The sequence below is a fragment of the Stegodyphus dumicola genome, chromosome 12 (assembly GCF_044657685.1).
Source record: "Stegodyphus dumicola isolate Sdum_Otavi_A_Nest chromosome 12, ASM4465768v1".
Classification (NCBI taxonomy): domain Eukaryota; kingdom Metazoa; phylum Arthropoda; class Arachnida; order Araneae; family Eresidae; genus Stegodyphus; species Stegodyphus dumicola.
The window spans coordinates 66538676-66682854 of NC_140779.1; the positions used below are offsets into that span (position 1 = coordinate 66538676).

Genomic DNA, 144179 nt, shown 5'->3' on the forward strand with positions numbered 1-144179 from the left:
TTCTTATATAAACCTATTACATCATGCACATTTTTCTCTTGTAATCTGAGAAATTTTATTAGGAATTCGCTCCTTTACCTTTACATATTTTCGTGGTGTATCTGATAGCATGTCCGGTTAGCAGTCGGATGATCCAGAATTCGAATCACGGTAAATGCAGTGAGCTAATTTTTCGTGCTTCCTGTTCCAAATGTATATCTGATAGCTTTACAGTGGCATCCGATCAAAATGTGTTCGACGGCTTTCAAAATGTGTCATCATCGGAATAGACGACTCGGTCTCATTCCCTTCTCCTCAGTTGTTCTTTAAATCAGGGAGAATTTAAAAAATTGTCGCTTTTCCCACTGCGTATTGTCGTAGTGTAACTGGTGACATGCCCGTTAACTATCGGAAGATCAGGAGTTTCAATCTCGGTGAGGTTTTTCACGTTTCTTTCTTTGGAGCAAACATTATAGCCCAACAAGCTTCTTGCATGCAATTTCCGAAGCTGCTTACCTGGTAGCTTATTTTTGGTATTAATTGCCCAGAGAAGACAAAACCACTTGAGGATATCTGATTTTTGAAGATGTTTCCGCATTATTAGAATCGAATTACAGCCGAACTCTTCCAATAGATACAATGTGCTATTGCAAGTAATTCTATTGTATTATCGTTTATGTTAATAAGGTTGCCTTGCTTTGCAGTAATATCAAATTTTTAAAATCAAACTGTCATCATAATAAATTTAATTTGTTATTTATAAAATTTATTAGCCAAAAACGACTATTAATCTCAAAACCCGATTTTGTCTTGTTTCACTTTTCATTCGAGTCTGTTGGCATTTTGAAAAAGTAAGATATTATTTCTTCATGTTTAATCTGTCTGTTATTAATTAACAAGCCTAATTATATAAAAGCAATAGAATTATTATTCTTGCAAATATATTTTTATTTTTTAATCTAAATAAGTTAATTAAAAATTAATTAATTTAATTCATGATATATCTGATTAAAAAATTAAATATTTTTATAGAATTTATGAATATACATTTTTATTTTTTCATTTTTTAAGTAAACAGAAGGTATATAACATTCCCATGGCAGTCTAAATGTGTATTCACTATAGTGTCCTGTGAAATGTTTCGTTATTTCACCTAGGCAATGTCTATTGATAACTCTACTGTTAAACCATATTAAACTTTAAAAGCGCCCTTTCGGGATATTGTTAAAATCTGAACCCTTTAAGATTATTTTCTTTGTTTTGTTTTAGATTTTTGTTGAATATTATTTGTTGAATATTGTTATTTACAAAATTTTGTTCTTTGTATAGAGTGAGGTTCAAAATCTTTAAGTCAGACCTGTAGAATAGGGTTAAAAATTTGGTCGTGGTCACTTTTCAAAAGTTTAGTCGGAAAATTCTGACTGCTGAATGTGATTCATCAAACATAGAAAAAATTACGTTACAGTGTTTAGCTGTCGTGTTAATGGAAATGCGCAATCTGCTTACTGCTACGGGGTTGTCTCTATATATGGTTTTTAAGTGTTTTCTTATTAAAATGAGAATACCGTTTCTTGAATGAGTAGTTGAATGCGGTGAAATAAAACATTTGCAAATTCAGCAACTAATTCCGAATACTCCGTTCCGTCGATATCGCAAACTGTGTAAAATAAAGACATACAAAAAATACTAATTGATTCCATAAGCAATTTTTCCCTGTTTTTCAATTTTTAGAGAAAATGAAAAAAAAACTGAATTACGAAAAATACGCATTTTAAAAAATTACTTACAATAAAATTTTAATTTAGTAATAGGATTTTATTGAACTAGAAGTAATTTTTAAAAATGCATTTTCTTCATTGTGCAATTTTTATTCTCTAAACATTACAGCATTGATATCTGCATAATTTTGTTTTCCGGTCCTTTCTCTTCGAATACGTCTTTCTTACAACAAATTGCGTTGTTTATCATTTGTCGAATTATTTCTGGATTCAATAATGGGAAAAGCTTCCACAATATGGTCTGACAAGATATCAGTCATTCCAATAATTTTTAAAATAGTGGTTATATTGTTAATTTTAGTACCGGCTCACACTCGTTGTTATCCTTTAGTTCTTCCATAAGCCTTTTTTTTTTATCTGTGTTATATCATCTGTTTCACTTACCTAGTTCCTCCATTTGAGACACTCATTTATGTTAATGGAATGAAACTCACTGAAACCATCTGTTTCCACGTTTCCACTATGTTATTAACAACTTCAACAAAATGAGTTTTAAAAACAACTGAATCATTTGAATATGTTAAAACTGGACTCATACTGCTTGTCGTTAATTCATGCCCTGCTTCCCTCTTTATTTTCGATAACGTCTTTGATGTAGTTCTACCAAAATTTCAATGGGCTCCATTTCTTCTTCAGCGATAGCTATCAGAGATCAAGTACAAACGACTTTAACATAGCAGTGGGGCATATATACAGTGGGGTAATCCTAATAAAAATTAAAGTATGTGTCACATCGCTTTGAAATCGTGTAAAAATAGGCTGCACAAAAAGAGGCAACTGTCTGGGAAAAAATAGCTATCCTTTATGCATTAAAAAAATATTTTTTTTGCACTAATTCGTTTTAACTTTATTTTTATTTTCCTCGATCAAAATTTAGTTTGCTTTAAAATTTTCCAACCGGACTACAATGAGTCCGGACTGATCAAAGCCAGCCTATGCAAGGCATTACTGTATAATATCAGTGTAATACTTGTAGTTAAGGGGTTGGTTTGGTTCTGATTATGGCAAATCATACTGTTACTAATTACTGATTATGAGCTATCTGCTTAGGAGGTTGAGGGATGCTTTCGTGGAAATTTTTCCTAAGGAAAATGGCTCAAATTACCAGTGTTTAGCGGCTTTACCGCTCGGCCGCTGCTGAGCCAGTTAACCGATTTAAAACAAAAAATTAGGATATGCGATCCGAAGAATGTTTTCCGACTTTTTCAAAACGTTTACGGCTTTGTGATAAATCTTTGCACAGATTAAGCTTTTTAAACCGCAGAGGAGACTAGAAAGCTAAGCCTAGCTGTTACTTTTAATATTAAATCTAGTTTGCCTGATTACGGCAAAGCAGCCTAGGGCTATCTGCTTAAGGGGGACGGATGCTTTCGTGGAAGACTTTCTAAGGAAAACTGGCTGGTATACACATTGCACATGGGGAAAACTACGAAAACGCCCAAGCAACCAGCCCGTTCACCTAGAATCGAACCCAGTTCGGAATTACCAGTGCTCAGGGATTTTACCGCTCGATCGCTTGTGGGCATTAAAATCAAGTATCAACATTTAGCCCTAAAATCCAGCGCTTGCTTAAGTATAAGTTTAGTAGGTATGCCATAAGTAACATTGGAGCCATAATTATATACATTATTTCTTGCAAATGTTAGAATAATCCAGTTGCTATGATTCTTGCCGATGGCATTTTACATTTGAAAGAAAAAAATATTGCATTCTTAATCCTCCGTTGTGGAATACATTTAACGGTCGGAAAAAGTTCATCAATAACTCGAAAACAAGCCAGTGTTACTTTAACGGCCCTCTGGTGAAACGGAACTCTCATAAATCCCGCTAAAAACCGCTTTTTATTTTTCAGTCATTTGGAATAGTTTCGCATCCATTTCACCTTACATTTCGCCTGTCGTAATTGTTTAGTTCTTTACTAGAACTCGCGAGAGATATACAGAAAGTAAAAAAAGGAAAAGTACTGCACCATAACAGGCTATGAATAGCTCCAGGTGTTCAAAAGTATGGAAGAATAAAAAAATGGAAGCAGAGGCAGAGTTTGATGAAATATTTTACTTCCTTTCTTCGAAAAAGTTTTCGATAAAAATTGAAAGAAAAGAGAGATAAACAACTTTTAAAGTAGACACTGCTGATGTCCCCACCGAAAACTGCAAATGAAAGAAAAAAATTTTACCAAACCTCATGCCATAAATAACAATTCCTGTGACTTTTCGCGGCCAGGAACTCACTTAAGAGACCCGTTTCACGTCGGAAAGGCCCTTATTACCGGGGGCAGATCCAAGCTTCTCATTGAAAGGGATGTTTCGAGTACGTGGCCTTTTTACCGCAATTGCCTGTAAGTGAAGTGCCGGGAATGAATGAGGTCTGTAACCAGGCTAAGTGCAGAAAGACCCTGGGGAACTGTGGTGCACTGGGGAGGGAGTAGTAGGCCGAGAAACTAAAGGAAATTAGTTGATTGTATCCTTGGGTCTCTGTTTCCTTACAAGCCGGTTGTAATTTGATAAATATTTCGTTCCCGACGCTTCTTAGTTTTAAAAGGAACTGATAGAATACCAATGTCCCAATCCGTTGGTCTTAAAAGTGTTGCGAATTTTATTTGTTTGAATCAGATTGTTTTTTCTCATTTCCACTGCAGGGTATTTAGAAATAAATATTATAACAAATTTAGATATATATGTGAAATGTAAACATATGTGGAGTTAAATTAAATTTAATGAGACATATTTTTAATTTTAATTTCAATTTTTTATTTTATTTATCTATATATTTATTTATTTGTGGATAAATCTTTTTACAGTTTTACCTGATTTTACTTTAAACTGCCTCATATCGAAAAACTTTTCCTTTGTCACGATTGTAAAAAAAAATCACAGATTTGCAAACCTCATGCCATATTGCTATATTGCTACGTGTCTGGCAGTTCAAATTCATAATCTTTCGAACATGCAGACGAGGAAGAGAAATTTTAAACTCTTATAACTGCCAAAAGGGATAATATTTCATGCAGTATTGGACGTAAAGTGACAATATAACTTCACTTAGTATCGAAGATACCAAGATTACTATACAAGATTTTTTTTTCTATTACATTACTGAAAACGTCCCCGATTTATAGTCTGAAGCAAGAATTCTTTACTCCCTTTGTATCTTCGTTTCTCCTTCCTACTTGACGGGTAGTGAGTCAGTGACGCCAAATGACGTCACTGACTCGAGCGATGGAAAGAGTGTCATCTTACTTGCCCACTACCTCGAAAGATACCGCAAAATTCCCCCTACAAACAGGAATAAATATCTAAATTTAATTCTAATTATAAATGACTGCTGAGGTAGCTAGGTCTAATAAACGTACTTTGAAAACACGCGAAGACAAACTTTAAATGCTACAGGAGTATATAAGTTCATTTCAAGAGTTAAAACTGAAAGCTCTTTTGTTGAGCATTGAACTTCTCAGTTCCACTAAAGGCCTGTAATATTATTTTTATTCAAGGCAATGCAATCTAAGAAAAGGCCCTTTTCAGTAACGTTCTTTTAAATCTCTTCAAATAATTTCACAGTCAAACCATGTTTTTTGAATTCCTTCAAAATTATTTAAATTTTGCACGAAACTAACAGAGTAAAACAAACGATATCATTCGTTATAAATGCTTTTATTAACAAAATTTCACATAATAAAAGCACACACCTAATATGTACATATTCAAAATAAAAGGAAGCATTGTAACGTGCAACAATTTTGTTCTCTTTCTCGCGTGTAAAAAAAATGCTAAAATTTGTCACAAGTCTGACTACGGCAGTAAATATCGGTTTTTCTAGATGATCTGCCTTGTTAGCAAAAGTAACATAAAAAGTATAAAAATGACCTGATTGTTATTCAGCTGATAAATGTTAGCGTTTACAGAGTGTCAATATTGCCCAAACGTTTTTTATATTCGCTATACTATTTACATTTTAGATATAAATGTACGAAAATAACCGAATGATGAAGATATCCGTATTTCCCTGGCTGTATTCACCTGTAAAAGTTGTTACTGCTTGGATTGTGAAAAAGGTTCAAAATTTTTTGGTTAGTTTTTTTGCTCTTCTGGCATGCTTATTCACGAAGTTTATACGAACTGCTAAAACATAAAATACTAACTCAGCGTTTTAAAACACTGGAAAATATCAAAATATTTCATTTAATTATTCTGTTTTGAAGATGAGGCTAGCAAAGATTTCCAAAGTAATTTAATATAGAATCCTAGTATATTATAGTTTTAAAACACTTATATTACGTAGATAAGATTTTTTAATGTACTTAAAATTGTGAGTATTAAGATTCCAACTATACAATTAGTAAGATAATATGAGCTTTATTATTATGATCTGATTCTGAAAACTGAAACGTTGTATTCTGTGAACTGTTTTGATGATAGTTTTAAGATATTCAAAGATGAATGAACTTGAGGCATGAGTTGCCTTATTAGTCCAAAGGGGCAGTTTGCCCAGAAGGACTGTTAATTTCGTTTTAGCATTTTGCCTTGGTTCACTATAAATGCCGATTCACTTTTCAAAGTGTTGCCACCAAATATTAGAGCCCTGTATGATATTGAAAGAAATTAATGAATGAAGAATCTGCATGAATGTGTGTATGTTTCTAGCACTGTGATAAAACAACAGTACCTAGAGCTATCATATTTTGAATAACGTACGTTTCCACCCGAATGTGGACATCTGGAATCCCTAATTTGCAATTTGTTTTATTATCTATTTCATATTTTGTAAAACTTTAACGGATTTTCGATTAACAAACTCAATGATTTCAAAGAGAGCAATGGCAACACTGTACGAGGAAAAAAAAATATATTTAAGCGCGTGAGACTATGTATCGGAAATTCTAAAGATATACTCATTTAAAAAATATTTCGCGATATTGCTGTTGAACTGAATTTTATGGTTTAACTGCGAAGAACATGATATTAAATAAATAAAGGCAACACACAAAAACGGCCCCTTGGACGTAATGTAAAATCTGAAAGATTTCAGATTTTATTTTTTTTATTTTATTTTATTTTTTTTTATTTTTTGAAGTTATTTTTTCTTTTAGTTATTATTTATTGTTACTTGAATGTTACTATAACTACTATTTTCAGCGTTAGTAGTGACATCAGCACCTTGACAGAGTTCGCTTATTCGATTCGTTAGAGGACTGGGTGCTTATTAGTATGAAATAAAAGAGCAAATTTTGTGTATCACGTTCCTTCGACTAAACGTAAATCTGCAACTGAAATTCTCAAACACATAGAATTTCATCTATTGAGTAAACTGAAAATACTTACAAAGAAATAACTCTTCAAAAAGGATAAAAATGTTCAATCGATTTTCTGCAGATCTCTAAGCACTCTTAAGCGGACCTTTGTTAACAAGCTGCACTTATAAAAACGCTACTTCGATAGAAAATCGATCAGAAATCGATCATTTTTCACGTTGAAAAAGGCAGAAAATATAGTGAAAATATGTTTTTATCAAACTTTTCTGATAAAAATGAGCAGTGTGTTTTATCTTTCGATCATCGCCCATAATAAAAATATAAAAGTTTTCAAAATACCAGTTTACAATTTAAGTTACAAACAAAGTTTTTTAAAGATGTGAAATGTATATGGAAAAGAATATGCACAAATTTTTAAAATAAACATTTTCAAAACCCAATGATTTACGAAACCGCCATCAACTTCTAGAACTCAGAATGTAAAGGAGAGTTTTTTAAACAATCTCAATTTAAAGTACTAAATGTAAATATCAACAAAAGTACAACTGTCCTGATCCCTTTCTATTCATTGTTCTGATTAGCAATTACTTTGTAAAGAAAGAGTGATTCGTTTAGGGAAAGACTAACACGAAAGAACGTTTCTTCTTTTTCCGTGTATGACAAACAGAATTCTCGAAGTCTAATCTTTAGACATTTTATTCCTTTTCAACTGCAGCCTAATTATTCAGTGATAAAAGATATAAAGACTATGACTGAAAAATGAGAGGATATAGTCTTGAATTTAAGGACGAATTCAAAGAAATATTTTATTGCAAAACAACAGATAAAAATCTGTTAACATCATTAGTTAGGTTTTTGAAAGTAACGAAGCTCAAGACGGATATACAAATAGGGAAAACAACGAGCACCAACCAACCCTTTCGTCTCTGCTTGACCCAGTATTCAGGACTCTTCACCAGTATTCAGCAGTAGTCAGCAGTCTTCACCACTCAGCCACTGGTGAGGTCATTAACATCATTCACCAGAAGTTTGAATTAATCATTATACAGTTCAGAAAATATTTAGGCTATATTTCAGCTATTATCAGCCTATTTTAAAATGCTAGATAGATGATAAGAAATACGTCTTTTTATGAGCGGTTTTAATTTGTGTAGAGGAGCGGAATTCGAGACGGAAGAGTTGTTGAAAGCTCACCGTTTCCTTACTATATGTGGACTTGCAGAATCACTAAACTTTTATGAGCAGAAACCTTGAAAACACAATTATGCCATCGTCTAACATAAAGACTCAGATTTTCTATTTATTGATTGGCTATAGTGGCCACAGCATCTCAATGACACATTGGAGAAAGGATTTTTAAAAGCGGCTGGGAAGGGACGCATCAGTCTCATTTGACCATCGTAAGTGTGGTAATGTCTGTTCCATCAATGTTGGGAAAACCGTTAAGCAATTGACAGTGCTCTTGACCGAAGTAAACTTTGGATCTTAAAATTACAGGAATGTGCTGAGTGCTGCAACACAATGAAATACAGGAAAGGAAGGCTTTTAATTTCTTACAACTTCTGTCAAGAACCTCGGAGTAAAATTGTCTGAAGTTTCCAAATATTTCTTGCTCGCATGCAAAGTGAAAATAAGAAAAAGGAAATAAATCACCTCTTTATAGATAACATAACAGGGCGGTATATTACCACATACCATCTGGTGTACTACAAAATGTACGGCTGGTTATATAGTATATGGTGTACTACGTTTTCGGACTGTTTCTGTTATACTATTAATATCTAAGATAAAAATATGTTCTATGCGTCAAATTATAATTATGTTCCTTTTCTTCCCCAAGACATATACAGATGCGGGAAATAAACATCTATCCAGTTTCGAAAATATTTAATGAAAGAAAATTTATTATCATGCACTCTCACGTGGAATAGACATGGAATGTCTAGTTTGTTTGCTAGTTGTGAAAATAAGTTGTAGAGACCTAAAAAATACTCAGAAACCTGTTTATATAGATTATGCCCATTCCCATGATCATATGATGGGTAGTTATGGTAGAATTTGAGAGAAAAAGAAAATTCTCCGAAATGATGCCCAGCAATGGATAGCCGTCAACGTTTGAACGAAATTATGGGGAAACTAAATTTTGTGCCCGTTTTCTATCCTTAAATTCTCCATCATCTGATGAAAACAATTTTTCATGTAAGGCCACAGTTCTAAGATGTGGCATCCGGTTCCTTCTGAATTGCAACACTGGCATAATCAGCACTTTGGCAGAATTCATAATGAATTGAGGGGTTCCCAGGTTCATCCATCCACCTTGCTTCTCGAATTTGGCTGCCGCCAATTTCGGACTGTCCTCTAATCTGAAACAGTTAATGAAGGATGAGAAGTTGTACTAACGTTGAGGACATCAATAAAATCGTGACACCCAAACATATTCTTATAAATAAGTTCAAGATTAGTTTTTAATATCTGGGAGGAGGAGATCAAGTTTGTGCATTGAGAAGAAGGTAAATTAATTTGAGAAATCGTGACCACAGTTTGCTGCAATGTGTTTTAAAATTCTATACACCAGCAGCAGGTCAGAGACTTTATTGTGAAATCTTTTACGATAGGTGTGGTAACTTTTCTCAGCGTAAATATTACCTGAAATATAAATTCAGCTTTCATTCAATTTGCTCGGTAGAATTCCGAATATCCTTTACATTAATTTAGTTCAGTTACTTTAGTCAGATGTGCAATGAAAATATGTCATTCTTAAATTTTAGAGACATTTGATGGAGTCAGAGTATTTACTTGTACAGTTGCATAATTATAGACATACATATAAATGCTCTTAGAATGCCCAATCTTCTCCTGCTTAGGATTTCTAGGGGTTTTTCAGAGAGATAAGAAAGAATAGAGCATGAAGCTTTAATTACGGTCACTTATATAGATATTTCAGAGTAAGATATTTCAGAGTAAACGTATGCATTCATATGTAGAGAATGAGGCAGTTCATAGTCCTAATTCATCGTCTTAATCGTTCAGAAACAGCATTGCGAAGATATTTTTAGGCAACAGAATTTAGTGCAAAAGATGTTTTGCTTTGTTGTATGCAAATCTCTCATTCACGGCTGGTTAAATAATACACGAACAGGTACACGAACGGTTGGTACACGAACAGGATATTTTCTTCGGGTATTTTCAAACTCGGTAGTACCCTCTCATACGTTCCATGACATGTAGCATGCATTAAATACGGAAAATAATCGATAACATATATACACGTATAGGGCAATAATCGTTTAACATAAATATAAATGCACAAAGTAATAATTGATAAATAACATACAGCAAGACATTACCAGCAGTAAAATGTAAAGCATTCAATGTGCATTTCACTATACTCTCTCTCTCTCTGTATTTATATGTTAATGAAAATGATAGATTCTGACGTTATTTTGTAAGGACAATACTTTCATTGAAAAGTACTGATAGTATACTTTATACTAAGTATCACGAAATGTTTTAAATGAAGAAGGATAATAAAAAGCATTTCTATCTGCGTCACGTAGTACACCAGAGCGAGGTCTTCCCAAACTGAGGCAAAATAGCCCATACGCGGGTATAATGGTCCCCTACTCTGAACGCAATCCTGCAAGGCCGAAACCCCCAAGGCTTTATACAATTTTTAACATCTAGAGATCATACAACCCGAGACAGACTTGACGGTACCTTTACAGTCCTTGTCGAGATGCATGGGCCACCGAAGGAACAGTGGTTTTAGTCCTGTGAAGGTAGCTAATCTCTGTCCACTTCCAACATATGGACGTTACGAGTTGCCAGCTCGTGGGACTCCGGCTCGATTAGCCACATAACATTAATATAAATCACAATGAAAAAGGTGCCTACGTTTTCTATGGATTGCTCAAAAATGAATAATTAAATGGCAATTGATACTGTGATACTAAAAATGAGAAATAGCAGGCACTGCTTAGAGAATGAAGGGAGAACATAGGGCACGCATGTGTGTTGTTTTAGCAGGTGTGTAAATAAACCTCTCCAGGAGGTATTATTTGCTGAGAAGAAATCCAAAATAGAAAATAAGACAAATATGATGTGCACCAACTGCAACCCCGTTAATCAAAAACTGATGTGGTCAGCACATGACCTCCCGCCGCCAGTTCCATATTTTAAATTAGCAATGAGCTTTAAGGGAATAAAACAATATTTAAAAAATATTTATAAAAATATAAATCGTCAAACGGCAATGATTGGAAATTTCTATTTTGCCAGTGTTGTATGCTAAAATTTTACCATCATTTGAAGAAAGAAGGGTTGCTCTTTACTTACATTTTGTGCAGTTTCGTCCTTTAAAATTATATGAATTAAATGCACAATTAAAACAAAAAGTAACTGCAATAAATGTGCTTCTAAAAATAAATAAAATTCTTCAAATTTAACAAGAAATTTCGATCAGTTGGATACAGTGTAGGTGAAACTGAGACCTATGCGTGACAGATTTATGGATGTTATTACTTGATGTAGAGGTGTTTATGTGATTAATGTTAATTAACAAACAATTAATTTAACTATGTGTTGAATCGTATGTTAAATTAGTTATTATAATATGCAGTTTGACAAACCTGTCGGCCAAACTTGTCTTACAATGATTCGATATTTTTTCACGAAAATCTGTTAAGAGTTACCAGTTATACTATTATAATAAACTTACACCATTATAATAAACAATTTGATAAACCTGTCGCCAAACTCTTCTTAAAGTGATTCTATATTTTTTCCACGAAAATCTGTTAAAAGCTAAGACATCTGATTGATCATACCTAGTCAAAATCTAATATCTTGTTTCCAATAATATAAGAATTTTAAAAACCAAATTTGAGAAGTTTTGGATTATGTCACATTATATTTTTTTATAAAAATCTGTTTAAAGCTTCAAATTGAGTGTCGCTTCTGATTTATCAATTTTAGCTCAAATCTGATATATTGTTCCCATTGGTACAAACTTTTCCAATGCCAAAAAAAATGTTTATATTTTAGTACCGTTTTCCATCAAATGCTGCTATGAGCTTCAATTAATGTCCAGATTTACCCAAAATATAATCAAAGCATTATATGAACTCAGAAAGCTTAAATACAGAAAGCAGAAATTTTCGGAAGTTTTATATCAGAATTAACATGAACGAGAATGTCGTCCCACACATACAAGACAGGCTCTTACCACTTTGCTGGTTTTTACTTCCTTGTACGAAGTAAAGGAAATATTGTAATCACGGAAAATTTCAGGTACCATATTTCTACGAAAATATCCATTTTAACTACTATCGAATGCAATTTAACGATGTTTTTGCGTGACATCTGTACGTATGGACAGAATAAAGGGCTCTTTTTCTCCCTAAAAAATTGTACTTGTTCACCTCCCTTTTTAGTGGCAATCGGACGCACCAAAATAAATATATATACATATACCCACTCTTTTACTCGGCTCCATGAGCTCAGTTTTTTATTCTTTATGTTCTTATTGTTATTCTTATATGTTTTATTTCAATCGGCCGCATCAAGTATACAGACACAGGAGGATCGGGGCTGTGCCCTTATAATAATAATAATATCTGTATATATATATATATATAAATCCCCATCCTCTTAACCTGCTCGGTGAGCTCTGTTTTTTATTCTTATATGTTAGTAAATTATTCATTTTTGGCTTTAAAAATGATTGAATTATGTTGTTCTTATCTACCGGTTAAGATTTTTATGCCTTTAGTTAACCTGCATGCAGTATTTGTAGAATTATCAGCAATTTAAAATTTGCTTAAGTGCGGCTAAGTATTTTTAATCATAGAAGTTATATTTGTTTACATTTGAAACTTAGCAGAATAGTGGATTTGTTGCCAATCTAAAGTTGTTCGCATTAATAACTGTTTCTTTTTTATTTGTCTAATTTCTTTTATACGTCGTTTTAGATTTATTATAGTGTTTGAATAGAACATGTGGCAACGATTAGATAATTCTTCAAATGATATAGTTTTTTCGCATTCTGAGTTATAAAATGAAGGAGATGTAATGCTGTTAAGTGAACCTGGTGCCAGAGTGTCGCTATCGTAAATAAATATAGTGAATTTTAAGGAGTGCATTTTTTCTATTGTGGTTAATGCGCTATCGACGAAATAGATTTAATTTAATTGAATAAGTTGAAATGAAATGCAGGAAAAATGCATATAATTGAATATTCCGTCCAAGCAAGTCATGTGATGTACATATCAGATTTTTGACTGAGATGTAGTGGCAACGACAGAAAAAATGATGAATGTTCTTCTACAAGCAAACGAATTATACATTGCTGTAAATACAATTTTTCGTGTGATGCAAAGTATTCCAAGTGTCCTGTGGATGTCTTGAAGGAAAGGTAAGTAGAAACGTTTTCTTATCAGATACTATTTGATGTTGAAGATAAGGTTAGGAAAATCCAATTTAGAAAATTAACAAAGCAGGCATCAGTGTAAAAATAGCACAAAGTGCGTTGTGGGGAATCCTAATTCGTGCTTTTTCACTGAAACTTCCCTACAGAATTTTAGGACCGAAAACATTATTTAGGTATATAGATTGGTGGGAGGTAAAAAGATTTGTCCTTCAGTAAACCGATAACGGATGTATTTAGGCATATTATTGAGACTTACTGAAACATTGATGTGGAGCAACTGAACGCAATAAAAATAATAATAAAAAATAGCAATTATGATATTGCGTTACAAAAAGCGAAGTGCTTTAAATCTTAACTATGCGCATTTTCTTAGTGATATGTCGTTCATTTACCACAGTTAAGAGGCTTGAGTACACTATCCTCTGCTTAGGACAGTTTTATTAAAAAATCACAAGTTAGAATAGCTATGAAACCTTTATTTAACAAATTAGACAATTTGCTTAGCTAAATAGAATACAAATCAAAATTAACCGTCTTCACAAAAATTTAAATCGAAGTGTTGAAATAAAGAACTTATAAGAATCTCATTTATAAGTTTTAAATAGCAATTAGGCTTACCTATTAATCAATATTATCAGGAGTATATCCCAGAAAAAAATATAACATGCTGAAACGGATGAGGCACAAATACAGTGTTAGCACAAAACCTTTTTAAGACTTCTTTTGCATCTGAAACACACAGGTAAAATCCTCTCTCGCTAATATATCTATTGGCGCCCGTTTGCTTTAGACGTTGCTGAGTTTCATTCTGCAAAAATGGCACAAATTTACTCTAACAGTTAGTAACAAAATATAAACATATTTTATGATTCTTCCTTGTATATCTCACGTAAAAAAGCACTTTGCTGCTCTAAACACAATAAAATAATTACTGATGTCTTATCAAAATCTTTTACATAAATATTTATAACAAATTCGATAATTTTAAAGCAATTTATGATGTTTCTGCCAAAATAATTTATCCTTCATAAGATTACTTAATTTTGAATAATCAAAACAGACAGATATCAAAATCATTGTTTCTAAATTAAATACTTTTTATTAAATATTACCTCAACGAAAATTTTCAAGAAAAAGAGCATGATCCAGCAAAAGTTATCTATTTTAATATCATACAGATTAGAGGGTTAAAAATGTAGTAAGAATGAAAAGTTAAAAAGATCATAAAATAAATGAAAGTTGTATTATAAATCATTATGGAGGATTTTACTGTCTTTCTAGAGAAAATGCCCAACAAATATTCTGTAGTTGAGAATTTTTTGTGTTGAGCTCACTCGTTGCTTTTTCTTTCGTTAAAAACGATTGAGATTTTAATTTATTTACTTTTAGTTACTTCTCTTGCTTTACAGAATTATATTTCTAATATCTATCCAAAACGAAATGAATATTTCATTATGCAAAAAAGGAAGAAGAAAATTTATCAATGCATTTTAAACAATTAGAAAAATGTAGGGAGAAATAAATGGAATAAATAAAGAAATAAAAGAAAACATATAATAAAGAAAGCTAATTTAACAATGAAGAAGAAAAATTAATTCTTAAAAATTATGTCTTAAGAATTAATTAAATCAGAGGCATTTTTTAGTTTTACTTGCTCATTAGAATACTTAATTAAAAATACATGTAATGGACATAACCTTAACCCTTTGACACGGGTTTTTTTTAAAAACTGAAAAACATATACGGCATATGAAAAGCAAACATATTCACTTTAATTTGCTCGCTTGGGTACCATTACTGATTCTCATACTTGTTTAGAAACTTGAAAGGCACTAAGTTAATGTAATTTATTTCTCCTGTGCTTGAATTCAGGTTTTTTTTTTTTATTTTTTTTTATTTATAGCTTAAACAGGACTTTCATTTCATGTCGAGTGTTTGGTGTAGTAAACAGAAAGCCAGTCTATGCAGGCATTACATGGATTTGTCCAAAAGATGCGTTATTACATGCGTCACGTGAGATCGTGAATTACAAGGTCGTGAATTACGTTATTACAAGGTTACGTGAAAGTTTCCTCATCTCCGGAAAGAGAGAATTTGTATGCTCGAGAGAAAGAAACTCTTCATCCTTCCATTCTACTCGTATTTTGAGAATAATTCGATCCGAATGGTGCATGTATATTTGCGCTCATGGTCGCGATTGAAGTGGTCGAACTACAGTAGAATTACGTCAGTGGTTACGATATCTTAATAAAGCTTGATTTCCCTCAGTGTGAAATGGCTACCAGTTGACTTATAAAAAAATTGTATATGGCTAATATGAAAATATGTCCCCTTCAATGAAATCCTTTTTTTTCCTTTTTTCAATGCATGTTTCCTTTCCTTCTTCTACCGCTTATAAACCGATGTCAGTGCTTGCATCGTGATTGCTATGCTCCCTGCAAGCATTTCATTTGCAGTCTGGTAAGCTTCTTTTGAGATTTGACCAAAATTTCTTCGCGATTCTTTGAGGAGACGAATGTGCGATTCATAGCTAATAATGTAGTCGAAAACTAAAGATCTAAGAAACTAGAAAGTGAAGAATCTGAGCCTCAGAAACTAATGAAAGATAGGTATCAACGAAAACCATATCTATAATATTTTAGATAGGAATCTGTGTACCAAAAGTGTTCATCTGGTCAGACAATCAAAATCTCATTGCAGCGTTTTTGTGGTATTTTGAAGCTAATGAGAGAAAGTGCTTGTCATAAAGGGCCTTAGTAGAGGTGAGATACGAAATTATTGATTCAGGACCACAATGTACCAAACCACAGTCAACGATGTTTGGAGAAAATGAAACTTGCAGTGATCCACATCTGATACACTGAAATGATTTTTCTTGGTTTAAAATTTCTATTGGAGAAACCACTATTTTTATTTACTAGTGTGTGTTTTCAGGCTAGTAAATAAAAATAGTGGTTTCTCCAATAGAAATTTTAAACCAAGAAAGAAACCTTTTTAGATATGCGTCGATGAAAATTTTCAGAGAAAATACCCAATCATAATGTAAGCAGTGGCCATTTGTGCTTAAATATAGAAAGAAACGACCTTGAAGTACATTTAGATTTTTGGTAGGTTCTTTATGATCAATGAAATACTAATTTCAACTCAGACTTCGATTGGGATGGTTGAGTAAGTTTCGCATATGGAACCAAGCTAAAGAAAATATCAGTGAAAGAGCGAGAAATTGCAAAAACAGTCATGACTATCATAGTTTTTCCAGTACCTATAAAGATAATTATAATCAGTATCATTTGAAGTCTATTTTTGACATCGAGGACCGTTTGTCTCCCTGTTGCCTACATATGATAATCAGACAAATGTGTGGCGTGTTTGAATGGAATGGGGAAAATATAACACTTTCAAGACAGACTTAGTACTACAAAACCAAGGATCACATTGAATATAGTTCCAAATCTATGGAAGTTAAAGTGGCTGCCCATTGCCAATGGGCAGTTCTATTATTATCTTGCTCTGTGAAACCTTACATCAACGAACTGGAAGGAATCCTATACTTCGTGTTCTTCTTCCAGTCTTGATCCTGTCTCGTGAGAACTACTACACTATTATCAATATATCATTAGAATTAGTCATCTGAATTGCTACATCATAAGCCTATCCGTTGATTATTCATGCTGTAGTAAGTAACGACAAGAAAAGCTCCTATCAAGTTGGTAAGCTAAAGATGTTTATGCTTAGCTTTATGAAAACCAGCAAATTGTAATTCTTCGTATTGTAATCTTTGAAGTGTGAATTTTGATTCGTCAAGTAGACTTTTATTTTTAGAATTTTGCTTGTAATCCACAAGAAGAAACTCATTAAAGTTTTTTATGTTAAATACTACTAAAACTACTAATTCTTGGTCTGCATGAATTATCCCTTCCATCTTGATAACTCTGGGAAGGAAATTAATGGCACTTTGTAATCAGAATCAATAGAGCTAGCTGTATTGGTCCCATTAATCTAAACATTTTAAAACAAAAATCGGCAGCTCAAGTGCCTTAATTCTTACTGCTGAACAGTGTCGGAACAGCAATGCAGTTTCATACACTAGAGCACGAAAAGAAGAGTATCTCACCCTGGGAGAGTCTGGTCATTCTGAAATTATTAAGTCATTAAACTAATCAAGCAAATAGGAAGCCAGCTGCTGTTTGCCTTGATTCCTGTACTTTAAATACATGTCTAACCGTTGCTATCGTTGTGGTATTATCTGCTATCTTGAATTTAGTTAATATTCTATATAAGTTCACAGTAATTTCTCGAAATTAGGAGGAAAACATACTAACAAACATTGGAGATATTCGATCCTCATTTATTACTTTAGAAAATGTAAAATTCTCATTTAAGATTTCAGTATCAAATGCGAAAGCAAGACTTTCAGAAAATTGTAAGAATAATCACAAATGTATTTTATTAATTCAGTGAAATAATATATACAATTATTAATACTTTGCTTATTTCAAATAAAAACAATTCGCTATCTAATAACAGCGTTTTATTTGAACTATAACAAAAGAAAAAGAAATCCCTGGCTTTTGAAATGTCACTAAAATATTGCAGAATATCAAATTTTTAACATAATGTTTCCTTAATCTGCTCCTGCTTTGAATAAGGCAACGACTTAGAATTCTTCAGCTGGTCTTTTAGGGTTTCTGATTTTACGCCATGCAACGTCTTTTTTAAGGGATAAGTTAAAACAAAAGTCGTCTGGTACCTTTGCTTACAAGCTTGTATGATAGTAAAAATGAAATTTATAGTGCTCTGTAGACAGTGAGAATGATATGCTGGAGCAAGTAAGGCAGAAATTAGACTGTCGTTTTAATTTTGTCCGTATAATAAAATGATGCTATTTAAAGCATTGTAAGCAAAATCTGGATAGTTTTCTTTACATTTTACTTGCCAGTTGTTGCTTGCAAATTGGAAGCATAAGCGAGTTTGAAACTAAATCAGTCATTCTGAGCAACTGTATATTTCAACTTAGCATAACTGTCAGAATATAATTGAGACATGTAAAACTGATGAACTATAAAAATAAAGGAACTTATTTTCCAAACTAGATAAAAACGAAAAAATTCAGCGATATTAGAAAGTTTTAGCTCCTGCTATGCAACAGGTGTCTGAACGAAGGAACTTCGATGGCCAGCTGATTTCACCGAGTCCAGAAGTTTTCATGAACGTCTCTGAATTTTCCAGAATCACAAGCTAGTATTCGTCTAGACACAATACTTGGTTATTAGTTTAAATTAGTAGGAAATAAGATACAACGGTGAGCTTCCTATCTTCATAAAAGCATTACAGAAACATAGTTTACTTGAAAGCAAAAATTTGAATTTTTAAAAATGACAGTTTCATTCCATTATGGGAACAATTCAGTATCTGTTAAATGTCAGTATTAGCTCTCATGTTTTCAATGACTCTTTCAGTGACTCAAGCAAACTATATTTTGCTTTCAGATGTAACAATAAGATAAATGACTTTACGATTATACTTATTTTCAGAGAGAGTTTAGTTGTTACAGCTGTCAGTGTATCTTATTATTCAAGACTGAAACATTGCTCTCTATTAAGTATCGCTTTTTAACAGAAACTAATAAGTATCCTTTGCTGGTTTACATTTAATTCAAATCGTCTACATTCAGTTCCTGGAGAATCGTCAAACTTATTTTGATGTTTATACGATTTCATTTAAAGGCTTGATTATGCTCTTTGCGTTTGAATCAAGTGCATTAGGAAACTCATTTGGAAGAAACTGAAACTGTTTCAAGAACTTCTTAATAAATAGAGAACTCCGTTGTAATCTAATGTTTTAAATAATCAATAATAAGCTACTAACTACTATGCCTTAAAAGAATGAGTTTGTGTTCTGTTTAAATGGATTTCAGAGCACTGTAATAAGAAATATTGCACATCTATAAAGCTTATCTTCTACCTAACTATTTCACGATAAGTGTCACCTTTTCAACCTCCACTCCTTTATCTTCAAAATAGCAGGTGGGATTGAGGCATCGTTTTCTTCGTGTCGCCGAAGTACTCCCGATAAGATTGGTAGTAAAGATAACTGGAAAAAGAGTTAACGTGTCATTGTTGTTTATCTGCTGCTGCCGATCCAAGAGGTCATGTTATTTGTCTTCTCCTTTTCATACAACGGAATTTATCTCAAGAAATTTCTCGAGAGCTCAGCAGATTTTTTACTGCTTCTGTTATCTTCAGCTTATTCTTCCGGCTTACTGTTGACAAATGACCTAATGCTGAAAACTAAGTCTAGCGCATACATGTTTGAGTTAGAAATAAAGACTATCAATTATCGACTTAAGTTACTTCTCCGAAATTGTAATACGGAAACAAGGAAAATTAGGCACAATAAATCCTGTTTTTATTTCCTTAGTAGTTTAAAATGAAATTCCATTGACCACCAGAAACTTCAGAAAGCAAAATTATTTTTTATTTTTTACGCTTATAAAATTTGCCTAACTTACAAATGTACCATTCACCATTAAAAGTACACTTCTAACAAAAAAACCTCTGATTCACCAGAAATATGGATGATGTGTAGAAACGAAAAGATCGCATAAATGATTAATTAATACACTGCTGGATAATTGCTAAGGATCGATCTCAAATTTCAGTGAAGCAGAATATTAAGCGGGAGTTGAGGCTAAACAGGATAAAATATTGTTGCCGCACTATTCGGGCATTAGAGTAAAGAACATTTATTACCCAGGAAAATACTTAAATTTGTAAAACATCCAAAAGTAAAAAAAAAGGATTCTTTTGATATGGTGTGTGGGAAAATGCATGTGAACGACAACAGGCCACCTTTGAGCAAGGTGTCAGTACCGGATATGTCCACTGTGGAGTTCGATGCAATTTTTTACACGTTGTATCGTGCTTTGTAAAACGTTATCCAGCTAACTCATCCTACTCCCCTGTCAGTAGACGGAAGAGGGGTCCTTATTTGTTGGACGATATTTTTAACTAGCAAGTCGCCTCCATAGAGCATCCCAAATATTTTGACCACTGCATCAATCTATTGTTGGCCGATCATAGTCTCAATTACAAGCATGTACACAAAACATTAGAGCTTTTTATTCAAAATTTTCGAAGATATACGTGAATTTATATGTTGGCGCGTTTTGAAATTTGGCATATTTGTTGAAAGCTATAAAACCTCAGATGTGGTTTAAACACATTGCTGAAATTGTTTGGAAGTAGAAACGATGTTACTTTTTTTCCGCTCATGCACAATGTAAAACGATAGGAACGAGGTGCCTTTTTTTTTTCCGTCCCGGCATAATGGAAGGGAAAGGAAAATGGGTTGCCATATATTAAGAATTTCGCCAAATGAATTATTCTTGTCCAAACTGAAAAAATAACCCAAGATAAATTTTGATTTTCTCCGTAAATTTCGCACCAAATTTTACAAAATTTAATATCTAGGCATAATTTGAGTCGTAGAATCGAAATATGGAAAGCGATTGCTGTTATTTTAGAAAAAGTCCGATTTTGTGTCAAAATATCCATGTTAGAACAATGCTATATATAACTCTAATATATATCCTAAGTCACGATGTCGAGACATGAAAAACACAATTTGAATTTTGTCAATCGGCCCAGTAGAACGGGAGATATAGAACTGTCCCCCCTTTTTTTCAAAGTGTACAAGGGTGTACGGCCACTGATCATGATGACGGCTCATACCACGATACTGCATCTCGGATAATGGACTCTTTCCTACATATTATCTGGATGATAAGAAGTACACACTGACACCAGATCAGTTCGCGTCTATAAACCGATGATATACTGAACATACAAATATTCTTGTTTGAATCGTTGAGTCCAACTGCGATTTTTCACGACACCACTGCAGACGAGTGGTACAGTGCTATCTGAATAATGGGGCACACACAGCAGATCTTACCGGCATATGTTCTTCCTTCTCCCAAAGGTCTGGCTACAGTTTTTTTGAAGATCCGCTGTACTATTGCAGCAAGAAACTCATTCGCCTCCAGTTGAGTAGTGATGTGCTGCTTTATTTTCGCCGATAGGGCAGTGTACACTGAGTAAAATAATAATAATAATAATAATAATAATAATAATAATAATGGGGCAGTTCCTATATCTCCCGTTCTACTAGGCCGATCGTCGAAATTCAACTTGCGTTTTTCATGTCTCGAAAGCGCGACTTAGAATATATATTAGATTTATATACAGCATTGTTCTAACATAGGTATTATGACACAAAATCGGACCTTTTCTGAAATAGCATACCAATTGTTTTTTCATATTTCAATTCTACAACTCAAATTATGTCTAGATATTAAATTTTGTAGTTTTTGGTGGGAAATTTATAGAGAAATTTAAAAAAAAATTATCTTGGCGTATTTTTTCAGTTTGCGCCAAGAATAATTTCCTTGGCGGGCTTCTTAATTTACAGCAACCTACTTTCCTTTCCTTTTTTCATTATACAGGAGCGGGAAAAAAGTCATCGTTCATACTTTCAAGTAATTTTAATACAGTGCGTACACCACATTTGGCGTTATTATCGCTCATAACAAATATGCCGAATTTCAAAACGCGCCAATATGTAAATTCATGTATATCTTAGGAAATTTTGAAAAAAAAACTCTAATTTGTTTAAGGTAGGCTTAGAAATATATAGAATTTTAAGATGATGGTAAAACTAATAATTCAAAATGCTTTTTGAAAAAATAATATTTTTTTTAAAAATAAATGATAAAAAAATGGGTGAATTTATTTAGAATGAACCTAAATTTCAAAATGTGAAAAGAAGAATTAAATGCGTTTAATACATGTGTGTGTGTGTGATTATGGCAAAGCCTCGAGGGCTAGCTGCCTAAGAGGAGGGATGCCTTCGTGGAGGACTTTCTAAGGGAAACTGGCTCGTATCATGGAGGTAGGAAAGGAAGGACGGGCCAAACGGCGATAGAAGTGAAGCACTGCTTTGAAGCTTGAGTCACCAAATGGGGTGTTCTTCGTTTACATTCAGAAGCTCGCTTGACACGGTTCTGATAGTATTTCGACAGACGAGAGTTCCATACAAATCGAAAAAGGGACACTTTCGCATGAAAGAAACATTCATAGTGTGATGGATAACAGCAATTTGTATAGTTTAGTGACATTTACGCAAAAGTCACATCTTGGTTATTTTTCGATAACTAACAACAGCGATTTTGATTATGAATTTGTTTTATAAAATTCTAAGCTGTTGAACTACAAAAATATAGATTTTAAGATAAATGTTATGCTTAAAGAATGAAAAATACCTTACGGTACCTTTAAAATTGTATACGTCTTTCGATACCCTTGATAGAGTATTCGCTACTTTTATTTTACTTTCCAAATGCCAAAATGTTTTAAATAAAACAATTTTTTTTTCACATCCATATATTATTGTAACATGTACCTTTTAAAATTTTTTAGAGGAGAGGCTTTACTGCTGCTCATTTTAAACTCATCGTTTTAATTTTATATATCTTATTTGTAATTAGGCACATAGGTCAGATTAAGTTTTTATTAAATAGAGTAACGCATGCAAGGGCTATCTGCCTAAAGAGAGAGATCGTGGAGGAATTTTGAAGAAAAACTGACCTTTGAGTGGGTCTTAAAAATAATGCATATAATTTTCATTCAAATTATATTCATATATATATTTTTATGTAAAACTTTTGGGTGTATGCTAAATTAGTGTAAATTACTTTACACGAAAAATATAGTGAATGCACAGAAATTAAAGATTCGCACATGCCGGAAATGAAAAATAGGAAATATGTATGGGTATTTATGCATGTGCTTGCAAAAGGCATGTATCTGCCTTTGACAAAATACATAAATATTCATTAAATTATTTATAAATGTATTTGAAATGAAGAATTTATTCACTTATAAACAACTGTAAAAGTACAGTGAAGAAATCTAATTATTAAATGTATCTAATTTATAATGATTATGAATGTTATCTAAATATATAATAACCTTAATATTGAATTGTAAACATAAATTGAAATCATGTTGACAAATACGTTATAAAACTATTTAAGCAAGAATTGTTCGTATTGGAAAGCAATCTGTTAAAAGGTATTGTAAAGCAAATGCTATGAGATGCGCACTTAAGAACGTAATAAAGAGTTTTGGAATATGTATTGTTGAAATGAAGAGTAAAAAAAAATCTGATAAGTATAATTAAAAGAATTATTCCCCTTACATTTTATAATAACTCAGTTACAAGTTTTAAATAATACTTTTAAAAAAAACTTATTTTATTCCCTTTCAGAAATGTTCAGAGAAAGTCAAGTACTATTTAAAGTATTTCGCTAATTCCTAATAATTCTCTGATTTAAAATGAACCGAATAGAGCATTAATTATAAATTGACTTACATTTTTCGATTTAAAAGATGCCTAAGAAGCCAAAAAATCATGTCATATTTAAGAAAGTATTTTAGGAAGAAGCTCTATAAATAGAAAAGAAATAATGCATAATTTTAATATTAATAATACAATAAACTTTGATCTTAATTTTTGTACCTTAACCGAATAAAATCGAATTACCTTAATTTTTTTTTCTAATGTAATTAACGAAAACTTGTGAAAATATTTCATTCAAAATTAAACCATTCTGAGAAAACTGTCCTGTGAAAAGTATAGCATTTAATTCCGTTCAGAATGAAATGTTGTTTAAAAATATGTTGTTTTCATATACTTAGGACTCTGAAGTGTTGTAGAAAAAGAAAATATATACATTTATATGCATATTTACGACGTAATTACAAAATATTTACATCCGAACGCGTCAAATCCCATTGAACTCAATGGTAAATGACACAATGTTTTGGTCACCACGTAGGGATCGCCGGTGCTTCAGAGCAGGGTACGGGAGAAACTTGCTTAGGGCTACTCCATCTTACTTCCTACCTCCGTGGCTCGTATACACGTTACACATGGGAAAAACCACGAAAACGCCCATGCAGCCAGCCCATTCGCGGGATTCGAACCTCGGACCGAACTACCAGTGTTCAGCGACTTTACCGTTCGGTCCCTGGTGGGCGCGTTTAATACAAAATGATATATTAATAAATATATATCAAATTCAATAGACAGGGAGGAGCTAAAATTTTGAAAGCTAATTTTTTAAAGCTACTCCTGCGATTTTTACAAACTTGGCAATTTGATGTAATTCGAGTCTTAGGATCGAAATATGGAAAGAAATGGGTGTATTATTTCAGAGAAAGTCCGATTTAGTGTCCCTGCAGGTGTCGTATATCCAACTCGACCTTTCCCGTGACGCTGGCTACACTTTCCAGTTGTTAAACAACTCTGTGGACGATGTTGAACCCCCTAACAACATCTGTTATTTTTAGCCCTGCTTCGATCTCTCCAATGATCTTTCCCAGTACCTTCCGTTCTAACCTAACATTTTGTTAATTATTTGAAGTACCTACTAACCTACTGATCCAACTTTTTTTTTACATTGCTGGTCTATTTTCATTCATTTCATCTTTCTTCGCCGAATGATGGCCGCTAAGTGAAATATCCCATTCTACCATCTTGATTCTTCATATTTTCCTTTCTTTGCTCCAGATATTCTTTTATTTGATGCAGAGTAAAAGCGCGTTGTTGCGCGCTGTCACTCTCTTTGCATTCGACACAAGCAGTACCTTCCGTACGAACATCTACGTGATGTCAGGAATACATACCGAAACTTTCAAGATCCTCAATTAAATCTTTTCCTTAAAACTTTCACTTGGTATATTGCTTTGGCTATGATTGACTCTACAATATAAACGAGTTAAATTGCAGTGGCGCCAAGAACTTCATTCACGTACAACGACAAGCATCTCCTTCCCTCATAGATTCTGCGCCAGGTTTTCATAGTATGCCGTAACCACCGGACCCATAGCTTCACAACTAGATGCAAGAGTACAGCTCGAAACTCGTAATTACAGTTATTTTTAATAGCTATTGTTACAAAACGAAAGTATGAAACCATACCTCCTCGGTGAGGTGATTTTGCATCAGGTGTGGAAGCAACTGCTTGCTGTGCGGAACGTAATTTAAAATATAGTAGAATCTTTTAATTTGCAGCAACGGGATCTCGACGATTCCGGATAAGGAATAATTGAATATAATGTTTCTAGAATTTACCTGTTCATGTTTTGTAATGCTATCTGGAGAAATTATGGTTTTCGAAATCCGTGGGTCTAGTTTTTTATTTATCGGCCAGATTAAATAAATAATATCGAAAATCATACAAATTGTTTTAAGTTAAAACACATACAGATCATTTTACATTTCAGAAAAACTAAATACTATTTTAAAATTACCTCGCATTTTATCTTATGAAAATAAGGAATTTTTTTTCTTTTCACGGCCTATAACTTCGAATGTCTGCCTACAAGATCGCCACCGAAGTTTTAAAAATTCGCTGTGTGTACAGCAAAGCTTCATAACATCATTTGCTAGCATAGATGGCACTTTCTCAGCAAATCTTAAGAAGATCCGCAATCCTTCTCTAGCTTCCTCCCACGCAACTTTCTTACTCTGACCTTTATCTTCATCCTCACGCCCCCTCCTCATTCACTCTTTTTTTTTTTTCTTTTCTTGTAAATGTACGATTAATTGTTGTCATTTTGAGAAATTGTGAAGAGAATAGAATTGGCTATATCTACTCAATTCACTCAATCCTGCATCTTCTCTTCACTAATCCTAACCTTTTTTTAACATATAACCAAATTCAAGGTTTCAGCCGTAGACGTCGAGCATGTTTTAACATCAAGAGAATCTTCATCACTCAACTTGTCAGTCTACGAACATGATCATGGGGTATAACTTACGCCAACAGCAATAAATAGTAATATTTCTACATCTTTTGAAGCAAGAAATAAAATAAATATGAGGTTTTCAATATTAATTGTTTCTGAAAACCATAAAACTACCTTCAAGGTTTACACATCGATGCATAAAAAGGGATCCGTAATTATTTCTCAGTGTTTCGGTTGGATAAGTATGCTTATCTTCCCGACAGAAACTTAACACAAATGCTTTCAACATCTTAATTTTAAACCTGTTAGCTCAGTGCATATTTTTTTAATCTCATAGGCCTAAATTTCAGATTTAAATTTAGACCTACCTTCAAAGTTATCAATATTTTCTTACTATTGGTAAAATGGGAGCCGATTACGGTGGATTTTACCGGACCTTAAAAATCGCCATACTGCTGCTGCAACTTGTTAGTTTCACAGATGCATCGCAAAATAAATACATTTAGGCCATTCTCGAAATCCACCACCAAGTCCGATGCAATCGTTTACTACCACAGATGAAATTAAGAAAAAGTTATTTTAGTAATCAAGAAACATTTTTCTTACTGTCTGAGGGGTAGTTTCAGTAGCAGGAATCTTGCAAATCAGTTCATATAGTAATTTCTACCTGAAAATGATTTACCCGTTGTCAACAAATACAACTTTTGAGAGTAATGAAAGCAAACATTCTTGAAGTAGTTAGATTTAATTAGTTAATGGAACACTTTTTAATTAGCTTTTATTTAGTAAATTTTATCATTATATTGTGTATATAATTCTCAAATTAATCCCTTTAATTCTAATAGATTCTCGCGCAAAGCCAAATGACCATATTTCAGAAATAATGTGCGCAAAATTTCTAAGCATATACACTACAAACACATAGATAAAAGCAAAATAGCTTCCATTAAAAAAATTTCAACAGATTTTTAAAATAAAAATGTTGGGCTATAGACATTATTATTAATAATCAAACAGCTAATTCTATAATGATGAGTTACAGAAGTGTAATTTACATATAAAAATATATTAAAAATTCTCTTTATCTCTTATGCATCATAAACCACTTTTAAATGTAGTAATATAAAGAATATTTTTTCTGCATTCTGTAGTTGTGATAAATTAAGTATTAAATATAAACATAAAATTAAAACGCCAAACCGTCCAACGCAGAAATACAGATGGTATTTACATATTTCCAGAACGATTTCAGTAAAGAATTTAAAGAAAGGAAATGTTTTGAAATAAAATGTCTGGCAACAGCTTATGATTTGTAATGAGAAATATAGTCGGCTACTTTTGAGTTTATTCTTCTTTTAAAATATCATATATAAACATGTTGTGGCTTGAAGGACATATTTTTGAGTTTTTTGGAGAGAATTATTTCTATTCGCTAATTCAAAAACGTTGTGAAATGTATTAAAATTTTAAAGCACAATATATGCAAAATAATCGTAAAGGGAAAACAAGTCAGTTATTTCTTCTTCACGGAACGAATATACGTACGTATTGTATCTAATGTTTATTAAGTTAAATCGTTGTTAACAAAAGAAAATCCCTCGAAGCAGAGATCAGTTGCAGAGTCTTTAAACACATCTGTAACGACAATAAATAAAATAATAAACCAAGATATACAACTTAAAGGAGACAAAAACCATAATGATCATCAGCTTCCGCCGATGCATGTGGCTCAACGCAAAACAGTTCATAGAAAAACGTATGAAAACTATTTAGCATGAGATGAAAAAAAATACACTATAACCTTTGATGTAGCATGGGTTTTCCTAAATGACTGCATCAAAAGAAACGTCTATTCATTACCGAGACCGAAGAGAAAAAATGTGCATACCTGATCCCATCAATGCAAAAACATTTTCAGTTTGGGTTTATGATTGTCGCAGGATTCTCGTACAACAGGAAATTTAAAATGAGAAGAGTGGAAAAAAACGTTAATATCAACACAATGTATTTTTATCTCAGTAACTTTCAAAGAGTGAAACGGAAAGACAAAATAACAAGTCATACTTTTAAAGGTGCACTGCATTCCTTGAAAAAAAGTAAGACTACTTATATAGGTATAGTATATATACCTTTTCAATGTATTCCTGCAAACTTCTCTGACGTTTTACCCTTGGTTTAGGTCTCTTTAAAAGACCTTTTTGTAAGCACAAACTCCCAATGATTGAGGGACTCTGGAAAACAGAGTAAGAGGAATAGATGATCAACAACCCTGGAAATTTTAAGAAAAGCCCGTCTATCAAATCACAATGCAGACTTACTAAAATACTAAAAATAGTATACTAAAAAGCTGTGTTATCAGGTCGAACATTTAAAAAAGTAGTCTTTACATTTCAAACATTACTTAAATGGTCAGAAAATCGTTACAAGATGTGTAAACAACATATAATTCCTTTATTTTAATTATTTATGAAGATTTTATTTTGTCTTTAGTTTATCATTTAAGAAACTGTGACATATTAGCATGCTCAGTGACAAGAATAAAACTGGATGCATATTTGTTAACATTTCTTGCAAGTTAAGTGAGATAAGCATGCATTATTATTTACTTTTGTTTAGGTCTTTTTTAATAACATCATTTGTTCAGTCCTTTAAAAATTATTGCTTAACATTTGTTTCATGAATATTTGCTTTTCTTCGCTAAGTGTTCGTCATTCAAATTAAATCTTGTTGATCGTGAATGAGCATCAGAATAAAGATGAAGTATAAGATGAGAAGCAAAATAATCCTTCATCCAAACACGATCTGTAAACAAATCCTTCGTTAAAGCTGTTTCCGAAAATGGTTAGTTTTACACACGAGAGCGCTGATGATGCATCGAAACTTAATCGCTGCCATCCACCTGTTTCAATCAATTCTCTGTCCGCCTCATCAGCTCAGTTATTAATTACGCCCTTGCTTTTCTCGCACGAATGTTGGCAACGGCATATCGAGAGCCAAGGTTCTCCTCACGAGGCTGCTATTTGGAGGGTCTTAAAAGCTTCGGAATATCGATGTCCAGCGATTTAGAGTTTGGACAGGAAAGGATATTTGCAGAGTCGGGATCTAAACATGAGTCGCTGTTGGCGCCTTCCTTATCGATTGACTCGATAAGAATGAATTATAGAGTTGATATACGGAAAGTGCATTACTGCAGACTGCTATCAGAATCGAATGAAAAATATTGACATTACTTTATATAGTGCCACTGGATATGGTAGTGATACTTAAAAAGAACGGTAATAAAATTGTCAATGCTTAAAGTCTCATCTTCAATGTTTCTTTCACACGCATTAATAAGATCTTTGAAAATAAATAATTATTCCATGTTTTACAATTTGGCAAAAATATCATTTAGTAACCTAGGAAAACTAATAAGCTAGTTGTTTAACGAAAGGACTCCACACCTTTTTATCAAAGAGGGGAACGTTTTGTACACAGGACGAGTCACCATCTTAACGTAATTTAATTTCTGCAGAAACAGATATAATAAAGTAGTAATTACTATTTTATTTGCATTTGGCCCATAGTGTTGCACAAGCTGCCCATATGGTGATCAATCAAATCTGCTGTAACTCAGAATGGTAGGGCTTCAAACCTTGGATGTCCGCTTGCAATTGTAGTACGCTCTAAGCTAAAAACCGTCAGTTCAAATAATCTTAGGTCCATATAAAGGAAGGTAGGACAAGATGCTTACGAATTCCTCAAATTTCATCTCTGTACCTCTTTTTGAAACAAGAATGACTTTTCAAAATTATACCTTTCATTAGTGCTCCAGACATTTATATAATGAAACAGAAGATGTATTCTCTAAATGACCCACGATAGCTTATTGACATCTCTACATTTAAATATTCGTGATAGGCAACAATAAGGAAACAATTACACGTAAAGACTTCAGCAATTTTCATAGTTTTGAACTTCACAATTAAAATTCGCAATAGAAAATAACTACTAGTAAATATCTTCAAAATTTAACAAAACTTCTGTGAAGGGTAGGATTTTTGGTAAGCTTTCAAATTTTCAACTTCAAAGAGCTTCCTGATTTCAGAAAGATTGACAAGCATAGATAAGCGATAAGTTCTAGTCATATGTATGCGGTGTTATTGATAAAAAGTTTTCCAAACATTGCTTTTAATCTTCATTTGTACTCTACTAATGCTCATAAAGGTCATGTAATTTAGGGACTTGAATGGTTATGAAATCGTCAAACACTAGTTAAAATCATTTTCCCTTTGTGCTGGAGCCCTATTGAAACAATGTGGCTGCGTGGAAATCCGCTTTGATTTTAAATCCTGAATTTAAATACGAAGTAGTTTGGATAGCAAATTCCTCCACAAAAGATCTTTTACAAAGCAATTAAAATTGATCTGTTGTGCGACAGTGAAATACGCTTTCAGTTGTATCTAAAACAGTAAACGTTAACGTTGGACAATTAGCCATTATTTGGATATAAATAATTGTTTCTATTCTTAAAATAAATCCAATTTAATTAATAATTCCAAAGCACATTCACTCAAAAGAATTTTAACGTTTTATGTACTTTTTTGAATTAAGACTACTCAATTTTACAACACCAACCTTAGTACGACTCAATACCAACCTTAGTACGACTAATGAGAAATGTTTTAGAATCTTTCCTCTTTCCCTCGAATAATCATCTTTTGATAAAATCTTTATTGTTCCCTACGTCCGGTGGTGTTTCGTATTTAACATTCATTAATAAAAAAGTGCTCGGATTTTAGAGATGATCCGATGTATGTATGGAATTCTTTGTTGATGGATAGATATTTAGCAACAGATTGTGGAAAAAGAGAAAAGATTAGTTGCAGAAATAGGGATGGTCAGATTTTATCTCTTCATGACTCATTCTTTTAACCGATGAATAACCGCTTCTCAAGCAGGAAGGGAAATTTATTTAATATTTAGGTTCCTTTTTTGGCGATAAAGCAGACTTCACTAAAACAAGAAAAAAAAGCAGCTCTACCGTACTATCAGAAGATATTTATCTGTTTGGATATGTCTTTTTTAAGATATATTTACATTAAAGCTTTTCTATAGCGTGCACAGATAGATATATGCAAAAATAAAAATTAAATATAAATTAAATTAAATTTCAGAGTTATTATGGCATCATAAACATCAAAAACCCAAACTGAAGGAGAACATTCGATGTTTTAACGCAGAAAGATACAGCCTTTTGTGCATCAAGTAAGACTGCAAATCTTTTTTGTCATTATTTGATGGCAAACAAATTTTTAAACAAAACACAGGGTAGTTCACCGAGTCTGGGACATTAGTCGAAGCACGAAACTTGAGAAACTGGCATTCTGCCATCGCCGGGACTCAAATTCCTGACTTTCCGATTTCTGGACGTGCTTCCAGATGTACCACAAAAGCAGACATGGGAGTATGAAAATTCTTTACATTCTCTCCCACATAGAGCGTGACTACATACAAGGTTGACAAATTACTCAGTCGAGCGCCATACTTGTTGAGCTATTTATTATTTTCGGAGGCTAGGCAACAGAAGTAATCAATTCACCTTCGCCTCGATTCGAACTACGAATCTTCCGATTGCTATGAAAATTTGCTGTCGTTTACATCTCGAACGCACTCATTGGGGAAGACGAAAATTTTGTATTCATTTATATGTACAGGATTACTGGCATTATTGACTGCAAATATGCAATACATTTTAGAATTACCGGATTTAAGCATACGATACATGTCGGAAACATATTTTTCACTTTTATTACGTGAATGTTTATAGTTATTCAATAACATAACAAATATTTCAGCAGAAAATTACAAACTATTTCTTGCCTTAATTTAAGAGTAATACATTGATCTGCACCATAAGAGTCTGGTTGATTTTATGCTTCAGGTACGTACTTAATGTTAATTATAAAAAAACTGAAAAGCCTTTCATATTTTATATTACGCCCAAAGAGACGTTTTGCTAGTTTACACACACATACACGTTTCGAGAGCATCTGGTCTAAAAATATTAAAAAATAGTATAGCTTTAGAATTTCCGACTGACAGACTCACGCGCTGGAGATATAAATGTGTCTTTCTGTACAGTGTTGCACTGCTCGCTTTGAAATCCTTGAGTTTTTTTAATCAAAACTTCGTCAAAATTTTACAAAATATGGAACAGATATTAAAACAAACTACGTAATTCAAAATTTGATAGCTCTAGGTAACAACGTTGTTTTTTCACAATACGAGAAACATATATTCACGCAGATTCTTCATATTTAATTTCTTTGAATATAATACAGGACGACAATATTTGGTGGCAACACACTTTTAGTGATTCGACGCAAAATGTAATTTCGAGACTAATAGCCCTACTGGGCTAACCTTTTTTCTTCTCAGATCGTATTTAATGCTACAATACTGGAATAATACTGGAATTTACTTATGTTGTGGAGACATTAAGTGTTTTCTGGAAGCAGGAGTCATGATAAAGGAGCAACGCCTTCGCCGGGAATCGAACCACGAACCTCTGAAATATGCGCTCAGCATGCAGACCACTACACCCCGAAGACACGCTGATAAAGCGGGAAAAATATCTTATAATGTGTTTCAGTTATATGATATCACATATATTTTGGTTACATTGAACGGAAATCCTCCGCGTGCGCTTTTAGAACGTAGTAACGTAATTACGTCCATACTGAAGCTGGTAGATTAGCAGAAGGAGCTGAATTTTCTTGGCATTGAAACATTTAATGTTATTTATTACACATTAAACCAAGGTCATCAAAATTTAAAAACCAAGGTCGTATTCTGACGTTGAAAAACACACGCAACTGCAGGTGACGCCATTGTATTTCGAAACCTTTTCGTTAATGTCAGCATTTTAAATAAATAGCTGCTGTTGGCAATGCTTTTTGCTTCACGTTAGGATAATAAACACTATTTGTTATTGACAAGTTAATTCTTTTATTCATATTGAGAAAAGTTGTTATATTACATTAAATGTAAATCATACCGTCATACGCATACCTGAAGTGTCAAAAGTTTTTGTTTACAGGTTTGGCAACTGAAAAATTATTTGCGAATTGTTGTTGCTTGGAAAAAATTAACTAATTTCATTCATATTAAAATGTTCTTACACATTTTTTCGGTGTACACAGAACTCATAAATGTTGCTTAAGCTGCAGCTTCGCTAGTTATTAATAAATTATGTAAAGAGATAGTTACGCATTTCTCTCTATCTTTGCCTACATAGCCTTGAACTGACTGTGTTAGTCTCTCACTTGTAAAAAAAATTCGCGAGTAAGCGAAACCTGAATTTTTTCTATGGGAATATGGCATAACCAAAATTATAAAAAAGTGCTTCGATTTTCCCTTCCGTGCCATAACAAAGTTACTCTAAAGGATAAACGAGTTTATGCCGAACTGTAGATCACTGGCTTTTGTCTTCAGAACAGCAAAACTGTTGTTTCTTTCGAATATCATGTCTAGTAAAAACAAACAGTATTTTTCTATATCTGTTTTCTCTTTGCTTTGCGCGTTTATTGCATTAAAGGAACAGGAAAAAAAAGAAATTTTATCAGTAGTTCCATTCTTTTTTTTCAAGCACTTTTTGGAGTGGTTTTTGCATAAACGAAAAATCCTTGGTCTAAAATGCCAGATCCCCCACAAGTACAATGAGATAGATGGAAATGTCTGTCTCTTTTCTAATGGCAGGAAATATTTTTGATTCTTGTTCCTCATTCGCTGGACCGATTTTTTACTGACTTGGAGTCCCCTTTTTTTTTCTTTTATTGTTATTATTATTTTCTGAAGGGGGAGAGGAGTGATGAACAAAAAAAAAACAGATGTTGCCATAATTCGGTAGACAGAAAGTTGTCGGTAAGACTTGTGTATTGGCAAAAAGCCAGTTCTTCCTGTAACAAATTTAATGTTCGAGAAGCATTGAGATGAGTTCTTTTCGGTACATTAGGATTCTATTTCTGAATTATTAGACCGAACTACAAAAGTTTAGAGTTTAGATGTCTTGGATCTGAAGACAAAGTAATATATGCTTTTACCGTGCAAACTAAAGCAGAATTTTGGATCTAAGCTGAGAGATTAACATCAGAAGATGTTAAAGAAAATATCCTTTCAAGTTAGAAAATTTATGGAAAATATAAGTGCAGAGTCAAAAATCGAAGCGATCATAAAGGAAAGCTTTCCTGAAACCATTAATTCTTTTTTGAAGCGTGTTCGAATTTCATCCATATTTCTCTTAGCTATATCATTAATATAAATATAGCTCAGGTTCGGAATGAAAGCTGCGATTTAGAATGCAATTTTCTTTTTGAAACATACTCAGAATGGAGTATTAAGTGTTTTAACAGCCCGCTGACTGTTGATGCTTAATATACTCACTTCAAACTTCCATAGCCAAGATTGAATGTAAGCTAATATTTTCAAACAGAAAGGTGAATTAGAAATATGCTCCTAAAATTATTGTAAACATTTAGAACAGTTTATTTCTCTGAATTTTTTGAGGAAAAAATAAAATGTTATGAAGAAGGAATAAAAGTAACTATAAATTATTTACGAATTCCTTGTTCATACACAGAAATAAAAGAATAACTAATATTGCATCTGATGATTCAGTGTTGCTAATGGTGCAAGAATGCTCCTCCAAATAACATAACAAAATTTATAAATAGCAAAAATATAATAATAGCAAAGTTATTAGGGTATTTCGGCTTGAAAAATCTCACATATTTAGCATCTTGCCTGCCACTGACCATCGGAGCACAGACAGCGACTTTTAGCCGAATGTTATGGGAATTATATAACAACTTATATAGAAATAAAAGTGTTTTAAAATGTTAGCAGTTTCTAATCAACTTGGCCCAGGAGGACAAAGAAGTTGCTATGCAATGGACGTTGCTATGCATGACACTGCGCTCTTCATGAAAATGATAAGGCAGAATTTTTGACAAAGAACGAGGCTAATATTCTCCAAATAACTGACAACCGCATCTCTTTTTACATTGCCAAAAGAGAAATCAAAAACTATTATACGGAAGCTTTTTTGAAAAGACATTATCAAAAGGAACAATCATAAAGTATGGATTAACAGATATTTTGATACTCCTTTATGGCCCAGAAATAAATCTGTTGCTATCTTTCGTCTTATTACTGGCCACGATTGCCTTTTAAAACATCTACATCGAATGAACATTATCCCAATTGATTTGTAAATTGTGCAATCTCCGTGAGGAAAATGTGTGCCTCACATATGAGGTGTTGCCATGCTGCTGAATCACTCCTGCAGAGATACTGGGAGGCGAGACACAAAATATGTTAATAGATTATGCTGTGGACTCTTTTTTTTTTTTTTTTTTTTTTTTAATTTTGCTGTTTTCTTTCATCTTTGCTTGTTCTGTCTACATTTATCTTTGTAATATACCATTAGAAATTTTAAAAAACATAGAAATAAAATAGTATACATTAATTGAACAAATTCACAATATTTTTGGAACAAAGTAACCTAATATTGTTGAATTAAACCTAATATTGTTTCTCTTTCTAGAGAACATTTTACATTCGATATTTACAGAAAAAATTCCATTTTTTATCCAAATGACCTTCAAACTGTGAAACTTCATCAAAACAGCAACAAAAAAAAAAAAAAGTCACAATTTCGAAAAGTACCACAGTATTTATTGCCTTGAAAAAATGAAGACTGAAAATGAAAAAAATAAATGAAAAATGAAGGTAAATGAAATAAAGGCCTTGAAAAATGAATGTATTACATATATACCTTTTCAACATATTCTTGCGAAGTCCCCTGACGTTTCAGCTATGGACTATGGTGTTTTTGGTCTCTTGAAACCAGCTCTTTCTAAGAGTAAACTCACCACGATTGATGTACTCCGAAACGTAATGGAAGAGGAATGAAAATCAGTATCCCCGGAAATTTTGCGAACAGCTCTTCTACCATAAAAATCAGGATGCAGAGTTATAGTCCAGGAAAACCATTATCAGTAGGAGCATTTGAAAAGATACTCTTTGCATTTTAAACAATAATTTAACGGGCCCGAAATCGTTCTAAGAATGTGCAAACACCCTCTGTGGGATCTCCATAAAATCTTTTAGCTCTCAAAAGGGCCATCGAAGATGCATTTTAAGTACAATGCTGACCACCTTATAGCTCGGGAAATTTAATAACCAGATGTTACTGTGTTTGGATCGCAAGTAGTACTTTGACGTCTCATTATTTCATACATATTGTACGTTCTTCCTAATGAATCAAGAAGATTTATACCATACTTCGTTGAGTTATACGCATTTAAAATTTCCTATGTTTTAGAGAATGACCAATATACGAGCCATATCATAAAAACTATTTTTCCTCTTTATGTGTATACGATAGTCTTTTCTTCATATTTTTCTGCGAGGTTATTTCACAATTTCATTGCATTGACCGTATACATGGTCTGTCAAACTGCCAGCTCCATGCAACAACCGTTAAGGCGTAAGAACTTAATTAAAGATACGATTAATTTCTCAAACTGTAGTGGCGTATTTATGAAATAGTAACCCGCCTAACCTGAACCTTTGCAGGATCTTCATCTTAAGACTTTAGATATATTCACGCTTTTTCATACTTTTACAGTTTTTACTTCCTTGTACGAAGTAAAAAGGAAGTATTGTAATCGCGAAAAGTTTCAAGCAGTATATTTCAACGAAAATATCCATTTTGACCACTATTGAATGCAATTTAACGATGTTTTTGCGTAATATCTGTAAATAAGGATAAAATAAAAGACTCGTTTCCTCCAAAAAAATTATAAAACTGCTTTAAAATGAATTCTGAAGAGAATTTTTCGTGGCGTCTGTACGAACGTGTGTACGTACGTACGTACGTTTCTCGCATAACTCAAAAACGAGTAGTATCAGAACGTTAAAATTTTGTATATAGGACTGCTATAACATGTAGATGTGCACTTCGTATTTTGGCTATAATCGGCCGCACCAAACGTATATAAATATATTTATATATATATCCACTTTGTTACCCGGCTCAGTGATCTCAGTTTCTTTACTCTTATATGTTTGTAAATTTTACACTTTTTGCTTTAAAAATGATTGAATTATGTTCCTATTATCTTCCGGTTAAGGTTTTTATGCCTTTAGTATATCTGTATGCAATATTTTTAGAATTATCAACAATTTTAAATTTGTTTAAGTGCCGCTAAGCCTAATAATTTTTTTGATGGCGGCCATTGCTTGTTTACATTTGAAACATTTGAATTTTGTTACATTTGAATAGTGGATTTGTTGCCAATCTAGAGAAACTTAACTTCGCAACAACAAAGATAACGCCTTATTTATTATTGCCAATTAAATCATGCTTAATCCTTTCTGGAATTTTTTCGAGGAAATAAGTGTTTAAGATTTACTTCGTAATTTTTAATACAGGCATTTTGAGTTTTTATGTATTTTTGCCTTGTCGCGAAGTGAGAACTGAATTAATTAAATGAGAAATACTCAATCGTCTGTGAAAAATTGTTTTTTTGTTTTGTTTGCTTAATTTCTTTTATACATCGTTCTAGCTTTATTATAGTATTTGAATAGAACATGTGGCAACGATTAGATAATTCTTTAAATGATATAAATTTTGTGCATTCTGAGTTATAATATGATCAAGAAACTTTTTTATTCAAGATTTTTATGTTACTATTTCATTTTGTAATTATTTTGTATGAATTTTTACTTTATCGTATGATTGTACGAACTTTTGAACTTTTTACAGCCTATCTAGCTACTGCATACTTCTGAAGGACTTTAAACTCTTATACTATTCAGAAAACTCTTTGAACTCTTATACATTCACAGCTTCAAACTGTCTTCGCGCCATTTTCATGATGTCTCACTACTGCTTATCCTGCACTCTTACTAGCTATATTGCACTCACCATCTGCATTTGCCATACAACTCACTGCACCTGCCTGCATGCTTCAATTTAATGCCATTGCTTATCACTACACAATTTTTATGATTAACGCCTACTTTCGTAAGTATTAAGATATGCCTGCTCACGCAGCTGAATTTTCTTCACCCACAGGTGTTGGTAGTTCCCTAGTACCATTTATTTGAAAATATCTTTGCCTAGTGCCTTTTTAGTTTGCCTTTATCTTTGCCTCTTTAGTAGTTATTGACCAGAAAAAAGTCATAAGTTATAATATGAACGAAATATAATACTGTTAAGTGAACCTAGCGCTAGAGTGTCGCTATGATAAACAAATAGAGTGAATTTTAAAGAATGCATTTATTCTATTGCGGTTTATGTGCTGTCGGCGAAGTAGATTTAATTCAATCCAATAATTTTAAATGAAATGCAAGAAAAATGCGTATAATTTAATATTCCGTACAAGGAAGTCATGTAGTGTACAAATCAGATTTTTTTAAATACTCCGGATCTTTTGAACGCAGGTTTCTTCGCGATCGCGATCCCATAAAACCGTCTTTGTAAGCTACAACAATATTACTATACAAGGTGAGTGCTTAAAGGGAGCGTTTATACAATAGCTTAAACTTCACAGTTGTCTTAGTCATGATGCGTAAAAGTAGATAGTCGTGGCCGATCAGAAAAGGCAATTTGCGCAAGCAGGAATATTGTGACGAATTGTGTATATATGCAAAAATTTTTATATATAAATTGTAGTATCTCTTGTAAGATATAGCATGCAAGGCATCAAGACTGCAAACCGTTGCTGAAAAAAATAAGATTACAGGGGCAAATCCATTTAACATTGAGGTAAATGGCAATGGCTTCAGCGCCCGACTTTTGTCACCAAACTTGGCGAAAAACAGCGATTTGGCAACATTTCATTTCGAGCCCTATGTAACTGTCACTAGCATATGTGCCTTCCAGGAATTCTGAAAAATAGTAGGTACTGGAAATTTCTCGGCGAACTTGAGCGGAGAGAGCATTAGTTTTTACTTTAGCTCAGATTTGAGTTCAGAGTTTGGCTCAGAGTATTGTGAGATCACTGTGCAAATTCACGCATTTGAGGCTTTCTACATTGTCTTGTGTTTAATGTTCTTATTACTTTGATGTGGTAAATTCTGTTTCTTTCTGCCATGCATAAGGGAGCTGTACTAGTATTTTTATGAACGGTTCCAAGACTGTAAAATGTTTCTTTGAAAAAATTGATTTTTTCAAGTTATCATCACTTTCTGTGTGTATTCCATATAATACGATCCCGTACCGCGCGTAACAATAACTTTAGAAGTCTTTAACTACTTGTATCGCTTATGATTGGTCAGCTCTTATACCCTCTTGGCGTAAAGTTCAAAAATTAGAGTACTTAGACATAATCCTTACACAAATTTATCCAATGTAACAAGGTATAGCGCAGTTCCGCTTATGCCACATGTAACGGTTAAACCATCGTATGAATGTTTTTTTAAAGCTACTTCTTAATTATGCTTTGATGCTTTTCGATGCTAACACGGTTTTAATGAAATGTTTATTAAATTTATACGTATAGTTCTAAAAGATGTTAAAAATTACAGATTAGAGATATTAGAGAAACAATTAAAGATAAGATAAGGAAAAGCAGTAAATGTTTGTAATTTTGCAATGCAGCAAAAGTAAGAGTTTTGCCTTCCTTTTAATATTAAAAGTAATAAATAAAAAATACATAGTAACTCTGAAATGTGTTAGACAGGGACCAAAAACATTATTTGTTAGATGTTATATATCAGAGTGATAGAACATTTACCCTCTTCTTTCGATCTTCCTATGTGTGACTTTTCGCTATTATGTAATCAAAAACGAAATTTACATGGCTGTCGTTTTCATTATGAAGATGATGGCTTGATGAGGCTACTAAAGCATATTTTTTACCGGTTCCAAGAAGTGGATGACTTGAAGCATTCAGTCCTAGAAAATGGGTTCAAAAAAGTGCATTGATATTAGAAGGAACTTCTTTGAATAATCCTAAGATTTGGTATGTTTATGGAAGAACTGCTTTGAGGGTCTAGTACTTTTCGCTGTAGCCATTTCACCGTGGCCATTTAGCCATGACCGTTTCGCCGTCGGGACATATTTTTCTTTACATGACTGTATTACATCTCGCCGTATTACACTTGTATTAAATTTAGTTTAAAAATTGTGCTTACCTTTTGTATACGTAGTAAAGGTTGCTTATAATATATATAGTTATTTGTAAATATGATATAAAGAAATTACACATAGTTAGTTAGAAAATTATGTCAATATCAAAGAGAACTGGGGCTAAACCTCTGATATAACAGAAGTTATATTATCGATTTTAAAATTATGCAGGTACCATTTTTACACGATTCATCAAAACTTCTTGAAATTTTAATTGGGAGTTCAGAAAAATCACTCATGCAAGCAGGAAAGCAACATTTTTATGAAATCTAAATTGAAAACGGAATTATTTTGGAACCTTGTCAGCAAATTCCTCTCTTAAAATTAATATGCCATGCGTAACGATGTATTTGTATAAAATTATATTCAAAAATATTGTTATATTATACAAAAGCTTTTAATGCGAGGAATTTCCTAAACAGTAAATGTTAACAAATTATCTGGTTCTTTAAATGGCAAAAATTTAGAAAGATGTTTTATGCGATTTGTTTAAAGTACTTGCAAGAAACTGCGAAAAGCTCTTTTCTTTTACAATTTAATTATTAATTAAATTATTAATTAAATTAAAGACAACCAGAGGTATGCAATAGATAAACAAAATTACTAAATTAAATAAATTTAATGATATAATATGACAAGATATAATATAGGCATATAAAGAAAAATATCTCTTAAATGCACAATAGGTACACAGAAGTATTAAACTAAATCAACTTAATATAATACGTCAAGATATAACACAGTCATGTTAAAGAAACATATGTATTGACGGTGAAACGTCTCGACGCCGAAATGGCCAGACGCCGAAACGGCCAAGTCCAAATGGCCACGACGAAACGGCCAAGGCGAATAGTCCCATTTCCCTCCTTTAAACACTGCTAAGGTTTAGTATGTTTGTGGAAGGAACTGCTTTGAAAACTCCTCAAGTTTGGTATGTTTAATTTGTACCAGAGTCTAAAAAATTTCATTGTGAGTCTTATATATATATGAAGTATCCATGAGAGCCAGTTTTTTTACCAGAAGATTCACAATAGGCTTAGGCACAATCTATTTGATATCTGTAACTGAGACGAAACCCTAGAAAACAACGAAATGCTACATTATAAATATTAGCTATAGCATCCTCTCTTTTTAAGAAAAGACAAAGACACTAATTAGACTCTTCGATTATCTCATAATACAAAGGAGAAATAAGTCAAGTTAGTGTCAAAACTCTCCCTTTATATTAGTAAAAAATTGCAATAAATAATTAAGTTATGCGTTATAAAGTTTGTCTTTGATTAACTCATCGTCAACAATAAAAAATGACCAAATTATTTTCCAGATTTTAAAATCCGCTCAGAATATTTCTGTTATTAGGAATATCTGAGCATTTCATTTCGTGAAATAAAGATTCGCTTAGTTGCATTCTGTCAAATATGCTTGTATTTGCATTTCCTTAAATACTAGAAATATACTTATATACTTATTCCTAGAAAACATTCATTTCCAGCAAACAGAATTTTTGCCTCTTTTGATTCTTTCCACATTACTATATTTATCTTATCGAATCGATCTCCATGACGTCATAGGATATAAAACCTTTGCATAGTATCTCCTGCTTCCACTTGTCAGTTTTAAAAGAAACGTGGCCTGTCGCTCGTCAGACGATTTTTAATATAGCGTGACAAAACCTTCTTCGATTTCACAGTAGTTATTGCTTTGTTTTTGACTGATAACCGTTTTTCAGGTGCAAAAAACCTGACTGCTCGTTCATTGTTTTGTTTTCCATTTTTGCAGCTAAATTTAACCGCTTCAACGAAATAGCCTCCTTTGTTACATTTTTTTTACTTGAAAGAAGAATGACAAAGTGACATTTTGCTTGGATTGGAGTAAAAAAAGAATTTTCTTCTATTTCGAAACTGGTTGAAGTATTCCGTTTAACGGAGAAAGTGAGATTTTGTAGTGTTATAGATATCACAAAATATATTTAGATGCACGCGTGATGCAGTTTAACATATTCTAATATCAGCGACTTGATGAATGCGAGGATGAAAGAAGGAACAAGAAAATCCTTACGACTTTTCTATGGCAGCAAAATATAAAATATTTGCATCTTTCTTTTAATTAGAATCAATACAGGAAATACCTTTGAGACATCAAGAAGACCAATTCGTTTACTAAAGATTTCACTGGAAGTCTACATGCCAGCCTTTGGTGCTATTTCCGATCGGAATAATGCGAAAACATAGACTGATGCCAAAAATTGTGAATCGAACTTGAAGGCAGTGGTTCGAAGAAGGAAATTTGTATTGTTATAGAAAGAGTAAGGTTTACGAATAAGAATGCCAGAATGCCCTTACTTTTAAGATTGATTATATTATATAACGTTTAGAGAGATAGTTGGGTGATCCAAAATCGATCGGGACTGTTTTTCTTGGCTAAAGAAAATTTGCAGTTCCTGCCATCATTAGCGAAATCATTAGCATGGAGAAGAACATAGATTTCGTACTAGAAAGCACATAACTTTGAAGAAGAATGTTTCATCATGCACGGCAACATATTTCGCTTCTGTCTAAGTAATCAACAGTCGAAGATCTGGTGAAGATATGATCATCGGACTAACTCTGTTACCGAATAGCGTTACTGTTTATCTGTATCAATCAACATATGTAGCAGATTAACTAGTAACGCAACCAAATACCATTTGCAGTGTGATAGACATTCTACAGCATAAAATCTCATTACTCGTTGCAGCTTGAGGTGTCATTAACATCAATAGCCGGTCATTTCTGGTAATTTTTTATATTTACCAAAAAGGATGATGCATCGATGAGATGCTTTAACATGTCTTCTTATCCCACCATCAATCAATTATATCACCATCAATTATATCACTTGAAATGGGGGGAGGGAATTATATCTGAATGAAAAATTCTATGACGGATTCTGAAGAATCTAACGAGGTTTTTTTAGGCCAAAAATGACATAAGTCCCGAAAGGGATATTAGTCTCGAAACGGCATTTTGTATTGAAAGATTTAAATGCGTTGTCTCCCTTTCCAAATTTTTGACTAAGTATTATCACTCTACATTATATTTAAACCCGAACATGGGTATCTGAAAACTTGAGATTTAAATTTTGAATTCTTTTTATTATCTTTTTCATATTTTGTAACATTTTAACAAATTTTTGACTAACAAACTAAACGATTTCAAGGCGAACAGTGGCAACATTGTACGGCAGGGGTTCCCAACCTTTTTGTCGCAAAGAACACATTCTATAATATCTGTTAGACAGCGGACAACATTTACTTTTCAAGGTGAATTTACAGTTGGATAGAGTTAATAATGCATGCACATTTAAAAAAAATATATATATGTGGGAAATCATACCGTCCAATGCTGAATGAGAATTGCCCGTTATGACGTCATCAGTACAGCATCACCCAGCGCAGTAAGAATCATCCCAGACAGCACTGAGACCTGGTCGAGAGTGGAGGGCAGACGTGAGCAGACGGCTCACACGTCTTCAAGAGTTATTAACTTGATGTTATGCCTTAAAAGGACTTATCTTATGTTAATCCTGCATACCGTTAACTTCATCTTTATATACTTTTCTTAATTATTTTATTTCTTTATATTAAATAAACATTTAAATATTACTTCGTGCTCTCATGCTGTGAATTAAGTCAAATTCTACAAAAAAATATGGCGACCAACCGTGCGGCCTCGAATTCCAAAATGTGCGAGTACTAGAACTGTGCTTTGAACTGTGAACTGAGTGAACTGTTGTCACAAGTTATTCGATTTATTGGATTACTCGTATAAAGTGTGGATTACCCAATTGACGACGATCATCTGTCGGGTGAGTACAAAACTTTCTTTCCAATATGAAGTTAGTAGAAATTCCAGAATTGGAAGCAGCTTTAAAGAACAGTAAAAGTTCTGAAATCAAAAGTTTGTGTAAGCTTATTTTTATACTGATGGAGATCGAAATAACCGGAAAAGATTACGTGAATTTTCTGGCTTTATATTTAAACCAGATTCTGAAGAATTTAATAAGAAAATAGATGCAGTGCAGAAAAGTTTTACTTTGAATGAGTTAATTAAAATTTGCAATGTACTGTGCATAAATTCAGAAGGTTCAAAAACGGAAGTCGTAACCCGAATTGTCTCTTTCCTATGTGATTTATCTGTATTATTTGAAAATATTTTGCATGAAGAAAATAGTGATATTGAAGATGAAACTATTAATAAAATTTCTGAAGTAATGCTTGATGATAATCAAAGAGACAATCCTGGTTTTAATGAGTCTCAAGTAAACAATAGTATGCAGCTTCCAATTCAAGATCATTTTAAACCTCATCTTAGTTTTTCTGATATTGAAAGTATTGTTAATCCTTTTTCTGGTAATGCATATGAAAATGTTGATAAATGGATTGATGAATTTGAAGATGTTTTAAACTCTTTGAAATTGAGTGATTTGCATAAATTAGTTTTTGCTAAAAGATCATTAAAAGGTAAAGCGAAACTATTTATTCAGAGTGAACCTAAAGTTAATGACTGGTGTAAGTTAAAAAAGCTTTTGAAATCTGAATATGGTAAAGCTTTTAATTCTGCTGAGTTGCATGAAATGTTATGTAAACGTAAATTAATGCCTAATGAATCTTTAGATGAGTATTTTTTGAAAATGAAAGAAATGTGTTCGCGAGGTAACATTGAAGATGCTTCATTAATTAAATATGTTATTGATGGTATTCCTGATTCTGTGGTTAGGAAAACTATACTATATGGTTGCGAAACAATATCTGAATTTAAACAAAGGCTTAAAATTTATGATAAAATGAGATCGGACAATGATAAGTTTAAAAATCCGAAACCGAAAGTAGACACTCAAGTTAAAGATAGAAGTAAGCTTTCGTCATCAAACCGAAATCAATCTAACGTTAATAAGGTCAAATGTTTTAATTGCCAGGAATTTGGGCATTATTCTAAGCATTGTGTAAACAAATCAAAGGGTGTAAAATGTAAGAAGTTCGGGCATTATTCAACGAACTGTCCAGAGCAGACCCCCGAGACACAACAAGCAGCTTTATTACAACGAATTTGTGACAAGGATAGAATTAGGAAGACTGTAGAAATAAATAATCATTTAGTTAATAGTTTAGTTGACACTGGTTCAGATGTAACGATATGCAGCGTAGAGTTACACAAGCAGATTGGTTCTCCTAATTTAAATTGTAGCGATATCACATTAAACGGAATTGAATCAAAGCAAACGTACCCCATCGGCTTTTTCATTTCTGATATTTCAATTGATAGTTTTTCACTGCGTACGAAAATTTATGTTGTTAAGTCATTATGTAATCAAATTGTATTAGGTTTGGATGTATTGAGTCAGTTTAACTTCTCTTTTACTGAGAATGGCCTTCAAATAATTTCTCATCGGAATAAAAGTAATGTAAACTTGATAACTGCTGAGTCATATCGAAATTCTAACGTTCGTTGCGTTATGGGAAATTTGAATATTGCTGTCTCATTGAAGAATGTTTATGATCCTTCGCGATCGTCTGGCGTCTCTGTTAATGCAAACAAAAGTCCCGAAAGCGGAAGTAGCTCGACGTTTAATTACCTTTCACATCTGGTGAATGCTATTTCTGTCAACGAGATTGATTTATCGCATATTTCAAATGCAGAACATAAAGAAAGACTGTGTAATTTAATTAATTCGTACCAGCCTCGGAAAAATAGACAATCTGACTTCAAGATGCAAATAAATTTATGCGATGATACTCCTGTCTGTCAAAATAGAAGATACATGTCTTTCGCGGAACAAAAAATTGTTGACGATCAAATTAAGGAATGGTTGAAAGAGGGCATAATAAAGCCTAGCAATTCTAATTATTCGGCGCCTATTGTTTTGTGTAACAAGCGTAATAATTCGAAACGTTTATGTATAGATTATCGGAAATTGAATAAGAAGATTATTAAAGACAAATTTCCACTGCCTTTAATTTCGGAAGTACTTGATCGCTTAGAACAGTCAAAAGTCTTCACGACACTAGATTTGAGAAATGGCTTTTTCCATGTAGACATAGACGAAAATTCCACCAAATATACCGCATTTGTAACACATAATGGTATCTACGAATTTCTTAAAGCTCCTTTTGGTTTATGTATTAGTCCAAATGTTTTTCAAAGGTACATTTATTCAGTATTTCGTGACTTGCTAAATGAAGGTGTACTAATTATTTATATGGATGATATAGTCATACCGGCTAATGATGAAGCTGAATGTTTAGACAAATTAGAAAGAGTACTCAAAACTGCTTCGGAGTATGGATTACAACTAAATTTCAAAAAGTGCCAATTCTTAAAACGCAAAATTGAATTTTTGGGACATGTAATTGAAAACGGAACTATTCGACCATCACCTTCCAAAACTGCTGCTGTTCGAAACTTTCCACAACCGCGTAACTGTAAACAACTACAAAGCTTTTTAGGACTAACAGGATATTTTCGTAAATTCATTCCTCAGTATGCTAAAATAGCTAAACCTCTTAGTGACTTACTTAGAAAAGGTATTGGTTTTAAGTTCGATTCCGAACAACAGGAAGCTTTTTGCAGATTAAAAGAAATTCTCTCTCAGGCACCTGTTCTACACATATTTAGGCAAGGATATCCATTAGAACTTCATACTGATGCTAGTAGTCAAGGCTTTGGTGCGGTATTACTCCAATTGTCTGATGATGGTAATTATCACCCAATCAGTATATGAGTAAGAAGACTTCACCGCAGCAAGAGAAACTCTGTAGTTACGAATTAGAAGCCCTTGCAATAATAGAAGCTCTGAAGAAATTTCGAAACTATTTGTTAGGGACTAAATTCAAAATTGTAACTGATTGTAGTGCTTTTCAGAAAACTTTAGATAAAAAAGATTTAACTCCTAAAATTGCAAGATGGGCAATGTTTATTGAAGAATTCGATTACGAAATTGTACATCGTTCAGGAAGCCAAATGAAACATACTGATGCTTTAAGTAGAAATGCTTTAATTTTAACATCATACACATCCGATGTAACTGAGAAGATTCGGTTAGTACAACAACAGAATGAAGATGAACATGTGAAGTTAATCAAGAATTTAGTTGAGAAGGGAGAAGAAAATGGATTCTTCGTGAGAAATGATATTTTGTACAAATTTGAAAATGGTAAAGATCTTCTAGTAGTGCCAGAATCCTTACAGAACGAAATCATACAGAAGGTACATAAAAAAGGTCACTTTGCTGTAGATAAAACTGTGAATGCTGTAGAGCAAGAATTCTATATTCCCAGACTGAAATGCAAAGTTGAAAAAGTAATTGCTAACTGTATAGAATGTATACTGTACAACAAGAAGCAAGGAAAAGCAGAAGGATTTCTTCATTCTGTACCAAAAGAAAACGTTCTTTTGAGTACGTATCATATCGACTTTATTGGACCTCTTCCATCGACGAACAAGAGATACCAACACATTCTAACTGTTGTCGACGCTTTTACGAAATTTACTTGGTTCTATCCAGTGAAATCACCAACTACGCAAGAAGTTATTTCAAAATTGAAGCAACAACAGACTGTATTTGGAAATCCAGCCAGAATCATTTCAGATCGAGGTAGTGCCTTTGCATCGAAAGAATTTTTAGCTTATTGTACTGAAGAAGAAATAGAACATGTCAAAATTACTACCGGTATTCCAAGAGGTAACGGACAAATTGAGCGAATTCATAGAATTTTGATTCCTGTTTTGTCAAAATTATCACATGAAGATTCAACGAAATGGTTTAAATATGTTTCAGATGTTCAGAGAATAATCAACAGTACAACTACGAGAAGTACAAAATATTCACCGTTTGAGCTTCTCATAGGCACGAAAATGAAGAATAAAGAAGATTTGAGAATTAGTGAGATTTTGAATGAAGAATATCTAAAACAATTGATGCAAGAACGTGATGAAATGAGAGAAGATGCGAAAAACAACATTTTGAAGATACAAGAAGAGAATCGTAAACAATTCAACAAGAAACGTAAGAAACCGAAACTATACAAGATTGGCGACTTGGTAGCCATTCAGAGAACTCAATACGGGACTGGTTTGAAACTACGACCTAAGTTTCATGGACCGTATAAAATCATAGCTGTTCGATTAAATGATAGATATGAAGTCGAGAAAGTAGGATGCCATGAAGGACCAAATTTGACATCTACTGCGGCTGACCATATGAAGCCATGGTCAAATTGATTCCATGCTTGTATCAGCTCAAAACCTAAGGACCTGATACTCTCTTTTTTCTTTTTTTTTTTTTTATTATCTTTGCAGGTACATGATGGTGATGTCTATTCAACAGACATCGAGGACGATGCCTCTTCAGGCTGGCCGAAGCTGTGGGAAATCATACCGTCCAATGCTGAATGAGAATTGCCCGTTATGACGTCATCAGTACAGCATCACCCAGCGCAGTAAGAATCATCCCAGACAGCACTGAGACCTGGTCGAGAGTGGAGGGCAGACGTGAGCAGACGGCTCACACGTCTTCAAGAGTTATTAACTTGATGTTATGCCTTAAAAGGACTTATCTTATGTTAATCCTGCATACCGTTAACTTCATCTTTATATACTTTTCTTAATTATTTTATTTCTTTATATTAAATAAACATTTAAATATTACTTCGTGCTCTCATGCTGTGAATTAAGTCAAATTCTACATATATATCGGTCGTTTTGTTCTAGTATCTGCGTTGGACGCAATTTCTATTTCATCAAAAATGAGAAAACTTTCACATAGAATTTTTAACTGAAACATATTTATTGTGATCGCACAGCGGCTGGCACACGTTAAACGATCGGCGGGCGCTGTGTTCGCAGGCATTGGGTTCGGAACCCCTTCTATAACGCAATAAAACATTTTTATCTCCAGCGCGCGAGTGTCTATCGGAAATTTTAAAGATATGCTGGTCTTAAATATTTTGCGATTTTGCTGTCGAACTGTATGTGACATAAGCTCCAAGAACATAATATTTAATAAATAAAGTAAACGCGCAAAACATTTTAATTATAAAAAGACAGAGGAAAGTTTTGTAAAACCATCTTAATAAGAAAATTAATCATTCCTATGATGAACTGAGAAAAGACTGAGAAAAAAGGAGAAAAATATTTATGCCAACACTTAACGCTACATCGGGAATTCTAAATGTACACTGCTATGCCGCTTTTAAATTTTTTGCAATTTTGATGTCGAATTCTATATAGCGTAAGGCGAAGAAAATGATGCATAATAATGAACTAAAAATGGAAAAAAAAGTGGATTGGTAAGAGTGAGTGGAACACTGGTGTACTATGAGCTCAGTGAGAGAGTAAAACACCTTAACAGACACTTTTGGCATTAAAATCTGAACCCTTTCAGATTTTCTTTCCATTTTTTGTTGTTTTTCTTAACAGAAGTATGTCTACGTATTCTTTTAATAGCTTTTATGAGTTTAATTCAAAAATAAACGTTGACATTTTTATTATTATACAACTGATATATTTTAACGAAATCTGTTCTAATTAGCTGATATTTAGAAATGAATCTGTACTTGTGAAATTAGTATAAGTTTAGTTTACTCTGAATATTTGGCTGATTTCTATAAAACCTCAAAATTAAAAATATTTATTCACAGCCTGGCATTTTCTCTGTCAAATAATATATTATAAAAAAAAGAAAATACGACATATTTGTTCGACCTAAGCATTTCTCTTCAAATATTCGACAATTTTAACGTGCTGCATTATACAGTTTTGCCAGTAAATTTGAAAGCTTTGTACATATAAATTTAAATTCGTAGGAAGATGACGTCCTTCAAAATTCGATGGCTCTATGTACCGTTGTTTTATCACAATGCGAAAAATAGATATATATTTATGCAGATTTTTCATTATTTAGTTTCTTCAAATATAATGCAGGACTCTAACATTGGGTGGCAACAGTTGGAAAAGTGAAACGGACGTTTATAGTGATTCAACGCAAAATCGCAAAACGAAAACAATAGTCCTTCAGGAACAAAGCCCCTTGGACTAAAAATTTTAAGTTTATAAAATCCAATTGTCTCACAGCATAAACAATGGACCTTCAAACATAAAAATAAAACTTTTTAGCCTTCTCTTAGGGAATTTTTGATGTTCGGAATAAAGAGGTGTTTCCTTTTTTACTGAAAAATATTTTCAACTACAAATTCGCATTCCATAGAATGAATTTACCTAGGCAAACGCAATTCGCTTTGAGCCAAGAGTGAGCTACACAATGCGCGTATTTCTCTCCACTGGAATGACATCTCGTTTAAGATTGCCTTACTTCTGTCAGCTTATGTTAGAATTTCGTAAGGAAAGTATGTTGCCATACGAATAGTGCAATCGATAGGCATTCCATCTGCAACTTGGAGACAAGAATGTTCGAACAGATCGCTTACGAAAAGGGAGGAAACTGCAGAAGACGAAAGTTAGATGCCTATTTCCCGGTGACGGAAATATTTTTACTTAGATGAGTGTTGCATTATTTTCTTGTGCGAGTTACTTTTGGGCTCTGCTGTGATTTTATTTTTCTGTCACATATGCAGATATGAGCACTTTGTTGCTAGGTGCTAGAGAATCAGAAAGTTTTGCGCATATAAATGAGGCAGAATTTCAATTAATCGATAATAAGCTTTATTTTAGTCGAATCTGAAAAGGCAATAAATTGCTTTTCATATATTATAAAATAATTTCCAATGCCTATAAAATCTGCCAAGATTTCTTCTACAGACGTTCTAAACTCCATCTATATACCACTTTTACATATTTAATGGATCGCCCAATAGGAGACTTTGACTGCCGTACCAAAGACACAAGACTCTAAGTCGTACTGTCACTTATAGAGCGCTTAAGGCCCTTGCCAACGACAGGCGTAATCTTGTACCCCTTACCACGATAAAATTCGTGGGCTTGTCCTGATTAGGTTCAGATAAGTGAAATTCGTCACAACAACATATAAAATAGCACCGCTATTATACATGTAAATTTGAGGCGATTGAGGAAATGGAGATATTATTTTAAATACGTGGAACCGCTGTAATCTTCTCCTTGACTGTGAAAAAAAACCAAAACGGTGACGATAAACGATATTTTCTATTTGAGGAGATATGTTTTGAGGGGTGGAGGGTTTGAAATTGATCTGTCCATTTTGCCTCATATGGAAACGCATTTTCACCGTGTTCTTCTCTTTACCAAAGACGTTATTTGGATCACCAAATCTAATATAATAGATCCTGTAACGACTGGTAAAGAATTTCAATTCCTTGCTATTAGCATTCTGTGATGCTGGTAAAAAATGACTCCCGTATTTAACTTGTTAAAAGGGCAAATACGTATTTCTACATGTTCTCCTTCAAGTAGCCTCCAAAATACACTGCTCAACATTGAAAATGCAAACACCAAGAAGTTGTCAGAAAGTGATGAAATTTGGAAAAAAGACAGAAGAGACAGCAAGCAGTAATAAGTGATATTTATTTCAAAATGATAATCAGAATACAGAGCGAAAACGGCGTCGGCTCAGTAGGACGTAGGACCACCGCAGACAGCGATGCACGAAGAAACACGTCTAGGCATGAAGTCAAAAAGAGTGCGGATGGTGTCCTGAGGAATGGCTCTCCATTCCCATTCAATCATTTGCCACAGTTCGTCTTCTGAACGAGGCAGGGGCAGAGTCTTCAAACGGCGTCCAATTACATCCCACACATGTTCGATTGGTGACAGGTCAGGAGAGTACGGTGGCCAGGGAAGCATCTGTATACCTTGCAGAGCATGTTGGCAGATGCGAGCACTGTGTGGTCGCGCGTTATCCTGCTGAAAAATTGTATTAGGCAGCCCCTGAAGGTAGGGAATTGCCACCGGCCGCAGTACAAGTACCGTTGGGCCGTCATAATGCTTTGAATACGAAGAGGTAACCTGGAATTGTAGGTAATAGCGCCCCAAACTACAATATTATGCCACATTGTCCCGCGGTGGGGCGTTCCACAGTTACTGCCGGATAAGATCTGTCTCAACTTCGACGCCACACACGTATGCGGCGACTGTCACTGGATAAATAACTCAGTACTTTGTATATAACTCAGTACTTTGTAGCAGTACATTATGTATCTTACGACTTAGAATGTACAATTATAGTATGTTACATGTTTCAGTATGTTCAGCATTTCCTGTTCCAACACGTTTTTCCAAGTCTCAGTACAATCTCACTATGCATTCTATGTTTGTCATACGAATATCTCTCTTGTATATAATTCAGTATCTTATATCAGTATAATCTTACCATGCATTTCACGTTCCGGTATGCTCAGTTATAGTATGTTTTCTGTTTCAGTATGTACAGTATTTCATGCTTCATCAGGTATTTCGTGTAATTAGCGAAATCAGTATTATCTCACTATGTATTTCATGTTTCAATATGCTCAGTCATAGTATGCTCATGTTCAGAATGTACAGTATTTAATGTTTCACCATGTATTTTAAGTCTCAGAAATATCTGTATGAAGTCATTATGTATATCATATCTTAGTATGTGTCATAATTCAATATGTATAATACTTCCTGTTTCAATATGTATTTTGAGTATTAGCATAATCTTACTATGCATTACATGATTCTATACATCTATACCATATTGTATTCCAATATATAATTTAGTAATCTGGTATATAATTCAGCAACTTGTGCATACTAATGCCTGATAATTCAGCCTGCAGCAGCAGTGATGACCCTTGTTTAGCCATGTCATTTTCTACAATATTTGTAAAATAATTTCCCAGTGGCCGCAAGGGTATAGCTAATGCAATGTGGCCTGCATCAGGCGCTGGGTTTCGGTGGTCGGTGCGAGGCGTTTTTGTGGCCTCAGTGACCTTGGCACGTTTCATTAGACACAGGTGGACGCGGCGCTATACCAATTAACCCTAATGGTAGAGGGATGGTGCCCACGTCCTCCGTCGCATGTCGCATGTCACTGGATAAACAGAAGCGTGACTCATCTGAGAACACGACGTTTCGCCATTCTGTCATCCACATCGCTCCAGTCCGGCACCATTCTAAACGTTGGCGTCTATGCTGTGGGGTCAATGGCAGTCTTCTTGACGGACGCCGTGAGTGCAGGCCACGTTCAACCAATCGGCAGGAAATGGTTCTGGTAGACACGGGAACATCCAGAGTATCTTGCATATGCTACAGAATCGCGGTACAAGTGACTTGTGGGACCGCCACAGCTTGTCAAAAGATGCGTCAATCGACGCGTGCTGACGTCACTCTGGCTGCACCATGGACCTTATAAGAAATAGACTAACCCAAACGGGTTTTCTCCCTCGTCTGAGGCGTCGTCGGCTGTCACCTTGATCACATCCGGAGGAGTAGGGACCACTTGCAGAAATTTAACATTGGTTGCCTATTGCAGCGTGTATAATTGCTAAGAAAGAGCTGGTTGTAGCGACTCATTTCACAAATTAGAATTTCTATATATTTTTATTTTTAAAATTGAGATTAATTTTTAAAACTTTAGCATATTTATCAAGCATAATTGTTATTATCGTTTCAAATTATCGTTTCAAATAATTATAAAGCTATTGCATGCTTTCAGGGCTGGATATTTTTTTAGCTTTTCCTATGCTGTAAGGAAATTTGTAACTACTTCTTTTAGAAAATAATATTTTAAATCTGAACTAATAGAAAATTTCAAACAAGCAATTTTCTCTTGCAATTTTTATGCCTTTTATTGGTGTAAATAAGCAAAAAGTACTAAAATATTTAAAAAAGAATTTTTGAAAGTTTTGTTTAAAATTCTAAATTGTGCTGCTTTTTTAAAATTATAGATGAGTATTATAGCACAATTTCTATAAAGGAATTTTATTTCAATTATCTTTCATAATACATCATAGTGATAAACATTTTTGATGCCTTAAAAATTTTTATACATTTAATTCTAATATATTAAAATTGTATTTAACCGTAATAATTAATTTTGCTTGTATTTTATAGTGACTATTTTTTTTAATTTATTTTTAGTTCTGCATAAGATTTTTTTTATTTACTGTTAATTTAATTTATTAACCCAAAGCGGCGGTCTCCTAGAAAGGCTGTTAGTTTCGAAGCTGCATTTTGCGCTGTTTTACTATAAGTGTCCGTGTCTCCTTGCAAATTGTTGTTACCAAATATTATCGCCTTGTATTATATGTAAAGAAATTAAATAATGCAGAAATCTGCATGAATACATATATGTTTCTTGCACTGTGACAAAAACGACAGTATCTAGAGCCATCAAATTTTGAATAATGTAATTCTCCAACAGAACATGGGCATCTGGACGGCCGAATTTCGAATTTATTTTAATCTATTTCATATTTTGCAAAACTTTAACGAATTTTTGATTAACAAACTCAACGAGTTCAGAGCGAGCACTGTACGTAAAATAACAGTCTTATCTCCAGTGCGGAAATTCTAAAGATATGCTGTTTTCAAATGTATTTGGTTTACGGGCGAAGAACATGATATTCAATAAATATAGATAACACACAAAACTTTAAAAAAAGGTTCCTTTTGGGGGTAATATAAAATTTGAGTTCTTCTAGATTTTATTTTATCTTTTTTTTCCCCTTCATTACGTTTAGAAAAGTTTATGCTCCAAATTTTATGAATTATTAAAATAACTAATCCACTTTAATGTTAATAATTTAATGATCCTATAATCAAATAAATATGATCGTTTTGTAATGCTATTATTGTTTGGAAAATCGCTACCTGAATATTTTCATTAAATTTTTTTTAAAAAAAATTATTAGATCTTGTTTAATTTTACTTATTTATTTCAAAGCATCACGTACTATCAATCTTATTTATTTTTACGCAAAATTAAGTTCATAAATTTTGTGCTTAGTGTTTTTACCGTTTTACCAAAGTAAAGATGTTTGTACAAGAATTACGCGTGAAAAAAATGTGCGAAATGCAGTAAAAAGTGCTTTAATGAGATATATTAAATCCTATTTGGAAAACACTGTGGCTTTCATAATCTCATCACTATACAACGTATCACATTTAATAATTAAAAAGAGTTATGTGATACAAACGCCATAGGATTCAATGTTAAAGTAAACCAGATCGTCCCTACTCTTTCTTGCCGACATGTCGGTGACGCACGCCCCGCCCACTGGGTTAGTCTATTTCTTATAAGGTCCATAGGCTGCACTTGCACCCCTCCTTCTTCCCACATTTCCTTGTACCAACCATGTTCGTCATAGCCGATGCACCGTGCTCGTATCCATGTGGGTATCAGCTGCGATTTGACGCAAGGACCAACCCGCCCTTCTCAGTCCGATCGCCATACCCCTAGTAAAATCGTCTGTCTGCTGGAAGTACCTTCGTTGACGGCGGCTTGGCATTCTTTCCTATTACACGTATCCTCCGGGACAAAAACCAGCTTTCTTCGATAATTCGTCTGGCAGAAATAACGAAACGAATATTGCCCATTCTGCACGTTCCTTCTCTTATATCTCACTTCACGTGCGTCGGAGAGCTGCGAATTTCACATCATTCGCATAACACAGTGACGTGCGTTAGTGAGTCCCACTGCGATACCGAAATTCCCAGGTTCAAATCCCGGAAAAGACAGGAATGTAAATAGTCTAACCCCTCACAGGAGGTAACGGTGGTCACCTATTAGGCCCCTCCATAATAATATAAAGCACTCCATAAAACACTTCTGGCCTTAGTGGGGGCAAAAGTCGAAATGGCTAGTGCCCACCATTAAAAAAAATCTTACAAATGCACATGCAGACCCGGTTTAATAATAAACATTATCTTCGGTGCATCTTCAAATATCATGGTTGTTTGAAAATATTCGAAGTTAAATCTAAAATGATCAGATATTTAATCGATCTAATTTTCCAAATAATTTCTTCGGTAACTGGTCGGGAATAAAATAGATATTTTTGTTATGATATTGAATTTTTTATAGTCGATGATAAATTTAATTTTCGAACGAAAATAATTTCAAATAATTTTCTCTGTTTGATAGCGCAAATGAACAACTTCTCTTGAAGTGGAGAACTGCGTTTTAAGAAAAGATTATTTTTCATTGTATCTATATTTGAAGACTTTTCGATGAATGATGCAGGCCAAACCTTACAATGGAACCACGTAAAAATAAGTTTTAATAAATTTGCTCATTTCGATATTTATCATTCTCCGAAAAGAAAAAAAACTACCCTTCTCCGGCAACCAAGAAGGAAAATAAATATAATAACCAACAATAACGTTAACTCACACCTTTATACAGCTTGAAGCACATGAAAGCTGCGAAATTTTTCCTTTAAAAATATCCTTTTCTCCATCCTTTATGATACTAAGGTCAAAAACCTCTTATTCAAGGTGAAAAATAAGCAAACGCTTGAAAATAAAAATAAGAAGACCATGACAAAGTGAATAATGCCTCAACTATCTCCTTTTCGCTGTCTTTCAACACAATTTGTGGCTGCATTATCCCTAGAATAGGGAAAAGTTTAAAATACGAGAAGAAAAAAAGGAAGGAGGTGGCTTGAGGGCGAAAACGACGGTGGGAAGATGTATAGTAGTAAAGCACGTTTACCGGAGATGCGATAGGGGGTAGGTGAATGGATGTGGAATGCATTTTACATTTTCGGAGAGAATTTAAGGGGAATGCATTCCATGGGCAAAGCGCCAAATACTACTACAACTGTAGCCCCTTCTAAAATATTGGTTTATGCTATTTCACTTCCTTTCTTCTTCTTTTCTACCCACCCCTTCTGGAGAAATACGAACTCGAGTGCACATGTGTGTGTTTGTTTACTGAACCACCCGATAAAGCGATTTCTGTTTAAAGAAAAACATTTAAGGTTTGTTTGCGTGTAGTTCCCGTAATACTGATGTTTATATCAGAATCTTAAAAGCGGATAACTGGGCTCAACGAATTCAGAATTCGCTTTTGTATTTTCGCATTATGTTTTTAAGCGCTGTGAGTTCGCATGCTCTTATTCCGTAAGAAAAAAATATTTTATTTACTAAATCGGCGAGGAATAAATAATGCATTTTCATGAAAAATGGAAACTTTTTAGATTTATCTGCTGAAGATTGCTTGGGCAAGATCGTATTAATTCGAGAAATTAAACCAATAATTTCAACTCATCATTTTTTTATCATTAAAATCATATTTTTTTCACAGCTTATTATTCACGACACGTATTACTCAGTTACCAAACATTCTTGTTGGAAGTGCGCCGAAAAGTTAGGTACCCATTCCAGAGCACAAAAGAATGTTTCTTTTCCGTTGTTAAAAATTAGTTTAATTTTTATGTTTTCCCATCTTCTTGGGCATTTTTATCATTGTGAATGATATGTAGAAAGGAGCTTTTGAGGAATCTCGAATTTACAGCTGAGAAAAAGTCAATCCAGGGAGTTGAAATGAGTAGCTTCTACCGATCCACTTCTCGTTCGATTCTCCCCGCCCTTTGCTCCATTCTCGTGCGGCGCTCTTGATTCCTTTCCTCTTCCCAATCTCATTCAGCAAAGTTATTGCTAATTAGCGGTGAATAATAAAAAAAGAACCGATTCAGTTCAGGGAGTGAACCCATACTGAACTTAATCGGTTCTTTTCTGATTAAATAAACGAGCAGTATTACTCGCCTTTACTTTGGCCACTAAGCCACTAGCGAACAATGGTGCGACACTTCTGTGACTCCGGAAATTTTAAAACTCCGGAAATATTAAAAAAAAATTAGGAGCATTTTCCGGAACATATCCTAAGGCGTAACAACTGCTGTTGCATCAGGGTCTTCACTATCTGATTTTCCTTACACAGAGGATTTTGTTCGTCGCTACTCAGAGCGCGCTAAAATTCAATCTGTTGTCAACTTTCAGTCGGAGAAAATACGAAGAGAAAGGTAAGGACGCTCGCTATATAGTGGCAAGAATGAGTCAACTAAAAAAAGACTCTCCGTACTCCAGGACGTCTGTTCACTTTTCGCACAGCAAAAGACTCTTATTATTATTCTGTCACACAGCTTTTAGGCTTTGTAATCCTTGCAAATTTTAAATATTTTATTGTTATCTTACAATAACAGAAAAAGTTGCTAAAGTTAACAACCTTTCTATTATTGTAAGATAACTGTTAAAGTTAACAGTAAGAATCAGCGTAAGTTTCGAAAATTTGAAGAGCAGTTTTGAAGGTTAAACAGAACCTTTCTTTACCGCAGCAGGAATGAAAATGATGAATTAGAAGCATGTGCTTAAGCGATAACAATATGCAAAATTCTGACGTGGACACCACATAACATCTTTACACGGCCTATTAAGTTATACACATTTTCCTTGAAACTTATTTCCTCAAATTTATTCTAACTTAATTAACAGATTCCTCAAGGCAAGTTGAAAATGACATAAAAAATTACAAATTTTAAAATTAAACAGTCCGGTCAATTTTGTCGCACAGGAGTTAAACTTCTTTTAATATTTTTTTTTTCATAACGAGTATTAACGTATCCCAAATATAAGTGTAAGAACACGTTGATACCTCTTTAAAGAGGTGAGGACCTCGTACGGGAGTTAAACTTCTTTTAATTTTATTTTTTTCATAACGAGTATTTAACTATTCCGAATATAAGTATAGGAACCGGGAGAGAGAATTAAAAGTTAGATTTCGCTGTTTGTCGAATTTTTTTTTAATTTGAGTTGCCATAACATGTAAGCCCTCCAGCGGCTAAGCTGTAAAATCGCTGAATACTGGTAGTTCGGTCCGAGGTTCAAATTCCCACGAACAGGCTGGCTGCATGCGCGTCTTTGTGGTTTTCCCATGTGTCATGTGTATAGGACTCAGTTTCCCTTAGAAACTCGTCCACGAAAGCATCCCTCTACTTAGCCAGATAGCTCTCGAGACTTTGCTGTAATCACATAAACAAAAAAAAAACTTGTATGTTTCCGTCATCTAAAACACTTTTGTATTTAGAGGTATATGGCTACGACCAGTGACTGTGACGGTCGGGTTTTTTATTTTTATGCAAGGTAAGGGAATGCATATAATCTTTGGTAATACGGAATGCAATAAAAACAGGATGTTGCACAACTAGACGTTACAGCAATCCCATACGCAAAATGTCAACGTCGCATGGCTAATCGTTTTTGAGTTATGCGAGGTATATACATACTACATACATACATGCATACGTAAAGACGTCACGAAAAATTCACTTTTGAATCTTTTTTAAATACATTTTACAATCCGGTTTGGGAAAAAATAGTTCTTTATTGTGTCCTACGTTCAGACGTCAAACAAAATAAATCGTCCGAATGGATTCCGAAACGATCAAAATTAATATTCCGTTAAAATATGATACCCGAAATTTTTCACGTTACAATACTTCCTTTACTTCAAACAAGGAAGTAAAAGATTGTAAAAAGGTCGCAGCTAAGGTATTAAAAACAAAACCTTCAAGCGACATCTATTGACAAAAAGTGAAAATATTTTGAGATAATTTCTTTAAAGATGGAGGCAATATCAGATTAAAATTTGGATAAATGTTTGTAAATAAGGAATGAAGGCTGAAAGTGTCGTAAAAACATTTATAAAATTAGTCCTAATAGTGAACAAAGATCATAGTAGAAATAGTGATTTATTAATTTAAGTTCAAGAAAAAAAGACAAGAAATTAAATTTACTGAGGACATATAGCAAAACTGAGTAAGAAAAAAATATGTATATAAAAAAAATGCTCGCTAGTAATCTTTTAAGAAGGCCAAGACATCATAAAAAGTGTTTAGAATTTAAGGGGATTAAATTTTTCATCAGCGCCTAACAAACTATTTTGTCTTTGCCTGATGAGACAGTGTAAATTCCGGACACGAAAGAAATATGCGGAAATTGTAAGCTTTTTTAGCATAAAAATCAGAAAAATGCGCATAATTTGGTTTTATTAAATCGCTGCTAACATTAAGCTTCTGTAACCGCCAACTCTTTCAAGTTTGAGATGAAAGCAATTAATTTTTAATATGCGGAGATTATTTTTTAATGGTTTCGTGAAAGAAAAAAGTCTGGAATTCAAAAGTGGGTGGATACTTACTTTCATCTAGTTATAGCCGAGTATTGTGAAATTAAAATATTTTTGATAAGAACTAAGCGGTAAAGAGGTAATGTACAAGGAGTAGACATTTCACTGCCAGAAATTGTTCTACTTTCGTATGGGTTAAACTAAATAATAGAATATGCAAATTTCTACACACAGAGGTTGTTTGAAAAAGAAGTCCCCAGGCTTTATTTACTATGCATTTCAATTACGTAGTTTCTTAGATTAAGTTTGTGAAAAGCACTTCAATACTGTGCATTGAAAAGTTCTGTAAAATAAAATCCAGTTTTTGACGTTTGAAATACCTGCAGCGGAGGGGTTTCTGTACTGAATCACTACTTAAGGTTACCTTAAGGTATGTTACTAAAATATTAATCATTCTTGAAACTGGGTAAGTATTGTCATTGCATAAGGAAGTTAAATCAAAGTTTTCATAGCCAACTGAAAGCGGTAAAATCTTCGATTCAATCTTCCCGTAGCCTGGCAAACTAAGAATTCTCAGTGTTGCCATTCGACGCAGCATAACATACGTAATTTTTAACTATTAGTTCAAATTTTAAATATAGTTGCTTAGAAAAGTGTGCGGTTTAAAAACAATGAATTTATTATTTAATGTTACTCGCCCTGAAAGGGGTAGTAGTTAGCGAAGGTTCACCGCCAGTCTGAACTCGAATCACATAAAATAAAATTGTTTTCATGTATCCCTCTTCTCTTGGGTGTAATGTCGGTTGCCTACTGTGATGCACTCTGGGCAGTGCTGTCAGTAATATGCTGAATGATCATAGAGTTTCAACATTTTCTGCGTATGCATTAAGTTGAAAGCATCTGACCATTTAACTGGAAAAAATATCCAACTATTGTTAGTAATTCGCAGTTTTATCTTTCAATAATTCATTTAATTCCTATAATTTAATTTATAATATATATAATTGATATATTTTTATATTGTATCTAATTGATAATTTTTAGCGCACTAGCTTCTTCAATTAACGTTGTATCTTTCTGTTTGTTTGACTGCTTCGTACTTTTTTTTAGTAGGGAGGTTCACATTCTTTGAACAACGTTTTTCAATACGTTGCTTAATTATGTCTCCTTTGCTAGTTAATAAAACGAAATATATCCGTTTTTTAGCACGCCCATCAATCATATATACGATAGGTATCACGCAGTTAAATGTTATATTGCCAAGGGAAATATTTTTGAATGGTACAAATTTAGACAAACAGTTAGAACGAGGGAAAAAAGTAGTTTGGAAAAAAAACCAAATCACATTTATATCGGTTTCCTATTTATTTACTTTTGGTGCAGTGATTTAACATGTATTAATTTTTTTTTCAAAAACTGAATAGGGTAGATACAATTTTCAGAAGTTGGAATGATTGATTTTCAGAGTAATGCATTACCTGAAAGCAAAGAACATCTATTAACTTGAGTGCATCACTGAAGTCGACGAGATTCTAAACAGAAAAATTCTGGACACCTGCAAGTTTAATTAGACTCTCGCTAACGGTATCCGTTAAGACATGAGTACGCTTTTGTAGGCAAGAATATATAAAAATAGGCTTAATATTTTATTGAATTGTCATAAACAATTGTTAACGATAGCTTTTATATCAGTCGCCATTTGAAAGTTGTATCCGTACGTGTAAATACTGGTTAAAAAAGAATTGTATCAAACTACCACAACCGCCCAAAACGGCCGAGATTGGGATGTTTTCTTCCCTCTGCCTAAGGTATGTAGTATCAGGGCAGTTTTCCCAAAAGTATTGCAATAGTTTATTGCAGAATAATCCTAAAAGGATAACTGAAGCTTCTTTGTCAGGAAGTAAAAAGGATATCATTTGAAATCTCTAAACTTCTTTGTGCAATTATGGACGAGAACGAGCGTTTCGGTATTTCAAGCATACAGGTTAGCGAAGACTTCGGTTGTCTAAGGGTTTAACAAAGAGCACTCACTCCCTTAGGTTTAGAAAATGCTCATTACATGTGGTTCAGCTTTTGAAAAAAATTTTAAGTAATATTCCTTTCTAAAATTAAAATTATTACAATGTTTTAAGGTAACTGATCGGCTTTTGCTTCATTATGCAATCTTTTACACTTCATTATGTAATCTTAAAGTTTTGCTTTGTTTTCTCGAATAGTAACGAAAAAAGTGAAGCAATAGTTTTGGGCATTTCAGTTTTTCAAGGTTTCTTTCTGTAGCATTTTCACTAAAAAACAGAGTATTAAAATTTGATTATCTAAATTTTCCTGCTCAATGCTTCTCTGAAGTCTAAAAATGTCAGTACCTTCCCACCGACTGCACTGGCGCTGGCGCCGGCCTTACCTGTTATTTACAGTCCATAAGAAATGGCGAACCTCATTTATAAATGTTGCATAAGAGGAGGCAAACGTATGAAAGCTTGCACATCTAGATAAAAAGGAAGGCCAGGTATGGTCATATAATTATTTATTAAAATTAAAAATCTGATGATTTCATACCACATAATTTTGGCCGAAACAATTTAATTATATCATAACAAAAAAGTTAATTCCCTTATGGTGCTTTTTTAGTTTTAATGAACAATTCGCAGTTCTTTCTCTGCCTGTCCCTTAGATACGTCTTAAAATGGTCTGGGCTTGGACATCATGCAAAAGTGGCCATCTAACCCAACTTCATTAGATGGTCAATGGAGTAGGTTCTTCAATTCTTTGAGCTTCTCTTACAATGTAGGTACGCGCCATCGAATGCTTAGAGTGCAATAATAATTGAGCTAATTTATCACCCACAGCTCATCTCTCCTGGTCCCATTCTGTTGGGAACGGCTTAAAATTGAATTGATTTTTCTTGGATTTGTTTGCTTTTGTAGTACTATGAAACAGATTAGGGGTTAGTTTAAATTAATTTGAATCTTACGTTCTTCTCTTTCCTTACATGGATCCACCTCGACATGATGTGCGTCATAAATATTTTGTAGGAATTTCAAGCGATTTTATTTCCTTTCAATCATTGGACTGGAAAGCACTTTTTGGAGACACTGGAACTTTAGTCTCACAGAAAGTCTCCAGCTATTGAGAATGCAATAACGGTGATTCAGGTTCTCATTTTCATTGTTTAATCCTCAAGTTGCTTACAGGTCCTGAATGATAAATTGATTCTTGAGTTAATTTTCCAAAACGCTAAGTCTGGCAAACTTCAGTTAGTCTAATAGACTTGTTTAAAAAGTTCGCCCTTCTGTAGAGTCATTAATTTAAAGGAAAGTGTATAAATTTTTTCCTTTAAATCATTAATGAGGTTCCCGACAGAATGAAGCAAAACTATCATGTGATAGCAGAAAAATAAAATAACAGGAAAGGGAACTTAAGAACTTCATTATAGTTGCAGGACTTCATACAGAAAAACAGGCATAAATAAAGCCGTTTAGAAAAACGAAAAGATGTCGCCATAAAAGTTAATTCATGGCATGCAAGAGAATTTTAAGATAACATATTGTTCATTTCCTCTTATACATAAAAGCTGCCATATTATAATTTATCTTGTATTATAATTTACTCCATAACTTTACGTCGATGCAAGTGATATTTAAGTAGAAAAACTAGTCCTCTCAAGAAGGAAGCTTTGGACTTAATCCCTTCCTCAAAATCTTCACCAGAATTGCTGTTCGTAATCCACGATAACCAGGATCGAAGAACTTACGAACCGATCCTAAGATTACTTCGCAAAGACCTTCAAGCATCTCAGATAGGCGAGGGGGAAAAATGGCGATTTATTTCAACGCTATAGAAATATGTAATTCCTGAAAGAATGGGTAAATCATAAATCAAGGGAAATAAAGAAGTGCCGTAAGAATGATCGGCGCCATTTTACTTTTTTTTTTCCTCTTAGAAGGAAGTTTTTTACTACTCCGCCTGGTTGGTATAGTGGGTATTGATCTTGTCGCTGGGCTGTGAGAAGGCGGCCACATTTTGGATCTGCGATTTATATCTATTGTAAAAGATTGCGTGGACCGAATAGACGATACCGTTCGCCGAGTTTCTCGTTTTTACCAGATAATATTTCAGAGCCATAAAATGTCTTTGTGAATAAAAAAGTGATTTTATTGCCGTTCCATCGGAAAAACTTTGCGATACACGAAATGGACGCTGTCTTATTAGCCCTAAATAAAACTTTATTACTAAATAGTAGTTTTTTCTTCTTTACGATGGAATGGCAATGGCTATTTGCCAAATTATTGGAGCGTTAAATTAAGTTGAGGTAATAAACATTGCGTCAAATGAAGTCCCACGGGACGGTGAATATACTGTTAACTGCTCTCGATATGTCACTTGGTTATATTTTACTGGTTATCAGACTATTACATAATTTTATATCAGTTATTTCCCAGTTTCATTGCTTAGTACCATAGCATGGACTTTGATGATTTTTAAAAATTGTAAAAGTCAAAAAAAAAAAAAAAAAAAAAAAAAAAAAGAAGAAGAAAATTAAAATATATAAAATGCCACATTTGACAAACATTGTCAAATGGATTAAAACCCAAACAATTACACGTACATGTCAACTGAATGTTATTTTAATTCCAAGTCTCCAATCTTACGCAAATGTTGTAGAACTGCACTATGCTTCTTGATGTTTTCGAAAGTGAAAGATCTGTTGTCAGTACATCAGTTCTCTCGACATATGCTACAGTTTCTGAAGCATACTTGAAAAAAAAAACTACATCACATACCGTTAACTCTTCTTCGGTTTCAGAAGGTTCTACTCCTTCCGTACAGATAAGGTATATTTTCTGCATAGTTTGGAACCCATAGTTTTTAATTCAAACAGTTTTGAATATAGTCGAAAACCTTTATGTGTATGCGAATAAACCCGTGTGACTCTTAAGAAACTTTGTTTAAAAAATAGGAAGCTTCATTTGGAACGTGATTTCTGAATGGACTTTTCTGTTCCAGTCCCTTGCGAAAAGGTTTAAACAATATACACAAAGCTAAGATTCTAAATTTTTAAAAATACACTGCTTGATTCGGAGGTACTTTCGAGAAAAGTGAATCGTTTGGCGAAAAGTACGATCACCAATCGTCTTTGGTATTCATGGCGCTCCTATTCCGATAGTTCCTTTTGTAAAATGGAAATATCCAAGATCATTCGCCAACTTACCGCCGACGGACTAAAGACGTATTGCACGCAGCTGTGGGTGCGTAATTATAAGAATTATCTCCGAAATCGCTTTTTTCCCTCTGCATGTAATCCTATGGAAATGAACATGCACAAAAGGTCTTGACGACCTAGGACAGTGGTAGCGAACCTTTTTGGGGCTGCGTCCATTCCGTTTAAGATATTAAATTAGAGAATTTGTTTAACAAACATTAGCTACTTTAACAATGGCGTAGAACTGAAACGTCACAAATTAAGTCAATAAATATGTATATCATTTCTATGGCGATATATGAAAATCGTACATCTAAGCTTAGACCCTATGCCAGTGGCATTGTCCGATAGGTCAGTGAGTAAAACGTTCAAGAACAGATTATAAAACACTTATTTAAAGTACATAGTATCATTTTATTGTGATTATTGATTAAGGAAGTAATATTTTAGTCCCGTGCCGGCTGTTGAGGCTGTGCATGCAGACTGTGGCACGCATGCCATAGGTTCGCCATCACTGACCTAGGAAATGCCAGCGTAGAAGAATTCTTAGAAGTGAAAATCGTGCCTTAAGGAGAAAGCCTGTCGTAATACATAAGATTTAACAGATCATATAATCAGTTTTCTAGTTTAGTTCAGGATATGTTCAGGATTATTAAATATCATGTTCTTAGTACTTAAACCCTATCAATTCAACAGCAATATCTCAAATATTTAAAAGATCGTATCTTTAGAATTTCCGATGCACAGTTTCGCGGGATGGAGATAATTTTTTCCCCCGTACAGTATTGCCAGAAAAATGTTTTTTTCGCTTTGAAATCGTTAAGTTTCTTAATCAAAAACTCATAAATGCTTTACAATATATGCAATAGATAATAAAACAAATTCCGAATTTGGACTTCCATATGCCCATATTCGGATGGAGATGTACGCTATTCAAACTTTAATGTCTCTAGGTACCGTTGTTTTATCACAATGTGAGAAACATACATACATTTATGCAGATTTTTCATTATTTAATTTTTTTAAATATAATACAGGGCTCTAATATTTTATGGCAACAATTTAAAAAGGGATTCGCCTTTTATAGTGAATCAACGCAAAATGCCAAAATGAAATTAATAGCCCTTCTGGGCAAATTGTCGCTTTTTGATAAAAATTAAATGGTAGTAACAAATTATATTTAATGAATAAAAAAAATTTAAACTCTTTTTAATTTTGAGATTCATTTTCGCAAAGTAATTTGTAAACGAAATTGTTCATGTAACAGTTCATACTGCTTAAAAATTTTCAGATTCTTTCAAATTCGTGTTATTGTTTGTCCCTTGAACAGCGATAAGCATAAGCACAAATATTAAATTCTGCCTAGAAAATTAAGATTAACTAAAAATGTGTTTATTATGATATTTGATAAAAGCACAGTCCCAGTGTAGTACACAGAACCGACACGAAATAATAATTATAGTTGAAACGTCACAGAAATTATAAAAATCATATTTTTAATGAATGCTTCTAATTAATATGCTTTCCAAAGTTTTGAATTGAAACTTTCAGGGATCTTTAGATTAGGATTCAGTCAATTCATTGGATAAACAAGCGCTACGATTTCAATACTCTAATTTCAGACCTTTTTTTAAATAAAAAGGAATTCGAATTTTCGAAACCCGAATCGTTTTCAAGATTTGTGGGATTCCAAAATTCGAATTCCCCATCCACACTGCAAAATCGGCCAAAGTGCTGCAAACAATAATAAATAATAAATTCTATTTTTACGATATTATGGAGAACTCGATTAGAATTAGCATAAATATATTTTGGCCAAAACTGCAATTTGTACTTTTAGCAATAAAATTCACCTTTTCGCAGGTTTCATTTCCTGTGCCCCAAAATACCTGGGATCATCTTCAGATCACAAACCAACCTCCATCCACTTTTGCGAAAGAAATCAAAGTGGCCACATTTTTTACGGTCCAAAGATCCTTTTCCTCCCATATTTCCACTTGGGGAGAGATGAAACATTTCGTAAACATGATGCAATATCTATGTACATAATAAATGTAATTTTTCCCCTTTCTCACGTTTTTACATAAAAAGTATTCGGATTGCCACTCGTCTTTATGCTGTTTACCTTTCCTCATTTATAAAAAACTGTTCGTAAAATGTCTACAAGGATAAACAAGTGCTTAAAAAATGCCCAGATTTTTCATTATGTAAAGAGAGGAATAAAATACGCAAACGTCATTTAAAAGTAACAATCTTCAGAGGCAGGAAGCACTGCAGATGAAAAATCAATCGAGCTTCTGAGAGATAAAAATATAAGGAACTCGTAATTTCCCAGTAGAGAATAAAAGCAGAATGACAATAATAATAAAATGGAGATTTGGATTTTTTAATATATGCAGTGACGTAGGAGAAGGTAAAAAATATCGACTTATAAAATGAGATGCTTTAATAAAAGAAGGAAAGAAAATTTTTTGTCACCTTCTTTGTGTTTTTTTCCCTTATTTTCTCTGTTTAAAACAAGTATTTTCCCAACTCTGCTACAGAACATAAAAAAATTATGGGCGAAAGTTTTAGAATTCTGAAATACAAATATTCATTTTTGGTGTTATCAATTCCAATAGGAATACATCGAATGTATTCCTCCCTTTTCCGTTATTCCAGATAGTAAAGTGCATTGATAAAAAAAAATCACTTGTTGGCCATGTTTTTTTAATATATCTTCCTGCAAAGCATTATTATTATGCCTAAATTTAATAGAATTGATGCAATTTTCCTATAATGATCTAAAGCGCCAGTACTGGAGAACTATAGACTTAAAGAGATAAAGCTTAAGAAGAGAACAACAGCATAAAGAAATGTTTATATTATCTATAAAATAAGCAGTAAATTGTTCTTAAACGAGCTTAAATTAAGTTAGCTTTTTTTAAGATTTCAAACTGCATTTTTAACATGCATTCTCCATTATGTTATGATTTGAACTTTACTACCACATCTACTGATCATTAACTTTCACAAGGATATAAACGATATACGTGAATATATAAACAGTTGATAAAAAGTTAGAAAAAGAGAGCTTTGACACGACGCTGACCGTTATGATATTTCCTATCCCAACTGTCAGAGTTACGTTATCTGTCTGGCGTTAGCCTTTTTTAGCCGAATCAATTGAGCATTTATTTATGATTGAGACAATGATTGTTAGGTTTTCTGCACTGTGGATCTCCAATATTAATTCCCTTGTTAGTGATTCATGTCATCTTTTTAATAATTCATTCTGTTGTTTTTTTAGTAATTCCCTTGCGTTTTTAGTAATCCTGCTGCAGTTTAGTGACTCCTCCTGTCTTTTTAGTAATTCTACTCGTCTTTTTAGTAATCTCTCCTGTTTCTATAAAAATTCTAATTTTGTTCGGCTTTTACGAAACTTTGAAATATGGTTCAATGCTGCTCTGTTGACAGGAGTTGCAGAGCCAATTGCTATAGCATTTGATACGGATTTGCCCGTCTATTATCAGCAGTAGAAGAATCTTAGACTATAACGACACTTAAATACACGGTGAGCCGAATGTACTTTCGAGAGTCTTGCTAGTAGAGGTAAAAGACGCCATGAATCCGTCTCCTGAGAGATTCTCTTTTCTAGAACCATTTGGCAAATACTGGAAGTATAGGAAAATGACAGTTCTGAGCCAGGGAGCACAGGGAGCGGGAGTTGAGGGAGCTCCCGAGAAGGAAGGCTGAGCCGTGGAAGGGAGGCTTATCTGAAAATGGGGACAGGGAGCCTTATCAGAAAGTGGATGCGAGTAGAGTAGTTGCTACGTCATAGAAAAAAGATATGCGCTTAGATTATTTCCTTTTTTAATTTGGTGATTTAGGCATTGAGTAGTTATATGATAATGTGTATTTATTTATATTGAATTCTTGAAAGCATATATCAAGTAGGTGTTTTAAGTGACTGATACAGTTCATTTCCTTAAACAGATATAAAATGAAATGTTTCCTTCACAGTATAACCTCTTCCGAAGATAATTATTTTCTTACTTGTATTTATCCTATAACTGAATATCTGCAAAACTGCTACATGTCATCACAATTTAATAAGAGATTATATTTTACTGATTTATCGGAGGTGATTTCCCTTCGTTAATAAATTTTTAGCCTTTGTGTTTTTTCTTCGTATTCCAACTGTTTTACTACGTATATGATGATTATCTCCTAGTTTACCCTGAATGAGGATTATTTTTGAATTTAATGATTGAGTGATCCTATACACTCAGAATTTTACCTTATTTCTTAACTCTTCTGTTCATAATATCACATATACTTTCCGTAATCTTCATTACATTACTCATTTTTATTCTTAAATTCATTTTACCCAGAGTTTTTTCAGACTTGTTAGGCAATACTTTTAACTTATTCGTTATATTTTATGAGTGTAATTACTAAAACACGCATTTTCGTGTATTATATTATTCAATGTTAGATGTAATTTTTAACTTTTTTCGTTCTTTTCAACGTTAGCGATCTTCAACAAATTCTGTATTTTAACTTATTTCATACATTTTCTAATCATATAGATGACTTGTATTTAATTTTAGATGTAACATTTCTAGCTTGTTCTGTACATTTTAACCTTCACACTATTTAATATACTGAAATTTTTAACCAGTTTATATTTTCACACTGTATACATGACTTTTACTTGATTTCTCTCATACATTTTAAACTCCATGATTTCCAATATAGTCCTACTTTTAACATAATTCATGCATTTTCATATCATATACCTGACGTTTATTTAATTTTATGTGTAAATTTTAACTTATTTTCTATTTTTTAACGTTTTTAGTTTCCAACATACTCTGAGTTTTAACTAATTTGCTATATTTTCACACTACGTACATGACTTTTACTTCATTTCTCTTATACATTTTAACCTTCATAATTTCCAATATATTCCTAATTTTAACATAATTGCTATATTTTCACATGATATACCTGACTTATTTAATTCTAGATGTAAATTTTAACTTCTTTTCTATATTTTAACGTTTTTAGTTTCCAACATACTCTGAATTTTAACTAATTTGCTGTATTTTCACATGACTTTCATTTAATTTGTAGCGACTTTCATACGATTCAACCTTCCTAATTTCAAACAGACTCTTAATTTTAACTTAATTCCTCTATTTTCTGACCATATATATGAGCTATATTTCATTTTAGATGTAATTTTTAACTTGTTTCGTACATTCTGAACCTTCGTCATTTTGAATTTTAAACTTTAATTTTAAACATTTTACTTTAATTTTAAACTTGCTTATTACATTTTTCTACTATATACCTGACTTATTTAATTCTAGATGTAAAATTTAACTCCTTTTCTGTTTTTTTATTGTTTTTAGTTTCCAACATACTAAGAATTTTAACTAATTTCTTATATTTTCACATGACTTTCATACGTTTTAACACTTCTAATTTCAAACAGGCTCTTAATTTTAGCTTAATTCTTCTATTTTCTTGCCATGTATATGAGCTTTATTCAATTTTAGATAATATTTTTAACATGTTTCGTACATTTTATACCTTCGTAATTTTTAAAGTACTCTAATTATGAACTTGTTTATAACATTTTCCTACCATACGTATGAACTTTAGTTAATTTCAGATGTAATTTTCATACTTTTCTGGCACTGGGTTTCTTTCTAGTTTCCAACATACTCTAAAGTTTAACTCTGTTTTATAATTTTTGATTGTAATTGCGCTTGTGATTTTACTATTTCAGCTAAATTAAACACGCTTAAATTTCTTAAACATAGAGATCGATTTCAATTAAGCATTTTATTTTACAACCTTTAACTGTTATTCATATCCAATTCGTTGAATAGCCCTTACTTAGTCCATACTTTATAGTACTATTTTAATTTGCCAATTCTATAATTTATCATTCTGTAGTACTCTTACCATGACTTATCCTACTACTTTACTTCATTATTAACTTCATTCGCATTTTCAAACTTTAACATTTCCTGCGTATTCCGGCATTTCCTTTTAATTCTTAATACCATTTATATCTGAATATATGTTTTTAAGCTCTTCAGTGTTACCAATGTTCAGTTTTGAATCTTGATTATCATTAAGCTAGTTTGATAGATTCCGAATTTTTAGAATGAAATCTCAACTTTCATCCATAATTTTAGACCCATATTCATTCTTTCATGTACTCGTACAAAATTCTTTCTTATTATTTTGAACGCTCAGTACCTCTTAATTCAGTAATTTGTACTAATTGAATGCATTCTACATCACTTTAAATGTTTCGACTATGAAAATTTTCATTTTATTACCTTTTCCTACACTAAGTATGGATATTTCTGCCTTCATGAATGATTTTCATGTGAAATTGACGATTATTTAGGTTACATATCCAAAAGAAAGTCCTAATACATTTCCAGTTTTGAATAAGAAATTAAGGACAATCGATTTTACCCATTGGCTACAATTTCATCTCTTGAAAGTTTGTTTTATTGGTATACATTTATTTCTAACACATAGTGTTAACACATTTTTTTTTGTAACTTAGTCCAGTTCCAACTTAATCTCTCTAGACAATATCATATATAGTCTGTTTTTTTAATTTCTTAGACTAAAATGTTCTTTTCGCAAATGTCAGTTTGCATTAATTTATTTACCAATTTATTTTTTTATGAATGAAATCTTGTAAAACACTACCATACCTTTACAAAACATATATCATTACCAATATACCTATATTTACAGAAGGAACCAAAGAGAGAAAGAGTAAGAGACATTTTACCCAAATCTCCACTATAATTTCGAATATTTTAACCTTCTTCATCACAAATACAGAGCTTTCTTCGTACAATACGTATCATAGCAGTTAAACATGCCTTACTAATACACATTTGATGAGGAATAACGCCTTTTCAATTCAAAATTACACCCAAATAAGCGTTATGTTTTCTTATAATTGTATGTGTGCTTAATGTGCTTAATATATGAAATATGCATAGAATTATATAAAATTTTGAAAAGTTAAGTATTCTTTAAGTAGATCCTTGAGTATTGTAGTCTCTGTTCTGTATGTAATATAGATTATTCAGCTTTTCTTATAGTTTGTATTGTGTAACTGTAGTATTATGTGAAATTTATGGATGCTGTGCTTCGAATATGGAACTTAAAATAGTTTTGTGCAGTATAAAATGTCATTAATTCGTTGTAATAGTTTGCGTGTGAAAAATATAAACTTCTATTTTCGGGGAAAAATACCAGAAATGTGTAAAATCATGTAGTACATTTGGTTGGTCTTCAAGTTCGACTGAATTGATATAACTTCGGATATAACTTTACATAAGAATATCTAAAATGTTCAATGGGAATTCAAATTTTGAAAATAGTTTTCTATTTTTGATACTGTTTCATTGCACTAATTCTTCTAGCTCTTATGAAATATTATCGTTATTCACAGATTTTCATGAAAGATGAAAAATATTTGATTTTTTCCTTGAAATTTTTAGTGTCATTCAGTAAGCACCTGCAATTAAACTCGTATGACACTCTCTAATTAATGTGAAATGATATATATTCTTTGAAAAAGATTGAGCTATGTTATTAGAATCTACGAAACAGTGAAATGTTTGGTATGAAACGATAAAAATTTTGCATGAAGTTCGGTATATGTTCACTCTCATTATTGAAGATCTCTTCCTAAATTCTGAAATAGTGATGTTTTCACTCTTATTATTTTCAAAATTTAGTAGTTCATGAATTAAATAACTGTATAGATGTACTAAACCTTATGGAAAATTCAAATATTTTATGAATTGATTGGTTTTACTTAAATGGTTTAGAAGTAAATGAGCGGTATGTTAGGCAGTTTCTTTCAGAAATATATCCGTATTTGAAAACTGTGTAGATAATTTGCCTTATTGAAATTGTTCTAAATTTTTAAAAATATATGGGTGATATGTTATCATCTAGAGTGTCTTTTCTCTTTGCAAATAGTATATAGAGTTATAATAGGAATTGAATCTTCTTTTAATAGCAGAATTTACTAGTATTTCTAGAAGAGGATTTAGAAAAAAAAATATTCATGTTTTTGTAAAAAAATAATGTAGTATCTGGTTGTCGTTGTGGTAGAAAGTGTTATTCAAAAGTTTCAGAGTGGTAAAGTATGATTGTGAAATGACGTTTTCTGAAAATAATCAATGTATTTCTCAATATTAGAAATTAAAATAGTCAAAACTAGAAGTCTTTTACACAATGTGAGCATGAACGCCATTGAAAAATCTGTTGCAGTCGTATAAAATTTAACTCGAAGATGAAAATTGTTCCTTGCATGATTAAACAATATCAAAATTTGGTTTGAAACTAAATCACTGAGTGCTACATATAGATGCGATCGTGATTGTTTCAAGTTCTTTGAGTAGAAGATATGCTGTTTTTTTAAGTAAAATTATTTTCCTTTTCCGATGAAAGTAAGTCTAAAGCTAAATCTTTGGAAAAGTGATATATTTTCAGATTTTTGTCTGTTAGAAGAAATGCGCATGCCTACATAAAAATAAAATAGGAGTATGACTGAATTTTCTCGTTACTACAAAAGGGTAGATTTAGAAAATAAAGGAAAATTTCTAAAAACGTTGGTTCATTACCTTACTCTTACTTCTTAAAAGTTGATAAGTTATAAGAAAAGTCTTTTTAATCGTATACAGCTTATAGGAAATGATTTGTTACTCAGGTTTTATATTAATGCATTACAATATTTTACATTTCGTTTAAAGTATTGGTAAGATTTTACTGTTCCTAATGAGTAGGATTTTCTTAATGTGTATGTGGATATTTAATTGCATTTTCCTCAACAACGCTTGGGAGTAATTTAATAATATGTCGCATAAATATGCTTTTCTTTTAAAAATCCTAATTGAAAGTTAATTAAAATTATTTAGTATTAAATGTATGTAAAATGCTAATTGTACTACAGAATGATTCATGACTTTTTTGTGTGTACTGACAAGGGTAGATAAAGTGAACTTCAGGTTTTTCTCACTGATAGTAAATCTGGAGCCGATACAAATCTGTTATAGACTTAGTTATGACCTTAGGTAAATATAGGTAAATATATTGCTTTCTATCAACACATTTTCTAAACATTTGTTGGGAATTCTGGATAAATAACTTAAATTTGGTAAAGGTTATATCATCATTTAGGTAAAACCTTAAATATTCTACAGTGAAAAATGCTATTTCATATTTAGTTCTTAATATTAAGAAAATAGTTCTAAGATAGTTATTCTCTAGTGTGGTAATACTACAGGAAAAGTTAAATGATTTATAGGGTGTTTGGAGTTTTTCTCTCAGAAAGAGGTAATATTTAGCAAATTACAGTTCTCAAAAATGGATAGAAAGTTCCTACAATGCAAACATACTATATGTACAATTATAAGAAAACATAACGCTTATTTGGGTGTAATTTTGAATTGAAAAGGCGTTATTCCTCATCAAATGTGTATTAGTAAGGCATGTTTAACTGCTATGATACGTATTGTACGAAGAAAGTTCTGTATTTGTGATGAAGAAGGTTAAAATATTCGAAATTATAGTGGAGATTTGGGTAAAATGTCTCTTACTCTTTCTCTCTTTGGTTCCTTCTGTAAATATAGGTATATTGGTAATGATATATGTTTTGTAAAGGTATGGTAGTGTTTTACAAGATTTCATTCATAAAAAAATAAATTGGTAAATAAATTAATGCAAACTGACATTTGCGAAAAGAACATTTTAGTCTAAGAAATTAAAAAAACAGACTATATATGATATTGTCCAGAGAGATTAAGTTGGAACTGGACTAAGTTACAAAAAAAAATGTGTTAACACTATGTGTTAGAAATAAATGTATACCAATAAAACAAACTTTCAAGAGATGAAATTGTAGCCAATGGGTAAAATCGATTGTCCTTAATTTCTTATTCAAAACTGGAAATGTATTAGGACTTTCTTTTGGATATGTAACCTAAATAATCGTCAATTTCACATGAAAATCATTCATGAAGGCAGAAATATCCATACTTAGTGTAGGAAAAGGTAATAAAATGAAAATTTTCATAGTCGAAACATTTAAAGTGATGTAGAATGCATTCAATTAGTACAAATTACTGAATTAAGAGGTACTGAGCGTTCAAAATAATAAGAAAGAATTTTGTACGAGTACATGAAAGAATGAATATGGGTCTAAAATTATGGATGAAAGTTGAGATTTCATTCTAAAAATTCGGAATCTATCAAACTAGCTTAATGATAATCAAGATTCAAAACTGAACATTGGTAACACTGAAGAGCTTAAAAACATATATTCAGATATAAATGGTATTAAGAATTAAAAGGAAATGCCGGAATACGCAGGAAATGTTAAAGTTTGAAAATGCGAATGAAGTTAATAATGAAGTAAAGTAGTAGGATAAGTCATGGTAAGAGTACTACAGAATGATAAATTATAGAATTGGCAAATTAAAATAGTACTATAAAGTATGGACTAAGTAAGGGCTATTCAACGAATTGGATATGAATAACAGTTAAAGGTTGTAAAATAAAATGCTTAATTGAAATCGATCTCTATGTTTAAGAAATTTAAGCGTGTTTAATTTAGCTGAAATAGTAAAATCACAAGCGCAATTACAATCAAAAATTATAAAACAGAGTTAAACTTTAGAGTATGTTGGAAACTAGAAAGAAACCCAGTGCCAGAAAAGTATGAAAATTACATCTGAAATTAACTAAAGTTCATACGTATGGTAGGAAAATGTTATAAACAAGTTCATAATTAGAGTACTTTAAAAATTACGAAGGTATAAAATGTACGAAACATGTTAAAAATATTATCTAAAATTGAATAAAGCTCATATACATGGCAAGAAAATAGAAGAATTAAGCTAAAATTAAGAGCCTGTTTGAAATTAGAAGTGTTAAAACGTATGAAAGTCATGTGAAAATATAAGAAATTAGTTAAAATTCTTAGTATGTTGGAAACTAAAAACAATAAAAAAACAGAAAAGGAGTTAAATTTTACATCTAGAATTAAATAAGTCAGGTATATAGTAGAAAAATGTAATAAGCAAGTTTAAAATTAAAGTAAAATGTTTAAAATTAAAGTTTAAAATTCAAAATGACGAAGGTTCAGAATGTACGAAACAAGTTAAAAATTACATCTAAAATGAAATATAGCTCATATATATGGTCAGAAAATAGAGGAATTAAGTTAAAATTAAGAGTCTGTTTGAAATTAGGAAGGTTGAATCGTATGAAAGTCGCTACAAATTAAATGAAAGTCATGTGAAAATACAGCAAATTAGTTAAAATTCAGAGTATGTTGGAAACTAAAAACGTTAAAATATAGAAAAGAAGTTAAAATTTACATCTAGAATTAAATAAGTCAGGTATATCATGTGAAAATATAGCAATTATGTTAAAATTAGGAATATATTGGAAATTATGAAGGTTAAAATGTATAAGAGAAATGAAGTAAAAGTCATGTACGTAGTGTGAAAATATAGCAAATTAGTTAAAACTCAGAGTATGTTGGAAACTAAAAACGTTAAAAAATAGAAAATAAGTTAAAATTTACACATAAAATTAAATAAACGTCAGGTATATGATATGAAAATGCATGAATTATGTTAAAAGTAGGACTATATTGGAAATCATGGAGTTTAAAATGTATGAGAGAAATCAAGTAAAAGTCATGTATACAGTGTGAAAATATAAACTGGTTAAAAATTTCAGTATATTAAATAGTGTGAAGGTTAAAATGTACAAAACAAGCTAGAAATGTTACATCTAAAATTAAATACAAGTCATCTATATGATTAGAAAATGTATGAAATAAGTTAAAATACAGAATTTGTTGAAGATCGCTAATGTTGAAAAGAACGAAAAAAGTTAAAAATTACATCTAACATTGAATAATATAATACACGAAAATGCGTGTTTTAGTAATTACACTCATAAAATATAACGAATAAGTTAAAAGTATTGCCTAACAAGTCTGAAAAAACTCTGGGTAAAATGAATTTAAGAATAAAAATGAGTAATGTAATGAAGATTACGGAAAGTATATGTGATATTATGAACAGAAGAGTTAAGAAATAAGGTAAAATTCTGAGTGTATAGGATCACTCAATCATTAAATTCAAAAATAATCCTCATTCAGGGTAAACTAGGAGATAATCATCATATACGTAGTAAAACAGTTGGAATACGAAGAAAAAACACAAAGGCTAAAAATTTATTAACGAAGGGAAATCACCTCCGATAAATCAGTAAAATATAATCTCTTATTAAATTGTGATGACATGTAGCAGTTTTGCAGATATTCAGTTATAGGATAAATACAAGTAAGAAAATAATTATCTTCGGAAGAGGTTATACTGTGAAGGAAACATTTCATTTTATATCTGTTTAAGGAAATGAGCTGTATCAGTCACTTAAAACACCTACTTGATATATGCTTTCAAGAATTCAATATAAATAAATACACATTATCATATAACTACTCAATGCCTAAATCACCAAATTAAAAAAGAAAATAATCTAAGCGCATATCTTTTTTCTATGACGTAGCAACTACTCTACTCGCATCCACTTTCTGATAAGGCTCCCTGTCCCCATTTTCAGATAAGCCTCCCTTCCACAGCTCAGCCTTCCTTCTCGGGAGCTCCCTCAACTCCCGCTCCCTGTGCTCCCTGGCTCAGAACTGTCATTTTCCTATACTACTGGATAAGGAATACGCAAAAAATTAGCTATTTCTTAGGCAAGAGTCCGAACCTTCCGACTACTAAGCAGACGTGCTTCCAATTACGCCGCAAATGCATGCAGTAAGGGCGGAAGAATTACCTTACAGCGTATAAGATGCGAAAGAACAAACGTAATCCTGCTCTCCTCGTCACGGGAAAATTCCTTGACTTGTTCTGATGCTGCTGTCAGACAAATGAGATAAGTCACAACAACCAATTAACTGAGAACATTTAAAATTTTAAACTGCTAAAAAAGTGTTGACATTCTTTTCTACAGAAGTTTTCAGATTTCGTACTTGTATAATTTGGTTGATATTTTAAGCTGTATAGTAAAAGCTTCCAACTGTTTTATATTTTGTTTGTATAAAATATAATCTTTCTTACTTTAAACTAATAAATAAAGTTCAGATTCTTTTAGGGCAACCATTTTTCTGAATTATTTTGAAAACAATAATAAATTGTTAAGTTTTTATTTTTCTGTATAGGCTTTGAATCAACTATTGTATGCATTGATTAATATACTAGAACAATCAACGATTGCTTATCTCCCATTAGAACGATTGGTGCAAAATGTTCCATTTGAAGAGAATATGCTAAATCTATCTAAGCAGTAGCGACCGTTCTTTTTAACAATCTTTTCCCTTAGGTCATAAGATCGTTATAGTGAACCCCAATTATGTCAATCAAGACCATTAATTTTACATTTTAATCCATGAAAAGCAATATATTAGCAGATACTACATATATCGAGGCATCACAATTTCGCTACAGAAAGATTAAATCTCGCCAAAGAATTGGCTACATGCACTGTGATCTGAAACCACTGAATTTTTTCCCCATTCATTGTCTAACAACAGGATCTATCCACTGGTTTTAGCTGAGGAAGCATCTTTGGGATTACGTCATCTAATGAAAGCACCATTTCTTTCAGAGTAAATTAGATTTCTTAGGGTATTCTTGGCCCGAATTTACTCGTCTTACCTGAAGTTTCTTCCTATTAATTAGTAAGAAATAATCAAAGAAGAATAAACGTTAGGCAGATGAAAACAAGGTCCAAATCTTATACTTTTATGGATGACTGAATGATTTGAATATTTGAATATAAAACCATGTCTAACTAATTTGCATTGTTATGTAAGAAAATTTTTTAAGTGCCGGTAATTTTATTCTAGCATTAAAATGAAAAAAATCATCAAATAATTATATTAATTAAATGAAAATTATTAATTATACTGCATTAATTGAATGAATAAATTCAATATTCATTAAATCCGATTTATAAAAACCTTCTTATGCGAATTGCGTTATGTAAAAAAAAAATAAAAAATTTTATTCTCTTTAAATAGTGATCCATAAAGAGTGCATATTGGTAGATATTAACATGTAAATAAAAACTACCCTGAATCTAAGGTAAAAATGAACAACCCATTAGTGAACAGCAGATCTTGAAAAATAAATATAATACTTAAATAACTCGAAGCATTTTATTTATTTATACCACCAATAATAAAATAATCTGCCTCCTAGAAGCGAAAATGGTTAGTGACTCTGACTGCTGTAGCAAAGGGCCCCTGTTAGAATCTCGCAGAGAGCATGGATGTAAATTTTCTGCTCCTTCATAGAAGGCAACATTCTTCCACCTAATTAGATGCCTCCGTAATAAAGTGACCACCGTTTCCGGTCTTAGCAGTGGCAAATGTCTATGACGACTTCTTTCCCCATTGGGGAGGAAAATAGAAGAATCTTACGCGATCCTATACAAAAAAAAAAAAAAAAAAAAAAAAAAAGAAGAAGAAAAAAAAAAGAAAGAAAGCAGAGAGAGAACGATCTCTTTTGGAAGGATGCACAGATTGAGTAAAATCAACTTCCTCGAAGGTGCCGGTCCATATGCTGTTTTGCCGTGGGCACAGTTCACTTATGTAGTCGTTGTTTTGCTCCGCGCTCCAGGAGATGATGTGGCTATCGGGATCAGGTAAATTTCCCGAGTGTGGTCATAAATTCATCTTGTTACTTGATATAGATTATTTGAAAGCGCATGAAAAGTTAATCCTCATTGCAGAATTATGCAACAACAAACAAAAATGAGAGAGATCTTGTTGAAGAAAATGATTTAATGACACTACAAAATGAGAAAAACAAAAGTTAAAATAACGACAAACCTAATTCTTTACATCGTAGCACAAAAACAGAATATATTTATGTCCCACCACACTGACGATTTAATAATAATGTTCGTACGTTTATGCAAGTTGGCGATTATTCTCTCAGATAGAGATTATCACATGATACCCTGGCATCTTAATAGAGATTAAATTATTCATGGTATAAAATAAACTTCATAACGATGCTGTCCCTCCTTTGGCAAACAAAGGAGAATGTGAAGAAGTGCTGGTACCTTTATGCAAATTGGCCTCCCAGGAGGGGCAGTCTCATTCGGATGTAGAAAAGGTTGACCAACCTCATCCGCCCTGCTGTAGACTATGTTTCTTGACTTCCCGACCTGTTGTTTAGCCGCCTACCTTTCACACACAAGTTCGTTAATCTGTTTTAGATTCTGACAGCTCACACAATACTATATAGTATTTGTCGAAACAGAACAGCTTGCCTAATCCCACTTCGTCCACTGGTACATGCTTTCTCCTGTCTGTTTACCGTCCTCTGTTTTCCATAGACACGGTAAATTAATACGTTGACTAGCTACTTAACGTTAAAAAAAAAAAAAAAAAAAAAAAAGCAATGAAGTCAAGTTTTTTCCGTCGAAAGGAATTTAGCCGTTATCATAAAAGGCATTCTTTTACTGCTTCTAAAACACTCTATATCCTCTAGTCAAAACTGTTGGTGCAAGACTTTCAAAACTTCCAGAAAAGAGATGCAAACGTAAAATTCTTAATCTCATGGATAGGTAGGACAGTTTGCCCAGTTCTTACTCTAATATTTTCCATAAAAACATAGAATTCAAATTCCGATCAACAGTTTGACTTCATAAGTACCAAATCATTATTATTTGTTTTGGAGATTTATTTAAATAATCAGAAACAAATTCTTCAAAAAATAAAAATTCCTAATTTACAATTAGATTTAAACCTAACAAAGTTATTACTATTAGCTTTAGATAATTGGTTAACAAAATAAATTCAAAGCATATATTTTTAACAGGAGTTAATTAATCTGTTTTTAGATAAGCCGTTACGGTAATTAATTTCAGCTGTATATCACACCCAAATAATATTTTTTTTTACCTTGAGCTGGAAATAAAAAGTAACATAATTCTCTGAAAAGTATATTTAGAACGATGCATCGTATTCATAAATATTTGCTAAAAGTTCTCAAAATATTCAGATTTATTTTTACTCTTAATACATTCAGCTTGTATTTTCCTTAATGCTTGTAACAATTACCATCCTGTGAAAGACGTACAACTTTAAAACAATCAGAAAGTAACCAGGTCAACACTGTGAAAAAAAAAAATAGAGAGATGTCATCTCAGTGTATTTTCTAATTTTTAATTTATTTTTTCTTTTTTATAAATACTCTTATTTATAGCTCCATCTATTACTTTAAAATCAAGATTTTTTACATCTAGCTAGACCGTGTCAACCTTAAAAGATTGTAAAAGTTCATGAAAAAATAAGCTTGTAATAACAGTAATGCACCATATAATATAATACGTATATATCATGTTTAACGCAATGCCGAAGCTGTGCGCGATGCTGCATTTGTGCAATTCTGTCATATTTTTTAAATGAAAACAGTTCTCTCCCATATATATAGCGATCTGGTTTCGCTTAAAAAAAAAACAAAGAATTGCAGAAATTCGGCATCACGCATAGCCGTGGTATTGCGCACGGTAAATAATGCGTACATTTAATCGGGGCGTGATATAAACAGCCTGTCAAATTTGACTCTTTGGCGTACCTTTAGCAGAAAAGTGCCAAACAGTTTCTACGAAATATCCTTTTTCAAACGAAAAAGTGTCAAATGAGTAGTTTTTGTTTAAACAAAATTTTATAACAAGTAGAGTAATTTTAGAACGACTAAAATTATTCTAATTCATCGAAACTATAACCCACCAGTATAACAGAAATATACAAATAACTGTTTCTTTGCCTACCTGTAGGCCAAATACGCATATATTATTACACTTTAAGTGTAATAAAAATGAGAAAGATTTTATTTTTTCGCTTAGTTTGTTTTATTTTTACAAAAATTTCAGATTTAAAATGAATAAAATATTTTATCCTCTTTGAGCAAAATACAAGTTTCTTTCTTCCAAAAAAATATTGAAGAAAGAAGTTATTTATCATTCCATTATATACACAAATCATTTCTGCGTGTAAAGTAAAAATTTAAATAGACTCTAATATTGAATGCGTAATCTTATCTTTTATTTTTATGGAACTAAAATGAAAAAGTAAACTACATTTTATTTGCATAAATAAAATACGTAACATGTTTCTATTTAACTAGAAATAAATCAAGCTAGATGTTGTTCATGTTCGGCCAAGTCATTTTTTAGAAAAGAATGTCTTGTTATGTATATATATATACATAATGCCTTGTTAAATAGTCAGCACGTCAGCAAAAGTCCTTATCCGACCCTCCTTTTCACAACCGTTGGTACTAAACATGTACATCCAGTCAGAAAAATGTTTTAAATGATACAAATAATCATGCTTTGGTATTTTAAAATTTAAAGAAATGAGTTTTATAATAATTATGAAATCTAATTTTGACATCTTACTGCTGTCCCTATATTTACATTCATGTTATATTCATTATGAGAAAAAAATGCAAAAATGTTACTCACATACGACAAAAACTGTCCAAGGTAATTAATTTTAAAGTTCCAGACAGGTTTCTTTGAAAGCTCAAAGGTCGAATTCAAACTGAAGAGAGCAATATTTAAATCTGTATGTAACTAAACCTCAGCTTAGGGAAAGATCTGTGATGTTAACGGATTAAGAGACGCACATTGATATGCAGACTGTCGTGAAAAGTTTTAATCAATGAAAAATTCGTAAAGAGATCCTTATTTTTAGTATTGAATGCAAATGGAAAATTTCAGTTGAATTTGCCATTTTCATGCATTAATTTTTTCATTAAATCCATTCATATTTTTCCTAAACAAAATATCAGCCCAGGAAAACGTCTCTGAATTTTCTCAAAATAAAGTAAAGGACTTTATCAATAGTCTCAAAAGTTTTACTTTCACGAAAAGTGGCTATGGGTTTATTATTAATTTCAGATAACATATACTTCCAGTTACAAAGTTCCTTAAATTAAGATGAAGAACTTTATGAATTTTTTCATTACTTCATTTACTTTACTACATTTTAACTGTGCATAGTTACGAAAATCTAACATTTTAGGGGATCTTAACGCGCAGAGCACGAATCCGAGTTAGCAAAACACTAATAATGTTGCAATAAATTCAAAACAGGCGGTTCCTTAAATACAATTTTTTACGTTTATAGAAATGTGTTTGCACAATGTTCGATTCTCTCTTCATAAAATTCTCTAATTCATTATTTTCTAATTTTTGATCATTTACTTGCACATCGTTTCAATTTACTGAGTTCCATTTACTTGCAGTTGCTATGAAGGAAAAATAAGATAGTAAGAATTCCAGAAAAACATTATGCACTAATAAAAAAGTATTAAATATATGTAAGCATTGACCTTTAATAAATAATATTATACAGTAATTTATAGTGTAAATAAATATACATGATTGTATAACAAATTAAGAAAATAACGTATCTTAAAAAGCTTTCCAGATCCAAGAAAAGTGGCCTCTCCACATACTATGGGTCGAGCTCCACTCTTTGGAAATTATTACTCTACTTCATTCTAAATTTTCTAATTTTAAATGCATCAATACAACCAAAATTTAAGAAAATAAAAGCATGCAGCTATTTTGCCCGAATATCTTATAAAAGTAAACATTTGTGTTAAAATTAAAACAATATTTTTCCAATGAACAATTCCCTTTTTCATAAACAAGGCTCTATGTTCTTCGATTCTCAGGCAAGTACATTTTAAAAATTTCCCTTTGAATATTCACTAAAAACGGGTTACATCTTACATATCATAGTGTCTTAAAAATGTCAGACTTTTTAATACATGTAGTAATACATAAATTAATCATTCAGAAGTTATTAATTTTTTAACCTCTAATTTCTTTAGGATACTATTATTATTATCCACAAAATCAATTGTTAAATATAAAACGAAAATCTGATAGCTTTCAGATTTTATATTGCGCCCATATCTCTTTATTTTATATTTCAGATTTTATATTGCGCCAAGGCGTTTTATTTTAACTTTTTGTATGTTATCTTTAGTCAATAAATATCGTGTTCTTCACAATTAAACCACATTAAAATTCAATTCAACAGCAATATCACAAAATATTTAAAAACAGCATATCTTTAAAATTTCCGGTACACGGTATCGAGCGCTGGAGAATAAAAGTTTTTTTTCCGTACAGTGTTGTCATTGCTGGCTTTGAAATCCTTGAGTTTGTTAATCAAACATTCGTTAAAGTTTTACAAAATTTAAAATAGACAGAGGCTGTTCGCACTTTTTAGATGATTTTGGTAAGCGGTAATAAAAAATTGTTTGCTGCAAAAGAAGTAATTGCAATTGTACTATGTTTCTAAAAGTCAAAATTATCGTCTGTGGCTTGAAAGTTTTGTTTTTATTCAAAATAGCGAATTTAACAAAGCAGTGGTTCGAAGGTTACATTTAAGCTCTTTCCGAAGAGAAATATACATACTCTATCCAAAAACGATGTGATAGTCATCGTTTTGTGATATCTAAAGCGTCGACAGGTAATATCATCAACAAGAAAGAAAACAAACGTCAAATTGGAGCCTCAAGTGGGACAAAAATTAAAAACAAGTATGCAAGGAAAAAATGGACATCTTCGACTATTGCAAAGGTACGTTATTTAATGTTAAAAGAAAATCACACTAGTCAAAGGACAGTTGCAAAATCATTAAAATGCTCGATGTGCACTGTAAACAAAATGATAAACGTTGATTTAAATCTTAAGAAAGCGAAAAAACGCAACGTGCATCGTCTTCTTCCAAACCATATCGCTCAACGCAGGACACGCTGCAGAATTCTATATGAGAAACACTTATCCAAAGAAAAATGGAAAACAGTTGTCACAATAGATGAAGCATGGGTGTATTTAAATGATTGTAACAAAATGAGCCATTTATTATCATAAAATAGGAGGAAAAATTTAAGTACATGGTTCAAAGAATCGGAAGAAAGTTTTTCTAAGGGATTCATGATTGTTTCTGGTTTTTCTTATAATGGCAAGTTAAAAATAAAGAAAGTGCAAAACAATGTCAAAATTAACTCCAAATACTATCAGGATCATATTTTATTGACAATTTTTCTGAATGAAATACCATCGCTTTACCCACAGTGCCATCAATCTGTGAAACTCCATCAGGACAAAGCTAGCAGTCACACATCAAAACCCACTGTAAATTTCCTAAAAGAAATGGAACAAAAAACTGTTATCAAGGCCATACCCTTCACTGATATCCCTACTAAATCTCCCGATGTGTCACCTATGGATTTTTGTGCTTTCGGTCTTTTAAAAACTGCATTATCCAAACGTTGTCCCAAAACCCTAACAGGGAAAGCTGTTAGGGAGGAATGGGATAGAATACGTCTTCTGCCACTTCAAAAGGCATTATTATCCTGGAAATTGCGGTGTCGAAAGATAGTTCAGAATAAGGGATGTCAAATAGAACATTTAAAACACAAGAATTTTATGTAATTTAATTTTGTGAATACAATATACATCGTCTAAAATATGTGTGAACAGTCTCTGGATAACAAAACAAATTCGAATTTCAAAATTCTGGCTTCCAAATGCCCATGTTCGGTTGGAAGACTAAGAAAGTGAGTCAACGCAAAAAGTGAAACGACGTACAAATCCGTTTTGAGACTAATAGCCCTTTGGGTTTAACTCCCCCTTGGGCTAAAAATATAGTTTTTTCTTCATATCGCTTAGAATTTTATATCGGTTACTTTATTTCCTAAAATCAAAATATATTTTGATCTACGGTGCAACTTATAGTCTATAGTTTCTTATAAACGAAGAATTATTTATTTGATTACACATCGAAAACTTTAACACTGCTATTTTTTACTCTCAAAATTTACTGGGACTTTTTAAAGAAGATCAGAATCTACGTTCTGACAGCTTTCAATACTTAAATTTCTTTTAACTCCTTATTCTCAGAATTGAGTATAATTTATTAACATTACATAATCCTCAGAATCGACGATTCCTTAGAATAAAAGAAACATAATAATAGTTTCTTAAAAATGTACACCTTTCTCCCTTGCTCTCTTAAAATTCCTTGGGACTATTCAATAGAAATCTAAAAATTTAATTATGAGAATTATAGGTGTTTAATTTAATTATTATTAATTATTTTTAGAATTGTTTAATTGTCTGATATTATGTATACGCTTCAGAAACGATGGTTTCTTAGAATCAAAGAAACAGAGTAATAGTTTTCTAGAAAAAATAGACTTTTTGTTTCGCTCATGAAATTCCTGAGTCTTTTCAAAGAAATCAAGTTTTAAATTAAAGTTTTAGACATTTAAATTCATTACGATTATTTATTCTCAAAATTGTGCAAAAGCGTTCACCGCTTCTGAGAATATTCAACATTGTTGCAAGCAGTGTTTAACTTTGAGAATTATAAACTCTTAATCAAAAACATCGCGATTCTTACTGTCAAAATGAATTGCTATTCCGCTTCCAAAGAATTTTTCCTCACATATTTTAATATGAATTGACAAGAGTTTATATTTCAACGCTTCCTATACCCAGAAGTTAATTTGTACTTTCCCTAGTATAATTCAACCACAAGAAACTAAACATTCTTAAGTGTCAAGTATTCACAAGCATTATGCTTGCTGATAGATTATTGACATTTTTAGAAACTGCTTCACTTGCCGATCTACGCAGAAACCCCAAGCAGTAAAAGTTTCTAATTACGTTTTGGGCGAAAGAGGGGGGGTGAGGAGCGAAGACTTGCTTCTAATGAAATTTTTGCATCAAGTGGTGCGGACGAGCCACAGCGCTAATTAGCGAATTCGTTTTCCTAATTGCAAAATGAAGTGCCATGTATCAAAGCAACCAACTTAAAACGTAGCATCTTGTTCGATGCGGGAAGGAGGGGACAACGAACAACGTGTTTCTTGATCATTCGTTTTACTTCCCAGGCGGAAGATGAAACTTAGGATTTTAAGAATCTGACGAGCACGCAGTACTTTTCTTAATTTAATTTCACAAGAGTGTAACTAGCAATTAATAAACTTTTCTGTTGGCACTTTTAGTTCCTTCTTGTGCAATTGAAAACAGAGTAAAAGCAAAGAATTGTCTCCCAGTGAATGAAAATGCATAAACATCCAAATTCTGCTTCGCACATTATTATAATGCACGTTAATTTGATTAATATTGGTCATGTCAATATCAATTTTCTGGTCTTAGGCCTTTTATTTATCTTCTAATTCAGTTTCTTCCACCAGGTGCTTCAACGAACATGCAAAACTCTGCTTTATATACTTTATACTCCATAAGGTAAAAACGAAAAAAGAAAAACAGAACAATAGTAGGAAAATGGGTGCTTTCATAACAATGTGCTATCGCAAGTGTGCCGCGCTTTTTGCAGGTCAGTCAGAATTTGGTAAAGTAAGAAACTTCAAAGTAGTGCTTTGGCGTAAAGGCATTGCCACACTTGGAAAGATCAATTTGAAATTTGAAAATAAATCCAGCATAAAGGGTGAGAGCATTACTATTCTTTTCTGTCTTATGCAAGTAGGGTTTTAGTTTGCAACTGCGATTTATGAAGAGAAAAGATATCCTTGTTCGCAAAAAAAAAGAAAAAGAAAAGAAAAAAGAAAGAAAGAAAAAAAAAGGAAAGAAAAAAAAAAGAAAGAAAGAAAAAAACGCTGTCACTTTTATGATGAGTTTTTTCTTATCCAAAGTAGATTATTTTCATGAGGTTCTCGCAACCTTTATGTAAATACGCTTGTGCACGCCATAGTCGAAAAATTCCCACGTGCTTCGGCGTAAAAATTTCAGCATCTTTATGAAGATTGCGGTTTACAAGTTAAAAACCATACTTATAAAAGTATAGGAACCATTGCGAATTTTTTTGTCTTATAGAACTATTGCCTGCATAATAAAGACAGCCCATTGATGACGAAGTGCAATTATGCAGTCGATGCCCCACAGAAAAAGCGTAGCAGTGTAAAGGGGATACTTTGTACTATTCACTGGTAAAAGCCTACATACTTAAAAAAGTTAATAAATTCATATAATGAGAAGAGAGCCACCATATGCACATTCTTTACATTATAGCACAAGAAGATTAGTATGAATCTGAAGTGCGATAACATTAAGCTATTTATTCGCACTGCGCCTATTATAAATATCATTAGTTTGTCAACCGCAGATTATTAATTTGTCCACAAATATTTTAGACTGTTTTGATCACGTTTTGGCTGATAACTTATAGGATTTCGTAGCGAATTAATTTTTAAACTCTACTGTCAGAGTAAAAGAGAGTTATCTGCCTGAAGAAAGAGATACCTTTGTGGAAGATTTAAAATGCAGCATAAAGAAAGCCGGTTCGTATTAACATTTCTCAAAAGGAAATCCAAAGTTACTATACTAGGTCTGCTCTTCCCAACAAAATGTTTAAGCGTGTGACTTCACTGACTCATAAGTCTCCTCTAAAGGAACATGTTTTCGTTGTCCTTTTGTGTCTTCGTTTCTTCCACTTTCATAAGGCATGTGACGTCATCCAACGCAAACATTGGAAAGACTATAGCCTTGTTTGTCTACTGACCTCGGAGAAAACCAGAAAAATAGTCAGTCGGATTATACCACCGTGTGTAAATATAACAATTGATTTCAAAAAAGGTTTAAAGAAGCATTTTATTTGAAATTTTAAACTGAACAGATGCACGTCTTATGCTTAATATCTAAATTTCCGTAACTTCCGAGGTGCCATTTGACCGAAATGTTAACTTTAAATTCAAAATAATCAGATTAGGAGATTACTAAGAGCTTTCTGTCTAAACTTTCGAGAACTGCGTCTTTTTTAGATCAAATTTTAGCACGCGCATATTTCAGTTTCAAAATGATCATCTTAGTTAAATTAACAACTTATAAGATATTTTTTCCCTCCTCTCCACATACCTTCATGATGTAATTGGAAGCTTACTCGACGCGTGTTCCTGATGTCCAGGGTTCGAGTCCCGACAATGGCCCTGCACATTTTTCACGTCTTCTTCTTTAAAAAAAAAAAAAAAAAAACTAATGACTCTACAATCTTAGTACCAGCAACACAAGAAATGCAAGTTTGTAACTAAGTCAATGTGAAAGTAGGATAGGTTAAATTCTATTAGATGTTATTCTTCTTAGGGTGCAGTTTACTGAAACAGTACATTTACAGTTGTAGTTTCCTTATAACATACATAAACTCTCAAATCGGTCTCCAGATTACTCTTCACTGGTTTCTTTATTCTCTCTAAATTAACATGGTTACTTACTACCAGACTTTAACTGTGTTGTCTTTAGGCCCAATGAGCAATTAAGCCGTAAGAATCTTTGATCTGATACCCAAATAAATGAAACTACTCCAGTTACATTCTATCCCATTAGTTTCTCTGATTCGCTATCCGCCAGTATTAAAGTCTTTCACGTTATCTCCCTATGTTTATGTTAGCTTGATTAAAACTCCAAGTCAACGTTTTTTGATATCACATTACTACGTTACGCTCATATCTATAGTACTATTACTAGACTGAAACTTAGTAGGCTCATTTTTTTAATACTTTTCTTGTCAATTTTTAGAAAGCTAATTCCCGTTTCATTTTAAATAATTCTGCATTATTTTTAAAGGAGGTAAAAATCGATCTTATTTTGGTGTTAATTATAAAAAGAAAACTTCTTGTTTTCCAAACGAATCCAAAGCTGATGATTTTATAAGATTTAATTCAGCTCAATCATAATGTCTGTTGCTATGGTCAAATGTTTGTCATCGCAGTTTGTCTAAACTGCTACGAGATAAGCTATGTTTCAAATTTTGAACACACATTTTTTATTATAATACAATATATTATAATACGATTCTCATTTTTAAATGAAGTAGTGAAGCGATTTTTTTTTCAAAATTCGATTTAACCTTTTTTAAATATAATTTTGAGATTATATTTCGCACTTATATTCGAACATATTTAAAATCTTACACACAAACTAAAAGTCTAAGGACGTCCATGATTTTAAAATTTGAACATAAAAAATGTATCAATTTCGAAATTTTCAAAAATTATAAAGCAAACTCTTCGTCTTCTATTAAAACAAGAATGATAAAAAGACATTTTTTGAATGATTTTTTATTTTATTTTGAAAAATATGCTATACTATGAAACAAAAGAAAACGCTTTCCTGAGTTCTTCGCATTCAAGATTTTGATGGCATTATATAACACTATCTTTCTTGCTTTTTGTGAATTTCTGTAAAAATTTGTTTTACTTATTTATTTATGATTCACTTCTCTTGCTGCAAAAAAATTATTTTAAGTTTACTATAGAAGTCCCCTGCCGTTTTCTAAATGCTATCCCCCCCCATTTAAAATCATATGTAATGAAATCTGCTTATCATTTTCAAATTTTTCTATTTCATAAATTTATATACGTATTTCCTATTTTAAAAATTAATTTCTTAATTTTGTTATGGAACGTGATATTATATTCTTTCACTGGTCTTCAAAATCCCAACATTCAGAAACGAATCTGTTATAAAAATTCGCAATTTCAAAAATTATAAAATAAAATCTTCGCTTTTTCTGTTTCCTTACAGAAAGTAAAGAAAATGTAAGTGGAGTTGAGTCTAACGAGATGGACTATTTTTGCATATGAAACTCTTTGTAGTACAGTGAACTAAGTCAGCTGATGCTCCAACTTCAGAGTCTATCAGAGTCTATATGCTAATATCAGAGTCTTTCTGCTAAGTGGGACCAAACGTTGATTTTGAATTTTAATGCACCAAAAATTTTGTCTTCCTGTCCGAATTACTTGTTTTTTGCGTATAAACTCTAATTTTAATTGGAAAAATTATTTTTTCACTGTTTTCAACTCTGGTGCTTTAGGTTGCTTAGTATTTTACAATTTTTACTAAAGATGTTTCGAATTTTTATGTATTTTTGCCTTGCTGCGGAGTGATGACTGAATTGACTGAATGAGAAATATATCACTAATGACATTTCAGGAAATAAGTTTAAATAATAAAGTGCAGAAAAATTCTGTGTATACTTTAATAGACACAACAAAGAAGTCATGTGGTGTTTCTATCGGATGTTTCAAAACAAGAATGATAAGAAAAGTATTAATTAGGTTGTCAAAATATTAATTGGTTGTCACTACGGCAAAAACTTTGCTATCCATTTTAAATTATTCCCTGATAAGATATCGAGCTCAAATTTTGGATACACACACATTTTCCAAGAACATTTTCCTGTAGCGAAGCGATTTTTCAAAACTTGATTTAAATTTCTCTTACCTTCATTTAATGAACGAGCTAAAACCGTGAAAATTCTATTTTCAGTTTAAATAAAGTTTAATGAGAATTTAATAAGTTTACATAAAGTTTAATGAGAATTTAATAAGTTTAAATAAAGTTTAATGAGAATTTTAAATAAAGTTTATACGAAATTTTAACGTAATTTTTGACTTTTTAGCAAAATTAATGAATTTTTTCCTTTACCATATGATATAATAGAATTATTGAAATAAAAGAGTAAATATTGATTTTTTTTATGTTCAAAACGAATGTTATTGCGTTCTATTTTGCCTGAAAAAAGCAGCAACTATAACGTTATCTGTTGAGCAAATTAAATGCTCTAGGAAGAACCGGAAAGGAATCAAAATAATTGCAAGTTACAAGAAAATCTAATGCACCAAATGGAGAAATATTGGGAATAATGTTAGCTGGGCAAAAGCTTAAAAACAATGATAAAAGACAGAGTCAACCAAGTAATGGAAATTTTATAAACTTCTGCTTCTCAAAAAAAAAAAAAAGATTCATATTATTTGACACAAATTTTAAGCCTGTCTTAGTTTGATCGCACCTTCGACGAAGAACGTTATCAGTTCCCCAAAACTTTAATTTGATATAGGGGTTTCAAGAACTGAAATCGTGTTTTATTGATTAGGAGGTAAAATAAATCATGAGGTGAAATCATGGCCAAAACGGGCAGTTTTTTTAAATAAAAAAGCTGAAAAATATGATAACAAAAGAATTATTGTGACTCCTGCTTTATAACAGCAAAAAAATTCTTTAGAAAGTAAGAAGAAACCTTAATTTGATAGATTTTTTAAAGATATATCCTATTTTATATGCTTCAGATGGTCTGAAATTCTTTCCATTCAATTATTGTTAATTAATGTCAGAAATAATTTTAATATTCTTTATAAAATGCCTTAGCACCAGATATGCTATTTGTCTCAAAACTCACTTTTTACCCGATGCATTATTTTTTTAATTAAAAAATGAAGAATCTGTATGTATGCATGTGTGTTCATCTCACTGTAAAAAAGCGGCGGTGCCTAGAACCACTAAATTTTTAAAACACGTAGTCCTCCACACGAACATAGCCACCTCGAAGACCGAATTTTGAATTTCGAATTTGTTTTTAATTTTTTCATATTTTATACAAATTTAACAAAGTTTCCTTTAACGAACTCACCGATTTGAAAGCGAGAATTCGGAACCCTTTTCGATATAAAACGTTTTTTTAATCTCCCTCGTGTCAAACTATGTCCATTCGACAACATTTAAAATATTTTATCTTTCAGTTTTAATCTCCCAATTCGGCTATTTGAAAGTAATTAATGTACTGACACTGCCTAAAACAGAATATTTATTATCCCCAAGCAGTAGCGTGTTGCCATTCAGTAAAGTATAAGATATTTAACTTTCAAATTTAATCTCTCTGTTACTGAGTAGCAAACCAAGTGATTAAAAAACAAGAAAGAGCTCTCAAAAACATTTCTCTTACTTTTCAATCTGATTGATTTAAATAAAAATGCATTTAAATCTTGAGGTGTCTAGTAAAAAATATTAAATATTTTTATGAAATAACACTAGCTCCTTAAAAATCATTATATTCTTTTTTTCTTCTTTATGATAACTCTTTTAGGTGGCTGTCGCTCAAGCGACAAGTTTTCAAAGAAATGATAGAGTGAATATGAAAAAATGTAAGGCAACTCCTAACACTTATAATTCTAAAGGTATATTATTTTAAATATTTTGTAATTTTGCTTTTGAATTCTATGTGGCGTAAATGCGAAGAAAGCGGTGCTTAATAATGAAACTAAAAAGACTTTGAAAAATCATGTGTTAGCGGGAATGATTGCAGGAGCAAATTGGTAACCTGCGATGCTCAGCGAGAACAGGAAAAACCTTAAGAAAGCCTGTAATGCGACGTTAAAACCTTTATCTCTCCAGATTTTCTTTCTTCTTACTTTTTCCCTATATTTCTGCTTAATTTAGAAAATTAATATCATTAAATTGTTATTATGTAATATCAGGAAACCTTTTGCATTTTTAATAATAATTTCTTTTTTACTTTGCTTTTGTTTCGCTTCATGAATTGTAAGCTCAAAACAGAAAAATATAAATCGCTTCCATTACTGTAAATTTAAAGTGAAATAAGGATTGATCATTCTGAAGAATTTATATCAATTGAAGTGGATACTGACTTTCTGATTATTAATTTTTTTAAATAATCACAGTATCTGGATTTTAAATTTAAAAGTATCGATTTTCTGTACTACTGGGTAATATGAAAAAAGAAAACAGGACTGAAATATGACAATAATAAATACTCAACGCTGACATCTGTAATTTTCGAATTTGCTTTTTGAACCAACGTTCTTTCTTCTGAATAAGATAAATAAATCCCATTTCAGAATTAAATATTACGTAAGTAATTATAATAAACTTTCATTCACTTGGTTGTTTAAGCACTCATACCGTGTTATCGGATATAGGAGGTCATTTTTCCTACTTTAAATAATAATATTTATTTTACTCAAAATTACTCACAACAAAAATTAAAATGTTTAATAAAATATGCTACACATATATGTACTTACAATTTAAACTGTTATGCTAATTATTGTCTGTTTATACACTTATATATTTAAAAGACCATTTCTGAAAGGTGTAAGATTTTCAAATATATTTTTAAAAGAAAACTAGAAGAGAAAATTTTTAATAAAAAAAATCTACTTTCGGTAAAACTAATTTTATTAACGTTCTTGCCAAATAATATATTATTAGCTTAAATTTTTAATTTTTTAATGAATTTGAATAATAGTTTTCGCATAGTTGAGAAAAAATTTAATAGCTTTAAAATTTAATAAAAATACTACTTTATCAACAAAGAAACTCAACTCGAATTAATCTACAATCAGCAAATGTATATTTCCTTCACTTGTAGATAAAATCCCTTCCAAACATAATAAAATAATGTTATAGTGTACTGCTTTTTGATTTCAAAATTACATAAAAATGTTTTTACTTACATATTGACGCAATGTAAATCAAGGCATCCATCGTTTTATAAAACGGGTATATTTCATAAATTTTTACAATATGAATCACTTATTCAAATCTCCAACTACTCCATTTGCTGCTTTTGATCAAATAGAGTACCAAACCCTTCTACCATTTTATATAATACTCTGTTGAATGAAAAGAAATCTGAATTGTATGTAGAATCATTATTTAAGGAATAGTCAACTTGTAAAACTATAATATTCTTCCACAAAAAGAGCAGATATAAACACAGTTGATAAATCCAAAGCTAGGGAGCTTACTTCATTTAAAGTTGCATATTCATTTAATATTCCTTTTTCCGCTAAAAACGCAGCTACAGCTGCAGATATTGCAGAAGCAGCTGTGTAAGAACGCTTTTTCAAGTCAAAATCAAATAAAGATCCAGGATCGGAGGTTAAATAGGATGTAGCCATAGCTTCTGCTAATTCTTCTGCTGTATCAGGAATATAATCCAAGTAGGGAGATTGGGACACTGCAATCGCCATTTCTTCAATCGCTTCTAATACAAAAGTTATATTCAAATGATTATTTTCCCTACCAAATATGTTTTGAAAATATTCATTATCACTGAGAATGGAAGCTAGAGTGCGCGCAAACGAAATCCTGTTGTCTAAACCCTTGACATCCATTAGACTTGACTCGTCTGATATAATTTCCAATATCCTTTCTGATATCGACGATTCTTCAGATGAATCTTCCTCGAAATCATTTCCTAACGCCTGTATTATATTCAACGCCATTTGTCTGAAATTATTTAAAATAGAATCAATATCTTCATCTAAATTGATATAATTGCGTTTTAAAATTAGTTTTACTAATGCTTTTGAAATCGCGATCGCGAAGTTTTCGATGTTGTCCTCTTCAGAAGACACTGATGGTACATCACATGCAGAAGTAATTGCTTCGCTAAGTGTTGAAGTAATTCTCCTTAGTCTTCTATCTGAAGACTTGGATAAAGACTGGGCAACTCCTTGAGCCATGGATAGTGAATAAGCTTCTATTTGATCACGATTTAGTGCTTGACTGTAAAATAATTTGTTGAATATGATAGAATCCGTTAATATATCCGCTATAGTCTCTATAAACATTTTTCGATTTTTGAGAAGAATTGTTGAAGGTTTAGTATTTTTCAAAACCGTCTCCTTCGTCTTAAAAAATCCTAATCTTAAATTACTTGTAGTTATGCCGGTAATTATGATCTTCGAAACATCGTACGCAAGTTCTTCTGGAGAAGAATTCATATATCCATTTTCCATCATAAAGGAAGCTAAGGTTTCAGCTACAACTGAGGACACCACTAAACCTTTAACATCTGAGTCCATATCATTTGCTAAAATATCTTTTGCCACGGCATATTTATCCATCATGTGAATCATTACACTATCAATAAGACCAAGATTAAAACCTAAATATGTTGAACCACAAACAGCTGAAGATAAAATGACAGAATTTTGTCTATCGATACCATTTTTTCTGCATAAATCATGAAGAAGCGACGAGTTCTGCATTCTGTATCTTAGCGACATTATAAAACGATTGTAGAATTCAACTGATTCTGCCGGTACTTCAATCATTTTCTCCGTCTGTTGGACAGAAGCATTCTGAAGTCGTCTTAGCCTCCATATGATTGCTCCAGCTAAACCTCCAGCGTAAGTGTGAATAACCCTATCGGATGCAGTGCTGTCAATGTAACCCTTGCCAATGACAACATCTGCTATGATATTACTGATTGCTAAAGCAATGGTATTTATGTTCTCACGGTTTGCAGATTCCGAAAGGATAAGCTCCAATAAATATTTTACTAAAACTTCTTCTACAACCTCTCCACTGTTAAATAATGGCGAATAGGCAGTTGCTTTAGCGATTTCTTTGGCGTACATTGCTGCTGTCTTTACGCCAAGATGAAATGGCTCGAATATATTGCGAAAACCTTGAAAATTAAGTAAACTTTCTGTAATAACATTGGCGAATTTGAGCTTCAGATCATTTTGCGACTCTTTAAAATTTTCCGTGTTAGTTGAATTCACAAATCTTAATCCGTAAATTGTAGAGCCAAAAATTGTTAGAAAACACCAAGTAAAAAATGCATTTCTATCCATCGCCTCGCTGCCACAAACACCTGCGATCAATAGCCAAGGAAAATCTATCGGAACAAATATACTGATATATTTACCTCTTCGTTGTTCTAACTAAAGCGGCAGATGTTTCTACAGTGCAAACGTTTAACGTTTACAGCGTCTTTATTTTATGTTCTTCGTTTCTATATCTAATGTTATTAAACTTTGTTTCCCTAATGTAATTTTTGTACGACAAGGAAACGATAACATTAAATTGATTTTGCTCTTTATGGTCATTTATTGCTGAATTTCATATGGATTTGTAATAAAATAATTTCATAGCTGATTTCATCTATGCTGCGCAAATATTTCAAATAAAATATAAATATTACAGATTAGAAAAGTTAAAGTTTTTCGGTAACTTCCTTATAATCTTCTGTAATCATCTGAATTGGAATGCGTCTTCTAAAATTCAAATTAAATATTTTACTATTTTCAATGTTTTCAAATATAGGATTAATATTTTTGTGTGTTAACCGTTCGTATAAATTTTGCGAAGAAGGGTGCCAGAAAAGCAAAAACAAATAAAGGAAAAATTTTTATCCTTCTCTATAAACGTGAACATTGATCAGCGAACTGCGTCCACGGCATACATACTTTTTTTCGCTTCGATTTTTTTCTAATGTAAAGCAATTGCGCAAGCGCAGCGTGAGTAAATAGCGAAGTCATATACCGGAGCACTTGCCACTTGAAGACTCTCGCTGTTGGTATATTTGGTAATATCTTACCGTTCTTTCAAACAAGTGTATTAGCGACCGTATCATACAAGATAGTCGGCGCTTCCCACTTCGAAATACGTATCGTACTAGTTAAACGGATATTATATATACAAGCCATTAAAATAAGGCTTTAAAACAAGAAGAAAAAAGATATCTTCTTGAAAATCAGCTATGACCAAACAAATACCCTTTTATTAAACTCATTAATAAAAGCACGTCTTATGCTTATAAAACCATCCAGAATATATGGCGTAACTCAAAAAGTAATGAATTTAAATTAAACTAAGTCGTAGTTTAAGCCAAAGGCTATGGATACAGAGAGAAAATACGCGCAGTTGACTCAAACTTAACATCGGCTTGACAAGCCTAACGGCGAGAATAACGCAAATATTAGTAACGTGGCCTTCAGCAGACGAAACAAGCTCTGTTAATATTGTTACGAATTTGGTATTTAAAAAGCTAATGTTAGTTCAATTATAAATTAAATGGTTTCATTTCTCGCGCAGTGCAGCGCGTGACGAATATTAAAAGAAAGTTAATCCGGAAAATTGAAAATACAAGAGAGCGTGCATTAAATAAATAAATATCTCTTTTTGATTTCGAGAAAGTACTAGAAAATTCTAGCGCGTGATTTTAAAATCTTATAAAAGGAGGAAAACATCTCAGTTCGTGTAGTTGCTTAGTTTGTTGTTTAGAAAACTGCTCTTGTTGATTGTAGCGAATTCGCGGATTAGCGTTCTTTAGCTGTTTTGAATTACGTTCTATTGGACATTTGAGTAGTTAAAAGATAACTACTGTGAGATATTGTAATACTGCATGATAATTTGAGAAAATTTAAGCATTTTGTGATAATAATAAATTTTTGTTCATTTTTCATCGGACTTGTGCATTTATTTCATAACGAACCCGTACGCACGCAACAATTTTTGGTGTCAGGAGTGGGGTATTGAATGCCAATAACAAGAGGAACAATTCAGGCAATTGATGACTGCATTTGCTGCTTTCCAAGAAAAGATGGAAGGAGCCGTCAACTCCGTTAAAGAAGATATAAAATCTGTACAAGAAAAGATGGAAGCTGGCCAAACATCTTTTAAAGAAGAAATTAAAGAGAAAATGGATGCTGGTCAAATATCCGTTAAGGAAGAAATGAAATTGGGCCAGGAATCCTTAAGGAAGAGATGAAATCCCTTAAAGACGAGATGAAAGCAGGTCAGGACGAAATGAAAAGAGAAATTACCTGCGTAATAGAAAATAAATTTGAGGCTATGGAAGGCAGAATAGACGCGGTTGAAATTAAAGTTGGACAAATTGAAGAAAACGTTTCTTCTGTGAAAGCGCAAATAGAAGACAGAGTTTCGGCTTTGGAACAACAAATAGGTTACAGAGTTGATTCAGTCAAAGAAGAAATAGAAGGAAGAGTTTGTTCCGTTAAACAACAAATAGAACAACAAATTGATGAGAGAGTTTCTGCAGTTGCCAAAGAAATGGATACTTTAAAGAAATTCGTAGCGTCGGCAGGGAGCGGGAGTGATGATTTTAAATTCTTACCGATGCCTGCTCGTCCCTCTCTGAAGCTATCCACATATGATGGGAAGACATCCTGGCAAGTGTATAAGACCCAGTTTTCTATCGTTGCGGATGCGAATGGATGGGATTCCCAAGCTAAGGCCTGTCATCTCGCCGCTTCTCTGAGAGCAGACGCAGCGGATATCCTGCAGAAGCTTCCCGAAAATCAAAGGCTAGATTTCGAAGCTCTATCCGGCGCTTTGGAGCTGCGCTTCGGCGAGAAATGTTTAAAAGACTACAGCAGGCTCCAATTAAAATCCCGTCAACAGAAGCTCACCGAAACACTTCAGGAGCTCGCCACGGATCTTGAAAGGCTGTCATATCACGCCTTTTCGGAGTGCCCGACAGAAACAAGGGAAATACTGTCCCTGCAATATTTCATCGATGGCATCCGGGACCCTGAAATACAGAAAACACTGCGAATGGCGGATGTTAAAGATCTGAAAAGCGCTTTAGAGTACGCCATTAAATTTGAGGCAGCCCAGCAAGCCACCCGTCGAGACCGCCACCCAGTCAGAACTATGCGAGTCCACGAGCCAGTAGATCAACTGATGGCTCGTTTAGATGATTTAGCTAGATACGGTCAATGCTTTGATACGGAGGAGTGAGAACAAAGTGGCTCTAAGGTGTTGGAAATGTGGTATTGAAGGGCATATACGACGGCAATGCAGAACACCCCAGGGCACGGATGATAAAATGGATGATTTGACAAGACCAGTGAATGCCTTGAGACGGAATATTAGTGAGCAGAAACCAACCCTAAAGTGCTGGAACTGCTGTGTTGAAGGCCACATACGAAGGAACTGCAGAACACCCCAGAGCACGGAAAATAAGAGAGGCCGGTTAAATAGACAATTAAATGCCATGGGACAGAAAAGGATTGACAAGAAACCAAAGTGCTGGAACTGTAGAACTGAAGGCCACGTACGAAAGAATTGCAGAACACCCCAGGGTACGAAAATTGAGACGATTTCTCAGCAACGACGCAGGAAACAAATTAATGACCATATCAAGAAACGGGGGTTGCCAGATAATGAAAAACCGTGTTTTAAAGCACTCAAGATTTCTAGAGTGTAACAGTAACGGACTGCCCATCAATGGAAATACCGATGGAGTTCCTTGCAATATGATCATTGACACAGGAGCTAATGTTACCATCATTAGGAAAGATGTAGCTGAACAATTTAAAGATAAACTTATTTAGACGGCATCCTGTGTTACCCTTCAGACTGCGTCTGGTGTCAAGATCGACATAGCTGGGAAGTTAAACGTGAAAATCACATTTGGAAATGTCGCCTACCATCACACGGCATATGTGGCGGATATTACAGATCCATGCATACTCGGATTGGACTTTTTAAGGAAATACGATTTTTCCTTAAACTTGTAAAACAACAAACTGCTTTCAGGATCTGAAGACATGACTATCCATCCTAAGAAGGGACCCTCACCAGGAAATGCCGACGCGTTGTCCGAAAGAACCAGCTCGAGAAACTGCCGAAATCATGCTAGGGTCGAAAAGAAACGCAAGACTACCAGCTATTCTCCATCACCAGATGCTCTTCGGTCGAGACCTTCGTCTGCCTTGTGACCGCCTGTTTGATCGCCATACGGATGCGCCTTCATCGCCTCAGGAACAACATCCAAGATGTCAAAGCCCGTTTTGAAGTGATGCACCGTTCCGCACGAAAGCGAGTGAACTTGGCGACGAAGAAAGTGAAGCCCAGGTACAACACGAGAGCTACTGGATATAGATCCAACAAAGGAGACAAGGTGTGGTTGTGGAGCCCGATTCGACGAAAAGGAGTCAGGCCTATTTACAATCACCTTGGGATGGTCCGCACGCAGTCCTAAACAGGCTAAATGACGTCGTGGTTCGGATCCGTGAGTCTTCAAACTCTTACGACAGGTTAGCTCATTACTATGGCCATAGTACGTAGTGTAAAAATTTGTAAATAGTGTAAGACCATGGTCCTTTTTGTTTTTAAATGTGTATTTGATTTGATTTGTACTTAGTATTTGATTTGTATTTGATAGCATTTGATTTGTTTTATTTATTGCATTTATTGTTCATGTTGTTTATTATTGCAATGTAATGCTTATTAATGCATTTATGCCACAGTTGTAAGTTTAGCTTCCTGTCCAGGGATTGTACTGCCCGGGACGTGCAGTCCTTGGGAAGGGGGCAGTGTTACGAATTTGGTATTTAAAAAGCTAATGTTAGTTCAATTATAAATTAAATTGTTTTATTTCTCGCGCAGTGCAGCGCGTGACGAATATTAAAAGAAAGCTAAGCCGATAAATTGAAAATACAAGAGCGCGTGCATTAAATAAATAAATATCTCTTTTTGATTTCGAGAAAGTACTAGAAAATTCTAGCGCGTGATTTTAAAATCTGATAAAAGGAGGAAAACATCTCAGTTCGTGTAGTTGCTTAGTTTGTTGTTGTTTAGAAAACTGCTCTTGTTGATTGTAGCGAATTCGCGGATTAGCGTTCTTTAGCTGTTTTGAATTACGTTCTATTGGACATTTGAGTAGTTAAAAGATAACTACTGTGAGATATTGTAATACTGCATGATAATTTGAGAAAATTTAAGCATTTTTGTTGTGATAATAATAAATTTTTGTTCATTTTTCATCGGACTTGTGCATTCATTTCATAACAAACCCGTACGCACACAACAATACCTTTAAACTTTCCTTTAAATACTTTGTCCTTCTATCTTATTTGAAAACGCAAGAACTAAAATTTACATTCTGGCAGGACAGCGAAAAGCGAAAATGATAGAAAAGGTACTGAACATATAATAACTGGTTAATTAAAAATAAATAAATTATTACTGATTTAAAATTTTTACCTGAGTTTTGGCCAAATTAAAAGAATTAAATATAAATATGCAAGGAAAAAATCAGCATATTGCTGATATGATTAGGGCAGTAGATGAGTTTAAAACTAGATTAACATTACAGAAATCACTTTTAATACAAAATTCCTTAATGCATTTTCCAAATCTTAAACGTATCATTGAAGGCTTTTTTTAACAAAAACTTTAATGTTACACGATATATGAAAATTATGGAGAATCTTTCAGAAGAATTTCCTTGCCAATTTGCAAATTTTACAAAATTAGAATATGTTGTAATACATTTTGTTAATTCATTTAGAACATCTTCTAATAATGTATCTGCGATTAGCGAATAGTTTGAGCTTAGTAATACGGAGGAAATAAAATTTGAAATAATAAATCTGCAGAACGATATTGTTTCAAAATCATGTCATAATGATAACATTAACATGTTTCGGAACTTGGTTCATAAAGATAAATATCCTGTTTTAAGAAAATGCTCACTAATTTATTCATATTTTTCGACTACATATAATTGGAAATGTCTATTTTCAAATATGATGTATCTAAAAACAAAATATCGATCAAAGCTCACAGTTTCTAATTTAGATAACTGTTTAATAATATGTAATGTTAATTGTACTCCCAATTACAACAACTTAGAAGAAGATTTTCAGTGTCAGGTTTCACCCTGAATCGAATCTCTTATTTGTCATTGTTTAGCATTTATAATTTAAGTATATCTAACAATATTTCTTAAATAAAACCTTTAAAATATTTTGAAATTTTTTTTCATGCGCTGCTAGTAAATTTTAGTTTTATATTGAGCCTTTGTTTACAAAAAGTTTGCCAACGCCCGCTATAGAAGAGCTCTGACCTAGGTTATAGAAATTAGGGTTATAATTATAAAGGAGTTTAACACTGAGGAGGGGAGATATTTTTTATAGAATTCTCTAAAGCATTTTTGTAAGTGTTAGTTTCTGAGCCATACTTGAAATGCCAAGTCTCATCACTATTGACAAGATAGAATCTAAGAATTTGGACGACATTTTTCTTATGATAACGTATTTTCAGCATTCAAAGCTTGTCTTCTTGGGTTTCTGGCTAGGAAAGAATGGAGCATGAGTTTTCTTCAATATTTAATTGCCTTAAACTGAATCCTTGAGCATGTCAAATTTTTCAACAATTATTTGGCATAACATCTTCAGATCGGCAGCGAATGTTTTTGTGCACTTTTTCAATCAATTTGCCAGTTTCCGTAGTCTTCAGATGACCTGACTGAAGACCACGACAACTGGACAAGATCATCTTTAAAAATTCGTGTCACTCTAAAATTTCTGATTTCGCAATTATATAGCAATTAATATTCCTATATTTTCCAGAATATATTTATCTTCTATTTTTCAATGAATTTTAGCATTAAAGGCTACAGTATTATATGATATATCACATTAAAGACTTCAGAAAGAGTGTTTAATTTCCGAGGGAAAAAAATTCGGTTTCTTTCAGGACAAACTATGCACTTAGTGAGTCTACAGAGTTCCAGGACTAAGATTTTTGATAAATTCCAGCAGGCCTGCCAAACTACGTATATTTGGTAGCATTCATTAATATGATATCTCAGAGCGATTTCGTGATGGACACGAAGATATTGGCGATGAACTCAGAAGAGGTTGCTTTTCGCTGTCTCAAACGGGTGAGAACATTGAAAAAGGTTCGACAGTTTAAATCCTGAGAGACAGTCGATAGAGTTCGTATGTATTTTAAAAAGATGGAATGGGCAGATTCTGAAAAGAATTCAGCACTTTAAACCTGAAACAGCTCAATCGAATAACTGACTTTTAACTGCAAGACAATTCGCAGTCACGCAATTCCGTTCTTATCAAGCAGTTTCTAGCAAGGAAAAATGTCACAATTCACAATCACTTCTCTTACTCGTCAGATTTGACACTTATACACTATTTTCTTTTCTTAGAGTGAAATCTCACATCACAGGTCGTTAGTTTAATAGCGCTGAAGGAATTCGGGAAACCGTAATCGAGACTTAAACAGCTCATACAGTATGGAGTTACAAAAATTTTGTATTAAAGGATAAGGAATGAGAATGTTGTTTTCTTGTTCGTTTTTTCAGAGATTAATCCTAAGACATTGCAGACGCACTGTTTATATTTCATTCAACTTATTTAAATTTTTACAACATATTTGAATTGAATTTTCAAAAAAAAATATTACGTAAAATAAGGCTTTTGATTTAATTAACGTCAAATGATGATTTTTAGCCCAAAAAGCATGTTTCTCGCATCGTGAAAAAAAGTAACAGTACCTAGAGTCATCAAATTTTGTATAACGTACAAAGTGCCACCTAAAAGCCCGGATTTTTTTTTTTTTTTTTTTTTTTTTTTTTTTGGTCTTATAATCTTTGATATTTTATAAAACTTTACCGAATTTGGGATTAACAAACTCAACGATTTCAAAGCGAGCAACGGCAGAACTGTACGGAAAAAAAAACTTTTTCATCTGCAGTGCGCGGGATTGTCTATCGGAAATTTTAAAGATACGTTGTTTTTAAATATTTTGTGAAATTGCTGTTGAATTGATTTTGTGGTTTAAGTGAGAACATTATATTTTACAAATAAAATAAGGCATAGAAAATTATAAAAACGCCCCTTTGGGCGTAATATAAAATCAGAAACTTTCAATTTTTTATTATGTAATTTTTCGTAATGAAAATTGCAATTTCCAATGCTGCATCGTCACATTTGAGAAATGGTAACTCTTGAATTTCTTTAATGGTTAAGGAGTATTTACTTACCTAAAAACTTCAGTGCTGATTTTTTATTTTCTATCAATAGATCAGATTTCGTTTCTAAGTTCAAAGAAGCAGCATCAACGTCGTCTATCAGTCACTATTTGCTTTCAGTGTTTTATTACTATTTATTTTTTAAAACGGAAAAAGATGGCATCTCTTAATAAATTTTTGCAGAAATCTATTTAAATATAAAGACGATGAATAAAATATATACCGGGACTGATTGAAAAAAATGTCTGAAAAGTTAGGGCAAAGAATATCATATTTGTCCGGAAGTGCTATTTTTTCCTCACTAATGGTATAAAAATGAGTTCCAAGGAAATAAACTTAATTTTAGGTCAACCAGCTAAAGAAGAAGAGACATCGTTAGCAGAAATGAAGAATAATTGTTGTGGAGAAGAGACCGTGGTATCATTTCTTTGGAAAAGATCGTTAGGAAATATTGTTGTTCGTGAATCCATTCATTGAACACACCATAAAAAAAACTTGCAGTTTCATCCAGATTAACACTTGAAAGGATCATAAACTGTTGGTTTTCCTTGCGCTGAGAAACGCAGAACCTGATAAAGAAAAATAGAAATCGATTATATATATATATATATCGATTATATATATATTATATATATATTATATATATATATCGTGTCTACAAAAGTCCTTACCCGGTCTTTATTTTAACAACCGTTAGTGGTAAATATATATTTTCAACACAAAAATGTTTTAAATGACTCATATATTCATATTCTGATATTTTTAAATTTAAAAAAAGCATCGGTTTAATGAAAATTAAGACATTTGATATTTTACAGGTTCCCCCACTTCCTATGTTTATCTTAAGGAATATTTTATATTCATTATAAGGGAAAAAAGCGTTTGTTAGTGCGACAAAAATTGACTGAGATATTTAATTTCAAATTTCGGGATATTCGACTTCATTTTCAGTGCACCTTCCCAAGTCGGTTAAAAAAATATTAGAATAATTCGAGATTTATTTGTTTTTCTTAAATGCCATTCAATGTTATTCTTTTGCTATTTATTATATTTTTATTTTAACTAATATGCCAGAATAATTTTCACACAAATAATTTATAAATTTTCAAATGATATAAGTACATTATTAATATGCTCATGAAGTCATATTACTTTAGAATTAAAACCTAATATTCACACAAAGAAATTACTAAACTAGGAATATTTTAAACTTTTAATGTATGAAAATAATGTTACTGGTACACTATGGGCCAATGCTGAAGCCTGTCAGGATTTTTTAGAACACGAATTCTGTAACATTTTGCGAATAAGATCTCTCTTTTGAAAAAGAATTATGTATTTCAATAACGTTCAGAATAATCTTCATTTAACATATAAACATAAATAAAACTCACGTTATCAACAGTTTTTACGTCATTTAATCCATTATTACCAGAAAACATTTTCCAAACCAGTATCTTATTTTTAGTTAAGAACAAATGCGAACTACTGTGTCTCTCACATACACTGAAGTGACAAAAGTCATGGGATACCTCCTAATATTTTGTCGGTCTTCCTTTTGCCCGGCGAAGTGCAGCAACTCGACGTGGCATGGACTCAACAATTCGTTGGTAGTCCCCTGCAGGAATATTGAGCCATGCTGCCTCTATAGACGTCCATAATTGTGAAAGTGTTGACGGTGTAGGGTTTTGGGCATGAACTGACCTCTCGATGATGTCCCATAAATGTTCGATGGGATTCATGTCGGGCGATCTAGGTGGCCAGATCATTCGCTGGAATTGTCCAGAATGTTCTTCTAACCAATCGCGAACAATTGTGACCCGGTGACATGGCGCATTGTCATCCATAAAATTCCCATCATTGTTTGAGTACGTGAAGTCCATGAATGACTGTAAGTGATCTCCAAGTAGCTGAAGGTATCCATTTCCAGTCAATGATCGGTTCAGTTGCACCAGAGGACCGAGTCCATGCCATGTAAAAACAGCCCAGACCACCACCAGCTTGAACAGTGCCTTGTTGACAACTTGGGTCCATGGCTTCGTGGTGTCTACGCCCCACTCGAACCCTACCATCAGCTCTTACCAACTGAAATCGTGACTCATCTGACCAAGTCACGGTTTTCTATTCGTTTAGGGACTAACCGATATGCTCACGACCCTACGAGAGTCGCTGCAGGCGATGTCGTGCTGTCAGTAAAAGCAATCGAGTCGGTCTTCTACTGGCATAGCCCAAGGAAGACAAATTTCGCCGCACTGTCCTATTGGACACGTCCCTCGTACGTCCCACATTGATTTCTGCGGTTATTTGACGCAGTGTTGCTTGTCTGTGAACACTGACAACTCTACGCAGACGTCGCTGGTCTCGGTCGTTAAGTGCAGGTGGTCGGCCACTGCGCTGTCCATGGTGGGATGTTATGCCTGAAATTAGATACTCTCGGCACACTCTTGACACTGTGGATCTTGGAATATTGAATTCCCTAACGATATCCGAAATGGAATGATCCATGCGTCTAGCTCCAACTACTATTCCGCGTTCAAAGTCTGTTAATTCTCGTCGTGCGGCCATAATCACGTCAAAGCCTCTTCATATGAATAACTTGAAAACAAATGAAAGCGCTGCCAAAGCACTTCGCATTTATACATTTTCTACGCGATACTACTGCCATCTGTATATTTGCATATTGCTATCCCATGACGTTTGTCACTTCAGTGTACATCGAGAATAAGTCTGGCAACAACTGTAGTAGAAAAAATTGTGCATCGCTTGAATGGCAACAGCGGGTGAAATACCATACATTTTGTTTTGAATGCATCCAATTCTTCTTGCGATGCTTTTGCGTTACGAAACTGAGTTTTAGTTTGGAGGAAATAAAAACCGCTGCGAATATTAGTGATATTTATCAATTTGCTGCGTTTTAGAAGTTGAGGACTCCTGTGTTTAAATTTGGGGTATTTAAATTACAAAAGTTGTCTCAAGTTTAGAAAAGTTACGCTGGGCTTATTCTCATTGTTCATATAAGTGAGGTTTTACGTTATAGTGCTTACATATAATTTTCAAATATAAATATAAATAGAATTCGATTAAATACATTCACAAAAAATTTGGAATCGTATTTAAATTTGTAGATGTTGAGTATACATTCTATGTCGGAGCCAGTTGCAGTCAGGTTTGAAAAGTAAGAATATTTGCTCAGGACACAAGACAAACATTTCGCTCTTCAATTCGCATACTACCTCTATCATGAAATTCCATACATTTTGTTTTGATTGCATTCAATTCTTCTTACATACATGATCTTCGTATACATAATCTTCATACGGCGGACCGACCGTCCTGGGTTCGAATCTCGTAGAAGATATGGATGTTTGTAAACGTATATAGTGTCTTTACGGCATGAGGGGCACTCTAAATAAATGGCTATCCGAAAGTCTTTTCGTGTGGTTTGGAGGTAGGAAAAAGAGATAGGAGACCCTGGGAACTCCCCCCGGGGTGCATTTCCTCAAAATTGGAGTGAAAGAAAAAGTCCAATTTCTGAAGCTTTGGCAACTATTCATGCATTGAAATACATGGACACGACAACAGCAACAGCAACAACTTGATCTTAACATTTAAAATGAAATATCTCGATCAAATTTTATCGTAGAGTCTAACATTTGTATTTTATTTTCGTTTTGAGTATAAAATGTTCTTAAATATTAGTACATCGACCGGGAGAATATATAAAAAGTAAGATTTCTTAATTTTTACAAAACTTTTTTTAATTTTCAAAATATCAAAACATGACTATTTCGTCATTTCAGATCCTTTTCTGATTGGAAGTATCCATCTACTGCCAACGGTTTCGAAAATAAAGGCCAGTAAGGTAAAAATAACGGTACCTAGAGTCATCAAATTTTGCATAACGTACGAGGTGCCCGAATTTTTTTTAATTTCGAATTTGTCTCATAATCTATTTCATATTTATTAAACTTTAACGAATTTTGGATTAACAATCTCAAACTTCTGTAGACACTGTGTATTTAGATACAGTATTTCCTCGTAAATTTCCCCCCTTTTTTTCTACTAATTTTATTTTTCGAAAATCAAGTGAAAATCATGCGAATAATTTAATTTTTCCATAAGAAGCAATTACAGTAAGAATATCACAAATGGATAAACTGCAAGTAACTGTCATTCTTTAAAAGAAACCTATATTCTGTTAAGAATGAATAGTAATATTAATATTAAAATATCTAACAAGATATCTTCATTTCTACTTCCCTATAACTTGAATCTCGCCCGCTCTCTGCTAATCTTTACGCTTCATATCATTCGTAAACAACAGAGAAGGTGAATGAGCCACTGACTTAACGAAATGGTAAACTGGATGTCAGTTCGTGTTTGCTTCGCAGTGATGGAAATACGCGTCTTTTTAGTCGTTTAACGCGTATTGTCCTATACAGGAAATATCCAAATGAGCTTTCTTAAAAAAATAACTGAAATCTGTTAATTTTAGATAGATACCAGTTTAACGTATTCAAAGAAAAGAATTTAAAAAATACATAAAATCATGGATTTTTTTTTTTTAAATTATAATCTGATCTATGTAAATTTTCTTTAAGTTCTCGATAATTTCTCTTTACTCATTCATGATTTATTCTCAGACCTTTGGTCTCCGTTTTAACTGAATACTTCGTATTAATTATTACTCAGACTATCTATTGTTATTATCTATTGTTATTATTATTATCTTTGTTTATCACCTAAAACAAGCGTTAGGCTCACATATTTTTTTTAATAAATACCCAGGCATTTTTCAGGCTTTCACTCAAGAAATCGGCACATTTTGTGGAAAAAACGAAAAAGAAAAATACGAATCAAGGTTTAATTCGACACAACAAGAAACTTGACAAATTATAATTGAAATAAAAGTAAACTGGTTTTGGACAAAACAAAAAAATACCAGAGTAACAAGCTTTGTTTTAGCTCCAGAAACAAAATAAACTTCCACCTGCCTTATCTGTATCCGAATGTGCCAGTCTTGTTATTATTATAGTGATCGGCTATTAGATAGACCTCGTCGAGGAAGAAAGTTTTTGTGATAGATAAAAACACCGCCAGCAGGAGCAAGGAAGAATAAAATAAGTCGTTAGAAATATTACCATTAATGGGGCAGAAAATACTTATAAGAGATTCATAGATTAGTCAATGTCATTGTTAAACTAAAGAGTAAAATACAATCAATTCCCCATATTATCTTTCGAGAACATAGCTTCTCTCAGAAAAAAGCTGAACATTTGATATTACTTCAGGATACGGGAACTATTCTGTTCAGTTATGTATCTTTTATCTATCATGCCATAGGAGGTCGCGATGATAACTCCTGAAACACTTTATTATTTTTTTATAACTTAGATTAGCTGAGAATATAACTTTACTCATTAGCTTATATTATAACTTTATTCAGATTAGCTGCACAGCCGGTACAGTGGCTAGTGACCCTGACTGCCGTAAAGATGGGCTCGGATTCGAATCCCGGAGAAGGCATGGTTGTAACTGTCCGCCGATGTCCGCCCTTCATATTATGCAACAGTGACTTTCATAATTAGGTTAGGTTCCATAATTAGGTTCTGTTAGGGGCTTCTATAATGAAATGACCACCACTTCCGCCCTTTTCGTTGCGTAAGGCTAATGGATATTAAATAAAACGCCCGGCCATTAAAAAATGAAAAAGAGAAGGTACTCAGATTTCCTCTGGGCCATTAGACGAAAGATAATTCATTGGATCCTGTTCATTAAATGCTTTTGTAGAAACTCCATCAGCAGTGTAAACAACGGCTAGCTCTGCCGCGTTATCGCCTCTAGAGCCTGTCCTTTTGTTAATAATCATATTATTATTTCTTAATTACCACTCAGTTGCACTTCAACCATTTGAGCTTGAATTAATTTCATTTGACAACGACAGTCTTACGATGCGTGCACTCAAGCAACTGGTGAAACAGGCAGATCCACAAACGGGGCTTTTGAACGACTGATACGCTTCTATCCCAATATTCAGTTGCCTTGCCGATGGTACAAGATCTACTTAAATTCCGTCAATCTCTCTCATTTCTTTAATCGGAATATTTTGTCAAAATAAATTAGTGCTATCAAGAGAAACAGGATGAATGATAACCGTAAACAAATGTCAAAGTAGTTGCAATATCTCTTATCTAAGCTTTTAATAACTACAGGAGGAAAATTTTGTATGGTGCTTTTAAATAGAACATAATATTTTTGAAATATCTTAAGCCCTAATGCATTAGATTTTATGAATTATATTTTTTGAAATCAAAATTTCTGAACTGCAATTTCCCACCTTACTTCTCTCTTTGAATGCATTCAAATTTCTCGAATTATTATCAAAAACTTTCCAGCACATTTACCGAAACAAAAAATTGCAGCATGTTTTCTGAAGTTTCTGAAAGTTTTCTACATTTCTATTTGTAAAACATTCCACGAACAATATATATTTTCTTAGATCAGGAAGAATTATAAAAATATATTACTTGAAGATAATGTACTACTTTCAAGGGAATACAGACTGGTTTCTATGAACAATAATCATCATAACTCGGAAAAATACCCAAAAATTCATAGGCATGAAAGACGTATTTTAACAGGAACTTTATTATAATAAAGGTGTAGCTAATATTTTCAGCGCCCGGTGACACCTAAAAATTTTGCGCCTCTTTCTGTGTTTCAAGAATGGAAAGCATTCCATTCTGAAATGTGTATCATCAATTTGGCGCCCCCTGGATGCTGCTCCCGGGGATAGAGGTCCCCTCTTACCCCACCCTAGCTACGCCACTGATTATATAAAATAATTAGCTGCAAAGGGAAAAATTGGGTAAGTTTGTGCTTTAAGAACTTGTGTTTGATCTTATAGATATTGATACGGATTTGGTATTTAATTAGCTAATGTTAGTTGAATTATAAATTAAATTGTTTTATTCCCCGTGAAGTGCAGCGCGTGACGAATATTAAAGGAAAGCTAAGCCGGAAAATTAAAAATACAAGATCACGTGCATTTAACCTTTAATAAATAAATATCTCTTTTTGATTTCGAGAAAGTTCCAGAAAATTCTCGCACGCGATGTAAACATCTTATAAAAAGGAGGAAAACCTCTCAATTCGATGATTTAGCTAGATTGTTGTTGTTTTAAGAGTTTGTTTAGAAAACTGCTTTTGTTGACTGTAGCGAATTCGCGGATTAGCTTTCTTTAGCTGTTTTGAATTAAGTTCTCTTGAACGTTTGAGTAGTTAATAGATAACTACTGTGAGATATTGTAATATTGCTCGAATATCTGAGAAAATTTAAGCATTTTGGTTTAATTTTTTTATAGTAATAAATTTTCTTCAGTTTTCATCGGACTTGTGCATTCATTTCATAACGAACACGCAACAATATCTAAACGCGGTAAACTTCTTACGAATAGACAGTATCGTAGCTAAATGGAGGCAGAAGGGGTACTCAGCCCCGAATGCCACATTTCTCGGGTCAGCATTTTTTGCGTGAGATACAGGGTGGTTATAATTAAAGTTCCACTTTGAAATGGTCATAAAAGGAAAACTACTGGACCAAATGTTATCAAACTTGGTAATCATGTAAAGGAGGTCATGGGAATTTATTTTCCGCGGAAAAATCTTTCAAAACTTGACCACCAGAAGGGAAATGGTGCTGTATGCAATATTGTTAAGCGAAATAAGACATGAAGACATTGTGTTAAAGCGTTTCTGAAACATGTTACAAAGCATGTTCAATATGGTGCCCACTATTTTCCGAAAGCAAGTTAAATAATATTATTCAATTCTCAACAGAGGGTCTTAGCATATTAGGAAGCATGTTACGCACATGTCGTTGTAACGCATCTTTCAATTCCGCCAAATTGTTTAGATTATCACCATAAATAGTGCTTTTGAGATAACCCCATGGCCAAAAGTCTCAGGGGTTGAGATCTGGTGACAGGTGTGACCAAGAAGTAGGGGGGGTATCGGCCTATAATCCGTTAATTCGTGAAATTTTGCCTAAATAACTGTGTGACACGTATACCAATGTGAGGTGAAACACTGTCCTGCATACAAATTGTAGTGTGTAAAATGCCACTTTGCTGCAGTTCAGGTATCACGAAACGCCTTAACATTGACGCTAAGCCAACTGCAGTCACAGTCCATGTAACAGGTCCAGCTGTCGACTGCTCTTCAAAGAAAAATGGTCGAATTATGAAACGAGCTGTCATACCACACCAAACGGTGACTTTAAGAGAATGCAATGGAACTGGGTAGATAACATAAGCGATTTGTAAGAAAACGATTTCCAGAATGCACACACTTTTTGCAAGTGATTTGCGATCTCACATTTTCTAATCTCTAATTTGTGCTTTTCATGGAAGGACTTCTCCGTTTCACTGATGGCTAACTCGACTTTTATCGCCTTTAACGCCTTTAGATGGTAGTTTTGTTTAGGTCAATGTTTCTTGTGGGTATACAACATATTAAACCTACTCGGGGAGGGAGGTTCGCCTTCCTTCCCTGTGCTGCGAGCCACAGAACGGCGTGGAAGCACAGAAAAACTTTGAATTGAAATTTTTGAACATATTAAATCTGTGGTCTGGTGCTTGCTAGGCGTTCAAACAACCCTCTTTCCAACATATTAAACCCGTGTAAAAAAAGTTAAGTTACATTCTGACCCTTATTTCGTATCACAATATTTGCATGCAGCGCCATTTCTCTCCTGGTGATAAGTTTTTGAACTTTTTTTTTTTTTTTTTTTTTTTTTTTTTCCCGCGGAAAATAAATTCTTGTGACGTTCTTTACATGATTACCAAGTTTAACAACATTTCGTCCAGTAGTTTTCCTTATATGACCATTTCAAAGTGGAACTTTAATTATAACCCACCCTGTATTATATTATAGGGGTTACTCACGTGGATCGTCGAGGTAGGTAAAAACTAATGAGATTCTGAATCGGCATTTGGCGTTAAATTGCGAAGAAAAAATTGTTTTTACTGTAGATAAAAAAATAGTTAAAGCAATCACCGCTAGATTTCAAACACTACGTACTTCCGTTGTGCCTATTTTAATTAGTTATCAACTAAATTATAATCACAGTGACATTAATAAGGGAGTATTTCAAAGTATTATTTATTTTTCAGAATATTATTAAGTATTTCAGAGTTTTATTTCCATTATTGCTAAGGAAAACTAAAAAGGAACGTGGGAATGAGGTTCTTTTGAACTTTTATAGTTTATTCTGAAATACTTTCTCCAGAATAAAGTTTAAAATGTTATACTATTTAATACTACGAACTTTCCTTAGAACTGCTGCAACTGTTGTGAGTTGTGAGAAGCTTCCTAAATAAAAGTCATTTCAGAACTATTTAAAAACTACAAATGTTTATTTTGCATTTAACAAATCTTTCTATACCGTGTACTATAACTGTAAATGGACTCTACAATGTCATTGATGATTTTGATAAGACAACCCAAGAAAAATACAAATATAATTTTTAAATGCTGTATTTAGAGTTTTTCTTCCAAAATAAGCATAGGGTTTTAATTTATTTCCTTATATGTCCACTGACATTTCTTTATTAGTTATTTGCTTGTATATCAAGAGGGGAAGCAAATTCAGAGACCGTCCTAGGCCATCGCCTAGGCGGCAACAGCTCTAGCTAATGAGGATAAAGTCAATCTCAAACTTTGTGCACTCGTATCGCCATCTATTGAGGAGACATAACTTCAGTCTTTCTCTGATTTTGTTATCACTGGCTAAATCCCTGTAAAGCATTAATGAAATTATTTATATGTGTATCGAATGAAATTTATATATGTATAAAGGATATACCTTCACATGAAAAGTCTGCTTAATACTTTGAATAAGTAATTAGGTACTAGTCAATATTATTTAGCATTAAAATGTTAAATGCTATATGACTACCTTATAAATAATAGGAACAGATTGTACTATAATTAATGAAATTCCCAGAAATAAATCTTTATTTAGAATATGCATATACTGATTCTTATATAGCTCGCATTCCAATTTAAAGCGTCAGTTTTAATAGAAAAATCATTACATGATGTAAAATATATACAAATATTTTTGGTAAAATGCATATCATAAAAGATATGTATCCAAGCATACAACAAAAATTAAATCGTTATTAAGATATTAATTTGATATTCTTCCTCCATTTTTTTTTTTTTCTCTCTTTCACTTTTTTTAGCCCAAAGGAGCGTTAGCTCAAAAGGGCTATTAATTTCGTTTTGGCATTTTACGTCGATTCACTATGAACGGCGAATCACTTTTAAAATAGTAGCCACCAAATATTATAGCCTCAATAGTATTAATCATATTTAAAGAAATTAAATAATGAAGAATATGCATAATTGTATGCATAATTCTCCCATTGTAATAAACATACAGCTTTCGAATTTTGAATAATGTTCGCCTCCACCCGAATATGGGCATCTGAAAGCCCAAATTCGAAATTTGTTTTATTATCTGTTTCATATTTTGTAAAGCATTTATGAGTTTTTCATTAGGAAACTCAACAATTTCAAAACGAGCAATGGCAACACTGAACGAAAAATAAAAGAGCATTTTTATCTCCAGCACGCGAGACTGTGTATCGGAAATTCTAATGATATGCTCTTTTAAATATTTTGTGATATAGCTGTTGCATTGAATGTCATGGCATAAGTGCGGAGAACATGATATTTAATAAATAAAGATAACACACAAAACGTTTAAAAAAAAAAAAAAACTTTGGACGTAACATATCTAAAAGCTTTCAATTTTTTTTTAATATGTTAAAACTAAAAAAGATATCAAGGAAAAATATTTTTTGAGGTAGATGATTTCCAACAATTTTACTTCAATAAGGTGATATCCAATTTATAAATTTTATGACGAATTAATTGATAGCATTTTTGTTTTCCTCTGAAGATATTTTATCTATAGATTTTAATTATTATAGATTTAATTAATGCAGAATTTACTCATAATTAAACACAAGAAGTCTTCTTTTAAAAAAGGAGTCGGTTTTTAAAGCAACAGAAAATGAAGCCAAACTTATTAAAAAATTACTTTTGTCAGTTTCGAACTTACAGCCTTGTTATCTCTGAGATGTTAAAAACATATATTTGACGATTTTTGAGTAATTGCCTTACGTTTTACACCGATAAACACACAGCTTTTTAACACTCAGGGTATAATATTTCTTGCTTAACATCCCACCGCCCCCAAAAAAAAGTCAAAACGCAAGATTGCGTCCGTGGTATCGCTTGGATATACAAATTTGTATACGAAGTAACCACTAGACAACGCTTGCGCAGCTACGATCTGCTTATTTTATTATAAAAACGTAAATTTTCTAGCTTTTCGTGCTGCCATCTAGTAGCTAAAAAAGGTAATAAAAACAAAATCGTAAATGTTTGTCTAATAGATGATAGAAGTTCTTATCTAAGATTCTATAAAATAATTCTCAGGGAAAACAAATCCTTTTCGAATAATGTGATATTGCTAATACTTACTTCCGACATTAAAATATGTTTATGTTCATGCGAACGCAAAAATCCAGAGAATCTGCAAAATGGCGTTAGTGCAGGAAATCTCGGAATACTTGAAACATGCTGTAAACATTTTATTTAATTCTACATAGCAGAAGATGAATTATAATATGATTAATAAACTGTGGGGAAATATCTCATCGCGACTGCTTCCTGTAGACCAGGGTTTCTTAAACTTTTTGTGTGGGGATCCCATAATATTTACGAAAATTTTGTAGGACTCCATAAGCACTAAAGAAACCCGAAACAGGCGTGTGTGAAACTGTCAGTTTCCTCCAGTCCCAGATGCGTATTTCCAAACCCTACCCCACTTTTCGAATTTTTGACGTCACGGAAATATCGACTAGTTTCACCTGGCAAGACGCCTACCCCACTTTTGACTACTACGGCGCGCTTTCGAAAGAATTGTGCTGCTGAATAGTGTGTTTAGGTACTAATTGTGAGATTTTCGCAATTTAAATTATTATGAGTGGGAATTTACGCAAAATCTTTAGTGAATGGTTATTGTTTATCGCCGTAGTGTATTTGAGGAAAGAGGAGAATAATTCACTGCTGATGTATACATTAACAGTATGAAAAATCTGGAAGGTGATACTCGGCAATAAATGTGCTGCATTTCATCGCAAAATTCAGCGACGCCAGTAAAACAAACGAAAGTGTTCGAAAAACTTATCCACATCTGAAGCCACTATACAAAAATTGTATGTGTGCCAATACAGCAGCAATTTAAGTAAAAGAAAAAAAAACAATTGCAGAAAACTTCAGATCAAGGAATAAGAAAGAATTGCAGTGCCTCTATGTGCTTAAAAACTACGAAGCATTCTGCAGACTTTCGTGCCAAAATCAAGGTTGAGAAATAGATTAATACATTTTATTGTTTCTTTTAGTGTATATATTTCAAAATTATTAAAATAACTTGAACAGTTGTTTAATTGCTTAAAACAGCAATAAAGTTCATTTATAAAGATATACAAGGAAGTTCATAATTCATTGCTTTGGTGAACAACTGAAATTTACTAAATTAGCTAACTTTATAACATTAAATATCTTCGTAACTGTGGTATTATGCTCTGTTTTATAAAAGCTTAACTAATTAATTTAATAAATAAAGTTAACTACTAACTAAAAGCTTAGCTACTTAATATTCATTTGTTATACATTAAAATATTTTCTGATTTATTTACTAAATGCGTAATCAGTTATCAGGATTACTAAATTATTAAGAATTTCCATACATGCTTGTGCAGTGTGAATGCATGTTTGTGTAATGAATTTTGATTTTCATGAATGAAAAAGAAATACAATCTCCGAATAAGTACTTTTTTGTTTTCCAGTTCCTGTGTTTAGCTGTAAAAGTAAATTCCCTTCAAGTATGTGCCTGTGCAATTTTGACGATGTAAATGCTGAAATGTATGTATAGTAAAATTTCAACAAAAAAATATCCGGAAAGCTCTTGAAATTTTGGATAGCCGAGCATATAAAAAATGAAATATTGTAATAAGTAAATGGAAGAATAAACTACTAGTCTAAAATCATAAAAACAGTTCATCTTATTTGTATCAACTAGACTATCAAAAGCCAATATTTAATATTATGCACGATTTTAAAAAAAAATGTATGCTGCTGATCTTTGGAATATGATAATGGGTGATTTTTACAATGGTTGTTATGTGGATTAAGACTGCAAGTTGAGACTTTAAATATGAACAATAGTAATCTGAAAATTTGAAGTAGTAATTTTATATCCAACAATCTCTGCCAAATAACTTCCATGTTTTAAGTAATTAAAAAATATATTTTTAACCACTTATTATTAATTTTATAAAGTACATTCTATAATTTAAATTTTATTTACTTTCATCTATTTTTAATGTTTGCCATTATAAATTTCATACTATGTACTTTTTTAAGATTTCATAGTTGCTAATTAAACTTCCTTTACAATATATTTAGTTATTCTATACATGCATTTATATTTTATGTAAGAAAGGGATTTATGTGCAACAGATATACAGTGAAAATCATTTAACACAAAACTGAAGGGACTGAAATATTTTTTCGTGTTAAAGAATATTGAAAAGAAAAAAAAGCATATATTCAACAAAATTAAGCTTATTAGAGTACATTTTATTTACATAGATATGTATATATGCATGTATTTAATAAAAACCAATGAAACAAAAACATCCACAAGAACTTAATGGAATTTAATACAAAATTTTCAAGTTTTTGAAAAACAAACATTTATTGAGTTTTGGGAAAATAATCTGATATTTTTCTTTGCATTGTCTTTTTTAGCATCAAATTGTTCAATATCAAACATTTTGTTATTCATTTCGCCATTGGAATGTGCGTCTAAATAACTGTCCATACTTTTTATGATATTCCTCATTTCGAATGACGTGAGAACAAAAACTGCATTCATTTTATTTTCTTCATCAGAATCTGCATCAATGATATCATTTTAGCTTTGAACAAATTCGAAAATAACTTTGTCTGCCATAATTGGGGCTGTACACACATTATCATAAACTACTGCAATGAATTCTTCCGATAGTACAGTAAGACAGTTCATTAATACAGAAACTTTCTCAAACACTTCATTAAGTGTCAGCTCAGTTTCAATATCCTACTTCTCCATTTCTTTCGGCGCCGAAGAATCTGATACTTTTGAGAATCGTGTGTAATGAAAATAATTTTCATTCATCCTTGGAGTCGCTGAATTCTATTCAGTGCAACATATGAGCCAAACTCACTAATTTTTACTCGCACTGCCATGTACTCGTCACCGAATTCCAAAGCTAACTGATGAGAGAGAGATTTTTGTGTGGCGTTTGTAGAGGTGGAAGACGAAAGTACCGTAGATAAACAAAACGAGCGCATGTCACAGGCTATTCCGAGGTTATTTCAAAGCCAAATTAGCCTCTTTTCTACGAAACACGCGAAACCACCTCTCTTTCATTTCACACCCCGCTTAAATCTCGCCAGCGATGCCAGTGTTTTCTGTATTTTGTTCATTTCCAGAAAGGATATCTTTTCGTGTTAAGTGATTTTTGTTTCTTGTTAAGAGAAACAAAATGCATGAAAATACATAGTAGTTTGTCAAGACCGTTGCATTATTTCGTGTTAACCGATATTCCACGTTAAACGTATTCCACTGTATACAGATGTGTTAGGACTACAAAGATGTGTTTGGTATATACAAATAATTTTTTAAAAGGAAAATTTATAATCCTTCCAAAAATTTTTGTGCATTATGCTGCTAAAAATTGATCAGTAAATATATAAAGAAAGAAATTTAGAACTAATTTTTCAGAAAGAATAAAAATTGAAATTCAAATTAACTTGATAAAATCCTGTTTAGACTAGTAAAATCTTTTTAAATTGGAAGATATTTTTAATGATTTTACTTCGCCCCCCTTTTCCTTTGCTACTGCTATTTGAATAAGAGGTTCTGGTAAAGTTTTGTGTTAAAATTATTTTGAACTTTCAAAGATTTTCCACTGCAGGATTTTAATTTTTTCTACATTTTTAAGGGCCTGTTTTCTTTCTTTCTTTTTTTTTTTTTTTTTTTTTTTTTTTTTTTTTTTTTAGATTAATTTTTAAATCGGAAGATATTTTCAATGATTTTCCTTCGCTTTGAGGAGGACTAGAATTTTTTGGTGAACTATTAAGATAAAAAATATATTGAAATGGTTCATCAGCTGATTCTGGATGCAGAAAAGCAAGGATTTTGTTTTAGAATGGAAAATGTAATTAAATTCGACATACCTCCTCTTGACGATATTATGTTAAAGTTGGTTGGATTCCTCACCTTTCTTTTTCTTTTATACTACTTTTTTGGTTTTTCTTGTGATGGTTTATTTTAACATGTTGACTGCCGTGGGGGTCACCGGTGACCTGCACTCGACTTGGCTACAGCGCCGTGGGTGCCACTGGCAATTTTTACATTTTAAATTATTCTTGTTCCACATTTATAGGATTTTATGAAGATCATTTCAACATCAATTTTTTAGTCTTTGTGAAAAGTTGTTTTCTAAATTTCTTTATATACTATATATAAGAACTTCTACACTCCTAGAAAAAACTAATTTATATATTTATTTATCTCAAATTTTCATTCTGAAACATTTTAGTACATGCCTTTCATCGATATTTTAAAAGTTGATTTTTTGTTGAACTGAAATATGTAATATGGAAAAATTCTATCAAAAAACATAACTCAGAATCAAAACAGGAGATAAATAGAGATCATTATAATGTGGGATATTTGATTCTCTTCCCCTAATAGTCATTTGAAACATTTTAGCGTGTTTTTCCATTCAGCTGAAACAGTAAAAATATAGAAAAATTCCCACAGAAACATAATTCGGCTGAGAAACAAAACAGGCAAAAAAATGGGTTGGCATCAGGAAACTGATTGGTCTAAAACAAGGCTTCTTAAACTTTTTTTCAGTCGTGACCCTTTTTTATCATAGATTTTTTCACGACCCCAAAATATTTATGAAAATTTTGTGGGACCCCATAAGCATTTCGAAAATCTGACACACGCGCGAGTGAAACTGTCAATTTTTTCACTTGTATTGTAAGATAGTATTGCATTTTTAGGTCATTATCTTTAATTTCTCATTTTAAGACATAGAACAATGTGAAAATTTTAAATAATTAACAGACGAAATAACAGCGTCACATGCAAAGCAAGTAAAATGAACATTTATATTATAAACAGAATGCGTTGAAACATTTTTGTTTTTCTCTTTGTCTGTATTGTCTTATCTTTATCTATTTTCAGATAGATTGTGTAAAAATATTGGGTAATTGTAAAATTATTATATTAAGTTTAAGAAATACCAAAACTACTAAAATTTTTTGCGACCCCCTGCTGTAGATGGGGGTTGCGATCTACAGTTTAAGAAAGTCTGGTCTAAAATAACGTTGCAATATTTGATTTTGTTGGAACATTGGATAACTGAGGCCACAACCAGTGCAGTTATGGCAGGTGTGCAAATTTTGGAATTTACAGAAATATCAAGTAGCAAAATTTAGGAGTGGAAAAGTTTTTAGAATTTAGGACCCACAGAGATTACATAGCACAACAAAATGTACCTGTTGAAGCTAGGACTCCAGTGCATGGTTATATTCTTATAAGGAGTGTATGCCTGAATGCAAAGATGCATTTTGAGTCATCATCGCTAGGTCACCAGTCATTGTGTGATACATCATTCATGTAAATAAGAAATAAAATTGACTGCACTTTAGTTAAATAATCTAACTCATTCCTTGTAAGTATTATGCAAGAGTATTGTGATTGTTGAATAAGAATACAACACTAGTAGATAGAAAATGGGCGTTCTGCGACAGGTGGGTCAGTGGGTCAGGAGGCGTGGTCAATGACATCACAGAGGGCGGGGCCAAAGGCAACGTCATCACACTAGGAGGCGTGGTTTCGAGTGGAGTTGAGTTGTTCGTAGACTGCTGGTTGAGTTGTAGACCTCCTGCTTTTCATTTAAAGTTAGTTTTTTTAATTTGGCAACGGAGTCATGGCGTCCTCTAGGGATGAAAAATGAAAATAATCTATTTAGGAATTGCTCATGGCGTCCTCTATGGACGAAAAAAGAAAATAATCTATTTTAGAAATTTCTATTTTTTTTTAAAAAAATACTCTATTATTCAAAATATAGAATTGAACTCTGAAACAAAATATCTCACCAGCTGAGTAGTTTGAAGATTTTAACCACTAAGCTGACGGGATACATTCAGATTTAGGTAAAAAAGCCTATATAAGAAAATGGAACTTGAATCGACTCATCAATTTATTCTGATACTTTTATCCTTTCTAGTTTTTCATGAAACTTTAACTTATTTCTCAGGTTTTCTGTTTCATAATAACATATTCATTTACTGTCATATTTTTTTAATACTTAACGTTTCTAATTTATTTGTAATATTTTATTTAATTTCCACATACTATTTTTTTCATACCTTTCATAAATTTCAGAATACCTGATTTTTAACTTATACGTTATATTTCACAAACGTTCCCGCACGTGCTGTTTATTTGTTACATTACTTAATTTTAGATGCAATTTCACACTTTTTTTAACGTTATAATGTTCAATATATTCTGAATTTTAACTTCATTTACTTTTTTTAAACCATTCTAGTATTCTATACACACTTAGTGGTATGAAATCGTATTTAAAAAGAAACGTTTATTTTTCATGATCTTAGTTCTTTTACTAAATTTTCTACAGAATTTCTAATTTCTTTCACGTGTTTAACAATATCTTCCTTACATTACCAAATATTTAAAAAAAAAAAAAAAAACTTAAGTCTATAACTGTTAATTGCTTTTCTTACGTTCATGATTTCCCTTCTGTGTTTATATTTCTTAATTCTAGCTTAACTTATTTATTATAATGTTTTTATTTCTGTCTCATCACTCGTAATTCCAACATTTTATCCCTTTTTATTCATTTTAACGATTTGGATTGTTTTCATTTACTCCATAAACAAATATTTCCTTACAATTTTTATAATACTTGTTTTATTCCTCGATCATAATAGATCATCTACAGGTTTTACTCAGAAATTTCCATTCACAACTTTACAGTTTAATACCATTTATATCTAAATGTATTTCTTTCTCATATAGTTTTATGGTCTTCAAAGTTTCTAACATCATATTTAGTTTTAAATCCCGATTACCTTTAAGTGTGTTGATAATTTTCATTTCTAATTTTACAACCACGTTCAGTGTTTCATCCACACATACCAAAATATTTCTTACATTTTCTGATATTTAGTCTATGTCATATTTCAGTACTTCAAATGAATTTACACTGCTCACACTATTATTTTTTCATGTTTTAGAGACACTAACTATACTAATTTTACTATTTTTCCTGCACTAATTGCATCTATGTCAGCACTCATGATAAACTACTAGCAATTGTTTTGCATCACATGCATAAAGAAATTCTTAAAACCAACTTTTTCAATATCGTACTCAAATTACTGTTTTCCAGATAGGAATTACCAGTATTCTTTGGTTTTACTCTGTTACATCTTTTTAAATTTTAACATCTTACTTTTAATTCTAACATACATCTTTTAAACAGTTTTTTCTTTTAATGATAGCCTTACCTTATTTGTTCAAATTAATTCTTTCATTCACCTTCTTTACTACCTTTCAGTACCTTCATAATTCACTATGCAAACGCAATGTCTTTCACTGACATTCTGTTTAATAATACCACAAGTTTCCTTAATTGACAAAAAGCGAATTATTTCTCATTTCAAAATAGAACTACTATATTTTTGCACAAACATTACCTTTATCCATTCAAGCCACCCCTTAACCTGTAACTGATGTAGCGATAGGAAAGGAGATTCTTATCATATGCTCTTTCGACATTTGAGGTTTCTAGAACTTCTTTGACAAGTATATCAATACCATCAGAAAATATACTTAACACTTTTACCCAGTTTAAAGGCAACATACTGTTATAAGAATGGTTTTAGTTAAATTTATAACACAAATAAACGCATTTTGTGCTAAATAGGCATAAACATTTAGATTCAGAGTATTTCTTTTTAATCCGATGTAAGACTTGAATTTCATTCATGATACGGATTGTCTCTTGATTTTCTTTTTGTTTACCTTACACTAATAGAAAATTTTTATTTTACAAGTTCAGCTTTTAATGAAATAGAAATAAAAACTACGATACACCTGCTGATTTTAAGAAAAGGAACTTTGATATATTTCTGGAAATGTAAATGCTTTTAGAGTTTTCTTTCAATAACGTTGATTTTCATTACTTTACTAACTTCAATAATTCTCTTATTAGCTAATATGAATAAAAGAAGATTGTCAAAAATGTGACATAGTATAATTCTTACGAACATATGTACCTTTACCAGCATACAGATATTACTGATTGAAATGAAGAAAGATACAGATATTTTACTCCAATCTACATTAAATTAAAAAAAATATTAAAACTTTCATACATTCCAAAGAATAAACGAAAACTCAATAGATATTGTCATGTTTGTATATATGAGATAAAAGTTTTATGAATGGTATTTAAAGTAATGCTTAGAACTTCATAAAAGCGAACATTCACTATGTTAATACACATATCATCAGTTATTTACATTAATCAATGTAATATTAATCATTACATGTACTATATGCATATATATTTAAAGTTTATTAAATTCGCCAAAGCTCTTTTATTTCTGCATTTTCACACTCACGACACATTTTAAATGTAACTATTGATTACCATTTCAAACACCGATATCATAACTCAGTGTAAAACTACATCATAACTCATTTTTTCCCTACTAACTACAATTTTATATATTCAAGAAGTACATCTAAGACATGATCATTTTGTATGTTCTAGCAAATCGATTCAATTGCGAACATACTGTTAAGACTTGCGATTTTAGAAGACTTGCATGTATTAACGATGTCAACGTTTCTTCGTTTTTGTAAGATTCGTATCAAACCATGTCGCATTCGAATGTGGTGTAAGAGATCACTTTTTCTTTTAAACACTTGTAAACAATGGATGCAATTTATAAGAAGAGAAGTATCATGCTGTTTCAAAACATCATCATCAGCATATTTCTGTTTCTTTTGACACCAACAAAATTTAAAAAAAAAAAAAAAAAAAAAGGTTCGTGAGATTTTCTTCAAATTCTGTTTTACTTGAAAAAAATGTCCGAACTTTCAATACGATGTAAAGATTCATATTGTTTTAAATTCTTATGCTCACTAAATATTTTTTATCACGATTTACTCTTAAAAGTAACTTTATAAGTTTTCATATCCTTTTTACATGAAAAGAACTTGTGATTATTCACTACAAAATTCTAAGACGAGAAGCTTCGCGACTTTTCAAACTACAAATTTAAATTTCTTAGGACATACACTACATCTGATGTTTCTTTCATGAGATTTCAAATATCTCTTCAGGTTACTCGTATTCAAGAAACCTTACAAATATATCACATAAGTTCAGCGAATAATCGCTTCATAAACTCTTAAATTTTCAACACGATTGAATCACTTGAAGCATATACTGCACTGTAAACATACAATACTTAAAAAAATTGTTATAAAAAATAAAAATACATTCATTTCACCAAGAAGCTTTTCTATTTAAATACATTTATTTATTTCCAAAGAACAAGTTTCTGTATTATACATAAAATATACTTAGAATTTTCTTTCATTAGTTAATATCAAATTAACAACAATATCCATTTACTGATATTTGATATACACGTTTGCTTTAAAATTAAAACTAAAATTTCAATATATTTCTACTAAAAAAAACATAATGAAAAAAAAAATACTCATAACATCAACCAAAGACAGAAATTTAAATAGAATAGCTGTACTTATATTAGTGCATTATTATAATCTTCATAACATTTCGATTCAAAAAACCTATTACAAAATAAATGAAACATTTTTTTCTGCCTTAAAGAATCTCTTATATTTTTAAAATTAATACATAAAAATATATCTTCACCAATATATTTAATTCTGTCCTCAACACTTATTATAATGCAATCATGTCTTGTTTGTGAAGGATGATTTACAATGCAACCTTCGCATTTATATAGCTTTTTTATCACTGAATTTAATTCAGTTTTGATAGAGTTTATGAGTTCTTTTAAAAGTTCATCATCATCACTTACCATATCCGAACAATTGTTTTTACATTTGATTTGCAACGGTAAAATAATTTCAAAAATACTTTTATATAAAGTATTAGATACATCAGGAATAATTTCTTTCAATTTTTTTAAAATATCACAGTTTACTTTTAGGTATGTAGGTTTTAGTTTAAAAGAATTTTCATCTTGTTTAAAAACTTGTTGAAAAATACACTCACCTTCTTTGTTGAAAACTACCAACTCATCATTGCAAATGATGCTGGCACTCATATAGGCAAGATTAAATTCATATATTTTTGAGGAAAATTCTTGCCATGTTGCAGGAGTTATAACAACACCGCGTGTAGTAGGGTATAATATTTTATTTTGTTCCACAGATTCACGTAGATGAATGTTCATTCTGTTTTCAAACTGATTTATGGACACAAAATATCCCCAACCAAGAGTCCACTGTGCAATCAACTTCGAACTTTCTTTTTTCTGTTCTCGATTATTCGGCATGAAGATATTTTCAGGAACAGACTTCATATAGTGGGCAAACCAGTCATCCTCTGGAAGTTCATCCTCATTATCTTCCAAGCGTCGTTTTTTAATTTTCGAAATTTTTATGTTTCGGAATGTCATACTAATTCTAGGATCTTTAACGTCTGGTTGAGAGGGTATTCCGTGCATCCAAACTTGATTCGTTGGGTGTCTCATTACAAGGAGAGTTCCATGAGTTAAGTCCACGCTTCGAGATGTGAAATTTCGCCTGGTAAATACCATTTGACGTTTTGCACCTAAACTGATGATGGGTATATCACTTTCAGGTTCGAGACAAGTTTCATTGTCTTTATGCGTTGAAATTTTCGCCACTCCGTCAGGATAATAGTTCAATAAAGCAAAATTATATTTTTTGCCAGTTATCGTTTCAACATAATCTTTTACATTTAGAAGAGTTTGAGTCCATGGTTCTGCACAAATGCTCGTTCCAGAGAATTCGTAACTAAGTCCTTCATCACCAAAACCGAGTACTTTTCTTCGTGGAACATACTGAGTCCCATTAATTTCAAAACTAATATTTTTAAAATCATAATTTGATAGTTCATCTAGCAAAATATCAGCTTCATTTCGTGAATAAAATTCTTCGTATAATTCCACATTTAACTCTGTATCACATATATTCCTCATATTCGCTTTTGAATCTAACGACAATTCTGAATGATATAGAAATACGTAGCATTCTTAAATAGCAAAAATTATCTAAAACATACATTAACGAAATGATTTCATCAACACTTATCGTAATACATTCTTGTCATGTCTTGTTTGTGAAGCCAGTCTTTCCGGCGTCATATGTGTAAAAATAATCATGATAGGATAGTGGGAAAGAGTTATAGTGTCCTAATGTTGTTATTCTGAACCTCGATATTACATATATGCATAAGGAGAATCTTAAAAGCATCATCCACTTATCATGATAGAGTAATGGAAAATTTCTAAATCTCTGATAATCATACGCGAAAGAATGTATTATTTTAAGGTTGTTGTTGCTATTCCAAGTTTGACAATACATACAGAAGTGAAAGAAGACCCTTGATGAGTGCTGCACGTTATCATGATAACGTGAAGTCTACAGCGCTTATCAAGGATCTTCCTTCACTTCTGTATGTACTGTCAAATTTGGAATAGCAACAACAACCTTAAGATAATACATTCTTTCGCGTATGATTATCAGAGATTTAGAAATTTTCCATTACTCTATCATGATAAGTGGATGATGCTTTTAAGATTCTCCTTATGCATATATGTAATATCGAGGTTCAGAATAACAACATTAGGACACTATAACTCTTTCCCACTATCCTATCATGATTATTTTTACACATATGACGCCGGAAAGACTGGCTTCACAAACAAGACATGACAAGAATGTATTACGATAAGTGTTGATGAAATCATTTCGTTAATGTATGTTTTAGATAATTTTTGCTATTTAAGAATGCTACGTATTTCTATATCATTCAGAATTGTCGTTAGATTCAAAAGCGAATATGAGGAATATATGTGATACAGAGTTAAATGTGGAATTATACGAAGAATTTTATTCACGAAATGAAGCTGATATTTTGCTAGATGAACTATCAAATTATGATTTTAAAAATATTAGTTTTGAAATTAATGGGACTCAGTATGTTCCACGAAGAAAAGTACTCGGTTTTGGTGATGAAGGACTTAGTTACGAATTCTCTGGAACGAGCATTTGTGCAGAACCATGGACTCAAACTCTTCTAAATGTAAAAGATTATGTTGAAACGATAACTGGCAAAAAATATAATTTTGCTTTATTGAACTATTATCCTGACGGAGTGGCGAAAATTTCAACGCATAAAGACAATGAAACTTGTCTCGAACCTGAAAGTGATATACCTATCATCAGTTTAGGTGCAAAACGTCAAATGGTATTTACCAGGCGAAATTTCACATCTCGAAGCGTGGACTTAACTCATGGAACTCTCCTTGTAATGAGACACCCAACGAATCAAGTTTGGATGCACGGAATACCCTCTCAACCAGACGTTAAAGATCCTAGAATTAGTATGACATTCCGAAACATAAAAATTTCGAAAATTAAAAAACGACGCTTGGAAGATAATGAGGATGAACTTCCAGAGGATGACTGGTTTGCCCACTATATGAAGTCTGTTCCTGAAAATATCTTCATGCCGAATAATCGAGAACAGAAAAAAGAAAGTTCGAAGTTGATTGCACAGTGGACTCTTGGTTGGGGATATTTTGTGTCCATAAATCAGTTTGAAAACAGAATGAACATTCATCTACGTGAATCTGTGGAACAAAATAAAATATTATACCCTACTACACGCGGTGTTGTTATAACTCCTGCAACATGGCAAGAATTTTCCTCAAAAATATATGAATTTAATCTTGTCTATACGAGTGCCAGCATCATTTGTAATAATGAGTTGGTAGTTTTCAACAAAGAAGGTGAGCGTATTTTTCAGCAAGTTTTTAAACAAGATGAAAATTCTTTTAAACTAAAACCTACATACCTAAAAGTAAACTGTGATATTTTAAAAAAATTGAAAGAAATTATTCCTGATGTATCTAATACTTTATATAAAAGTATTTTTGAAATTATTTTACCGTTGCAAATCAAATGTAAAAACAATTGTTCGGATATGGTAAGTGATGATGATGAACTTTTAAAAGAACTCATAAACTCTATCAAAACTGAATTAAATTCAGTGATAAAAAAGCTATATAAATGCGAAGGTTGCATTGTAAATCATCCTTCACAAACAAGACATGATTGCATTATAATAAGTGTTGAGGACAGAATTAAATATATTGGTGAAGATATATTTTTATGTATTAATTTTAAAAATATAAGAGATTCTTTAAGGCAGAAAAAAAATGTTTCATTTATTTTGTAATAGGTTTTTTGAATCGAAATGTTATGAAGATTATAAAAATGCACTAATATAAGTACAGCTATTCTATTTAAATTTCTGTCTTTGGTTGATGTTATGAGTATTTTTTTTTCATTATGTTTTTTTTAATAGAAATATATTGAAATTTTAGTTTTAATTTTAAAGCAAACATGTATATCAAATATCAGTAAATGGATATTGTTGTTAATTTGATATTAACTAATGAAAGAAAATTCTAAGTATATTTAATGTATAATACAGAAACTTGTTCTTTGGAAATAAATAAATGTATTTAAATAGAAAAGCTTCTTGGTGAAATGAATGTATTTTTATTTTTTATAACAATTTTTTTAAGTATTGTATGTTTACAGTGCAGTATATGCTTCAAGTGATTCAATCGTGTTGAAAATTTAAGAGTTTATGAAGCGATTATTCGCTGAACTTATGTGATATATTTGTAAGGTTTCTTGAATACGAGTAATCTGAAGAGATATTTGAAATCTCATGAAAGAAACATCAGATGTAGTGTATGTCCTAAGAAATTTAAATTTGTAGTTTGAAAAGTCGCGAAGCTTCTCGTCTTAGAATTTTGTAGTGAATAATCACAAGTTCTTTTCATGTAAAAAGGATATGAAAACTTATAAAGTTACTTTTAAGAGTAAATCGTGATAAAAAATATTTAGTGAGCATAAGAATTTAAAACAATATGAATCTTTACATCGTATTGAATGTTCGGACATTTTTTTCAAGTAAAACAGAATTTGAAGAAAACCTCACGAACTTTTTTTTTTTTTTTTTTTTTTTTTAAATTTTGCTGGTGTCAAAAGAAACAGAAATATGCTGATGATGATGTTTTGAAACAGCATGATACTTCTCTTCTTATAAATTGCATCCATTGTTTACAAGTGTTTAAAAGAAAAAGTGATCTCTTACACCACATTCGAATGCGACATGGTTTGATACGAATCTTACAAAAACGAAGAAACGTTGACATCGTTAATACATGCAAGTCTTCTAAAATCGCAAGTCTTAATAGTATGTTCGCAATTGAATCGATTTGCTAGAACATACAAAATGATCATGTCTTAGATGTACTTCTTGAATATATAAAATTGTAGTTAGTAGGGAAAAAATGAGTTATGATGTAGTTTTACACTGAGTTATGATATCGGTGTTTGAAATGGTAATCAATAGTTACATTTAAAATGTGTCGTGAGTGTGAAAATGCAGAAATAAAAGAGCTTTGGCGAATTTAATAAACTTTAAATATATATGCATATAGTACATGTAATGATTAATATTACATTGATTAATGTAAATAACTGATGATATGTGTATTAACATAGTGAATGTTCGCTTTTATGAAGTTCTAAGCATTACTTTAAATACCATTCATAAAACTTTTATCTCATATATACAAACATGACAATATCTATTGAGTTTTCGTTTATTCTTTGGAATGTATGAAAGTTTTAATATTTTTTTTAATTTAATGTAGATTGGAGTAAAATATCTGTATCTTTCTTCATTTCAATCAGTAATATCTGTATGCTGGTAAAGGTACATATGTTCGTAAGAATTATACTATGTCACATTTTTGACAATCTTCTTTTATTCATATTAGCTAATAAGAGAATTATTGAAGTTAGTAAAGTAATGAAAATCAACGTTATTGAAAGAAAACTCTAAAAGCATTTACATTTCCAGAAATATATCAAAGTTCCTTTTCTTAAAATCAGCAGGTGTATCGTAGTTTTTATTTCTATTTCATTAAAAGCTGAACTTGTAAAATAAAAATTTTCTATTAGTGTAAGGTAAACAAAAAGAAAATCAAGAGACAATCCGTATCATGAATGAAATTCAAGTCTTACATCGGATTAAAAAGAAATACTCTGAATCTAAATGTTTATGCCTATTTAGCACAAAATGCGTTTATTTGTGTTATAAATTTAACTAAAACCATTCTTATAACAGTATGTTGCCTTTAAACTGGGTAAAAGTGTTAAGTATATTTTCTGATGGTATTGATATACTTGTCAAAGAAGTTCTAGAAACCTCAAATGTCGAAAGAGCATATGATAAGAATCTCCTTTCCTATCGCTACATCAGTTACAGGTTAAGGGGTGGCTTGAATGGATAAAGGTAATGTTTGTGCAAAAATATAGTAGTTCTATTTTGAAATGAGAAATAATTCGCTTTTTGTCAATTAAGGAAACTTGTGGTATTATTAAACAGAATGTCAGTGAAAGACATTGCGTTTGCATAGTGAATTATGAAGGTACTGAAAGGTAGTAAAGAAGGTGAATGAAAGAATTAATTTGAACAAATAAGGTAAGGCTATCATTAAAAGAAAAAACTGTTTAAAAGATGTATGTTAGAATTAAAAGTAAGATGTTAAAATTTAAAAAGATGTAACAGAGTAAAACCAAAGAATACTGGTAATTCCTATCTGGAAAACAGTAATTTGAGTACGATATTGAAAAAGTTGGTTTTAAGAATTTCTTTATGCATGTGATGCAAAACAATTGCTAGTTTATCATGAGTGCTGACATAGATGCAATTAGTGCAGGAAAAATAGTAAAATTAGTATAGTTAGTGTCTCTAAAACATGAAAAAATAATAGTGTGAGCAGTGTAAATTCATTTGAAGTACTGAAATATGACATAGACTAAATATCAGAAAATGTAAGAAATATTTTGGTATGTGTGGATGAAACACTGAACGTGGTTGTAAAATTAGAAATGAAAATTATCAACACACTTAAAGGTAATCGGGATTTAAAACTAAATATGATGTTAGAAACTTTGAAGACCATAAAACTATATGAGAAAGAAATACATTTAGATATAAATGGTATTAAACTGTAAAGTTGTGAATGGAAATTTCTGAGTAAAACCTGTAGATGATCTATTATGATCGAGGAATAAAACAAGTATTATAAAAATTGTAAGGAAATATTTGTTTATGGAGTAAATGAAAACAATCCAAATCGTTAAAATGAATAAAAAGGGATAAAATGTTGGAATTACGAGTGATGAGACAGAAATAAAAACATTATAATAAATAAGTTAAGCTAGAATTAAGAAATATAAACACAGAAGGGAAATCATGAACGTAAGAAAAGCAATTAACAGTTATAGACTTAAGTTTTTTTTTTTTTTTTTTTTTTTTAAATATTTGGTAATGTAAGGAAGATATTGTTAAACACGTGAAAGAAATTAGAAATTCTGTAGAAAATTTAGTAAAAGAACTAAGATCATGAAAAATAAACGTTTCTTTTTAAATACAATTTCATACCACTAAGTGTGTATAGAATACTAGAATGGTTTAAAAAAAGTAAATGAAGTTAAAATTCAGAATATATTGAACATTATAACGTTAAAAAAAGTGTGAAATTGCATCTAAAATTAAGTAATGTAACAAATAAACAGCACGTGCGGGAACGTTTGTGAAATATAACGTATAAGTTAAAAATCAGGTATTCTGAAATTTATGAAAGGTATGAAAAAAATAGTATGTGGAAATTAAATAAAATATTACAAATAAATTAGAAACGTTAAGTATTAAAAAAATATGACAGTAAATGAATATGTTATTATGAAACAGAAAACCTGAGAAATAAGTTAAAGTTTCATGAAAAACTAGAAAGGATAAAAGTATCAGAATAAATTGATGAGTCGATTCAAGTTCCATTTTCTTATATAGGCTTTTTTACCTAAATCTGAATGTATCCCGTCAGCTTAGTGGTTAAAATCTTCAAACTACTCAGCTGGTGAGATATTTTGTTTCAGAGTTCAATTCTATATTTTGAATAATAGAGTATTTTTTTAAAAAAAAATAGAAATTTCTAAAATAGATTATTTTCTTTTTTCGTCCATAGAGGACGCCATGAGCAATTCCTAAATAGATTATTTTCATTTTTCATCCCTAGAGGACGCCATGACTCTTGCCAAATTAAAAAAACTAACTTTAAATGAAAAGCAGGAGGTCTACAACTCAACCAGCAGTCTACGAACAACTCAACTCCACTCGAAACCACGCCTCCTAGTGTGATGACGTTGCCTTTGGCCCCGCCCTCTGTGATGTCATTGACCACGCCCCCTGACCCACTGACCCACCTGTCGCAGAACGCCCATTTTCTATCTACTAACACTTGCTTTCTGTTCATCTGAAATGGTATAGATATTCTAGCAGTTATTCCAGCAAAAGTTTGAAGGAACAGATCATTCTGTATTTAGTTAGATAATCAAAATACACAAGCTATGAACATAACATATTAAACCGCAATTCACATTGGACAGCCAATGTTTATCAATTTTCACATAAGTCGTACTTTCCCGTAAATTTGAAAATACTCTATTGCATGCTGTTCTATTGAAGACAAGACTGATTTTTTTTTTTTTTTTAAATGCAATTTATAACTTGTATTGTTTTTTTACCAAATTTTAACCTGGGAGTCGTGAACAAATTTGTGGGGGGTCACCAAATTCAAAGAAATTTATTTGACAATAAAAGATATACGGAATTTGAAGACAATTTTGGATGTTTTTTAACATTTGCCAGGAATTTTAAATTAAATATTTCCATATTTTAATTCTGATTTTATTGCTTTCCACTTGATTTATGTGTTATGTTTGAGGATTTCCAAACAGCTCGAATCAAATTTCAAACCTACTGCATACGCGCAGCTAAGATTTAGTTTTTTCGGCTATCTTAGTAGTGTCTTGCATGCAATTTGTAATTGCAATACTCATCATTTATAAACTACGTTTCTTATTTCTAATCAAATTTGTTGTCAAGTAAGTACATAACATTTCCAAAGCATTGGAAAATTCAGTAGTGTCTCGAAGGATAATAAAAACAATTTTGTTTTCGTTGCAATTTTGTTCATGATGGTTAAATGGCCCAAAATCTCTTGTAAGAGAAATGGGATGGATGCACCAACATCAAATAAACTTAGAGAAAAACTATTAATGAAAATGCAAACAAAAATGTAACCATTGGCTTTCTTTCTACTTCTAAAAAAAAATTGAGTAAATATCAAGAAGAGTTTATTTTATACTGTTTTACATGTTCCATTATCAATGAAAAAAGAATATCCATTGTGTGTTAAATGCAGTGAAAACTTGGCACATGGAAAGCATGAAACCTGCGAAATTAAAAATACATTTAGAAACGGTACTTTTCCCGTTTTGCCGCCGCAAACAATAAAGTCGCCAACAACGGTACTACTGATGCCAAATGGAATATCTTCGCTGCCAACGTTTTACGCCTCATTTTTGAAACAAGTCGCAGCCATTTCTTATCAGATTGTTTCTTTCAATACTGACATAGAATTTTTACAAGATAATTAAAATTTATGCCCCGAGACCATTCGCTGTAATTAAGACAGACTGCAATCACACCACTCACCCAAAGGCAAAATCAAGGGTTAAATTCATCAATTCTAATGAGAATGCAGTAGCGAAGTAAAGCACTGCGGTTTTACATAATTTCTGAGTAAGCTATTTGTACGAATTGAAATAATTCTTGCATTTAAACTTGTATTCCAAATTAAGATTTAACTTGAAATTAATGTAGATAATTACTGAGAGAATTAGATTTTTGTAGCGTAGCTCACGCGAGATGAGATCACGTGGTGTTACGTGATACGAATCAGCGATTTAGGATGTTGAACCATAAAAACATAGTAAATTCTTAATGTCTTTTTACAAATTTATTATCTTTATTTATTGACTTTTTACAAAATTTTAAAAGATATTAAAATGTTTGTGCCTTCAAAATAAAAAATTCTTAGAACTAACGTTTGTTAACATTTTTTATGTGTATATTGTATGTTGTCGTCAACAAAGTCTGCTTGGCAAGATTTGCGCCAGTGAAACTGAAAAATACCTCAGAAATTAAACATAAAGATTAAGTAAATAAATCTGAAGAATTTTTTAAGGAATGAGCTGAGATCATGAAAAATTAAAATGTATTTTTGAAAAAAATATACAACAGTTCCTGAGAAGGATTTATAGGCATCCTTAAAAGTTTCATATTTAATTGCAAAAAAATTAAAACCTCATACAATTGGAGAATCGCTCATTCTTCCTTCAGCAATTAAAATGACATCATTTATGCATGCAGAAAAATATAGTAACGATTTAAAAACAATAGCATTAAAAAAAGATACTGTTTATCACCAAATTTTTGTCATATCAGACACTATAGAATACAAAATCCAATCTTTACTATAAAACTTGATGAAATTACCGACATTACTAAAATGTTTTAATTCATCGCTTATGTGAGATATGTTTTTGAAAACGATGCAGTAGAATATTTTTATGTTGTAATATTTGGGAAGGAAAAGCAACTGGAGAGAAAATATTTGAAATTATTAACAGACATTTTAAAACAAATAATCTTACCTAGACACACTGTGTCGCAGTTTGTACTAATGTAAGCTTTTAAAACTAAGCCGATACTTTGGCAAGGAGAATTGAACCAAAAAAAAAAAAAAAAAAAAAAAACATGCTTTTTTTTACAATTTACTAAAGAAAATAATACAGATTTCTTGTTTAAAACAACATATGATAAAATTGACAAAAATTTTTTTGAAAAATTTCTAAATAAGGAATTAGGTTGGATCTGTGACCCATTTTGCCTTTGGTATTTTCAATTCCAATGTATCTCTAAATGAAAAAGAACTATTAATTCATATTTTAAGTGACGGAATACTGCGTGTTAAGTCTCTAACTTGCCAAAAATTTTAGTTGATTGGAAGCTAATATGCCGGTTTAAAAGGAATGAAAGTAAATTATTACGTTTCTTACATAAAATTGTACAATAAACCTTTAGCTTATATTTAAAACTTCTAAAATGCTTATGTTACACTTTTCTGTTATATAAGCATTGAAAGTGGATTTCTCACTGAAATAGAAATAATTTTGCTATTGAATTAACATGGAGAACTTTTTTATTGAAATATTTTTTCTCTGTGACATTAGTTGCATCTACTACAAAATAAAGATTAAAGAATTGTTTTTAAAACATTTTGAATTCGTTGTCATATTGATCTATGAAGCACTAGATTAGTGAGTTTTTATTACATTATTGACAAATATAGTTTTTAAACAATGAAAAAATTTTCAGTGGAGATAATTATTTGTCAAATATGAATGTGTTTTCAAAGAGGAAATAAATACTGAGTGATAAAAAGAAAATTCAGTTAGAACATTCACATTTCTAACAAAGTAATTTAATCTTTATAATACAATATATTTTACAATGATAACGCAAAATACAATGTGAAAGATGCGAAGATTATGATAGTACCTAGAATATTCAGCATTTCGTATAATCCTATAACCAGATAATAATAATATTGAAATAAATTTTATCTGAATGAAGTTTTCTTATTACAGAAACAGTAGAATTATGCAATTACATAAACGAATACACTTTCAGACAATATGCTTAATACTGTCTACAAGCGCAAGCCAAAGTTCTGTTTATGTTACTTTTCGCCCTTCAGCGCATGCTCAAGAATTACCATCCAGGCGAAACTAGTCGATTTGTCCATGACGTCAAAAATTCGAAAAGAGGGGTAGGGTTTGGAAATACGCGTCCCGGATCTAGGGGGGTGCAAACCGGGATCTGTGCCCCGGGAGGCAACTTCTGAGGGCGGCAAATTCAAGCGTGGCGCTGGATTGTATTTGGAATGTTGTGAAATTTTGATACAACATTAGTAGTTTTAAAACCTCTTTTAAGAACATTTATAATTAATTACTCGGAAACCTTTTAATAGAACAAACAGTTAAAAGTAAGCTAAGTACAGCCGAATATGATTCTAAAGATAAGATCAGAGAGAGTACTACAATAGAGGGACTCCAGGCTTCACTGACAACGTCAGACGACCCTGTCCTTATAAGAAATAGACCAACCCAAATGAGTTTTCCCCCTCGTCTGACATGTTCCCGGCTGTCACCTTGATCACGTTAGGGGAGTAGGGACGACTTGCAGAAATTTAACAGTGGTTGCCTATTGCAGCACGTATAATTGTCAAGAAAAAGCTGGTTGTAGCGCCTCATTTCAAAAATTAGAATTTCTCCATATTTTTATTTTTGAAATCGAGATTGATTTTTAAAATTTTAGCATACTTATCAAGCATAATTAGCGTTCCAAATAATTATAAAGCTATTGCATGCTTTCAGGGCTGGATATTTTTTTAGTTTATCCTATGCCGTAAGGAAGTTTGTAACTACTTCTTTTAGAAAATAGTATATTAAATCTGAACTAATAGAAAAATTCAAACAAGCAATTTTCTCTTGCAATTTTTATGCTTTTTATTGGTGTAAATAAGTAAAAAATACTAAAATATTTAAAAACGAATTTTTGAAAGTTTTGTTTAAATTTCTAAATTGTGTTGCTTTTTTAACATTATAGATGAGTATTATAGCACAATTTCTACCAAGGAATTTTTTTCAATTGTATTTCATTATACATCATAGTGATAAACACTTTTGACATCTTAATTTTTATACATTTAATTCTAATATTAAAATTGTATTTAACCGTAATAACTAATTTTGCTTATATTTTATAGTGATTATTTTTTAAATTTATTTTTAGTTCTGCATAAGATTTTTTTTTTATTTACTGTTAATTTAATTTATTAGCTCGAAGCAGCATTTTGCGCTGTTTCACGATAAATGTCCGTGTCTCCTTGCAAATTGTAGTTACCAAATATTATCGCCCTGCATAATATTTAAAGAAATTAAATAATGAAGAATCTGCATGAATACATATATGTTTCTCGCACTGTGACAAACGGCGGTATCTAGAGCCATCAGATTTTGAATAATGTAATTCTGCTCCCGAACATGGGCATCTTAACGGTCGAATTTCGAATTTGTTTTAATCTATTTCATTTTTTGTAAAGCTTTAACGAATTTTTGATTAACAAACTCAGCGAGTTCAAAGCGAGCAATCGTAACACTGTGCGGAAAATAACATTTTTATCTCCAGTGCAGAAATTCTAAAGATATGCTGTTTTCAAATGTATGTGGTTTACGGGCCAAGAACATGATGTTCAATAAATAGAGGTAACACACAAAACGTTAAAAGTAAGGTCCCTTTTGGGCGTAATATAAAATCTGAGTGCTTCTAGATTTTATTTTATCTTTTTTTTTTCCTTCATTACACTCAGAAAATTGTAAAAAATTATCAGATCTTATTTAATTTTGCCTTATTTATTTCAAAGCATCACGTACTATCAATCTTATTTCATTTTACGTTATTTGTACGCAAAATTAAGTTCATAAATTTTGTGCTTAGAGTTTTTACCGTTTTACCAAAGTAAAGATGTTTGTATAAGAATTACGCGTGAAAAAAATGTGCGAAATGCAGTAAAAATTGCTTTAATTTGATATATTAAATCCTATTTGAAAAAAAAACTGTGACTTTCATAATCTCACCACTATACTACGTATCACATTTAATAATTAAAAACAGTTATATGATACAAACGACATAGGTTTCAGTGTTAAAGCAATCCAGATCATCCCTACTCTTTCTTGAGGACATGTCGGTGACGCGCGTCCCGCCCACTGGGTTAGTCTATCTCTTATAAGGTCCATGACCCTGTCCCTCTGCCAACCCAACATGTAATTTTATTGCAAAGTTACTCCGTGAACTCCTTGGTCCTTTGTCCCTGTAAATGATCATCCATGAACCAGGAGCGTTTATCAAGTCATGCAGTTCCGGCAATCGAAAAACAAACAGCGCATCAAGTTAATTATGACGATGCCATAGATTTATTTGCAGAGCAAAAGGCTCGCAGAGTAAAATTTTAATTCCGTAATATTTTAAGAGCATTAGGTAAGAATGAAATGAGCGTTAGGTAAGAATTATTAATGAAATAAGAATTATGAAAAGAAGTACAAATACTAACCTTTTCCTTTCAGCAGGAGCTCGTATTGTTGTTAAGTATAGCTAATGAAAGTTAGTTACGTAATTAATCAGCTCATCGATTGTCCCAACTTATGTTATCTATTGTTTGTAACTAAAGATTATTTTTATTACGAGTGCATATTTGATTGAACGTTAGGACTTACTTATTTAAGTATGTTATTGAAAAAAAGGAATTTGATTATTCATTGCATTAGTGATTTGTAAATTGTATATATTCGTTTAAGCTATTATTAGTAATGTGCCATTTCTATTTTTCGTACTATGCTGAACTGCTTTAGTATTTAGTACTGAATTATTTTCCATTAGTATGGCTAGTTATTGTTGCAAACATTGCAAAACTACATATTTCAAAGGAAACGTAAATTTGATTATTACAGTGCAAAAAATCGTCTTTTGTATGAATATGTAAATATTTATTATGTTATCGAGCTGTGTGAGGACGATAGTGGAGTTTTTGAGTAGCCTACATAAAGGCGTTACAGGGAAATGGAATTTTAAAGTGCCAGGTTAAAGTTGTTATTTTAGAGAATTTGGTGTATTCATTATTGAATCTATTTCATTCGTGATTTGTAACTTATATATATTTGTTTAAGATATTAATTAGTAATGTGTCAGTTCTATTTTTTGTACTATGCTGAACTGCTTTAATATTTAGTACTGAATCATTTTCCATTGGTCTGGCTAGTTATTGTTGCAAATATTGAAAAATTGCGTATTTCAGAGAAAATGTAAATTTGATTATTGTAGTACAAAAATAGTATTCTGTGTGAATCTGTAAATTTTTATTATGTTATCGGGCTTTGTGAGGATTATAGTACAAAAATAGTATTCTGTGTGAATCTGTAAATTTTTATTATGTTATCGGGCTTTGTGAGGATTATAGTAGAGTTCTTGAGTAGGCTACATGAAGGCGTTATTGTGAAATGAATTTTTAACGTGCTGGGTTAAAGTTATTGTTAGTATCGAGAAATTGGTATAAAAATATTCAATCCATTTCATTAGTTATTTGTAATTTTCTTAAATAATATTTTTTATTGCTTAGTAATGTGTGATTCCCATTTTCGTACTGTGCTGAACTATTTTAATATTTTGTACAGAATCGTTTTCTATTAGCATCATTTATGAGTAGGTATTGTTGCAAATATTGATAAGGTAAATTTGATTATTTCAATATACCGGAGAAGAAACTGCATTAGGAGGGTTCACACGGGTTTTTAATTATGTAACTTTTGGTATGTATGTCGGGCCACCAGCGGCTGAGGGGTAAAGTCTGAACACTAGTAGTTAGGTCGGGGGTTAGAATCAAGCGAATTAGCGGGCTGAATGGGTGTTCCCGTCGTTTCGCTCATGCAGAACTTGCATATGAGCCAATTACTCTTAGAAAGTCCTCAGCGATTTCTCCTCTTAGGCAGGTGCTTTGTCATAAGTAAAGAAAGTAAACCATTTGTTATTTATATTTCTTTTATAACAAAAATGGCACATAAAGAATTTCTTATTATAAAATGGATTTTACATTTTATCGCTACATATTTCTATGTTTATTCAAAGAATTAAAATTTGCTAGAGAAACTTAAAGGAAGATGGGTGAGGGCAGCAGTTTTAAGTTTTTGCCCCGCCTAGGAGAAATGCTAAATCCGGCGCTGGTTTCTTCACTTGCACTGTAATATACTATTGTAGCTTTATGTCATTAACTTTAATTTTTAAAATAAAATGAACTTTTCTATTACAAAAAAATGAGTGAAAAGGTTTTCGTTTTTTCGTTGTCTGTATTTTTGCATATTTTCAGATATATTACGTAAAAATATATGGTAATGGTAAAATTATTATAATAAGCTAAAGAAATATCAAAATTGCTAACATTTTTGGCGACCGGCTACTGCAGGTCCCGCGACCCCACCTGGGGTCGGGACCCACAGTTTAAAGACATCTGCTGTAGACCAATAGTGGTTAACCTTATTTTTCTCTTTTAAAAATTTTGCAACGACTAATAAATTATGACTGTAAAACTTCCACTACAACAGATGGCACACGTTCGATGGTAAAAACATTGGATTTATTGTTTTAGGCAGAAAATGTTTTCATTTCCTAAATTTGAACCATATCATTGTCTTTAAGAAGCATCAAGAGCGAAAACTATTGGTTTTAATGAATGAATGTTACTCAAAATAAAAATTATTAATTTTACGAGATCACAAGAAATACAACACAGATGATTTAAATTACTTTTAGAAGAGGAAAGTAACGAGAGTAATGACCTTCTTTTAGATGCATGTGAGATAGCTCAGCAGAGGTAAAATATTTGAAAAATTTATCAATCTTTTGCAAGAAATAAAAGAATTGATTTTATCAAGGGGTGAATATTACGAGTAATTAGAAAACAATGATTGGTTGATAGATTTGTAGAGTCTTACCTGCTTTAAAAACATAAATTAACTGGGGGTTCTAGAAGATGTAAATGAATTATCGCTGTCTTGAAATTATAACAGAGACGTATTAAGGTTATAAAGACCCTTTTTTTAAACTCACTAGATTAAACATTTTTTTTTTTTTTTTTAAATCTTAAAGGTTTCAGATTTTAAATTACGTCCAAAGGGGCGTTTTTTTAACGTTTTGTGTGTTACCTTTATTTATTAAATATCATGTTTTGTGCACTTAAACCATAAAATTCAGTTCAAAAGGAGTGTCGCAAAATAATTTTAAAATGAGCAGATCTTTAGGATTTCCGATACACAGTTCCGCGCGCTGGAGATAAAAAGTCCCTCCCCTAATAGAGTATTGCCATTGCTCGCTTTTAAATCATTGAGTTTGTTACTCAAAAATTCGTTAAAGTTTTACAAAATATGAAATCGATCATAAAACAAATTCCAAATTTCAAATTTGATCTTTCACATGCTCATATTCGTAGGAGGATTACGTCATTCGAAATTCGATGGCTCTAGGTACACTAAAAATTTTTCTGAAATTTATAGTGATTTAGAAGGAGTTCAAATATATATAGATGACTTATTAGTTTTGCGACAGTGATTAGCTATTATTATTAACCGTTAAACTTATTAGTTTTTCGATTTTAGTGATTTAGAAAGAGTTCAAATATATATAGAGGACTTACTAGTTTTATCAAAATACGAGAAATATACATACATTTATGCAGATTTTTCATTATTTAATTTTTTAAAACATAATGCAGGACTCTAACATTTGGTGACAACAGTTTGAAAAGTGAAACGGACATTTATATTGATTCAACGCAAAATCGCAAAACGAAAACAATACTCCTTCAGGGACAAAGCCCCTTTGGACTAATCAAAGTCATGTCTTGTGCTTGCAAAAAAAGCCGCATTTATTGCGTAACACAAATAGTAATAAATTTTAATTAAACTAAGTCGTAGTTTAAGCCAAAGGCTATGTATTAAAATGTGTAAAGCTTCTGGATTAGCGGAACTTCAGCTGAAAACTTTAACTGAGGAAAAAAATTGAAGTGATCCAAAGGGATAAAATTTCACCTTTAGAGGAAAACGTCAGACTTGTAAGAAAAAATTTCATATAGAACTAAAGCAACAAAGTACTAAATCATCTTCAAACTATCAAGAAAATACATACAATAATACAAAATCATGTAGAAAATGTGGAACCTCTCATAAGTTATGCTTATAATAAGATTTGCTTGTTACTGTAAAAAAGAGAAATCCCTTTTCTAAAATATGCACTTATAAAAATGTTAATGTTGTACAGAATAACTTAGAACATGAGTTGCATAATAATGGTAATGAATATATTTTAGGGTCAATAGACGATTAAAGTATTTTAGGGTCAATAGAAGATTTTCTAAAAATAGAACAGAATGGTTTGAAAGACTAAAAGTAAACATATCTAAATATTTATTTGTTAAGTTGGATACTGGAGTTCAGTATCATCTGTTACTATATGCTTAAATTTAAACAATTAAATTTAAGAGATAAATGTTTGACTAAATCAAAAGTCACTTTAAATAGTTACAATGGTACTACAATTGATGTAGTCGGAAAATGCAAATTATTATGTGAGATATCGAATGAGGACAAGGATGAAATAGAATTTCAAGTAGCAGCATGTGATAAAAACTGTTCCAGCTATTTTAGTTTTACCTACATTGAAAAAATTAAACCTAGTAAAAGTATTTGTACAGTAAATCCTGAATCTAATAAAAAGTTACCAGAATCTTTAAAAGAATATCAAGATTTATTTAAAGGAACTCGGATATACCTATCACATTAAATTAAAACCAGGAGTTGTTGGTAAAATAGA

At 32.1% G+C, this 144179-nt stretch overlaps 1 protein-coding gene across 1 annotated transcript; it reads right to left on the reverse strand.

Moving 5' to 3' along the window:
* Positions 1-13934: 13934 nt before the first annotated feature.
* Positions 13935-97329, reverse strand: LOC146993682 (uncharacterized). The gene is made up of 2 exons (XM_085806513.1): positions 95132-97329; positions 13935-14240 (listed from the first exon to the last, which is right to left on the reverse strand). The coding sequence occupies exon 1, from the start codon at positions 97262-97264 to the stop codon at positions 95345-95347; it is 1920 nt and encodes a 639-aa protein (XP_085662639.1). The 5' UTR covers positions 97265-97329; the 3' UTR covers positions 13935-14240; positions 95132-95344.
* Between the last annotated feature and the right edge of the window lie 46850 nt (positions 97330-144179).

Excerpts from the sequence above, each read along its gene's own strand:
- LOC146993682 (XM_085806513.1), bottom strand. The coding sequence starts at position 97,264 with ATGGATAGAAATGCATTTTTTACTTGGTGTTTTCTAACAATTTTTGGC.